The 144179-nt window shown below is 40.9% G+C and overlaps 3 protein-coding genes and 1 long non-coding RNA gene across 4 annotated transcripts; 2 read left to right on the top strand and 2 right to left on the bottom strand.

The window, feature by feature from the left end:
- The first annotated feature begins 26297 nt into the window (after nt 1-26297).
- On the top strand, nt 26298-31328 carry LOC126455630 (pleckstrin homology-like domain family A member 1). Its single transcript, XM_050091396.1, has 2 exons — nt 26298-26492; nt 30968-31328. Exons 1-2 carry the CDS (start codon nt 26368-26370, stop codon nt 31260-31262), a joined length of 420 nt encoding a protein of 139 aa, XP_049947353.1. The 5' UTR covers nt 26298-26367; the 3' UTR covers nt 31263-31328.
- Nucleotides 31329-54583: 23255 nt separating this feature from the next.
- Nucleotides 54584-61875, bottom strand: LOC126457542 (clumping factor A-like). The gene is made up of 3 exons (XM_050093950.1): nt 61780-61875; nt 57239-57421; nt 54584-54967 (listed from the first exon to the last, which is right to left on the bottom strand). Exons 1-3 carry the CDS (start codon nt 61825-61827, stop codon nt 54773-54775), a joined length of 426 nt encoding a protein of 141 aa, XP_049949907.1. The 5' UTR covers nt 61828-61875; the 3' UTR covers nt 54584-54772.
- Nucleotides 61876-62121: 246 nt separating this feature from the next.
- Nucleotides 62122-81468, top strand: LOC126457543 (uncharacterized). The gene is made up of 2 exons (XR_007585486.1): nt 62122-62454; nt 81355-81468. It is a non-coding gene; the product is annotated as an uncharacterized LOC126457543 (long non-coding RNA).
- A 33382-nt stretch (nt 81469-114850) lies between these two features.
- Nucleotides 114851-126366, bottom strand: LOC126457546 (uncharacterized). The gene is made up of 5 exons (XM_050093952.1): nt 126234-126366; nt 122101-122313; nt 121378-121560; nt 118793-119026; nt 114851-115049 (listed from the first exon to the last, which is right to left on the bottom strand). The coding sequence occupies exons 1-5, from the start codon at nt 126279-126281 to the stop codon at nt 114921-114923; spliced, it is 807 nt and encodes a 268-aa protein (XP_049949909.1). The 5' UTR covers nt 126282-126366; the 3' UTR covers nt 114851-114920.
- Between the last annotated feature and the right edge of the window lie 17813 nt (nt 126367-144179).

Raw genomic sequence — 144179 nt, forward strand, 5'->3', positions numbered from 1 at the left:
GGTGTAAAGTGTATTACAGTTCTTGTTTCATTCCTTATGGTAAGTCTATGCGATAAACTGTGTGAATACCTTGCAATGCATGCTCTGTAGCAGTGCAGGAACACTGCACATTTGGAGTTCCATGTATGGGTTCATGAAGTATTTATTGTTGATCGGAAGTGATAGTTAAGGTCATCAGATTTAAACCAGAAAAATTTGTCGTTTTGAAGGTTTCAGAGAACGGAAAGGAATTGCTAACGCCGGTGTTAGAAAACGTCTACAGTTAAATGCTATTGCAAAAATTTAGAAGAAGGGAACTACATTAATGAACATGTGCACTTCATAAACAACCTTCTGACATGTTAGACCTATATGACGAACAAAGCTCAAATTTTTATCGTTGACAGTCGGTTTGAATCTTTTCAGGGTCTATTTTACAGTGAAGCACCTTGGAATTCGCAAAGCAGAAATCCATGATATTAACTTAATTTACTAAGTCGAAATCGGACGAAGATTGATGTTTAAAGGCATTCTTCAGATTTCGCATAAGAAATTTTTACTAGCAGTTTGCAACTCCATTAATTAAAATGGAAAATAAAAGGTTGTACTCAGCGGCTTCTACCATGATTCGAACTGCTATGTCTTATAGTACAAGCACTGCAACGCACAAGGGAACCTCTGAGCTAACGACACACTGGCGGCCAGAGGCGGAATATAGTCACTGCGATGTTGCCTGAGCCTCAAAACGCAACCTTAAACACACGAACAGAGGAGGTGGAGATTACTGTTTTAACGTCCCGTCGACAACGATGTCATTAGAGACGGAGCACAAGCTCGGATTAGGGAAGGATGGGGAAGGAAATCGGCCGTGCCCTTCCTAAGGAACCATCCCGGCATTTGCCTGAAGCGATTTAGGGAAATCATTGAAAACCTAAATCAGGATGGCCGGGCGCGGGATTGCACCGTTGTCCTCCCGAATGCACACACAAACAGGTGTTACTTATGTAAAGAACGCCATTCTTGGAGTCCAGAAATTAAATATACTTCCTAATTGTGTCATCTTGCAGTGGATTATATCGTACGAGTCTTCGATGTGGAAAACGAATGTCAAGTGAATTTAGCGAGGTAACGCCGACCTACACCCGGGAGTAAATGCACTATCAGAGTGTTGACAAATACTTGCTACGACGCTGCCATTTCTAGGCTCTCTGACGAGGCAGCTCTTCAGCGAAATGCTTGCCGTGATTCTCCGATACGGTTCTTCAGAGTGGAGACGCGCGCGCACGTTTGGTTTTTATGCGGCGTTCTCCCCTGATGGTTTCTGACGTCGCCTTCTGGGCTATGTATACATATGAGACATTCAATTATCATTAATCCAGAATGATACAAGTTTCAGCTTCCGGCGTGGAAGAAGGCTGTTGACGCCTACATTATATCATTTCAACGTAGGGAAAGCAAAACGGATCATTCAATGTTTCTCATTCAACATAAAGCATGTGAGATAATTTTCCGTAACGTTCATAATCATCTAAAAATACAAACGAAGTAAAATTACACCAGAAGCTTATTCGAATTGAATATAACGCTTTGCACCTCGATGTCGAATTTGTCCACTTGCAATCTTTTGCAGCATACACATAGAATGTCATGATTACCACGAGAATGAAGAAATATGTTGGTAAGGATGGAAGCAAGAAGAGACGCAGTCAACAAATATTCTATTCCTCATGGCATTCATTTCATTTGACACGTAAGAAGAGGTAAAGCGGGAATTTACTTTCGTTAACACGAAAGATATGCCGCACATATTGATAACGAGGAAGTCTGCGTCTTCATACGTTTCCTCCTTGAAATCTGTATGCTCTATTATATACTAAGTAGCCCGATCATTGTTTCAGTAATGTTACCCTCTTGTTTGACCCCGTAACGATGAACAGATTCCAATGCATGTCTCCCTTCCTGGGTTGTTTTTTGTGTTTTATTGCTTGGAATTCCTGAAGCAGACCACTGTGCCTTCCCCCCTCGTGGGTTAGGTCTCAAAACTAAACCGCTTTGTATCCAATGGCATAATTTATTCAGACAGCATCAGCATAAGACTATCAAACAAAGCCTTCCATTTACAGTTGCAGCACTCTAACCAGCACTGACCAAAGTGTAATCCACGGTCATGGTCCTAAATTACCAGCTGTCTGCTACTGTGGCAAAGTCCGTACTACACTGTCGATTCCGCAGCACCATTTTACACTCCTGGAAATGGAAAAAAGAACACATTGACACCGGTGTGTCAGACCCACCATACTTGCTCCGGACACTGCAAGAGGGCTGTACAAGCAATGATCACACGCACGGCACAGCGGACACACCAGGAACCGCGGTGTTGGCCGTCGAATGGCGCTAGCTGCGCAGCATTTGTGCACCGCCGCCGTCAGTGTCAGCCAGTTTGCCGTGGCATACGGAGCTCCATCGCAGTCTTTAACACTGGTAGCATGCCGCGACAGCGTGGACGTGAACCGTATGTGCAGTTGACGGACTTTGAGCGAGGGCGTATAGTGGGCATGCGGGAGGCCGGGTGGACGTACCGCCGAATTGCTCAACACGTGGGGCGTGAGGTCTCCACAGTACATCGATGTTGTCGCCAGTGGTCGGTGGAAGGTGCACGTGCCCGTCGACCTGGGACCGGACCGCAGCGACGCACGGATGCACGCCAAGACCGTAGGATCCTACGCAGTGCCGTAGGGGACCGCACCGCCACTTCCCAGCAAATTAGGGACACTGTTGCTCCTGGGGTATCGGCGAGGACCATTCGCAACCGTCTCCATGAAGCTGGGCTACGGTCCCGCACACCGTTAGGCCGTCTTCCGCTCACGCCCCAACATCGTGCAGCCCGCCTCCAGTGGTGTCGCGACAGGCGTGAATGGAGGGACGAATGGAGACGTGTCGTCTTCAGCGATGAGAGTCGCTTCTGCCTTGGTGCCAATGATGGTCGTATGCGTGTTTGGCGCCGTGCAGGTGAGCGCCACAATCAGGACTGCATACGACCGAGGCACACAGGGCCAACACCCGGCATCATGGTGTGGGGAGCGATCTCCTATACTGGCCGTACACCACTGGTGATCGTCGAGGGGACACTGAATAGTGCACGGTACATCCAAACCGTCATCGAACCCATCGTTCTACCATTCCTAGACCGGCAAGGGAACTTGCTGTTCCAACAGGACAATGCACGTCCGCATGTATCCCGTGCCACCCAACGTGCTCTAGAAGGTGTAAGTCAACTACCCTGGCCAGCAAGATCTCCGGATCTGTCCCCCATTGAGCATGTTTGGGACTGGATGAAGCGTCGTCTCACGCGGTCTGCACGTCCAGCACGAACGCTGGTCCAACTGAGGCGCCAGGTGGAAATGGCATGGCAAGCCGTTCCACAGGACTACATCCAGCATCTCTACGATCGTCTCCATGGGAGAATAGCAGCCTGCATTGCTGCGAAAGGTGGATATACACTGTACTAGTGCCGACATTGTGCATGCTCTGTTGCCTGTGTCTATGTGCCTGTGGTTCTGTCAGTGTGATCATGTGATGTATCTGACCCCAGGAATGTGTCAATAAAGTTTCCCCTTCCTGGGACAATGAATTCACGGTGTTCTTATTTCAATTTCCAGGAGTGTATCTGGTAACACTGTGTAGTTGCACAGTTGTGCTACCAGGTCTGTCCTCACACTGTCAACTTTATGTATCTCACATCTCCTGTAGCGTAGATCACGAGGAGCCGAAGTAAATGAGTGTATTCTGCATGACGTAACATTCAGTATTCCCTTCTTTCATAGCCACTCTTCATGTGCATCGATACCAAATAGGAATGCGAAAACTCTTGCGAGTGAGAGAATGACAATAACAATCGTAACAAGAGCAAGCAAATAATGAGTGATGTTTATTCCAACGCAGAACGAGAATGGCTTTAAATATAAAAATCTGTATCTATATCTATATCCATATCTATTGATCTTTGAGTTGGCACAATGCAAATATATTCTTAGCATTTAGTTACTGAATTTAGTTCTGGATGTTTGCAGAGAAAAGGAAAAGTCGGTACTTCTCGCTAGTGTAATATAATGTGAACCAGCAACTACCCTTTCCTTAGAACACGACTCAAGCAGGTCCTCAAGTAGGTAGCAAGGCACTGCTGCATTCTGTTCCCTGACATTGCTCTGATGACGGTGAATGCAGATAGTTCCGATTATGAAATACTAAACGTATTGCAGGTTAGTTCCTAGGATAGTAACATTAAATTTGCGTTGTAGACGGCACATGAACGTGACGACTATCCATATTACTCATCAATATAAAAAGACAATATTTAGGGAATTTAGCTGGATTACTCAAAATGAATTCTGAAATTGGGTGACTGACTGCACAGGTGCTAAACGTCGTCAAGAGTATACGATGTCCTAATCGCATTAGGAATATGAAGATCGTCTTCGACAGCTCGCAACTTTCACATTGCTATCTCCACCCTACTCCAGACAGCCCTCGGTGGAGTTGCACTACGTTGCCGATGTTATGGAAGGCCTTCAAACCGACAACAGACCACATATTGAAAAATACAAGCGAATTCTCTTGCAGCGTAAGCTTATTGTAACTAATCTAAAAATTATTGGAGAGGAACATTGTCCTATTCAAAAAAAAGTAAAATGTTACACACTGTTGACGTCAAACGGACATTATCTATGTCTTGTCTTGTGTCCTACTCATCTATAATATCAAGTGTACTATGAAAATGATTATATATAATGGATGATAGGGTAATGCATTGATACCAGATGGTGGGGGCCGGCCGGTGTGGCCGTGCGGTTCTAGGCGCTTCAGTCTGGAACTGCGTGACCGCTACGGTCGCAGGTTCGAATCCTGCCTCGGGCATGGATGTGAGTGATGTCCTTAGGTTAGTTAGGTTTAAGTAGTTCTAAGTTCTAGGGGACTGATGACCTTAGAAGTTAAGTCCCATAGTGCTCAGAGCCATTTGAACCATTTGAACTATTTAACACAAAATGACATTAAAAATTAAAGTTATTCACGAGCAGCTAGTTGAGAATATGTATGAACATTAAATGACACGACGAACTGAAATAATATGACGAAGAGTTCAGCGCTCACTGGGAATAGAGCCCCACACATATCGTTGTTGACTACACACAAAGAGACGTCAGCTACCGAATTTTTCTCCACCAGCTGCTCAGAATAGCATCTTGAACTTACAGTCATCTCGCAAATAGTTCTGTGTCTCACTGGGAGTTAAAAACGTCAGATATCGTTAGTGTTGACAACGAATGAAAATACATTAAAAATCAAAATTATTATCCACCAGCAGATAGGTGTTCTCATGATAGAGCTTGATAATACATAATTAAATCTTTAGTGCCGGGCCAGGATTCGATCCCATTCACGCGTAATATGTGAAGGTGTTGAGGAATCTGCAGTTTTGAACAAACAACAAATTGTAGCCGAGCTGTATTGCCACGAAGGGATCAAATTCCGCGTTAAGGGCGGTCTGAGTTGCATTCCCAGTTTAGAACCAATTTTATCGACATACAGAAGCTCAAATAAAAGATGGAATAAGTGTCCTGTGACCATACATAGCGTTTGTGTCGTCACTTGAAATATATAACTAGTATAAGAAAGGTTACTGGTGATAGAGTTTCTACATGTCGCCACTCCAGACTTTATTGTGGTTCAACCTACCGCCTATTTGGTAAAGAAGGAATAACATCTTTAATGTGAATTTTCAGACCACGCAGCCATTATATCTCCTCACTTGGTGTAGCCAGGAGAGAATGGAATCTGTCTCTCCCTATCTAAAATCATTGACGGAAGTGGGAATCGAACCCAGACCATAGGTGTAACAACCTACCATCCGTCCAACAGACCACGAAATCCTCTTCTCTGCGAGTCATTTTTCTATCGTAACGCAGTTGCGCCACACTGGATGAGAATTCTGACACACAGGCTCCCTGTAGTAATTTGCAGCATGTTCAGTAAATTCATTTACTTGGTTGACCGAATCACCATGAACTAGCTGCCTCGGCTACCCAGTGCATACATTCGACTATTTTGTAATCACAGAAATAAAATCACGTAACTGCCAACAGTGTAGGATGCAGAAGTTTAAATAGGAAGTGTTCCTTTCCACTTGAGCTATTCTATTGCGCTATCTGTTACTAGAAAAGGTCGTTCAGTCCAAAAGAAAAGCTGTAACTGTTTGTCTCTCAGAAGTCAAGACCTGGCCATATGCATAATCTCACAGTGCTGTGGAATCCAAAAGTTCTGGAGGAATAGTTACCGAGCTCTGGAGCTGCTGTAGCTACGTGTCAGCTTGTAGCATAGATAAGATGTCGCGAGTTCGAATACATTCAGTGCTACATTTTTTAAAACGCAATTCTGCTCTCTGCTGAAGGTATCAATCTAATGGAACTTTGAACATAATTCCCTTCACTTCTCAACCCAAAGTAGTCGCATGTGGAAAAAGGACTAACTACAGTGACATTTAGTTCTATTCAGGTTTAATAGACAGCAGGCAGCAGATGCATCTCGAAGATGTGCAGGGAGAGCGCATCGTGCCATAATATGTCAGAAAAGTATTTTCTATATTAGCCGTCGTGTGGTAGTGATATTTTATTCTTCTTCAAACTTTGTTTGACAGCTTTAACTCAGAACAAGTTTTCTACATGCATGTAATCAATAAACTGCATGTGCATTGTCAGACTGTCATAGGTAACATCTGAGAATTCGCAAATATCGTTGATGATTAATTTCTCTCTCATGTTTACTATTGTTTTAACAACACTAAAGGAAACCTTACGAAAATTGTGCACTGTATTATAAGAAATGAAATAAAACTAACCATGGTAACCTTACGACGAAAGTATCTGTAAACAAGCATGCCTCTATCGACACGAATTAGTAAAATACTACTCACTTAGATTTTGATTGGGTCTGTGTTTAATTGGTATGCTGTGTCATACTCAAGAGGTATGCAAATGTGGCATTTCATAAATATAGTTACGTATTCCTAGAAACCCAAAATTCGCTTGTCAGCAGCGGAAAGAGGCCTTACCTGTTGTGCAGCATTGTAAGTTTTTCAACATTGCACTATGAGCTGAAAGCATTTTTTTGCGATTTCCTTATTGATGTTTGATCTGACTGCTCGTAGCTCTTTCACAGAAGGAATAAAACGTTACAGTCAATGAGACTGGAACTGCGAACCGTAACAGACGCTGTTTCACAGCTCAGCACGTTACCACAGAGCTGGCGAGGAGGTATGGGTCTTAGCTTCCTATTACGAAGGCAATAGTAACTAGAACTCGTAAACCGCTATTTGAATGTCGAGATTAGTTGCGGTTTCCACCTGCAACGACTTTCCTGGGCTGGAAACCGTAAATTTTCAATCTTTTGTTACCCTGCAAACGATAATAACTCGGATTATTCAATGGAAATGACAGGTGAAATCAAGTGAACTTTGAGGCTTAATTCCGTGCACACCAGGAAGTAACTCGTCGATCACAGAGTTGCCAAACATACGTTGCCTTGTTGCCAAATCTCAGTTACAGTACCAGCAGGAAGAAGACGAACCGATGTGATCCTACAGCGGTCTGGGAAGTGACCATAGCTGGTGTCTCCAAGTCACGGCTGCTACGGCCTGGAATACGTAATGCGTCTGATCCGCTTTCTGTAACTAGGTTTACTGACTGGAGCGTAGTTACTAATAATACTCAGAACTGACTGCAAACTGAGCATCATAAATCAGTAACTCTCATTGTTGTTTTTATATTTCTTTCGTAAGTGTACTCAAAACTAAGAAAGTCATTCACAGGCGTTTTCGTGCCTCGCCGATAGTCGAGCACAACATACAAATAAAAATAAAAAAGAATGTGTGTGTGTGTGTGTGTGTGTGTGTGTGTGTGTTTGTGTGTGAGAGAGAGAGAGAGAGAGAAATAAAAAGCAATGAGAGAGAGTGTAAAAAATTGTTGTAAAGAAATTGAATCAAGGTATTTAAAGAAATCTTTCATTAAAATGACACGTTCCATATCATTACGAAATGTCGTATTCATGATCTATGGAACAAGAGTTAATCTAATGTAATCTAATCTAATCTAATCACATCATATTGATGATTAGCCATGAAGAGTCATGAATTACCGAAATTTTGGCCAATACCAGTAACCAAATCTAAACTTGAAAATAAAAGACGACAGTTTTTGTAATAAACCGTGACTCCTATCAAGACCCTTTCGTCCCTGTTATCGAACCACGAAAGATGTCTGATATACCTCCATTCTGAAGTAACAAAGTGTGCATGCATTTAAAGATGAAGTGCATGATGTGAAGTTCTGTGACGGAGATACGAACCCAACACTTAATCCGATTGTTAACTAAGAAAAATCAAATGTTACGTATCGGTTTTTCTTACGAGCCGCTAGGTGTCTGAATCTAAAATAAGGATACAAACTTTTGTGCCTAAGCGACAATCGAACTGCACACCTACCGTGCATCCACGAATATACCTTAAGTTTCAGTTGCTTACTCATGAACAGTAAGATGTGTGCGTGTTTGACCAGAAATAACGACACCTGTTGCCATTGTTGGAAACACATGAACAGACATTGAAATTGCGCGTTAATTTTCACTAGCAGGTGGGTGTGCACTTGATAAAGCTAGAAATGAAATTATGAATATTTTTGTACTGGATCAGGTTTCAGACCCACATACTTACCTTTGGAGGAGACCTAGAGAAGATTGCAGTCTTGGGAAAAGGAACGAAATGACTGAACTATACTGTTCCGAGAGATTCAGATCCTCGAAAGAGGAGATACGAATTCGAATCACAGTCCAGCACCAAATTTTTAAACGTCTCTAGTTCAATCAAGTACAAGTAAAATAAGAGCCCTGTCCCTTTAAATGGCTATCGGTTCATCAAATAAAATAAAATTTTCTAATGTAAGTAAGCTTACTGGCGACTGTATTTCTGTTTACCATGACTTCCGCTGTGTCATTTCCCAACGTAAACCGGCTCTGCCCAGTTGGTAATGAAGGAACGTGATGTTTAATGCGGATTCTGGATTATAACGCCTTTCTCTTGAGGTTACCAGGGGTAAAATAAATCTGTTTGTGCCTCTTAAAAGTAAATGCCTGAACCCACGCATTGCACCTGTGATAGCTCGTTCCACCATACCATTGTGGCCACATTACCCAGCCCCAAGAGTGTGCTGTAACGGATGATGTGCTTAGCTTACAAAATTAGTCACGGTGGAAAAAATGCGAGTCTATTAAATGGTCGAGTAGAAGCAAGCTTCTGACGCAGAGATTATGCTATTCTCATGTCATCAGGATGTAAAGACTCTTCTAGGCATCATAGGCTGGATGTGAAGCCATTTTGATTTTTCACAAATTCAGCAAATTTCTTAGTTCGAGAAAATCCACTGGGAAGTGTGAAGTTGCCGGATAATTCGATTATTACTGTTATTATTATATCATTTTATTCAAACCGCTGCTGGAACACGACCGTAGTCTTCAGGTAAAACGCGAGACCAGCTAATATGACGTCTGGCGACCGAAAGCACATATCGACAAAATATTTATCGCCCCTTTCCTCTCGGGGCTGAAGCTATGAGTGTAATTCAAGCGAATCTACAATATCATATTAGCTGGTCTCGCGTTTTACCTCAAGACTACGGTCGTAGTCAAGAGTAATGTACTAAGACTGGAGTCAAGACTTCCTCTGGGAAGTGCCGCAGTCTACATGTTGCTAGATCGAGCATATTGCCAGACATAGAATTCTGAGAGGAGCACGACTGTATTGTCCACCTTACGTGAACGACTCGGCGGTCAATTTTTTGGTCTGAGACTGTATCTACAACACATATTGCACGCTGAAGACCCAGAAGAATTAAAAAAAAAAGTAGTTTATGAGAGCAACGTTAACCATAGCGTTCTAAGTATTCATAGTATTGTATACGTGTGTGTAAACGCCTTCCAATGACCACTCAAGAAAGACAAGGATACACAGTCTAGCTCCAATATTATAAACATGCCTCAGTTTGTGGATGAACTCAGACTTAGGTTGATAATAATTGTGAAAATTTAGCAGCACTGTACCCATTGGTGTTAAACTCGTTTTCAACCAATGATTCCCACAGCTACAAGGATACTACTTGTGATACCTCTTAGACAAAATACTTAAGCAGTGTTATCATACGAAAAGATCAACCTGACACAAACTGTGGGAAGTTTGTTTTACAACCTTCGTACCTGGATATTCAGCTTTTTCCTATTTGAGATATCTGTGATTGTTGCTGCTTAAGACGATTTAAGCAGAAACTAAATTCCCTCAGCTTCGACAATGTTTAAAGAAATCGTCTTATTGGCACTAAATCGTGGTTTGTGAATTGTTTACCGGCCGTACTCTGCCGTATTTTGCCGGTTGGAAGGCAAAAGCTTACTGACAAATTTCACACAGAAATTACTGTTACAGTGTACTTATGGAGCCAAATGAGTGAACTGCGTATTTTCCGGTGAGAAAGAGCACTGGCAAACAGTCTTCACTACATTAGGTTATTTAAACTGGTGTCACTCTGAGCTAGAATTTATGGTCAGCGACTAAGTGTAACGTCAACGTTTCGGATGCGAGTTTTGCGACTGTGAAATACTTTCCTACATTATAGAAGCGAATATTAAATTTGAACTAATATTGCGAAAATTTTGTACTTGGGCAGCTTAGAATGAAAATACTTCTGTTTATTTCAAAGGGAAACAATAGATTTTCTAAAACACTGTCTGTCATACACAACTTGAAACAGGTCATGTCGACCAAATCATGTGGAAGAACTAACAGCAACGTATATCGGAAGGCAGTAAGATCTCTTGCCTTTTGGTTTGTCAGTACACGATAGCCATTTCTAGGCGAAAGTAAGTGAAGAAGGGCAGTGCGTTTTTGTTACCAAGTAACGTCTTCGTCAATTACTTTAGTTCTAAAGTAATCTACGAGTAATTGCTGGTGTTTGATATTAACATGAAAAGGATTCCGTAGACAGGGAAAGAACCTGTTCCTGGGAAACTACATCTATAGTGACCAAAAGGCATTAAATGATGCTCAAGCACTTGTGTTACAGCAGCGGTATGAATAAAATGATATAATAATAACAGTAATAATCGAATTATCCGGCAACTTCACACTTCCCAGTGGATTTTCTCGAACTAAGAAATTTGCTGAATTTGTGAAAAATCAAAATGGCTTCACATCCAGCCTATGATGCCTAGAAGAGTCTTTACATCCTGATGACATGAGAATAGCATAATCTCTGCGTCAGAAGCTTGCTTCTACTCGACCATTTAATAGACTCGCATTTTTTCCACCGTGACTAATTTTGTAAGCTAAGCACATCATCCGTTACAGCACACTCTTGGGGCTGGGTAATGTGGCCACAATGGTATGGTGGAACGAGCTATCACAGGTGCAATGCGTGGGTTCAGGCGTTTACTTTTAAGAGGCACAAACAGATTTATTTTACCTCTGGTAACCTCAAGAGAAAGACGTTATAATCCAGAATCCGCATTAAACATCACGTTCCTTCATTACCAACTGGGCAGAGGCGGTTTACGTTGGGAAATGACACAGCGGAAGTCATGGTAAACAGAAATACAGTCGCCAGTAAGCTTACTTACATTAGAAAATTTTATTTTATTTGATGAACCGATAGCCGTTTAAAGGGACAGGGCTCTTATTTTACTTGTACTTGATTGAACTAGAGACGTTTAAAAATTTGGTGCTGGACTGTGATTCGAATTCGTATCTCCTCTTTCGAGGATCTGAATCTCTCGGAACAGTATAGTTCAGTCATTTCGTTCCTTTTCCCAAGACTGCAATCTTCTCTAGGTCTCCTCCAAAGGTAAGTATGTGGGTCTGAAACCTGATCCAGTACAAAAATATTCATAATTTCATTTCTAGCTTTATCAAGTGCACAACCACCTGCTAGTGAAAATTAACGCGCAATGTCAATGTCTGTTCATGTGTTTCCAACAATGGCAACAGGTGTCGTTATTTCTGGTCAAACACGCACACATCTTACTGTTCATGAGTAAGCAACTGAAACTTAAGCTATATTCGTGGATGCACGGTAGGTGTGCAGTTCGATTGTCGCTTAGGCACAAAAGTTTGTATCCTTATTTTAGATTCAGACACCTAGCGGCTCGTAAGAAAAACCGATACGTAACATTTGATTTTTCTTAGTTAACAATCGGATTACGTGTTGGGTTCGTATCTCCGTCACAGAACTTCACATCATGCACTTCATCTTTAAATGCATGCACACTTCGTTACTTCAGAATGGAGGTATATCAGACATCTTTCGTGGTTCGATAACAGGGACGAAAGGGTCTTGATAGGAGTCACGGTTTATTACAAAAACTGTCGTCTTTTATTTTCAAGTTTAGATTTGGTTACTGGTATTGGCCAAAATTTCGGTAATTCATGACTCTTCATGGCTAATCATCAATATGATGTGATTAGATTAGATTAGATTACATTAGATTAACTCTTGTTCCATAGATCATGAATACGACATTTCGTAATGATATGGAACGTGTCATTTTAATGAAAGATTTCTTTAAATACCTTGATTCAATTTCTTTACAACAATTTTTTACACTCTCTCTCATTGCTTTTTATTTCTCTCTCTCTCTCTCTCTCTCACACACAAACACACACACACACACACACACACACACATTCTTTTTTATTTTTATTTGTATGTTGTGCTCGACTATCGGCGAGGCACGAAAACGCCTGTGAATGACTTTCTTAGTTTTGAGTACACTTACGAAAGAAATATAAAAACAACAATGAGAGTTACTGATTTATGATGCTCAGTTTGCAGTCAGTTCTGAGTATTATTAGTAACTACGCTCCAGTCCCTAAACCTAGTTACAGAAAGCGGATCAGACGCATTACGTATTCCAGGCCGTAGCAGCCGTGACTTGGAGACACCAGCTATGGTCACTTCCCAGACCGCTGTAGGATCACATCGGTTCGTCTTCTTCCTGCTGGTACTGTAACTGAGATTTGGCAACAAGGCAACGTATGTTTGGCAACTCTGTGATCGACGAGTTACTTCCTGGTGTGCACGGAATTAAGCCTCAAAGTTCACTTGATTTTACCTGTCATTTCCATTGAATAATCCGAGTTATTATCGCTTGCAGGGTAACAAAAGATTGAAAATTTACGGTTTACAGCACAGGAAAGTCGTTGCAGGTGGAAACCGCAACTAATCTCGACATTCAAATAGCGATTTACGAGTTCTAGTTACTATTGCCCTCATAATAGGAAGCTAAGACCCATACCTCCTCGCCAGCTCTGTGGTAACGTGCTGAGCTGTGAAAAAGCGTCTGTTACGGTTCGCAGTTCCAGTCTCACTGACTGTAACGTTTTTATCCCTTCTGTGAAAGAGCTACAAGCAGTCAGATCAAACATCAATAAGGAAATCGCAAGAAAATGCTTTCAGCTCATAGTGCAATGTTGAAAAACTTACAATGCTGCACAACAGGTAAGGCCTCTTTCCGCTGCTGACAAGCGAATTTTGGGTTTCTGGGAATACGTAACTATATTTATGAAATGCCACATTTGCATACCTCTTGAGTATGACACAGCATACCAATTAAACACAGACCCAATCAAAATCTAAGTGAGTAGTATTTTACTAATTCGTGTCGATAGAGGCATGCTTGTTTACAGATACTTTCGTCGTAAGGTTACCATGGTTAGTTTTATTTCATTTCTTATAATACAGTGCACAATTTTCGTAAGGTTTCCTTTAGTGTTGTTAAAACAATAGTAAACATGAGAGAGAAATTAATCATCAACGATATTTGCGAATTCTCAGATGTTACCTATGACAGTCTGACAATGCACATGCAGTTTATTGATTACATGCATGTAGAAAACTTGTTCTGAGTTAAAGCTGTCAAACAAAGTTTGAAGAAGAATAAAATATCACTACCACACGACGGCTAATATAGAAAATACTTTTCTGACATATTATGGCACGATGCGCTCTCCCTGCACATCTTCGGGATGCATCTGCTGCCTGCTGTCTATTAAACCTGAATAGAACTAAATGTCACTGTAGTTAGTCCTTTTTCCACATGCGACTACTTTGGGTTGAGAAGTGAAGGGAATTATGTTCAAAGTTCCATTAGATTGATACCTTCAGCAGAGAGCAGAATTGCGTTTTAAAAAATGTAGCACTGAATGTATTCGAACTCGCGACATCTTATCTATGCTACAAGCTGACACGTAGCTACAGCAGCTCCAGAGCTCGGTAACTATTCCTCCAGAACTTTTGGATTCCACAGCACTGTGAGATTATGCATATGGCCAGGTCTTGACTTCTGAGAGACAAACAGTTACAGCTTTTCTTTTGGACTGAACGACCTTTTCTAGTAACAGATAGCGCAATAGAATAGCTCAAGTGGAAAGGAACACTTCCTATTTAAACTTCTGCATCCTACACTGTTGGCAGTTACGTGATTTTATTTCTGTGATTACAAAATAGTCGAATGTATGCACTGGGTAGCCGAGGCAGCTAGTTCATGGTGATTCGGTCAACCAAGTAAATGAATTTACTGAACATGCTGCAAATTACTACAGGGAGCCTGTGTGTCAGAATTCTCATCCAGTGTGGCGCAACTGCGTTACGATAGAAAAATGACTCGCAGAGAAGAGGATTTCGTGGTCTGTTGGACGGATGGTAGGTTGTTATACCTATGGTCTGGGTTCAATTCCCACTTCCGTCAATGATTTTAGATAGGGAGAGACAGATTCCATTCTCTCCTGGCTACACCAAGTGAGGAGATATAATGGCTGCGTGGTCTGAAAATTCACATTAAAGATGATATTCCTTCTTTACCAAGTAGGCGGTAGGTTGAACCACAATAAAGTCTGGAGTGGCGACATGTAGAAACTCTATCACCAGTAACCTTTCTTATACTAGTTATATATTTCAAGTGACGACACAAACGCTATGTATGGTCACAGGACACTTATTCCATCTTTTATTTGAGCTTCTGTATGTCGATAAAATTGGTTCTAAACTGGGAATGCAACTCAGACCGCCCTTAACGCGGAATTTGATCCCTTCGTGGCAATACAGCTCGGCTACAATTTGTTGTTTGTTCAAAACTGCAGATTCCTCAACACCTTCACATATTACGCGTGAATGGGATCGAATCCTGGCCCGGCACTAAAGATTTAATTATGTATTATCAAGCTCTATCATGAGAACACCTATCTGCTGGTGGATAATAATTTTGATTTTTAATGTATTTTCATTCGTTGTCAACACTAACGATATCTGACGTTTTTAACTCCCAGTGAGACACAGAACTATTTGCGAGATGACTGTAAGTTCAAGATGCTATTCTGAGCAGCTGGTGGAGAAAAATTCGGTAGCTGACGTCTCTTTGTGTGTAGTCAACAACGATATGTGTGGGGCTCTATTCCCAGTGAGCGCTGAACTCTTCGTCATATTATTTCAGTTCGTCGTGTCATTTAATGTTCATACATATTCTCAACTAGCTGCTCGTGAATAACTTTAATTTTTAATGTCATTTTGTGTTAAATAGTTCAAATGGTTCAAATGGCTCTGAGCACTATGGGACTTAACTTCTAAGGTCATCAGTCCCCTAGAACTTAGAACTACTTAAACCTAACTAACCTAAGGACATCACTCACATCCATGCCCGAGGCAGGATTCGAACCTGCGACCGTAGCGGTCACGCGGTTCCAGACTGAAGCGCCTAGAACCGCACGGCCACACCGGCCGGCCCCCACCATCTGGTATCAATGCATTACCCTATCATCCATTATATATAATCATTTTCATAGTACACTTGATATTATAGATGAGTAGGACACAAGACAGGACATAGATAATGTCCGTTTGACGTCAACAGTGTGTAACATTTTACTTTTTTTGAATAGGACAATGTTCTTCTCCAATAATTTTTAGATTAGTTACAATAAGCTTACGCTGCAAGAGAATTCGCTTGTATTTTTCAATATGTGGTCTGTTGTCGGTTTGAAGGCCTTCCATAACATCGGCAACGTAGTGCAACTCCACCGAGGGCTGTCTGGAGTAGGGTGGAGATAGCAATGTGAAAGTTGCGAGCTGTCGAAGACGATCTTCATATTCCTAATGCGATTAGGACATCGTATACTCTTGACGACGTTTAGCACCTGTGCAGTCAGTCACCCAATTTCAGAATTCATTTTGAGTAATCCTGCTAAATTCCCTAAATATTGTCTTTTTATATTGATGAGTAATATGGATAGTCGTCACGTTCATGTGCCGTCTACAACGCAAATTTAATGTTACTATCCTAGGAACTAACCTGCAATACGTTTAGTATTTCATAATCGGAACTATCTGCATTCACCGTCATCAGAGCAATGTCAGGGAACAGAATGCAGCAGTGCCTTGCTACCTACTTGAGGACCTGCTTGAGTCGTGTTCTAAGGAAAGGGTAGTTGCTGGTTCACATTATATTACACTAGCGAGAAGTACCGACTTTTCCTTTTCTCTGCAAACATCCAGAACTAAATTCAGTAACTAAATGCTAAGAATATATTTGCATTGTGCCAACTCAAAGATCAATAGATATGGATATAGATATAGATACAGATTTTTATATTTAATGCCATTCTCGTTCTGCGTTGGAATAAACATCATTCATTATTTGCTTGCTCTTGTTACGATTGTTATTGTCATTCTCTCACTCGCAAGAGTTTTCGCATTCCTATTTGGTATCGATGCACATGAAGAGTGGCTATGAAAGAAGGGAATACTGAATGTTACGTCATGCAGAATACACTCATTTACTTCGGCTCCTCGTGATCTACGCTACAGGAGATGTGAGATACATAAAGTTGACAGTGTGAGGACAGACCTGGTAGCACAACTGTGCAACTACACAGTGTTACCAGATAAAATGGTACTGCGGAATCGACAGTGTAGTACGGACTTTGCCACAGTAGCAGACAGCTGGTAATTTAGGACCATGACCGTGGATTACACTTTGGTCAGTGCTGGTTAGAGTGCTGCAACTGTAAATGGAAGGCTTTGTTTGATAGTCTTATGCTGATGCTGTCTGAATAAATTATGCCATTGGATACAAAGCGGTTTAGTTTTGAGACCTAACCCACGAGGGGGGAAGGCACAGTGGTCTGCTTCAGGAATTCCAAGCAATAAAACACAAAAAACAACCCAGGAAGGGAGACATGCATTGGAATCTGTTCATCGTTACGGGGTCAAACAAGAGGGTAACATTACTGAAACAATGATCGGGCTACTTAGTATATAATAGAGCATACAGATTTCAAGGAGGAAACGTATGAAGACGCAGACTTCCTCGTTATCAATATGTGCGGCATATCTTTCGTGTTAACGAAAGTAAATTCCCGCTTTACCTCTTCTTACGTGTCAAATGAAATGAATGCCATGAGGAATAGAATATTTGTTGACTGCGTCTCTTCTTGCTTCCATCCTTACCAACATATTTCTTCATTCTCGTGGTAATCATGACATTCTATGTGTATGCTGCAAAAGATTGCAAGTGGACAAATTCGACATCGAGGTGCAAAGCGTTATATTCAATTCGAATAAGCTTCTGGTGTAATTTTACTTCGTTTGTATTTTTAGATGATTATGAAAGTTACGGAAAATTATCTCACATGCTTTATGTTGAATGAGAAACATTGAATGATCCGTTTTGCTTTCCCTACGTTGAAATGATATAATGTCGGCGTCAACAGCCTTCTTCCACGCCGGAAGCTGAAACTTGTATCATTCTGGATTAATGATAATTGAATGTCTCATATGTATACATAGCCCAGAAGGCGACGTCAGAAACCATCAGGGGAGAACGCCGCATAAAAACCAAACGTGCGCGCGCGTCTCCACTCTGAAGAACCGTATCGGAGAATCACGGCAAGCATTTCGCTGAAGAGCTGCCTCGTCAGAGAGCCTAGAAATGGCAGCGTCGTAGCAAGTATTTGTCAACACTCTGATAGTGCATTTACTCCCGGGTGTAGGTCGGCGTTACCTCGCTAAATTCACTTGACATTCGTTTTCCACATCGAAGACTCGTACGATATAATCCACTGCAAGATGACACAATTAGGAAGTATATTTAATTTCTGGACTCCAAGAATGGCGTTCTTCACATAAGTAACACCTGTTTGTGTGTGCATTCGGGAGGACAACGGTGCAATCCCGCGCCCGGCCATCCTGATTTAGGTTTTCAATGATTTCCCTAAATCGCTTCAGGCAAATGCCGGGATGGTTCCTTAGGAAGGGCACGGCCGATTTCCTTCCCCATCCTTCCCTAATCCGAGCTTGTGCTCCGTCTCTAATGACATCGTTGTCGACGGGACGTTAAAACAGTAATCTCCACCTCCTCTGTTCGTGTGTTTAAGGTTGCGTTTTGAGGCTCAGGCAACATCGCAGTGACTATATTCCGCCTCTGGCCGCCAGTGTGTCGTTAGCTCAGAGGTTCCCTTGTGCGTTGCAGTGCTTGTACTATAAGACATAGCAGTTCGAATCATGGTAGAAGCCGCTGAGTACAACCTTTTATTTTCCATTTTAATTAATGGAGTTGCAAACTGCTAGTAAAAATTTCTTATGCGAAATCTGAAGAATGCCTTTAAACATCAATCTTCGTCCGATTTCGACTTAGTAAATTAAGTTAATATCATGGATTTCTGCTTTGCGAATTCCAAGGTGCTTCACTGTAAAATAGACCCTGAAAAGATTCAAACCGACTGTCAACGATAAAAATTTGAGCTTTGTTCGTCATATAGGTCTAACATGTCAGAAGGTTGTTTATGAAGTGCACATGTTCATTAATGTAGTTCCCTTCTTCTAAATTTTTGCAATAGCATTTAACTGTAGACGTTTTCTAACACCGGCGTTAGCAATTCCTTTCCGTTCTCTGAAACCTTCAAAACGACAAATTTTTCTGGTTTAAATCTGATGACCTTAACTATCACTTCCGATCAACAATAAATACTTCATGAACCCATACATGGAACTCCAAATGTGCAGTGTTCCTGCACTGCTACAGAGCATGCATTGCAAGGTATTCACACAGTTTATCGCATAGACTTACCATAAGGAATGAAACAAGAACTGTAATACACTTTACACCACAGACGCTCACTCTGGCTTGACGAAAACATCCAAACATTGACCAAAAGTTGCACAAATAATTGAGTTTGAAAGGAAAAGAAACGAAGTATGAAGCATTTATAAATTCATCGAATGTAGTGAGGTGGTTTAATTTCGTCCCAGTCTATAAAATTAATTTCGTGCCATACTCAGCTCTTGCCGATTAATGTAATATAATACCCGCCTACTAATCAGGGCGTCTGTCTCCGTTGCTTTTGAGCGTGAATGGAAATTGTAGAAATTTTCTGTGGAGCAACATTTAATAATAAAGTGTTTTAAATCATCAAAAGCGATGAGCGGTAGCAGGCGCTTTCGATAAAGAACGGGGGAGTGCAGCGCCGCTGCTGTCGCCACGGCCGCTGCCAGTAGCCAGCAAATGGATCCCGGAGTTTTGCCGCATACGGCGTCCAGAGGAGGACAGTCTGCAGGAAATCTGCCGCAAAATCGTTACTGGATAAAATTTTGATATCGGTGTGTCACAAAGCGAAATAGATTGAATCTGCGCTACCATTACATTCACGTCTTCAGCATTCAGACAGAAGAGGCTATAAAAATATTTTATACCAGCTGCTCTCGATCCACTGACATTATGAACAGAAACTACGCACGCTACCGCTAGACCACAGGCGTAATCAGACTACAGTTTCTCTATCATGGGGCAAGTTTTCCTCCAGGAAGTGCCGCAGTCTACAGTGTTGCCAGATTGTGCAGATAACCGGACTTAGAGAATTAGCGAGTTGGCCAGTTTTTTTGTCCCATGTCGCGATCGGCGCGGACTTAGCCTCTGAAGCGGCCGGCCACCGGTCAAGTTTTATGTCAAAGAGTGTACGTCTACTTGGCATCAATAAGATAATATTTTTCCAAATTTTCATTAACTGCTATTTGTGGGGTAAGGTACTGGATAAATTTCGCTTATGCATAATACAAGCATTTCACAAAAGAAAGGAATTATAAGAGTGTGCAAACATCACAATTTTACATTATCAGACATCAGCTTAAGCAACTGAGAATAAAAAACACATACTCTCAGTAGATTAATTCATTGATAAATCCCTTCCAGTTAGAGAATAATTGTGATATTTATAAATAAAATAACAGAAGGAAAAAGATCTGCACTTCCCTTTAACGACTATTGATTTGACACAGAAAATAGTGAAGTATGCAACTATAAAACTGCTTGAGAATTTACCCATTGAAGATAAAAAGCCTGACATACAGCAGACTTTTCTCAAATGTAGATGAAAACCGTTTCTTCTTACTTCTCCTTCTATACAGAAATATACTCTTCGATAGAAATAAGTAGTCAATTAAAAACCTGCAATGGCGATGCAGCCATATGGTGTATGGAATGTGATGCTAACTAACTAACCAACTAATCATCTAACTTATTTGCAGACGTGTACCTCGCTGATCATAATTAATGGTATCCATTAGAATATTTCATTACTGTCTTCATTTTAGGATTATAACGTCTCTTCGAGCTGGTTGACCATAATTATATCTAAACTCCTAAACGTCCCCATTTCACTTCCCCTAAAGATAAAAATTCGAGGTATTTGGGTAAACTGCACATTTATATATTAGGGAACTAAGTTATACTGTAATTTTACAATTAGTTTATTTTCCTCAAGCATTTCAGCAGTTTAAAATTCTAACAGTAACGTTACTTTCGTTCTTCGTATTTATCTTTCTGTGATTTGTTTGTAAAGAATCTACATTTCTACTTCTAGCAGTTGTAATCTGACTTATCTTTCTCTGGTTTTAGGAGCAACCAAAAATTTAGCCACTTTTTCATGCGCATACAGCTTAAATATTTGGAAATAGTGACAGATAGACAGTTCCTTGCGTTCCGAACTCCTCTTTTGGTTGCTGTTTTTCTTTTGTTAATGAAACTAACTATTTGATCCAGATGTCTCTTCAGGTTCTAGAAGTTTTCAGTTATCTTACTGCATTGGTTAAATTACCTTCTCGTTTGTTCCAAAAATCTCGTATTGTAGTAGTTTCGTCTTTTTGATTTACCAGTAATAATACCATTACATTGAGCTTGCAGTTCTTTGACTTTACCTTTCTTGACAAGAACTATTCTGTTTTCAACCATCTTGATGCCTCTTTAATGCCCACTGTGCAACGCTTATCTGTCTACTTTTCTCCTTGTGTGTGCACTTTGTATTTGTTGCATTTTCCAAGGTTAATGATCTGCTCTTCGAAAACATTCTTAATTTTTTTGTGCTTCTACAAGTTACACTTCTTTCTGTATTGAAATTCCCACTTAACTACGTCTCACTTTTCCTCGGTCACATATAATCTCTACGCATATCTCCTGATATTTTATAAGGCTGTGTCTCAAATTTGTGACGAAACAGGTAATAGAAGAAAAATGAAAAAACGCTTCAATTTAGAGAAATGTGAAAAATGCTGCTTCTACGAAGGCTTACATCTTAAGTTACTCTGTCTGCAGTGTTACTTCTCATTTGCTGCTCTGCCACGATTTTTTGTGAGATTGCGTGCTCAGTGGAAACAGACAAGACGCTGAAGCAGCGTTTCCAAATTGTTTTCGATATTGCCCCATAAAAAACAAAAATTCAATGAAATGATATCATTTCGACTAATTTTCTCCAAATATCTCAGACCTACTTAGTCCTTTACGCTACTTCTTATTATCAGTGTTGTCCGCCCCCGTTAGCTGAGTGGTCAGCGCGACACAATGTCAAATCCTAAGGGCCCGGGATCGATTCCCGGCTGCGTCGGAGATTTTCTCCGCTCAGGGACTGGGTGTTGTGTTGTCCTCATCATCATCATTTCATCCCCATCGACGCGCAAGTCGCCAAAGTGGCGTCAAATCGAAAGACTTGCACCCGAGGAACGGTCTACTTGGCGGGAGGTCCTAGTCACACGACATTAACATTTACATTATCAGTGTTGGCTGCTTGAAGAGACGGAATTACAGTATGTGTTCAGGGGTATAAAATTAGCGCGCATATAAAAAAATTGTAGACATGAGTAAAATTTTTAATTTGTAGATGAAAGCACATGGTCTGACCAAACAAATAAATAACCTGTTGTAGCGGCACTACAGTTGCTTTCTTCAAGCTCGTTTCATAGCTTTATTGGTTTCCCATTGGCGCAGCACCTAATCTCATTTCGCTTCTCGACACCTGTATGCACTGCGGTACTTTGTACATATAAAATCCGTGTTTTTTACTTGCACCTTCTGAACGCGCTTATTGCTGCTATGTCATTACCATACATTTAGTTGTAACAAATCATATCAGTATCGAAACGTTTTCGAGATATCCTCAATATTTGAAGCATCATGTATTCGTAGGACACATGTTATAATACAAAACCCATCAAATATAATTTTCAGTTAAAACGACGAAATCTAATATGGCCTCTCCTTACATTCCGATACGACTACTAAAGTTGATAGAAATCCCAAACGGTCGAAAAAGTGCATGTATAAGTCCCAGTAATGTAACGGAGAGGTATCACCGCGGTCAACCTAACGGCTGCCACAAGAGGAAAGGTGTATCGATTAACTTCAAGAGAAACTGACATCTAGCGAATATCTAAAAACACTAAGTATGTATTCTTTGAACTAAAATATCAGAAATGGCATCAGCAGTAAGGCTAGGCAGATAAAATACTCCCCCAATTTCTCCAGTACCGAGATTTCTATCACCAAACATTTTCCTCAAGGTATTCGGTTTTCAAAAAACTCTCCCAAATAAGCCATTAGTCCCCAAAATTGCGAAAAAAACACCCAATCTGGAGTCCCTGCGCTGAAGTGATAATGAAAGACAAATTACATATGGTATTGACATGTAAGCTTGCCGGTTGTTGGAATGAAAACAGCCTGTTCTGCGACGTTATAAATTAGTTAGTCTGATGCTACTACTATTTAGCTGTCTAAGTTTATATGTCGTTTATTTATATCAAAACCGGCTGTGTAAAATGAGGAGAAGAAGAAACTGGAGGACTCACTTGATACCGGTTTTGGAAACACTCTAAGCAGGCTTTTGCTCGGTAATCGGCGTCTGCCTTTAAGAGTCTGCCATCTCAGAATTTTCGATGTTTCTGTGCTGATCCCTCTTGAGTCAAATCTGGTAGTCACTCGTGCCGCTCTTTTTTGTGCACGCGGAATATCCCCTGTTGGTGCTATTTCGAACTGGTCGCACGCACCTAAGCAGTGCTCTAAAAAGAGATGCTCGAGGGATTTGCAAGCAGTCTGGTTCCGCAGTGTCCTGTCAATAAACTGAAGGCCGCCACCGGTCTCACCAACGACTGAACCTATGGGATCACTCCATTACATATCCCTGCAAACTGTTACACCCAGGTATTTGTATGAGCTGACTGATTATTATTGTGACTGACGGATTTTGTAGTCATAAGACATTGCGTTCTTTCGTTTTGTGAAGAGCATTTCCGAACACTTGAAATAAGTTGCCAGTCTTCAGACCACTTTGAAATCTTATGGAGATAGTTGTGCGCCTCTCTTTCAGATAGTATTTCGTTGTAGTTAACAGCATCATGTGCTAAAATTCTGAAGTTACTAGTAATGTCATTTAACAGGTAATGAACATGCAACTTGAAGACCTTGGATCCCAGCTCACTTCACTGGGGTACGCTTGCAGCTACTTTTACCTCTGTCGATGTCTCTCCATCCAAGATGTCATGTTGCGAACTATGTACCATTCCTCAATACAAACACAAATTTTGTTCGGTCACCCATTTAACGGTATTTTTGTTAATAACCCATGGTGTAGTACCGAGTCATACGCCAAGAAATACTGCATACATCTGATTGTCTTGATCTATGGCTTTAGGATTACGTGTGAGGAAATTGCAAGTTGTGTTTCTCATGAACAATGTTTCTGAATCCATGCTGGTTGACATTGAGGCAATCCGACAGGGTAGACGAGAGAGCCAAAGCGCTGCTTCGTGGACTCAGCTAGACGCGCCAGCCCCGGATCGAATGCACCTGGCGGATTAACGACGTGGACCGGTGTGCCGGCCAGCTTGGATGTGGTTTTTAGGCGGTTTTCCACATCCCGCTGGGTGAATACCGGGCTGGTCCCCACGTTTCGCCTCAGTTACACGCGATACACAGACATTTGACACACGTCCGCACTATTTCACGATTTACACTAGACGCAGACAGTTGGGGTACACTGATTCCGTCCTGGGAGGTACGGGGTGGCAGCAGGAACGGCATCTGACCATCCCTAAAACTCACATTGCCAAATACGTTGTAACCACGCCGACCCTGCGATCGCTGTGGGACTATGGCGTACGCAAAAGAAAGAAAGAAAGAAAGCTGGTTGACATTAAGGCGGTCATCAATATGCCTCATTACGTTTGAGTTCACAATACGTTCTATGATTTGACAACACAGGAACGTCAATGCTGCTGAACAGTAGTTTAATAAATTAATTCTGCTACCCGCCTTGCAGACGGGTATCACGTGCACTCCATTTCAGTCAATGGACACAGTTTTTCGTATAGGATATCTATGGTATGTTATGATTAAGCAGGAACTTGACTCATAAAACGCTGAAAATTCTGTACGTCATTATGCTGTGATCATTTTCACAATCCTCTACCGTTTTTCTCAGGAATTTTATATTATTAAAACTCTTCAGTGCTAACGTTTTGTTGCGAGTTCAGTGCTTTACGTCACAAAACAAAATGGCTTAGAAACAACAAATGACGTATCATCTCTTATATTGAGCGTAAAATCCGAATCGTGAGGCTACGTCATATTCGTCTTCAAATTTCTTCAATGCTGGACGTTTTCATCCCTCTTCTCAAATCTTCTTTAGGATTTCAGCAGAGTGATCTAAAACGCCTAGCAAAGAAGAAATTTCAAGACCAATATGACATGGCCTGACGACTCGGATGTTGTCGTGAGTCCCATCGGCTGGGAAAGACTGCAGACTTATATATAACATACACTTAAAAAAAAACTGCAATTTCCGGAAAAGTGAATAGGCTAGTAGCAGGATTGGACTGTCTTTGATCAATTTTCCGCCTCTTTGTTGGTGAGCGGCGGAAGTTGAAGTATCTCGTTTGCTGCTTGCTAGCTGGTACAGCAGCCAACATCTGTGAGTATCTATTCGCCCATCTTGCATAGTTGCCTGCCAGACGTAGAAGTACCGAGCATTGTTGTTGAGTGCGGCTCTGATTTTTCTTCTAAGGACGGCTTATTTATTCGAGAGATATCACAAACTGAGCAAGTCATTGGTAAGATGGTCCACCTCTGCCTATTATGAAAACATTTATTCGACTTGGCATTGATTAACAGAGTTGTTGGAGGTCCTCTTGAGGGATATCGTACCAAATTCTGCCCAAGCTTATTAAAACTGCAAAATGGTTGAGGCGCCCTGCCCATAAAGCTCTTAACGTTCTCGACTGGAGAGAGACCGGCGAACTTCTTGGCCAAGATGTCTGACGAGCACGAGACAAGCTGTATAAAATCTCGCCATGTGAGGGTATGCACTATCATGCTGAAACGTAAACCCAGGGTGGCTTGCCATGAAGGGCAACAAACCAGGGCGTAGAATATCGTCGATGTACCGCTGGATGTAAGGGTGCTGCGGATGACAACTAAATGGATAGTGTTATGAAATGAAGTGGTGCCCTAGACCATCACTCCTGGCTGTCGGGCCGTATGAGGGCGACAGTCAGTTTGGTAATCCACTGCTATCGGTGGCGGCTCACCTTCGGCCTGGAAACTCACTAATTGGTATATTCAGCGCAGAGTCCCGCTTCGAACTGAGGACAAATGATCAACGAATATTTCTGAAATTGGAATCGATTGTTTGTCTATAAATGTACATCACATCTACCGATTTCCGTCCCATTCAAATAATACCCTCGTTTTCTTCTTTTTTTCCCTTCTTTGTTATATGTGTGTGTTGCTGTGTAATGCTATATTACTTATCAGCTCATGCGAATTCGTTAACTTTTTTCCAGAAAGTGTTGAAGCTTTATTAAGTTAGTACTTCAATTCTCACGTTCATACAAAACTGAATGTTGAGAGAATACTTCCTTTTTCTATTCAAGGTGTCGGCGACACCCTTGTTTTTTAACGTGATCCAAGATGCTGTCGAGCACATAAAAGATGAAGCCCAAGAGATTGCCAACAACATCAACCAGGGCATACAAGATGCAATTAATCAGGTCATCAACAGCAGCAGTGAAGCCGCAGCCAACGCCACCGCTTCTGCTGACGACAGCAGCTCTGCAGTGAGTAGCCACCTCTCATGTCTGCCTCTTAGCACATAAGAAATTATTCCACACGCTACTTACATGCAGTATATATTCTTTATAAGCGAATTTTGCGCATTGTAATTAGCTGGTCTATTCGGTCTATTTACCAAAGTATTTATGGCCACTAATGCCACAATAACGAGTATTCTGTAACGAAATGACAAATAACCACAGGCTCCACGGTAGCTGTTAGTTCTTTGGCTGAGAGATAGCTTTCCAGCTGTAGAACGATATTTATTCCACATCTACTTAAACCCTCTGCAAACCGATGTTAATGCTTGACAAAGTATACTTAGCATTGTGCCATATACCCAGGGTCTCTTCCCATTCCAGTCGCGTATGGAGTACGAGAAGCACGACTGCTTAACGGCCTCTGTGCATACTACAATCAATCTAACCATGTCTTCGTGGTCCCTTTGGCAGTAGTGCCTAGCCGTTTCATCTCTAGGTTTTTCGGTTCATATTGGACGTTGCAATTTCGTAAAAGGAATTTTGCGGGATAATCGACAATTCAGGTGTTCCAGTAATTTAGTGACGTGCTCCCGTAACTCAAACGAACCTGTAGCTATTTTATATTTGAATGGTGTACGGTTAAAAAAACATCAGTTCAGGTTAGATATATTTCTACAAACAATACATATGTAAAAATTGTCACACGAATGAACAAACAAATTAATAATTTTAATAATTAATTATTTTTATACTTCCCGACTTGTTACTTTTTAATATTAGGCATTTAATTAGTCGATCATTGTTAAGTCGGTCAGGTGTCTCTTTCATCTAATGAGGAATATTCAACAAAATACTTGTAACACGAAATCAGCATTAGGTGTTGGTAAACGAGACCGACACAAGACACAGGATAAGACTGGTGATAGGTTTGGACACCATAAAGTTTTACTAAACCTAACATGTAAGGTCAAATGCCGTATGCGGAATTTTTCTGACGCACAGCACATTGTCGTCAGTTAGTGAAACGTCGGAGCAATTGTCTTATGCCAGTAGATCCTATCTATTGACGGATGCTGCGTTTCGTTACGATGTGACTGAGGTGTAACTAACATGCAAACACACCTCAAGAAGCCAAATTGCCTTTCGAAACAAATAACAGAGAATTATCGAGACAGCTCGACATTTTCAGCATATGTAGCACTGATTCATTGGTGTTCACACCATTTGCACTCAACAGAGATAATCAGGAGAGAAGTATATGGGCCCTTTTGGAGTATTTTGGTACATATCAGAACAGTTTCAGTGTTGTTGTTGTTGTTGTGGTCTTCAGTCCTGAGACTGGTTTGATGCAGCTCTCCATGCTACTCTATCCTGTGCAAGCTTTTTCATCTCCCAGTACCTACTGCAACCTACATCCTTCTGAATCTGCTTAGTGTATTCATCTCTTGGTCTCCCTCTACGATTTTTACCCTCCACGCTGCCCTCCAATACTAAATTGGTGATCCCTTGATGCCTCAGAACATGTCCTACCAACCGATCCCTTCTTCTGGTCAAGTTGTGCCACAAACTTCTCTTCTCCCCAATCCTATTCAATACTTCCTCATTAGTTATGTGATCTACCCATCTAATCTTCAGCATTCTTCTGTAGCACCACATTTCGAAAGCTTCTATTCTCTTCCTGTCCAAACTATTTATTGTCCATGTTTCACTTCCATACATGGCTACACTCCATACGAATACTTTCAGAAATGACTTCCTGACACTTAAATCAATACTGGATGTTAACAAATTTCTCTTCTTCAGAAACGCTTTCCTTGCCATTGCCAGCCTACATTTTATATCCTCTCTACTTCGACCATCATCAGTTATTTTGCTCCCCAAATAGCAAAATTCCTTTACTACTTTAAGTGCCTCATTTCCTAATCTAATTCCCTCAGCATCACCCTACTTAATTAGACTACATTCCATTATCCTTGTTTTGCTTTTGTTGATGTTCATCTTATATCCTCCTTTCAAGACACTGTCCATTCCATTCAAATGCTCTTCCAAGTCCTTTGCTGTCTCTGACAGAATTACAATGTCATCGGCGAACCGCAAAGTTTTTATTTCTTCTCCATGAATTTTAATACCTACTCCAAATTTTTCTTTTGTTTCCTTTACTGCTTGCTCAATATACAGATTGAACAACATCGGGGAGAGGCTACAACCCTGTCTTACTCCCTTCCCAGCCACTGCTTCCCTTTCATGTCCCTCGACTCTTATAACTGCCATCTGGTTTCTCTACAAATTGTAAATAGCCTTTCGCTCCCCGTATTTTACCCCTGCCACCTTTAGAATTTGAAAGAGAGTATTCCAGTCAACATTGTCAAAAGCTTTCTCTAAGTCTACAAATGCTAGAAACGTAAGTTTGCCTTTCCTTAATCTTTCTTCTAAGATAAGTCGTAAGGTCAGTATTGCCTCACGTGTTCCAGTGTTTCTACGGAATCCAAACTGATCTTCCCCGAGGTTGGCTTCTACTAGTTTTTCCATTCGTCTGTAAAGAATTCGTGTTAGTATTTTGCAGCTGTGACTTATTAAGCTGATAGTTCGGTAATTTTCACATCTGTCAACACCTGCTTTCTTTGGGATTGGAATTATTATATTCTTCTTGAAGTCTGAGGGTATTTCGCCTGTTTCATACATTTTGCTCACCAGATGGTAGAGTTTTGTCAGGACTGGCTCTCCCACGGCCGTCAGTAGTTCCAATGGAATATTGTCTACTCCGGGGGCCTTGTTTCGACTCAGGTCTTTCAGTGCTCTGTCAAACTCTTCACGCAGTATCATATCTCCCATTTCATCTTCATCTACATCCTCTTCCATTTCCATAATATTCAGTTTCAGTAGCCTCGTGATATCATGCTATCGTATAAATACCATTGTACTAGTATAGTAATACCAGTGTTGACACCGTACCTGAATGCAAAATGCGATTGTTTGATCGCTCCTGTACAAATACTGTGTTTCACTGCCTCACGTCGGCTAGACTTGTCGTCATTATGCTACAGTGGTACTTGTGCCTGGTAGAATTATATCATGAACCTACTGATACTGTTTTGGTAAGTGCTAAAGTATTCCACAATATCCCAGGCACTGTTACATGTCAAAAGAACACAAGCGGTAGTGAAAATGATAGAATGTTAACGTGCAGCTGAGATGTTGATTTACGTATTCCAAAAAATATCAACATCTATTACTGTAAACATGTTGTAACAGTATGCATGGAAGAGGCAGGGTCTTCACACTGTGTAGCGCTCCTGTGTCTACATTAGCATACATCCGGGGGACATCACTTCCTCTGCTTCCAGCAATCTTGTCTGTCAGGACAGGGAGGAAACCGCGTGGACGGCAAATCATATAGCTCTGCTGAGCGGTTTGGTTGCAAATGCGCCGTTCAAGAACAGTGCACTTGAATTAAAACAGTGTAAGACAGGATGTGGTCTTTTGTCCCCACTGTTCAATCTATACATCTAAGAAGCAGTGAAGGAAATTAAAGAAAGGACCTACAGAGGGATTAAAATTTAGGGTGCAAGGATATCGATGATAAGATTCGCCAGAACATTGATACCCTCAATGAAAGTGAAGAATTGGAGGACACGTTGAATAGAATGAATCCTATAATGAGTACAGAGTATTGATTGATAGTAAACCGAAGAAATACCAAAGTAATGACCAGTAACAAAAATGTGATTAGTAATAAACTTAGCATCACAATTGAGGATCACGAAGTAGATGAAGTTAAGGAATTGTGCTACCTTGGAAGCAAAATAACATATGACGGACGAAGAGAGGAGCAGAGGGGAAGAAGCGATTGCTGCCCAAGAAAAATCTGCTAGTATGAAACATCGACCTTAATCTGGGGAAGAAATTTCTGGTAATAAACGTTTCGATCACAGCAGTGTATGGTAGTGAGTCATGGACAATTGTAAAACTGGAAGGCAAGAGTATCGAAACATCTGAGATGTGGTGCTGCAGAAGGATATTGAAAAACGAGGAATCAGAAGTTGCTCTGTAGAACTGGAAAACAAAGGAATGTAGAAAACACTGACAAGATGAAATAACAGGGTGACGTGATATTTTTAAGACATCAGGGAATAGCTCTCATGTACTAAAGTGAGCTGTAAAGGATAAAAACTTTAAGGAAAGTGTTGATTGTAATACAGATAACATGTGCTAGAGGACCTAGAGGGCAAATGCTACTCTAAGATGAAGAGGAATTCATCGAGGTCGAATCGAAACAGTCACAAGACGGAGGACTTCAAGGAAAAAATAGTACGCCACTTTGTAGATGAGAAGTCATTTTACGTAGTAATTAATTTCTGACCACCACGCTGGAAGCTCTTGAGCTGGTGGTGATTAAGTTGTATTATTTGATGCAGACGATAATTTGTAATAATGAAACTGAGTATGTTTTAAAATATACATGTGAGTGTGACATTTGGAGTCATTGTGGCATGTTACAGGTATCAGCAGACAGCGAAACTGAGGAGGACACATCTGACTCCGCATCTGATTCTGCATCTGACTCCACATCCGACTCCGCATCTGACTCCACATCCGACTCCACATCTGACTCCACGTCTGACTCTACATCCGACTCCACATCTGATTCCGCATCTGACTCCGCATCTGACTCTGCATCTGACTCCAGCTCCTCATAAGGAGACGGGATGGAGAGTGAAAGTGAGATTGAGAGCCTCTGAGCATGAGGAGGTTCACAGGACAACATCTATACCTGTGTTCATGGCATTACTCTGAAATTTCCCGTTTTAGCCGTTAATATCGTGATTTTGATCATTTAATTCCTTACAATAATAGTGCAAAATCTTAGAAATAAACGTCTCTGACTCGCATGTGCAGTGTTGTTACTGTCCGTATTGTAACTAACCCCTGTTAACCTTCTATATGGTGCACCTGCAGCTTTATTAAGGAAACTTTAGTCTCCATACTGACAGTTCTTGCGTGAGACATAATGTTGTACGTATTTTAAGATCGCAGTTTTCACGACCTCATCTTGGGACAGGGCTGGGGAAGTAAATCTGCTGGTCTTTTTCAAAGAAAGCATTCCAAAAAGCTGAACAACATTTGAAACACGTCTATATTGCTCTTTAAGTTCTTCTTTACTGTACTTCAGTCAGGTAAACAAATTAAGAATGTTGGAAAAATATATAATTTTTACAGATTTTTCAAAAATGTCCCTGGCATAGAGGCATAACAACGTGAAATAGATGCCATGGTATTTTACTCATGTCTGCTGTCGGGTCGGCCTTTAAGACCAACATGACATAAAACAGCAGCTATATTCTGATAAGTTGTGCTACTGGTGACTAGTCGCACTGAAGAGAAATCAGAAACAGTCCACATGAAGACCGCAAAACAGCCACTGTCTGAGCGCCAGGAAGATGTTCTTGCAGATCGAAAGTGATAGGTACTATCATGCTCAAGACTATCCAAACGACCTGATTTGCATGCAGCCCAAATAATGTAACTTTCTTCTCGGTCCTCTAATCACTTTTGGCTACAGTCGTTTGTCTATACAAAATGGTTTCTAGTGACCACTATAGAGCACTGCTCTGAATGGCAATAACTCTAGATGTAAACAAACACCACAATACTACAAGTATTAAGAAACGACTTATTAGAGATGAGGCAGTCCTTAACGCTTGTAAACTCTAATTTATTACAAAATTTCTAATATGTAACAACTCTCATTAGCAACTAATGACCATAACTATGCCACACAAATCATTCTGTAATTATCACTCAGAACTATTTTTTTCTGCATGCGAATAAAGGATTTGTCTAACTACCTGAACTCCGAAAATTCTACGATAATTCGAAGTATTTTTGCTGTCTAAAAGTCTTCCTAACCAGCCTTTAATCATTGTTCACTTTGTGAGTGAGCTTCTATAAACTGGTTCATGAACTAACCAGTTAGAAAAACCCTGATGAACAGAGTCAAGTGCTCAATAGAAGGGTCACCATCAACAAAGTATCAAGATGCACATGCTCGCACTAGGTGTTAGGGGTGTAAGTGCAGACACTTTTATTGGTGACTGTGCACAGCGTACTGAACAACATTACATCATCTACTTGATTTGGAAACTGATAATTATAGCTATTAGGAATAGTATGTTTTTAAGTTGGCTAGTACCTCCAAGTACATGTGGTAAGAGTAAGACAAGTTGAAGTGCGCAGGCCAAACAGTTAGCCTGTACTGGCAGGTGTAGTCCACTGAGTGTTGCAGTTACGACCATAGAGAAAACGTCATGCAGTAAACTGTGTGACATGTTCGGAGGAAAACTATTAGACACAGAGGAAAAGTAACACACTGAAATGGGTACATGTTAAGGCACCAATGATCATAACGTCTGCACTTATACCACTAATACTGACATGGCCAATCAATACGTAATAACGATTTTAGAAATAACGCCAACGGAATGTAGAAGGACTAGGCAAGGTTCAGAGAATACATCTTCCACCCTTTAGTTTACACTTTTTATTTAAACAAGAACATAAATTTTTAATAAGAAAACATTTCCAGTGTTTTGATAAATATAACAACGGGTTTCTAAGAGTTTGAATAGAAAACATGTAGCCTAGCTATAGGGGTACTAAGCGTTGAAGTCCTTGAGACTGATTTACAAAAAATGGTTCAAATGGCTCTGAGCACTATGGGACTTAACTGCTACGGTCATCAGTCCCCTAGAACTTAGAACTACTTAAACCTAACTAACCTAAGGACAGCACACAACACCCAGCCATCACGAGGGAGAGAAAATCCCTGACCCCGCCGGGAATCGAACCCGGGAACCCGGGCGTGGGAAGCGAGAACGCTACCGCACGACCACGAGATGCGGGCTGATTTACAGCTGTCTAATTCTTAAAGGAAGCTTTAACGACGTGAGAGAGAGAAACAATATAAGAGACTCCCTAAAAATATGGTTTCAAATCCTTTAAAACTCCCAATGAGTTTAAAATGTTTAGCGATAAACAAGCAACAAGATTTTTCTTTGAAGAAAGGATTAACAATTTAAGAAAAATAATTATTTAAGAGACACTCCCAATGTGTTTTCTAGGCAATCTTCTAGTTATGTTTAATTACTTTAAAACATTAAAGTCTCAGTGGTTACACCACAGTTAATAAATTCTTACAACCTCTTTCAGTTAAACAAACGGAAAATTCTTAGGATATTAAACATTTAAAACACAGCCCTTTGAGAAACATCCCCATACCGTACTTTCAAGGCAACCTTCCAGTTATGTATAATTGCTAATATTAGAGTCTCTTTGATTCCACCATATTAAAAGCTTATAATTTCCTTTAGTTGAACAAACAGCAACAACCATTTAAGAAAAAAGAAACAACCATATGAGAGACAATTTTACAAACGCATGTAAGTTGCTTCATGTAACTCTTGATTCGGTGAGCCGTTTACGGAGCTGTCGTCCCTCGGTTGCCGCAGCTTGAGTGTCCTTCCACCCCATCAGACCGAACTCATCTTCTACTAGCCGTAGTCCTCACGCCGGCAAAACTAGAACACACTAAGGCGTTTGTTAATAGTCTGTTCCATACCACTTGTTCAGTGATCACTAAGTAGTGAAAAACGACCTCGGTGGACAATGACCGCCTTCAACCGAAGGCAGACACCTTTGGACCTCTCGTTTTGAAAACTGATAGGCCTCCTCCTCTCCACTCTGGCGGTCGCTTGCTAACTCTCTCTGCCACTTCCGTCAGGCCAGACGGGTTGTGCACCAAAACACGATCACTTACCTTACAATTATATTCTCTACGCCCTTGATTATAACGATCGGGCAACCTCTGATGGGCCCGCTGAATGTTTCGACGTGCCTTCCTCCAATTCTCGTGCAGAACCTAGCCTCATTACGCTCCAGGAGCAAATTGTTAACCAACCTCTAGTTGCCCAGAGGTGAATTAACTTGACAGCCAAACACTCATGCCACCCACAGAGTGGTCCCACTTTGGGAATCAGTGCCCCTTTCAAATTTCGGTTAACATGTTCTACAAAAGATGGCAGAGAAATAATAGGGGGTAGGTTTGACATGACCGATAGCCAGCTGTAAACAAAATCTCCTACAGCCCTTAGATTTCAAGCCGAGGCATTATCGCTGACCAAACACATCGGAAATCAAAGATGGAAATAAACTCTGAGGGATGTCGAATAGTAATACGACCCGTAACCCTGTGACTAGGGACTGACCAACAGAAAGTTGAGAAGGCGTCCATGACGACGAGTACATACTGGTTACCATCATGAATTAATGTCAGAGAACCAATGCAATCGATGAACCACTTATTCAAGGGATGAGTTGCCGTAGTGGATTGCAGAGGAACTTTACTGGGGCTGGAGTTTGATTTGGCTTTTTTTGCAAACATCACACTGACTCACAATCCGCCGGACATCCTTGTATAAGGAAGGCCAAGACGCATGGCGGTTAATATTAGAAATGGTTTTGTTGCACCTACATGCCCTCCAGCAATCGTATGGTGAAAGTGTCAGAACACAGGCTTAACGAAATGAATGGGCTGACAGATCTGGAAACGACAACAAACGAGGTCTTTATGTATGAGATGACCGGCCACCTATTCCCCATTCAATAGTTTATTCTTAGTGTCCTTAATCCTGGGGTCACTGTCCTGTCTTCACTTGAGGTCTCTGAAAAGATTTGCGACTTTTGATAGTATCCCTCCTACACAATCCTCCGGATCGGAAAACTTCTTCGACTGCTGAAGGCCAACCTCAAACATCCCACTCAAGGTGTAGGCTATCTGATTGTTGGTGCCACGGTCATGCTTCACCGTGAGTTGGAAAGCCGAAATTCGGACGGTCCAACGACCTATACGATCCATCTTACGTGGGCGCGCCAACAGCCAACTAAGGGGTTGATTATCAGTTCAACAAGAATTCGCGGTGCTCAAGGAAAAACATAAATTTCTTTAAAGCGAATAGCACCGCTAGCGCCTCCCGTTCGTAAACGGAATACTTAAGCTCTTCTGGGGAACACTTCTAGATGCATAGGCCGCCGGTGTACTTTCTCGTTCCTGCTCTTGGAGAAGAACTGCCGCTACTCCGCAAGTAGAGCGTCAGTTTAGACCACAAAGGGCAACTCGAAGTTTGGGATAGCCAGGACGGTTGGGTTACTAAGAACCTGATTAGTTGCTTAGAAGGATGCCTGGTGAGTTTGATCCCAAGGGTAATTAACTACTTCTAAATCTACACTTACGTGATTACTCTGCTGTTCACAATAATGTGCCTAGCAGGGGGTTCAATGAACCACCTTTAAACTGTATCTCTACCGTTCCACTCTCCCACGGCGCGCGGGAAAAACGAGCAATTAAACTTTCATGAGCGAGACCTGATTTTTCTTATTTTATGCTGATGATCATTTCTCCCTATGTAGGTGTGTGCCAACAGAATGTTTTCGCAATCGGAGGAGAAAACTGGTGATTGAAATTTCGTGAGGACATCCTATCGCAACGAAAAACGCCTTTGTTTTAATGATTGCCACTCCAGTTTACGTATCATGTCTGTGGCACTATCTCCCCTATTTCGCGATAATACAAAACGAGCCGCCCTTCTTTGAACTTTTTCGATGTCATCCGTCAGTCCCACCTGATGCGGATCCCAACTCCTTTCCTGGGCAATTCATTAAGAGAGGCGGCCACTTGTGCAAAATGCGTCACGTATTTGCGGAAATAGTTGGTCATCCCACTGAATCTGGCGACCCCCTTCTTAAAACAGGAGGGTGAAGTTTTCGCAGATTCTTCGTAGGCCCCTGATCGATCCTAACCCTTCGGCAGAGACCAAAGGCCCAGAGGGGCCATCTGCCGGCTGGGAAAAGGTGACCATAGAAGGTTCGGCCGTCAAACCTGTCTCCCTGAATGTTCCTCAGTAGTGGGGCTGTAGATAAACATCGTCCATATAATTGTATACACATTTAAATTTTAAGTCTGCGAGCACCCGATCCAGAAACCTAGATGAAACAGACAAAACGGAACTCTGCTAAACTGGAAGAGATTCCAGTCAGAGAAATAGCGGTAATGTGCTTGGAATCGTCTGACAGTGGAATCTGGTAATAGACTTGGTTCAGATTCAAAACGGTGAACTACTTTGCTCCAGAGAACCATGTGAAACAATGATGATTATCAGGTAAAGGCACAGATTGCAATACAACCATTTCATTCACCAACCCGTAATCAACTACCGATCGGAACTCCCCCTTACTACCCTTCGGAACCAAGAACAATGGTAGCGCATATGGGGAGGTAGAAGGTCTTATGACGCCTTCATGCAGTATACTGTGTATCAGGGCACGCAGGTTCTTCATCCTGAGGTGGAAAGGGGGGGGGGGGGGGAGGTGAATAACCTGTAGGGCGATTGGGCGAAAAGGAACGTCGTCAGTCAACCGGATTTTGTACCGGATTTTGTTAGTTATGCCAAGGATTGCCGAAAACTTTTCGAGCAGCCGCGACAATTGTTCCCTTTGTCGTGGCTCCAAATGACTCAGTTCATAACACCCTGTAGCAAGCAAAACAGAACACACAGGCAACGAAATATTACACGAGCATAAGCCGATTCGCTCCCCAGGATAAAATTTCATATAAATAGTACGTCGTTAGCTACACAACATTAATCCCTCGTGGGATATAAAATCACAGAAGGGGATCAAAATAATGGACAAATTCTTAACCACTAATAACTTAACTGGGCAGGGATACGTTTTCGCAATACTCAAACGAACCACGAAGTCGCCTACTAAAAGCAGCCGATGTACGCTAATAGATCGACACTGCCGATAAGAAATTTGTAAGGGAGTGAATTTACGTAAAAATCGATACTCCAGGTACCAATAATAGTCCAGAGGCGATACAAGGGTGCAAATTGGCTCACGATTCAACTGAGAACACAAAGTGTAAGGACTCACCCACTACGTCCCCAATTCCGTGAACGCCTAGGAAAGGACATCCGAACCGTCAACTGTCACTTATCAACTGTCTACCCCCCCCCTCCCCCTTTTTTTTGCTGAACCGGACACTCACGAACAAAATATCTCACCTGCCGGCAGCGAAAACAGACTTTAGATCGTTGTCACGGGACACCATCGAATTTAGGTTACATCGAACAGCCGCTAGGTCTCAAACAACCAAAAGATGATTGAATCCGCCCCTTAATGCTAGAGACCAAAGCACCTTATTGATGAAAGGTGGAGGGTTTACTAGCAAAGGTGATGCGAGATTGGTCCTCGGACCTCACCCCTTCCAATATGCTATCGAGAATTTGAGCCTCGGGGACTTGCAACTCTAAAGCCGAAACAACGGTTCAAATCCACTCATTACATTTACTCAAGGGTTTATTACTTTATTGCACCGGCCAATTATGCTTACACTGCAACTCGTTGTTCAAACGGGGGGACAGTTCGATACTGATCACCCGTTGACGTAGCTCCTTCAACCCTTTCCCCTCGCGCAAAATGTCAGCAAATATTTGACTCAATGTCTCATTAGTTAACGGGTACAATAAATGAAGAACATGGTCATTAGGCAAATTCAACGCTTCGGGTGTCAGAATCCTGGCCTCCTCTAGACCTCTCTACATCATCTAAAGTAAGCTGTTTTACAACACCTGGCATTTAGCAATATGACCTAAGCAGTTGTTGAATAACTTGCACTTGATTGGCACCAGGCATAGGATGGCCAAGGTCACTAACCCGGTTTTCCTAATACAAAAGTTGTGCCTGAAGAAGAGCAAGTTGTTTACAAGTGGAAGGAGCTCCGTCAGGAAAATCAATGGTCAACGCAGCGTTATAAAGCGGCAGCACGTCAGCTACCCCATCAACAGTTTCCTTGGTGACGACGAGGGGCTTATCCAACGCCGCGCTCACCCGAGCAACGAGATCGGCAACGCATCCTTCGCCAACCCGAGAGCGAATCTTACCTTTGTAGGCAATTTTCTCTTTCTTTAGCAAGTTGAACCCCGGGAAACGCTGGGCCTCCATAGTCAACTGTGGCCTGAGAATGATGAATGTATAAGTAACAATAATTTTCCTTAATCACAATCAAGGTGAAAGATGCTTCAAAGTTCTCCCGCCCCCCCCCCCCCCCTCCAGCAAAAAAAAAAGAGCTCTGAGTAACCAATTGACATGTCTAATCAAAACGTAATAACAGTTTCAGAAACATTGTCAAGGAAACGTGGAACGACTAGGTAGGGTTCAGGAAAAACATCTTTCACCCTTTAGTTTACACACTTTATTTAATAAATATAATAACCGAGTTTAAAGAATTTAAATAAAAATACATGTTGAGTAACCACAGTGGTACTCACGTCTTTGAGATTGTAATTTCCCAATTCTTAAAGGAAGTTTTAACCACTTAAGAGAAAAAAACAATTTAAAAGACTCCCTAAAAATGTGGTTTCAAATCCAGAATGTTTAACGATAAACAAGCAACAGGATTTTTTTTAAAGAAAGGTATTAAGCATTTAACAAAAAGAACCATTTAAGGGACATCCCCAATGTGTTCTCAAGGCAAGCATCCAATTATGTGTAAATACTGTAAGACATTAAAATCTCAGTGATTGCACCACACTTAGTACAGTCTTACAGTCTCTCTCAATTAAATGAGCAGGAAAATTCTTTAGGTATTAACAACTAAAAACAACAAATCTTTGAGAGACACCCCCACGCTGTGATTTCAAGACGAGCTTCCTATTATGTATAATTACTTTAAAACATTAAAGTCTCTGTGACTTCACCACACTTGTTAAAAGCATACAATTTCTTTCAGTTAAACAAACAGGAAAATTCTTGAAGTATTAACAACTTAAGAAAAGGTGGACCATTTGAGAGACAATTTTACTAATGCATATACTGTAAATTGCTCTACGTAACTCTTGATTCGGTGAGCCGTTTACAGAGCCGTCGTCCGTCGGTTGTCGCAGGCCTGGCCATCCTTCCACCCCGCCAGACCGGACTCATCCTCTGCAAGGCGTGGTCTTGGCGCTGGTAAAACTAGAACACACTAAGGCGTGCGTTAACGGTCGGTTCCATACCACTTGTCTGGAAGTAGTTTCAATAAATACACGTGGGAGGGAAGTATAAATCCGATGCGGAATAGCACAGTGCCCCTGTGAAACCACAGTCAATATGGAACCGCTGAGCTACCATGGGCTCTAAAGGCAACAGACAGAAACCAAAGCGCATAGCCGCCACACGGCCGTATCGAACTAAAACGCAGGAGAGACGTTATGGAGACCTAGAACAACTCAAGAGTTGGCAGGCAGACTCATAGATTAAACCAAAGAGCCGTCCAACTTAGATCAACTTCGGAGAAGACAGCAAGTAGCAATCTAAAGAGGGTGTTTAAGGATACACAGCCGTTACCTCGAAGGTGTCAGGAAATGGCTCTGAGTACTATGGGACTTAACAGCTATAGTCATCAGTCCCCTGGAACTTAAAACTACTTAAATCTAACTAACCTAAGGACATCACACAAGACCCAGTCATCACGAGGCAGAGAAAATGCCCTACCCCGCCGGGAATCGAACCCGGGAACCCGGGCGTGGGGGCGTCAGGAAATATCTAGACACGGTTCAACCACCCCCGCCAAACCCACAGAAACCCCATCCGATGTTTTATGTGTTGAGTGTTCTAGGAGGAGACTAGTCCTCCTTAATCTGGGAGACATGAATCCTGGACAGCTTCCTCTACTCAGTATTACACACTAGCAAGTATACCGGAAGCTTTAAAAATGCTACATTAGTGCTTTAAATATGAATTACGTTTAAAAAACTTTCACCCACTATTTTATCCATTTAGTGATTGAGTTCCCAAAACTACTGAAACATGCTATTTTTTTATTTATGACTGAAAAACTAAATACAAGTTTTTGTAGTTTTACCTTTAAAATTGCGTTAATAGCAACATATTTCCAAATAGCGTACCATCCACTATTTCACCCGCTTAGGAGAGGAACTTCGAGCAACCTCTTACTAAAAGGTGCCTACACTGTAAGATCAACACCCTCCTCAGATTTCAAGTTTCTGTTCTTAGCGGTTTGGACTGGCCGATGATGACTCTGTGAATCATTCAGGCCCTATTTCACCCCATCAGGAGTTGAATTTCGAAGAACGCTGAAACTCGTTATTTTTAATTTTTAATTGAGAAGCCAAATAAAATTTTTTGTAGATTTAGCTTCGAAAATGATTTCAGAATTAAATATTTCCTAAAAACTTTCATCCCCCATTTCACCCATCTCTGAATCAGTATCTTTTCACTTCTAACCGACAAGTCAATTGTCAGTTTTCACAGATGTAGTTTTAAAAATGATTTAGTATTTCTTTGATAATGCTTTAATTTTAAAAGAAATTTTCTCCACTGTTATGCCCCCTATGTGGTTGAATTTACGAAAACACTGAAACACCTGCTTTTTTTCATTTCTGCCTGAGAAGTCAAATACCTATTTTCATAGATATAGTCTCTAAAATGCTTTAGTAGGTCTGTAATAATGATTTATTTTTTAAAAAATTCACCTGCTGTTTCGCCCCCTTAGGGCTTACTTTTCCAGAAATGCTGAAACACGTATATTTTAATTTCCGACCGAGAAATCAAATATCAGTTTTCGTAGTTCTAGCTTCAAAATTACATTAATAACGACATACTTCCAAAAAACTTTTCATCCCTTGTTTCACACCTTGGGGTAAGAATTTCGAGAAATCCATTCTTAAACGATGTCTGTAATATAAGATGACCATCTTCTCCAAATTTCATGTTTCATCCCTTAACGGAATGGGCTTGGCGATGGTGAGTCAGTCAATCAGAACATTGCCTTTTATATAAGGGGTGAATATTAATAAAACCGACAAACTGCAGGGACGGACTCTTGATTGGAAATGAAGGAAAAACGATTCCATGGACTTGTGTCCGGAAATGCATAGTTGCCACGGTAGATGGCTCTGACGAAAGATAATTCCTCTGACCACGTGTTTGTTGTTCAAAAATGTTCAAATGTGTGTGAAATCTTATGGGACTTAACTGCTAAGGTCATCAATCTCTAAGCTTACACACTACTTAACCTAAATTATCCTAAGGACAAACACACACACCCATGCCCGAGGGAGGACTCGAACCTCCGCCGGGACCAGCCGCACAGGCCATGACTGCAGCGCCTGAGACCGCTCGGCTAATCCCGCGCGGCTGTGTTCCTTGTATGTTGCAGGCTGTGTGATGGACGCAGCGTACTATAAGCAGCAGAACGGCCTGGTATTCATGTCGGGAACAAGCAGAAATGGTGTTTGCGTGCGATCAAGCAGATGGGAAAGGCTATACCATAACAAGTACCCTCACAAAAACCAGTCACATCACACAACATTTCAAGCCAGTTGCCCGCATCTCGTGGTCGTGCGGTAGCGTTCTCGCTTCCCACGCCCGGGTTCCCGGGTTCGATTCCTGGCGGGGTCAGGGATTTTCTCTGCCTCGTGATGACTGGGTGTTGTGTGATGTCCTTAGGTTAGTTAGGTTTAAGTAGTTCTAAGTTATAGGGGACTGATGACCACAGATGTTAAGTCCCATAGTGCTCAGAGCCATTCAAGCCAGTTTTGGGCGTTTGTGTTATCATGGGCACTTTCAGAGAGACGAACGTGCAGGTAGTCACTTTGCGTACACCGGCTTTGGAGGAACGGGTTCTGCCTCTCGACAGTTTCCATCCGATTGGCGATATAGAAACACTATCTCGAACTGTTACCGGCGTGAATACCGGACCATTCTGCTGCTTACAGTACACTGCGTCAAAAACACAGCCTGCAACACACAAGGAACACAAGGCACGTGGTAAGAGGAATTCTCATTCGTCAACACCATCTACCGTGGTAACGATGCATTTCCGGGCACATGTTCATAGGACACTTCTTCCTCCGTTTCCAAAAAAAATGGCTCTGAGCACTATGGGGCTTAACATCTGTGGTCATCAGTCCCCTAGAACTTAGAACTACTTAAACCTAACTAACCTAAGGACATCACACACATCCATGCCCGAGGCAGGATTCGAACCTGCGACCGTAGCGGTCACGCGGTTCCAGACTGAAGCGCCCAAACCGCACTGCCACACCGGCCGGCCCTCCGTTTCCAGTCAAGAGTCCGTTTCTGCAGTTTATCGGTTTTATTGATGTTCATACTGTATATAGATATATCAAGCCGAAGAACAAAGTGCAATATTAAATAATCTTATGTTTGCCAATGTGAGTGCAGCAATGAACGCCGCAGATCACACACTCTAGGAGCGATGTGTCGCCATCATCTGGGCTGACGTCGCCTAGCGCCACGCAGCTGTAGGTCGGTGGAGCAGAAATCGTTCTGATGAGGACAGGCAGCCAGAAGCTCTTTTTTGGAATTGTTTGTCCGAGGTGTTACTATTACTAGAAAATGAAGGAAATCATCTGAGCTGCCAATAAAATGCTGCTGACACACAGACGTTCTGTGTTTTACTAAACTACGGAAGAATCGGGTTCAGTAACTGAGCTTTTATTTTGCGCTGCGTGACTTTTACAACGAGCAGATAGTGCAGCAGAATAGCTAATTGGCAAAAGGCATCCCCCCCAAATAATTAGACAAATATCTGGCAACACATCAATAACTCGATACGCTGAATAAAAATTAGCTTCATCTGGTAAGTCGCAGTAAGCGACTTCACGTCGACTGGAGAAAAACTACACGTAATAAAACTGAGAACCACGCTCAGACGATTAGGGTGTCAAATTGTGGACCGTTTAGAGCACTAACTCATATGCAGGAAGCAAACAGAAATGTGGAATAGGACCCGAAAAGAACGCTGTAATAAACAGAACGGCAGAACATACGAATAATACAAATCACATACTACAACCGGATTTGAAACTGTTTCCCAAATCCAAAAACAATAACTATACCTGGCTATTGGGGGACTGCGTGTATTGCTTGATAAATAATGTACAACATCTTTAGAATAATAGAAGCTGCATACCAGAGAACAAAATCAAAGACTTACTTGTACAAAAATGTTTTAAAAACTTCCTAGTAATCACTTCTTCTCTCGAAAGCCCAAGAACCAAATGAAGTATTTCGCCTCCAAGTGCATATGCAGGACATCAATGACCCCAAATAACTGGACGAAGAAACTTCGATTAACATAGAAATCTTAAAGTGCCAATGATTAGGAGTGTTTTATTAATGTGATCGTTCTAAGTTACATAACGAAGAAAATCTCTGTTATTTATTAATTAATAGACACAGATCCCTATGAAAAAGCTAATATTAACTGTCACACGGGGAAGAGATGCTTAAAGAATGTGACATTTTTACCGAAAATAAGGTAATTTCAATCTAGATTAGCAAATGTATTTTAGCGCAAGACGAATATAACTATCGCAGTTGAAAAGAGGGCTATAAATTTTGAATGCTACAGCTTACTTCAGAGAAGCTAAGTTTATTTATAGTCGAATGTCTATTTTCCCCAAGGAAGAAAGAAACCCTATTGTATTTGGCAAAGCAGCATACTTTTATTGTTATACAAGGAAATTGTCATTACTTTGGAATCAGAAATAAAGTACTCAGAGATAATGGCAATCTAAAGAAAAAAATGCCTAGAGATATATGTGGCGTAGTATAAATGCAAAAATCAGAAATTTAGCACATTCTTCTCTTTATATTTTTAAAAGCATTTCATCTCATATGACGTAGGCAAGGGTGTGGCGATCTTTTCTCATCAAGCACATTATGTGAAGAATATGAAAATGAAGGAAAAAGAGTGAAAGGATACCCTTTCTACGGAAACTTCCGCATCCTAGGGTGCTGGTAATTTCTGTAGGTGGCCGTTATAAGACTTTGTTTCAGTGATTACATAAGCAAGTCGTATATACTCACTGGATAGCCGAGGTATCTGGTTAATGTCAGTTCGATAGAAAAAGGAAATTAATGTATTGAAGAGCATGTATTCCATTCCAGGGCGCAGAAGTCAGAATTCTCATCCAGTGTGGCGCCCCTGTGTTACAACGAAATCATGGACCACGCACAAGTGGAGAGCGGTGGTCTGGTGGAGTGTTGTTAGGTTGGTATACCTGGCTCCCGCAGTCCATTCCCCCTTCAGGCGATGGTTTTTTAATAGATGGACTCTACTCACCTCTGGTTACGCCAACTGAAAAACACAGGACTGTATCGTGGTTCCAGATTCACAATAAACGTGATGTCCCTTTGCAAGTTTGGTTCTCCGACGACAGGGGCGGAAGTGGTAGCATGTAGAAAGTTGTCAACAGTAACCTACCTTAGACTACTAGTTTTGTTTTGGTTAAGGAACCAAATGCCAAGTAAAGTCATAGGAAGTTATTCATCTTTTATTTGAACTTCAGATGTTGAACGCATTAGTTGTGGACTCGAACTCTGATCCTTCCGTCTGCGAGTTTTGAACCCTTCACGACAATGTAATTTCATCAATTCGTTGCTTGCTCAGTATTCCAAACACCTCAAGGACGACCTGTAATTGAGTCTAGGTTCTAATCCTCTACCACCACAAAAATTTTCAACATGTCTCTTCAAACTCTGGCATGAGCTTGTGGAAAATAATTTTGATTTTGCCACCTCCATCGGTAATGCTGGAATTCAGTATGGCGTTGGCCCACCCTTAGCCTTGATGGCAGCTTCGACTCTCGCAGACATATGTTCACCCAGGGTCTGGAAGGTTTCTTGGGGAATGGTAGCCCATTCACGAGGTGCTGCACCGAGGAGAGGCATCGATGTTGGACGGTGCGGCCTGGCACGAGATCGGCGTTCCAAAACGTCCCATAAGTTCAAATGGTTCTAAGTACTATGGGACTTAACATCTGAGGTCATCAGTCCCCTAGACTTAGAACTACTTAACTAACCTAAGGACATCACACACATCCATGCCCAAGGCAGAATTCGAACCTGCGACCGTAGCAGCAGCGCGGTTCCGGACTGAAGCGCCTAGAACCGCACGGCCACAGCTGGCATCCATCCATAAAAGTCTTCTATAGGATTTAGGTCAGGACTCCGTGCAGGCAAGTCATTTACAGGGATGTTATTGTCATGTAACCAGTCTACCACAGGCCGCGCATTATGAATAGGTGCTCGATCGTGTTGAAAGATGCAATCGCTATCCCCGAATTTCTCTTCAGCAGCGGGAAGCAAGAAGTTGCATAAAACATCAATGTAGGCCTGTGCTGTGATAGTGCCACGCACCACGCAAAACAACAAGGGGTGCAAGCCACCTCCATGAAAAACACGGCCACACCATAACACTACCGCCTCCGAATTTTACTGTTGGCACTACATACGTTGGCAGTTAACGTTCACCGGGCATTCGCCATATCCACACGCTGCCATCGGATCGCCACATTGTGTACCGTAATTCGTCACTCCACTCAACGTTTTTCCACTGTTCAATCGTCCAATGTTTACGCTCCTTACACCAAGCAAGGTGTTGTTTGGCATTTACCGGCGTGATGTGTGGCTTATGAGCAGCCGCTCGACCATGAAATCCAAGTTTTCTCATCTCTCGCCTAACTATGATAATACTTGCAGTGGATCCTGATGCAGTTTTGAATTCCTTGTTATTGGATAGATGACCGCCTATTACACATTACGACCCTCTTTAACAGAGGAGATCGACCTGTTCGCTTTTGTGCTGTATGCCGCAAGGGATTAGCCGAGCGGCTTAGGGCGCTGCTGTCATGGACTGTGAGGCTGGTCCCGGTGGAGGTTCGAGTCCTCCCTCGAGCATGGGTGTGTGTGTTTGTCTTTAGGATAATTTAGGTTAAGTAGTGTGTAAGCTTAAGGACTGATGAGCTTAGCAGTTAAGTCCCATAAGATTTCATACACATTTGAACGTTTTGTTGCTTTTGTGCTGTACATGTCCCTTCACGTTTCCACTTCACTATCACATCGGAAACAGGGATGTTTAGGAGTGTGGAAATCTCGCGTACGGACGTATGACACATGTGACACCCAACCAGCTGACCACGTTCGAAGCCCGTGAGTTCCGTGGTGCGCCCCATCTGCTCTCTTTCGATGTACACTCCTGGAAATTTAAATAAGAACACCGTGAATTCATTGTCCCAGGAAGGGGAAACTTTATTGACACATTCCTGGGGTCAGATACATCACATGATCACACTGACAGAACCACAGGCACATAGACACAGGCAACAGAGCATGCACAATGTCGGCACTAGTACAGTGCATATTCACCTTTCGCAGCAATGCAGGCTGCTATTCTCCCATGGAGACGATCGTAGAGATGCTGGATGTAGTCCTGTGGAACGGCTTGCCATGCCATTTCCACCTGGCGCCTCAGTTGGACCAGCGTTCGTGCTGGACGTGCAGACCGCGTGAGACGACGCTTCATCCAGTCCCAAACATGCTCAATGGGGGACAGATCCGGAGATCTTGCTGGCCAGGGTAGTTGACTTACACCTTCTAGAGCACGTTGGGTGGCACGGGATACATGCGGACGTGCATTTTCCTGTTGGAACAGCAAGTTCCCTTGCCGGTCTAGGAATGGTAGAACGATGGGTTCGATGACGGTTTGGATGTACCGTGCACTATTCAGTGTCCCCTCGACGATCACTAGTGGTGTACGGCCAGTGTAGGAGATCGCTCCCCACACCATGATGCCGGGTGTTGGCCCTGTGTGCCTCGGTCGTATGCAGTCCTGATTGTGGCGCTCACCTGCACGGCGCCAAACACGCATACGACCATCATTGGCACCAAGGCAGAAGCGACTCTCATCGCTGAAGACGACACGTCTCCATTCGTCCCTCCATTCACGCCTGTCGCGACACCACTGGAGGCGGGCTGCACGATGTTGGGGCGTGAGCGGAAGACGGCCTAACGGTGTGCGGGACCGTAGCCCAGCTTCATGGAGACGGTTGCGAATGGTCCTCGCCGATACCCCAGGAGCAACAGTGTCCCTAATTTGCTGGGAAGTGGCGGTGCGGTCCCCTACGGCACTGCGTAGGATCCTACGGTCTTGGCGTGCATCCGTGCGTCGCTGCGGTCCGGTCCCAGGTCGACGGGCACGTGCACCTTCCGCCGACCACTGGCGACAACATCGATGTACTGTGGAGACCTCACGCCGCACGTGTTGAGCAATTCGGCGGTACGTCCACCCGGCCTCCCGCATGCCCACTATACACCCTCGCTCAAAGTCCGTCAACTGCACATACAGTTCACGTCCACGCTGTCGGGGCATGCTACCAGTGTTAAAGACTGCGATGGAGCTCCGTATGCCACGGCAAACTGGCTGACACTGACGGCGGCGGTGCACAAATGCTGCGCAGCTAGCGCCATTCGACGGCCAACACCGCGGTTCCTGGTGTGTCCGCTGTGCCGTGCGTGTGATCATTGCTTGTACAGCCCTCTCGCAGTGTCCGGAGCAAGTATGGTGGGTCTGACACACCGGTGTCAATGTGTTCTTTTTTCCATTTCCAGGAGTGTATAATGACCACTGAGGTCGCTCATATAGAGTACCTGGCAGTAGGTGGCAGCACAATGCACCTAATATGAAAAACGTATGTTTTTGGGGGTGTCCGAATGCTTTTGATCACACAGTGTATGTGACGATTTCGACTGACAGACAGACACATAATTTTTCGAAACATCGTTTGAAGTACAAACATGCCAGCTTCTGTTTTTGTACCATGAATGATCAGTAAGCCTCAGACAGAGGTAGATGTAGAGAGGGCACAACAAACTTTCAGTAGAAAATTGAATAAGAATGTAGGGAAGTCAGCAAAGAGAATGAAAGTTTTGTTGTTAGGTAGTTCACATGCCAGAGGTGTAGGCCAAATTTTGCAAGACCAGTTAGGATCAGAATATCAGGTTACAAATTTTTTTAAACCAATTGCTGGTCTGGGTCAGGTGACAGAGGATTTAGGTTCACTCTGTATGGATTTTACCAGGGAAGACACCGTGGTTATTATGGGTGGGCCAGGCAATAGTATTCATAGAGATCCTGGGTACAATGTAGAGCATGACCTGGCAAACACTGCATCAGCAATGACACACAACAATGTTGAGTTTGTGTCTGTTCTGATACGCCATGACCGACCTCATTTAAACTCTTCTGTCAGGAGAGTTAATTTGGAACAGCTGCTTGGGTCGGGTTCGGGGTGACATATTGGTTTGGTTCCTGTTGATTCTCTCAGTTGGTGGGATTATACTAGACATGGCCTACACCTCAACAGGAGAGGGAAGGGTAAACTGGCTGGGCTAATAGCAGGAAATGTAAGGGGGGGGGGGAGACACTGCCATGAGTGGTACTATACCAGTGGTCATAAGTGTTGGAGCAGCACCTTTTTTAGGATAGGTAGGACAGGACAAAGTCAAGTTCTGAGAGAAGTAAAGATTGAAACAAACCTTCAATTTGATAAAGAAATCAAACAGCATAATCCTGGCACATTGGATTAGCGAACACAGCTGTTGTTTAAAAATTTACAGCAATCAGCAGAAATTTTAATTCCACCCGATTTCATCTCGGCAAATGTGAAATGCCAACTGTCTCTAGTGCATCAAAATATTCGAGGGGTTAGAAGTAAAATTAATGAACTACTTATGTGCATTGATGAATTAGAGTCATCGAACCCAGTTGATATAATCTGCCTCTCTGAACATCATGTGACCACTGGTATAGATATGTTAAACCTTACAGAATTTAAGTTAGCCTCCTACTTCTGTAGACAAAAGATGGAGAAAGGAGGAGTTGCCACATTTGTTAAAAACAGTTTTAAATTTAAGAATATTGACATTAATAAATTTTGCTTAGAGCAGCACTGAGAAGCATGTGCATCAGAGATAGAATTTCATAATAGGTCCTTTATAATAGTAGCCATATACAGAGCACCTTCAGGAAATTTCAGCCTGTTTATAAACGGTCTTGAAGATTTATTATGTCATCTAAAATTGAAAAACAAAGAACTACTGGTTGCTGGTGATTTTAATACAGATATACTGAAAAACACTGTTAATGAACAGTTACTGAAATCAGTTACATTGTCATTCAATTTAATTTCTACTGTAAATTTCCCAACTAGGGTATACAAATGTTCTAAGACTGCCATTGATAATATATTTATAGACAATTCTAGGCAACTAAGCCACATTACAAAACCAGTAGTAAATGGGCTATCTGACCATGACATGCAACACCTAACATTAAATTTTGAAAATTGCCAGGGTATAACATCTATCAGAACTGAGTACAGAAGGCCAATAAAACAGTCAAAAACTGAAAAATTTAGGAGATTGCTCAAAGAAAGTAAATTGGATGGATGTTTACAGCATCCAAGACACAAATGAAAAAGGCAAAACATTCATTAATAAAGTTAGCACCTTATTTGAAAATTGTTTTCCCCTGAAGGTGACTCAAATTAAGCACAAGTCTAATAAGAAATCATGGATCCCACAAGGGATAAAGATATCATGTGAGACAAAAAGGAAACTCTATCTGATACGTAGGGACACCTTTGATACTAGCATTGTAGCTCATAACAAAAATTACTGCAAAATATTGAAGAAGGTTATCCAGAAATCTAAACACCTGCATTATGAGAAGAAGATAAATACGTCCAGCATAAAACAAAAAACAATATGGGATATAGTTAAGTCAGAGGCAGGTAGGACCAGAAATAAGGAGGAAAAAATAGCTCTAAAAAATAAATGAACCCTGGTAACAAACGCATGTTGTGTTGGAAACCATTTAAACAAGTATTTTGTCTCTGTTACTGATAGCATGGGGTTGTCAAGTTCAGTAAATAATACAATGGAATATCTGAGATCAGTGCACACAAGCAATCTCAGTGAAATGGAATTGACACTTCCTTCACCCAAACAAACAGAATCCATCATAAAGTCCTTGAAATCAAAGCATTCTAGTGGTTGTGATAACATATCAACAAAGTTAATAATAGAGTTTTCATGTGAGCTTAGTCATATCATAAGTTATTTGTGTAGTCAATCACTTGTCACAGGAAAATTCCCAGACTGGCTTAAATATGCTGAAGTTATACCTCTCCACAAGAAAGAGGACAAAGAAATGCCATCAAATTACTGACCGATCTCACCTTTGCCAGCTTTTTCAAAAATCTTTGAAAAGGTTGTGTTCAAGCGTCTACTTGAGCACCTTAGTGAAAATAACATACTGTCAAAGTCACAGTTTGGGTTTCTTAAGGGTGAAGCTGATATTGAGAAAGCTGTTAAACTTACAGCAAAAATGTCCTTAATTCATTGGACAACAAATTAGAGGCAACTGGCATATTCTGTGACCTGTCAAAGGCATTGGACTCTGTGAATCACAGCATTCTTTTAAGTAAATTAAAATATTATGGCATCATTGGTAGTGCTGCAAAGTGGTTTCAGTCATATCTTACTAATAGAAAACAAAGGGTGTCATTACGTAACTCTTCAGCAGTAGGCAATCAGACATCATCTGACTGGGAAGAAATTAAATGTGGTGTTCCCCAAGGTTCCACACTAGGTCCACTACTGTTTCTTGTGTATATTAATGACCTGTCATCTGTTACATTACCTGATGCCAAGTTTGTCTTATTTGCAGATGATACAAACATTGCAATAAATAGTAAATCAAATATAAATTTAGAAAGGGGCAGCTGATCAAATTTTTACTGACATTAATAAGTGGTTCATAGCCAATTCACTGTCATTATACTTTGAAAAGACCCACTATATGCAGTTCATAACTTCCAAGAGATTCGCTTCTGGTGTGTGTATAAAATATGATGACATGGAAATAGGAGAAGTTGAGAGTGTAAAATTCTTAGGATTACAACTTGATAATAAATTCAGTTGGGAGCAACATACTAAGGAACTGCTAAAGCGCCTAAACAAGTCTGGGTTTGCAATGCGAATGATGTCAGACATAGGAAATATAAATATAAAAAACTGGCATATTTTGCTTATTTTCACTCCATTATGTCATATGGTATCATATTTTGGGGTAACTCCATAAACAGAGAAAAAAAGTTTTAGAGTACAGAGTACAGAGTAATGAGTAGTGTAAATCCAAGAACATCATGTCGAAACCTATTCAAAGAATTGGGCGTATTAACAACCACTTCTCAGTATATTTATTCCTTAATGAAGTTTGTTGTAAATAAAACATCTCTTTTTCCAACTAACTGCTTAGTACACAGTATCAATATTAGGAATAAGAACAATATACACAAAGATTTAAAATCACTTACTCTTGTCCAGAAAAGAGTCCAGTATTCAGCAACACGTATTTTCAGTAAGTTACCAGCAACCATTAAGAGTTTAGTTTCAGACAAGGCACAATTTAAACATAATCTAAAAGAATTTTTAGTGGCCAACTCTTTCCATTCCATCCATGAGTTTCTCAAGAAGTGCAGTAGACCATTTTAATGAAAATTTATTATACTTTAATTTTTGAAAATATTTGGTTGGAACAGCCAAACAACTACCTACTTGTGAATGATGGATGTATGGAAAGCAGATATAAGTCTTAAGTCTGTAAATAGTGAAAGTTTAATTTTAAATCTTGTACATAATCTGACTGTTCTTAACTGAGGATTACTGAAATGAATAATTTACTTTAATTTTTGACAATACTTGGTTGTAATAGCCAAGAAACTAGCAAATGTCTGAATGATGGATTTAATGAAAACAGACATAAGTATTAAACGTATAAATATTAGAAGTTTAAATTTAATTTATGTACAAATTTTACTGTTTATTGACTGAGGATCATTAAAAATAATGAAATTCAAGTTTTCCTAATTACATTTTTGTAATGTGTTTATCTGACATGTTCCACACCCAGGAGGTTTCCTTCTCTTATGGTTCTATGGAAAGAAAGATTAATCTAATCTAATCTAGTATAAACACAAGCACATCTCACTACTGCTGAAAGAAACCTGTATTTATGTCCATCTGTAGCTAGGACACAGCGGCGACAGGTGCCTGGTTCGAGTCACAGGAGGCAATAATTAATCATGCATCTCGTCGTCTCACGTTCAAACAGGTCGCTACTGCTGAAGAAATTCGATATCTGACAATTGATTGTGCTTAGTTATCAATCCACTCAGGTGCTGGGTTAGAATCCCCATCCAACACAAAAGTACGCATTGCATCATTTCAAGTTGTTTACTTGTCAATGAAACAATATTTAACTTGGTTACTGAATAGAAGTCCTGCTGCTGTACAAAAATTTTCGTCACTTAATTTCAAATTCAGATCTGCTAACTCAATGGCTAAGAATGAGGTACGCCACTTCTCTGTATGGCTAGGCAGAAATGACGATCAGTCCACTGTTCGAGTCTCGATCAGGCATGATAACTTTGATTAGTTATATCATTGCCTATAGATGCTTGCTTTGAACTCACATAAAGAACGAATGAGTTTGTCATGTCATTTAATGTTCGAACATATGTACAACTAGCTGCTTATGAATCTCTTTTATTTTTACTCCACTTTCTGTTAAATACAAATGGCAATAGATGGGTTTTGAACTGTACATACAGAGTGTTAGAAATATAAGTGCATATATTATGAACATTGGTATCTTAATATGTGCTCATTTCAGTGTGTTAGTTGTTTTTCTCTGTATCTAACAGTCTTACCACAAACATGTCACATAATTTACTGTATAATGTTTTCTGCATGGTCCTGACTGCACCAATAAGTAGAGTATGCTTGTCAGTGTAGACTAAAAGTTTTACATCCACACATCCACACTTCAATTCCTGACCTGCTGCTAAGGGGAAAGGTAACATTAATGGCTTGCTCTTGCCACATGTACTTGGAGGCACTACCCAATGTAAAAACATACTGTTCCTAGTAGTTTTAATTATTAGTCTGCAAATGAGGTAAATGCCAATGTAAGATTATTTAGTACAGTGTCCTCAGTCTCCAATAAAAGTACCTGCACTCATGCCCCTAACTCTCAGTATGAGCTCAAACATTGTTGATGTGAGGTTTCCACAGAGCAATCGATACTTTTCATCAAGGTTTTTCTAACTGGTTAGTTCATTAACCAGTTTATACAAGCTCACTTACCAAGTTACGGTTAAAAGGTTAAAAAGTGGTTGGAAAACTCTTTAGAGAGCAAGAATATTTCAAGTTCAGAGATTCTTGAAAAATCACTAATTCGCATACAGAAAGAAAAACTTTTCAGTAATAATTATGGAATGATTTATGTGGTAGATTTACAATCATTAGATAAAAATGGGAGTGGTTGCATTTTAGAAGTCTCTCTTACTGTAATAAATTTGTATTTACTATTGGTAAGGACTGTCTCATCTCTAATATTTGTAGTATTGATATTTTTAGTATTGTGTTATTTGCTTCCATTTGAAGTTATTGCCATACTAAGCAATGTTCTCCAGTGATCACTTGTGGTAGCCATTTTATATAGTGAAACAGCTGTAACGAAAATTTTTTAGAGGACCTTTGGGCTGCATGCAAATCAGGTCGTTCAGGTGCTTTTGAGCATGATAGCACACATCACTTTGGAGGAGCAAGAACACCTTTCTGACTTGCACGCAGTTGTTATTGTTCAGCATTTATATGAGCTTTGTCTCTGGTTTCTCTTAAGTTCGAATGGTCAGCAACATCACATGTTATCAGAACATAGCTGCAGTTTTATGTCATGTTCGTCTTAAAGGCCGGTATAAAACACAATACCTACTTCTCATTAATAGGTCTCCATGGCTGGGACATTTCTGATAAATTAGTAAAGGTTGTATCTTTACCTGAATGAAGTACAGTAAAGAAGAACTTGAAGAGCAATATAGAGATGTTTCAAATGTCTTCCAGCTTCTTGGAATGGTTTCCATGAAAAAGACCGGCAGAATTACTTACCCAGTCCTAGCCCAATAAGAGCTCGTGACAACTGTGACCTCAAAATACGTAAAAAAGTATGTCTCATGCAAGAAGTGTCAGTATGTAGACTAAAGATTCCTTAATAAAACTGCAGCCGAACCATACAGAAGGTTAATGGGGGATAGTTACAATATGGACAATAACAATACTGCACATGAGAGTCAAAGATGTTTATTTTTAAGATTTGGCACTGTTATTGTCAGGAATTTAATTACCAAAGTCGTGTTATTGACAGCTATAATGGGAAATTTTGGAATAACGCCATGAACACAGGTACAGGTCTCCTGTGAACCACCTCAGCCTCAGGAGCTCCCAATCTCATTTTCACTCTCCAGCCCATATCCTTATGAGGAGCTGGAAGAGCTGGAGTCAGATGCGGAGTCAGATGCAGAGTCAGATGTGGAGTCGGATGAGGAGTCAGATGTGGAGTCGGATGAGGAATCAGATGTGGCGTCAGATGCGGAGTCGGATGTGGAGTCAGATGCAGAGTCAGATGCGGAGTCAGATGTGTCTTCCTCGGTCTCACTGTCTGCCGATGCCTGTAACATGCCACAATGACTGCAAATGTCACAATCACATGTATATGTTTGAAGACAGTCAATTTCATTATTACATATTATCATACTGCTTCTAAATAATACAACTTATTAGCCACCATTTCATGATGGTTCAGTACGGTGTTCACAAATTAATCTCTATATAAAATTACCGCTCATTTGCAAAATGGCGTAGTACTTTTTCCTTGAAGTCTTCAGTCTGCTTACTGGTCTGATTCGACAGTTTATGAATTCCTCATTGTGCCAACCTCTTCATCTTAATGTAGCACTTGCACCCTACGTCCTCAAATGTTTGTTAGATTTATTACACTCTCCATGTTCCCATAATGTTTTTAGCCTCTACAGCTCAATTTAATACGTGGAAGCTATTCCCCGACGTGTTTAAACATCTCATACCACCCTGTCAGTGTTTTCTGCATGTTTCTTTCTTTTGCAGTTCTCAGACCAGCTTCTAATTTCTTGTTGGTCCACCTAATTTTTAACATCCTTCTGTAGCACCACATCTCAGACACTGAGCTACTCTTTTCCATTGTTAGATCTTTCTTTTATTTCTTTTACTGCTTCTTCAATGTTTACATTGAACAGGAGGGACAAAAGAGAACATTCCGCCTTAAACCACTTTAGATCCGAGTGCACTGTCCTTGGACAGCGCATTTGCAACCAAAACGGCTTTCCAGAATTATATGAGCCCGTTTCGGGATTTGCCGTCCACGTGATTTCCTCTCCGTCCTGACAGACGAAATTGCTAGGAGCAGCGGAAGTGAGGTCCCCCGTATGTAGGGAGAGAAATGTTACAAATTGAGCAGCCCCTACTCTTTCATACACAATATTCACAACATCTGTACAGTAATATTATGCATATCTCACGTATTGGTGCTACAACACGGGTTCATATTTTATGGAATATGCAAACCACCAGTTCAGCTGCATCATATCATGAGGCTACTGAAACTGTTCTGGTATGTGGCAAAAAAACTCCATAAGAGTCCTGATACTTCTCCCCTGACGATTGTTGAGTGCAAGCTTGTGAACATAAAAGAATTTTAAACTGCGGTTCAATGCCTATGATACATTTACTGAAAATGTCAAACTGTCTCGATAATTCTACGTTACTAGTTTCGGATGACAATTTGGTATCTTCAGGTGCGTTTCCGTGCTAGTTGCATCTCAGTCACATCGTAACGAAACACGGCATCAGTCAATAGTTAGGACCTACTGCTATAAGACGGTGACTCAAATCTTTTGCTAATTAAGGATAATGAACTGTGCGTCATGAAAAATTCCGCATACAGCGTTTGACAATACATATTAGCTTAATAAATCATTATATTTTTGAAAACTACCAGGTATCGACCAGATTGTTCCTTTGTCACCTGTCGCTCTCGTTAACCAATATGTGATGTTCATTTCATGTTACAAGTATTTTGTTGAGAATTCCTCATTAGATGAAAGAGAGGCCTGACCGACTTCATAAAGATCGACAAATTAAATGCGTAATATTAAAAAATAACAAATCTGGAAGTATAAAAAATAATTAAGAAAGATTAATTATTAGAATTATTAATTTGTTTGTTCATTCGTGTGACAGTTTTTACATATGTATTGCTTGTAGTAATAGATCAAACCTGAATTGATGTCTGTTTAACCGTACACCACTCAAATATAAAATAGCTACAGGTTGTTTGAATTACGGGAGCGCGTCATTAAATTATTGGAACACCTGAATTGTCGATTATCCCGCAAAATTCCTTTTACGAAATTGCAAGGTCCAATATCAACCGAAAAACCTAGAGATGAAACCGATAGGCACTACTGCCAAAGGGACCGCGAAGACATTGTTCGATTGATTGTAGTATGCACAGAAGACGTTAAGCAGTCGTGCTTCTCGTACTCCATACGCGATTGGAATGGGAAGAAACCCTGGATATATGGTACAATGCTAAGTACCCTTTCTCATGCATCGGTTTGCAGAGGGTTTAAGTAGATGTGGAATAAATATCGTTCTACCACTGGGAAGCTATCTCTCCGCCAAAGAACTAACGGCTACCGTCGAGCCTGTAGTTACTTGTCATTTCGTTACAGAAAACTCGTTATTGTGGCATTAATGGCCATAAATACTTTGGTAAATAGACCGAATAGACCAGCTAATTACAATGCGCAAAATTCGCTTATAAAGAATGTATACTGTGTGTAAGTAGCGTGTGGAATAATTTCTTATGTGTCAAGAGGCAGACATGAGAGGTGGCTACTCACTGCAGAGCTGCTGTCGTCAGTAGAAGCGGTGGCGTTGGCTGCGGCTTCGCTGCTGCTGTTGCTGACCTGATTAATTGCATCCTGTATGCCCTGGTTGATGTTGTTGGCAATCTCTTGGGCTTCGTCTTTTATGTGCTCGACGGCATCGTGGATCACGTTAAAAAACAAAGGTGTCGCCGATATCTTGAATAGAAAAAGGGAGTAGCTTGTCATCATTATCGCATCTCCGTTCACTTTTGTATGAACATGAGAAACTGAGTATCAACCTCACAAATCTCAAAAAAATGTTCTTTTAGGAATAAATGTGAGGTCATCAGTCCTAGGGGTATAAGTGATATAAGACTGCAGGTTTTCGGGACCGACGTCTGGTGCTAATATCTGTGTCGTCAGGCCACATGGTATTCGTCTTCAAATTTCTTCGGTCTTAGACTTTTTGAGCCCTCTTCGGATTACTGAAAAAGCTCCAAGGAATGGGAATGTCTGAGGAAATTTGAAGACGAATATGACCTAACGACTCAGATTTTGCCATCAATTAAGAGCTATGCCATTTTTTGTTTCTAAACAGTGTCTTTCGTGACGTAAAACACCAACTCGCAACAACAAAAACATTAGTACTGAAGCAGTTCAATAATATATTATGAAATTCCTGAGGAAAATGGGTAAGGATTGCAGGATGACGATCTGTATAGAATTTTTATCTGAATAAGCTCCTGTCACAACCGTTATACGCCAAAGCACAAAACAAAACAAAAAAAAAAACAAGAAACTGTTCCCACTGACTGGAAGAAAGCGAATCTCACACCCCTCTACAAGAAGTATAGCAGAAATAATTCTCTAAGATATCGTCCAATCTCATTGAAGTCAATTTGTTGCCAAATCTTATAACATATTCCAAATTCAAACACAATGAGTTATTTCTAAGAGAATGGCCGCTTTCATGCTAATAACTGGGATTCCTAAAACATCGATCTTGGGAAACACAACTTGAACTTCCCTCAGGTTTCATCCCGAAAGCCATGGATCAAAACAATCAGTTGGATGGAGTGTTTCTTGGATTCTGTAAAGTATTCAGCTCGGTACTACACCAAGAGTTCTTAACAAAAGTACTGTTATATGGATCAACAGACAAAGTTTGTGACTGTATTGAGGATTTAGTGGTAGAGAAGACGCAAAGTTCTATCTTGAATGGAGAGTCATTCACAGAAGTAGAAATAAACTCAGGCGCGGCCAAGGTAAGTTTGCTGGGATCCTTTTTGTTACTGCTGTATATTAGTGAGCTCGTAAATGACATTAACAGTAATTTCAGACTTTTTACAGATGACTCTGTTACCTATGATGAAGTACTATCTGACAAACGGCACCATTATGCAGACAAATCTTAATAAGATTTTAAAGTAGTGTAAGAACTGACAAATTGTTTCAAATATTCAGAAATACAAATATATGCGCTTCACAAAAAGAGAGAGAGAAAGCTTAGTGTCCAATTACCACCATCCACGAGTCGTAACAATAATCAGTCAGCTCATACAGATACTCGTGTGTAACAATTTGCTGAGATATATGATGGAGTGATCCCACAGTTTCAGTTGTTGACGAGGCACGTGGCGGACTTCAGTCCATTGGCTGGTTACTGGAGAAGGAGACTGATTGTAAACCCCTCGTGCGTTCCTTTTTAGAACACCGCTTACGTGTCTGCGCCCCTTACCACATAGCACCAACAGGACATATTCCCCGTACATATTTCGCGTACGGATTGTCACCAAGCTTGTTTGAATCACGGGAGAGCAGCACAGAAATACAGGAAAACCTGAACGGGTACTCTGTAAGATGGACGCTGATTAATTGTGAGAAATTCTAGTTAAACAGTTTCAAAAACCAGTAGTAAGTGAATCCACCTGTTACTTCTTCTTCTGATTTCAGAATGGCTGCTTTTGACATAAGTAGGCGACAAATAAAAATTAGATAACTATGTACACAACTGGAAACTAGTTGCACGCATAAACTAAACCCTAATTCTTACTGGTAAAGCAGAGCAGAGCAGCTTGTCTTCATTCCAACAAGCTTAAAGTTTCTTAAGTGAAAATACAGTATAGAATCTGTATTTCACTGTCACTCCAGCGCCTTTCCTGTTTCTGTTGTGCACGTAGTGTGGCAACAAAGCGTGATAGTGCAGCCACTGAGAAATAACACTGCAGACAGTCTAAGATATAAGTCTTCGGAGCGGCAGCATTTTTCACCTCTCTAATTCCCAAATTGGAGCTTTCTTTTGTTTCGAGGTTACAGCAGCGTTTTGGAACTCTGCCTTATAAAATATCAACAGGGTTACATAGAAATTAGACATGACTCCAGAAAAGGGAGTAACATTCAAGTAGCACAAATAAAATCAAGAATAGTTTCGAAGAACAGATCATTAATCTCAGGATATATGACAAATACTCAGTGCACACAGATGAAAAAGTGGACAAACAATCACTACATAGTGGGCATTCAACATGATTAAGATGACCTACAGTAGAACAGTTATTGGCAAGAAAAGTGAAACCTAACATACCACATATAAATGCAATTGTATAATTAGTGGTAAGTTAAAATATTTGAGTACAATACAATGCAAAATGTTGACAAGATGAAATTTGGGGAAAGATGGAAATTTAACCAGTGCAGTAAGGTACCTAAAAACTTCTGAAACTTGAAGAGACACCTGGGTCAAAAACAGGTTGCTTTAATAACAACAACAACAAAACAGCAACCAAACAAGAGTTCTGAACACAACGAATCGGCTAGCTACATTTCCCTATTTTTAAACTGTATACGCATGAAGAAATGAGAAAATTTTTGGCTGGTCCTAATACCAAAGAAAAGTGAATCAGGTTATAATTGCTAGAACCAGATATCTAAAATCTTTACAAGCAAAGCACAGAAATATTAATATGAAGAATAACAACAATGTTATGTAAGGATTTAAAACTACTCAAATGATCGAGGAAAAAACAGCATAACTTAGTTCCGTAAAGAAAATGTGCAGTTTATCCAACTACCTCGAAGATTTGCGTTTAGGAGAAGTGAAAAAGTGGAAGTTTAGGATTTAAGATATAATTACGGTCAAACAGCACGAAGTAACGTTATACTCTCAGAGCGAAGACAAAGATGACAGGTTGCAATGGACACTATTTCATAATAGTGATCGACGAGGTAAACGTCTACAGGTAAATTAGAAGATTGGTTAGTTATCGCCAATTTCCACATACCACATACCATATGGCTACGTACTCGACCGTTTAGAGGTTTTTACTTGACTACTTATTTCTATCAAAGAATATCTCTGTTCTATAGATGGAAAAGTAAGGACAAACTATTTTCATCTACATTTAAGAAAACTTAAGCTGTATGTCAGACTTTTAATTTTCATGGGTAGATTTTCAAGCAGCTTTATAGCTGTATATTCCCTATTTTCTGTTCCAAAATTAGAGTCACTAGAGGGAAGTGTAGATCTTCTTCCTTCTGGTGTTGTATTTATGAATATCACTATTATTTTCTAACTGAAACGGATTTATCAACGAATTAACGTATTGAGATGTTGTGTTTATTAATTCTAATTCCTTCAGTTGATGCCTGATAATGTACAAGTGTGATGCCAGCACACAATTTTAATTTATTTCTGTTGTGCAGTTCATGTTCTTTGCATAAGCGAGATTTACGCAATATCTTATCCCGCAAACAGGAGTTTATGAAAATATGTAAAAATGTTGACTTATTGGTGCCAAGTAGACAACTGTTCTTATGGCAAAAGTAGCTGAATCTAAATACGTTATCGGGTCTGCCTTACGGTTTTTCATAAATATGACACCCGAGAACCTAGAATTTGTCTATTGTCTTTTGTTGGCACAGCACTTTAACAGGAGAAGGAATATTTTTTACTATAAGACACTGGATGAGATGCGATTTTTAAGAGTTTAATACAAAATAAATTAAAGGATAATTTACTATCCCTATTGATGGTTCTATTTTCTATTTAATTATTATTAGGTTCTGCAGCTTCGTGTTCTAATGAATTTGGTAAACGGAGGAAAACATAGTATTGAACTATCATTCATATCTGTTGATATCTGTAATGTACTATCATGTAGAAGTGAAGAGACCATGGAACCAAATACGAAATGAAGACTGTAGAAAACAGCAAAAATTTACTACAAAACAAAAAAGTGATTCGGATTTTCGAATGGATAGAGATATTACAGGGGAAAAACGATTGCTAATAGTGTGCTGCCAGCGATGGTAAAATAGTTGCAGAAAAGCAGTTAAATTATAGTAAGAACGATGTCCAATGTAGTAATGATACAGAAGATTATGATTATGTGGTCCGGTTCCATTAGAAAATAACGCAGTAAGATTTGTGGCTTTGTCTTTCCACGAAACAGATAAAATGTTTTAGTGTAACTACTAATCTCTTTTAATTGGTTACATATTCAGATGCATCAGGCTATGCACAATAATTTTGTAACTCATTGGACCACAGAATGAACTAGTAGTTTAGGATTTACCTGAGCCACTACGGCCAGAGCAATGACAATCACTAGTTTGGAAGTCATTTTGTTTAATCGACGATTCGACGCAACTGCCTTACGCTAATAATCACGGGGTATTTAAAGGGCAGGCACCGTCTGTAGCCGCACATGTTCGCGACTTTCGCAGGTGTCTTACGTTCGTCATCTGCAAACAGCGGTCCTTGTGTTTCTGATTACTCAGGTGGACGTATTGTGCCAAAAAATAACTGGTGTTTCTTTGTCATGTGACTACATGTGTCTCAGAAAGGAAATTTTTCACTGATCATGCCTTACGAAATAACAGACGTCATGAGCGAGGCTTCTAGACGGAACGAATTAGTTCACTTTTGATGATTAGGCCGTCGGGGATACTTGAAAGGAACTCGTTTTTGACGCTAGTTGGCAGCAGGTAGCTTGTTGACCGCGACGGGAAGGGAAGGGTAAATGTTCTGGTTGCTGGGTTTGCTAGTTGCCAGTGACTCTATGTAGTTCTTCAGTCCTGAGGAAACCATTGTGTTTTAACGATGGGGAGTGAACACTTTTTTAATATTAAATTTGTGGCAGAAGCTGAAAAATGTCCCGAACTGTACGATTATATGCGTACTGATTACTCACGAAAGGACATTACTGAAAGACCCTGGAAGAAAATTTCGAAAGAAGTTGTAATGACAGGTGAGTTGGTTCAGCTATAATTTATAAATAAGTAACGTCAACTAGATGATATAAGACGTACATCTGTTTTTTCTCAAACTGCAATCTTCTCAATGTGGTTGCGAATTGGTTAAGTAAGCTCTTAAAATATTGGTTGACATCATTCAGCAACCGTTTTCCAGTGTTGATGATTCGGCAGACTCGCGTGCACTTCCTTCAAAACATTCCAGATTGTTGCTGTAGTCTGTCCAAAGGGGTCCACAGTGTTAGGCAGGACAGTGCTGAGACTCGTAGTTTGGAAAACAAAAGTTCAAATCCCCGTGAGGGCATCCACGTTTAAGATTTTCCTGGTTTTCCTAAATGGCTTAAGGTAGTTGCCTGGATGTTTGAAAAGGCATAGCCGACTTTCTTACCAAATTCCAGTTTGTACTTATTTCTTAATAAGAATAGAAATAAATATTTGCCATGGCTCAGAAGCCTGCAGCAAGTCTTTCAAGTGGACACCACTTCGGCGACTCGCGTGTCGCTAACCTATCCAGTTAACATACCAGAGAAAAGGAACATACAATGTAACGAGGAAACTGAACCACGTGTCGTGCCTGTTGAATCTTCACATCGATGAGAGGTGAACCGTGTGTTAAACGCAAACTGAAAAATTTTCGTGGTTCGAACGGTAATCAATTCTACGACCTTCCAGTTTCAACCTGCAACTCGTACTCAGATGAACTATCCGTCAAATGGACATTGAACATTAACGGTGACCTGTTTGTTCTGAGAAAGTGAAATGGAAAGAGGCTCGAATGTGATTCAGCTGCCAAATATTTGCAAATCGGTAAAATACAGTATGACAGCCTAGCGCCCTTTTTAATTTATTTTACTTAACAAAAACGTTATGTATTTCTTTATACAAAGACGAGTGTTTTAATTTTGAGGAATTAAATTTAATTTTAGTGGCTGAGTGCCAGAAAACATGGAAGAATTTAACGGCGGTCATTGTAGGTGACTTGAAATGTGCCCTAAGTGGCTCCGTAACCAAATGAAATAAGCCACATTATGTGGCAGAAGCTATGCAGTTTTTTCTTCTATTTGTCAAACCATTTAAGGATTTTTCAGGCAACATGACTGATGTACCCAAATAGGAAATATATGCAAATATTGGCGAAAGTGGCAATGAAAAAAATGTCACAGGACAGAACTTCCAACTACCATTGTCACTTGATCCTCTGCAACCACCAATATCATCACTGCCGCTTCCTCCTCGTAATCAGGAAATGTCGAATGCACTGGATACAATATCTAAGCACGAAGAGAAACGTGCCGTACGATACAATGCAGTTAACAACTCATTTGCAGAATATGTAGAAGCAAATAAAGCGTAGCTTGCTACTGCCAAGCAGAGCTACAAGCCAAGACGTCAGACATTGAAAATGGTTTTACTAAGTATGTTGCCACATCTTGACTCAGTACCGATGTTCAAGTGCGTCACTTTAAAACAAAGTGCCTTGAAGCTATTGATGAGATACTGGCATTACCTCATGCCATCCTCCTACGCAGCATCCACAATTTCATTTTCATCTCTCTCGTCCTCTCATAGTAATTATTCGTCCATACGTCAACTTCTCAGTCAGTCTCTACACCGTCTTCAGGATGAACCAGATGCAACCAAATGGATATGAAGATGTTATGAAGCAAATCGCATTCAATTTACCGATGTTAACGATCCTTCATTTGGTACAGGGTTATAGTGAACTGCTATAAAAGTAAGCAGTATATGCAAAGTGTGTCTGCCAAGAATCGTGGGTGAATTTTCTCGGGTGTTTCGCCAGATATTTGCTATTCAGTTTTTGCAAGATGTAGCAGGAGTCAGTCCAAACCAATACTAATCATGTCTTTAATGCCACACCCACTGTCGACAGAAAGCGTGGCTTCGTTTCCCGTTACCAACAAAATTATTTTTGAAGTGGAATTTTACGTGCCCATTCGGTAGAGCGATCGCAAGTTTATTTGGATATTAGTTTTATAGGTCTGTGGTGACAGGGAAAGTAAAACACCAAGAGTAATCGGTACTCCAATAGCGAGAGCACTGTCCTGGCACTGCTACCGCCATGTAGCAGCGCTGCATTTTGCTGTCCCTATCAATACACAGCGATAAAATGAATATCACAATAGACTAATCTGCGATCGGTCTAACGAATGGGCAAGTAAAATTCCGCTTTAAAAATGATTTTGTTCGTAAGGGGAAACAAACCAACGCTTTCCGTCTACAAAGGGCGTCGCCAGATAGACGTGATGACTAATATTTGTTCGGGCTGATTCCAGCAACACATTTCAAAAACGAAATTGCAAATGTCTAGGGAAACACCAGAGAAAATGTGACGGACGACTCTTAGGATAGACACCCTGCATGTGTAAAAGTCGTTGTATTTTAAGATTTTCTTTTGAAAACTTCTAAAACTGTTATGAAATAAACATGATTTTTCGTATCTGAGAGGTACTACTACTGTTTCCTTAGAAGTCCCACAGTACGTCAAATTTATATTTTGTTGTTAAATGGCAGAAGCCATAAGCTGCAACAACTTCACATATAATTCTGTTTGGCCATACGGTTGAAACGAAATTAATTTAATATGTGTTTGCTCCATCTCCTTTGGTGCTATGAATAACTCAAAATATTACATTTATTTTGAAAAGAACCTATAGGCTTGAGACATAAAATTTGTGCGGGAAGCGTCGAAGCACCCAATTTTATGCAATTAAAAGCTCCCAGTTTACTGCAGAAACACGGTTTTAAGTTGCAAAAGAAATACAGACAACAGTTATGTAGTGTACTGCAAGTGTAATTTGAAGAAAATAATAATTACGTGCATGAGAGCAAATTAACTGGAAAAAAATACCGGGAACATTCTTTTTTGTACCTTTCCCTATCACTGTTGTTTTATAATATTACATTATTGCGTGCTAGTTAAGAGAGAAAACAGCGAATCTCCGATAAATCAAAACACAATAGTGCTCACATACAAACAATTTTAAATAACGAAAACCGCTACATTCCTGTGTGTTTATATCAAAAGACAATCTGAGTGCATAAAATAAAAATAACTGACAAGAGTCAAAGAATAGGAATTATTTTGTATTACTTAATATAATTCAAACATAACCGTGAAACAAACGTTTTTGTGCAGTACTTCCATGGCAATAATTCGGATGCACTTGGTCTGAGTAGTTTGATAACAATTTCTTACTACATTTGCCGGTACATTAGCGCAAATTGTAGTGCCTTTAACAACTTATAACATGGTAGAATCACCATCCGTTTCATGAACTTTTCAAAACGTGTCAGTACGTACTGAACACCTCGTTTGCACACATGATCATGGAGATCACAAACAGCTTTCACCATATCATTCATTTCGGTGAATTCCTGCGACATAGAGTGTCTTCCAGAACCTGAATTTTTTTTTTGTTTATTCAGAATACACATCTAATCTTTTTTCTTCATCTTGTTAAACAATAGTTAAAATTCTTTTTCACACGATCTAGGGTTTTTGGAGAATGATCTCTTTAGGTAGTATTATATAACAAGCGCTTCGTCTGCCAAAAATTAATAGTGAAATGGACTATCATTTTATCTCAGTGGAGATGGATTATCAAGGCATGCAAGTATTATACAATGTTTTCTCCCAGAAGCGCGTTATATTCCTCCGACACTGTTCCTTCGAAGAGAACCAGTCCAGACCACAATACATAATCTGTCAGCATCGCGATTTCATTTGTAATTGAAGTACTTTCAATCAGTATTCGCAAATTTTTCAGTTCTGACATGCTTACCATCCAGTGCACCAATACAGCTCCAAACCTTCCATACTTGACCAGTGCGTTCACTTACCTTATTCCAGTCCTTGGCTTTTTGTACGTTTCCTTGAGCCCATCGCAAAATATTTGGTGTCCACTACGATGCCTGTAATCGTTTCTCCTTGTGCTAAATAAAATGAAAATACTGGTACAAGTAAATGAAATCATTTCATACGTTTGTGCTATTGCTTTAACCACGATTTCCTACTTCTTATAGTATTTTTAGTTTATAGCAGTAAGATCTTTTTTTTTCTAAGTGCAAGAGAACGGAGAGGTTGAAGATCTTAGGGTCTTTTACGGAACGTGAAAGCTGTACAGGGAGACACCAAGTGCATTATGAGTGGTAACTGCACTAATTCACGGAGTAATGTTGGTAGAGAGGCAAAACTTGACTCACATGTTTGAAATAACTAGGGTTTTTTTGGAACCAAAAACGAGTGTAAAAAGCAGCTGACAGATGGCGATGGACATACGGAGCCTATTTCACATTTTAAGCGTTTGTCGACACCCACAACAGCAGAATTTGGGCTACCGAAAATAGTAGAACTACCGAGGAAAACTCATTGCATGACAAGAAAATCACGGTGTGGTGTGGATTTACCACATCAGTCGTGATCGGACTCTTTTTCTTCGAGGAAATACGGTCTGCTGCTTTTCAAACTACCAGCGTGACAGTTTCGAGGTATGCAGATATACTACAGAATCGCATCAGCCGTAGTGTTGTTGTTGATAAACACCTGCTGTTAGGTAGGACTTTTATGCAGGATAACGTCCCACCTCATATTGCTATATGTGTGAAAGACCTGCGGACACCATACGGTGATGACAACGTGCTGAGCTGCCATTTCTGTCGTGCTTGGCCTCCCAAGTCTCCAGACATCAATCAGTTTGATTATTGGTTGTGGGCTTATCTGAAGTCGCAAGACTACCGCGGTCGTCCGACCTCATTAGGGGTGCTAAAAGACAATATTCGGCGGCACTTTCTTATCATACCTGCTGATTACAGTACTGTTCACAGTACTGTCCCTCGACTACAGGTATTGCTGATGAATGACGACCGACACGGTGAGGATTTTTTTATGAACAAATGTTTCCTAAAATCAATTGTTATGCTAATTATTGCTTTAATATTATATGAAGCGCCATCTGTTGGTCATATTGCGCACTTTTTTTGTTTCAATAAAATCCCATGTCATTTCAAGCACTTTTACATCTGTAGGTACATAATACTGTGAAGGATTGAATTTTCAAATGTTAACTTTTGGATCACCCTGTACTTATTTAACTTGTGTATAATGATGTCAATGCTTTATTGCCATGGAGTGATTACTATCCATTCCTCTACAATGACAGATGCTCTCGTGTCGTATTACGTTGTGTTATGGCTGAAGAGTGCACAGCTCGTGGTCAAACGATTGCTGGTATGCATCGTAGCTCAGTTTATTTGTTCAGGGGGCTGGTCATACTCTGTTTCTGTCGAAGGAATCAGACACATGTCATGGCGCTGTCAGCACAAAACTTCAGAAGAAAAACGACGAGCAACCAGATAGAAAAAAAAAATGATTTGCCTCACTATCTCCACGTTGCGTGGTCCCGGATTTGATTACCAGCTGGATGGGAGACTTTTTCCCCTCGTGGACAATGTGTTTGTGTTGTCCTGATCATTTTATCTCATCTTCATCGACGAACAGAAGTGGCGTCAAATAGAAAAAAAAAAATAGGCCACGTGGACGAACAATCTCAAATGAGGATTCCTGCCCAATAATACCAAACTATCCTTTCATTCCATAGTTAAGAAATCAATTGTACTAAATCAGTGCTGAACTGCTTAGTTATTCTATAAAAACCGAATTATCGTCCAGATTGGCGGCATTAATGTTTTTTTAAATGATTAGTATCGTTGAAAAGCCGAAAGCAATTTGGCATACCACTTTTAATTTAATATGTGAATTACCCTCTACTAAGACGATGATGAGGAGGCAGAATATTACAATAATGGCTTACAAAAGGGAACTGGACTTCAGTGATGGTACGTACCGTGCTCCAGCTAACGTCATACACCGATCAGTCAGAATATTATGACCACCTAAATAATAGCCAGTATGTCACGGCCAGTTGTCACGGCTAAGAGCGACGACGCGTTGTGATATGGAAGCACTGAGGCCTTGATAGGTCGCTGGAGGGGGTTGGCACCACATCTGCACACACAAGTCACCTAATTCCCGTAAATTTCGGGGGAGGGGAGCGATGAGCTCTGACGCTACGATCAATCGCGTCGCAGATGTGTTCAGTCGGGTTCAGATCTGGCGACTTTGGAGGCCAGCACACTAACTGGAACTCGCCACTGTGGTCCTCGAACCATTCCATCACACTCGTGACCTTAAGACATGACGTATTATCTTGTCGAAAAAGGCCACTGCCATAGGGAAACATGCAATAAGTTACGATACTCCTTGGCTGTCATGGTGCCTTGGACGAGCTCCATCATACCCAAATACGCCAATGTGAATGTTCCCCTGAGCATAATGGAGCCACCCTTCAGCTTGTCTCCATCCCGCAGTACCAAGGAGCTGTTCCCTAAGACTGCCGATTCGTGCCCTCCCATCGGCATGATGAAGAAGGTACCAGGATTCATCGGACCATGAAACGCTCTGCCACTGCGCCAGCGTCCAGTGGCGATGTTCACGTGCCTATTTCACTCATTGTTGCCGATGTCGAGGTGTTAATGGCTCTGAGCACCACGGGACTCAACTGCTGTGGTCATAAGTCCCCTAGAACTTAGAACTACTTAAATCTAACTAACCTATGGACATCACACACATCCATGCCCGAGGCAGTATTCGAACCTGCGACCGCAGTGGTCGTGTCTTCAACCGCTCGGCCACTCCGGCCGGCTGTCGAGGGGTTAACACCGGCTCGTGCACAGGTCGTTGGCTGCGGAGGCCCATCGTTAGGAGTGTTCATACACACTTGTACTCTGGTGTTAGTTCCGTCACACTTCGCCGCCTGTTCTATTTAACTAGTCCGCCAAGCCTAGGACATGTGTAGTGAGGGGTGGCTGTCCTGGACTTCTGATTGTTCTTATACAGCGATTAGCGATCATTTTTGGTGGGAGGGAAAGAGCAGGCTGTACGATTCAGCTAGAAAATTTACAGTTTGTTCAGGGATTGGGGCGAGTGTACATGGAAAGAGATAGTGCAGGGATGGAGAAAAGTGCGATTTGACAGGAACTGCCATCTCCACTCGAGTAGCCGGTCACGAATTCAGGGTTCGTATCGGCGGAAACGTGATCCTTGCCCTGTACTTTAGACAGGCAGTCATGACAGCAACACTTTATATGGCTCTTGTTGATAATGTACAGTGAGCATTAGTAGCAGCAATGGCACCTTAGGACAACCCTCGGACCGAATTTAGTCAGATCATTTCAGTTATCTGTCAAGTCCAGCAGTGCTTTGATAGACGCAAGCATTTCTCACTCCAACGGTCAGGCCAATAGTCACTGTGTTTGTTTGGTTGGGAGCCTGTGGGCCATTTCTAGAACGTCACATGAGTCTGATGGGCATAGTCTCAGGACTTTCAAGTAACGGTGAGAACCAATGGGTTCACCTGGTGTAATCCATCTAGTACAGCTTTTTAACATTTACTGAGGCTATTACATAGTTAGATGGATTTCATGTTTGTGATTTTACTGAATAAATTAATGTGTTCTTGTAAAACTCGTTTCTGTAACACCTTCAGTTTGTCTCATGTTCAATACTTTGCAATTCTACACTTCAGGATCCACAGTTAGGGCCATAAATTCTTCGTATTAATTAATCTATTTCTACACAGTAATTCAGCTTGGGTGTTCAACATATGTCCAGCTCTTAAGCAATTTTCTGGGCCACGGTAACCGTTTGAAGCACACACGGTGTTTTCCATCAATTGACAGACCCTGCCTTGATCATTCCAATATAGAAAATTCTGTGAAATAAGCAGGTACCATGTTCCATGCTTATTCCAAATGTTTTGATAAGGGTAAATACATGGAACAGCGGTAGTTTATAGCACTTGGCGGATGTGAATAAACAACAAATGTAATTTTATTTTCGGCTCCATGCTTATGGCTTTGTTGATTTTGTTCCACATCTCATTGTTTATTGGCGTTGTAAGTCAGTATTGTAAAAAAAAATAAGGAAGTATATTAGTCGTAAGAATATGTCGCAATATCTAATATTTCGAGTCAGGTTAGTAGAGGAGAATGCTTTTTTTCTCATTCAGCAGTCTTCTGACTGCTTAGATGCGGCCCGACACCAATTCCTGTGTCAACCTCTTCATCTCAGAGTAGCACTTGCAACCTACATTCTCAATTATTGCTGGATATATTCCAGCCTCTGTCTTCCTCTATAGTTTTTCCCTTCTAGAGCTCTCTCAAGTACCATGGAAGTCATTCCCTGATATCTTAACAGATGACCTACTTTCCCATCCCTTCTCCTTGTCAGTATTTTCCACATATTTCTTTCCTTCCCGATTCTGTGCAGAACCTCCTCATTAGTCTCCTTATCAATCCACCTAATTTTCGACATTCGTCTATAACACCCCATCACAAATGCTTCGATTCCCTTCTTCTCCGGTTTACCACAGTCCATGTTTCACTACCATACAATGCTGTGCACCAAATGTCATTCTCAGAAATTTATCCCTCAATTTGAGGCCTTGTTTGACACTAGAAGTCTTCTCTTGGCCAGGAATGCCCTTTTTGCCAGTGATAGTCTGCTTTTGATGATCTCTTTGCTTACTTACTTGCTTGAACTCGATGTTGTCCTCCTTGCGCCGTCCGTCATTGGTTATTTCGTTACCTAGGTAACAGAATTCCTTAACTTCATCAATCCTGATGTTAAGTTTCTCGCTGTTCTCATTTCTGCTATTTCTCATTACTTTCTTCTTCCTTCGATTTACTCACAAACCGTATTCTGTACTCATTAGACTGTTCATTCCATTCAGCACATCATGTAATTCTCCTTTGGTTTGACTGAGGATAGCAATGTCACTAGCGAATCGTATAACTGAAAACCTTTCATCTTGAATTTTAATTCCACTCCTGAACCTTTCTTTTATTTCCATCATTGCTTCTTCACTGTACATGTTGAACGTAGGGCCGGAGGCTACGTCACTGTTCACACCCTTTTTTATCTGACGCTTCGTTCTTGGTCATCCACTCTTTTTATTTTCTCTTGCCTCTTGTACATATTGTACAGGGCTATTACAAATGATTGAAGCGATTTCATAAATTCACTGTAGCTCCATTCATTGACATATGGTCACGACACACTACAGATACGTAGAAAAACTCATAAAGTTTTGTTCGACTGAAGCCGCACTTCAGGTTTCTGCCGCCAGAGCGCTCGAGAGCGCAGTGAGACAGAATGGCGACAGGAGCCGAGAAAGCGTATGTCGTGCTTGAAATGCACTCACATCAGTCAGTCATAACAGTGCAACGACACTTCAGGAGGAAGTTCAACAAAGATCCACCAACTGCTAACTCCATTCGGCGATGGTATGCGCAGTTTAAAGCTTCTGGATGCCTCTGTAAGGGGAAATCAACGGGTCGGCCTGCAGTGAGAGAAGAAACGGTTGAACGCGTGCGGACAAGTTTCACGCGTAGCCCGCGGAAGTCGAAGAATAAAGCAAGCAGGGAGCTAAACGTACCACAGCCGACGGTTTGGAAAATCTTACGGAAAAGGCTAAAGCAGAAGCCTTACCGTTTACAATTGCTACAAGCCCTGACACCCGATGACAAAGTCAAACGCTTTGAATTTTCGGCGCGGTTGCAACAGCTCATTGAAGAGGATGCGTTCAGTGCGAAACTTGTTTTCAGTGATGAAGCAACATTTTTTCTTAATGGTGAAGTGAACAGACACAATGTGTGAATCTGGGCGGTAGAGAATCCTCACGCCTTCGTGCAGCAAATTCGCAATTCGCCAAAAGTTAACGTGTTTTGTGCAATCTCACGGTTTAAAGTTTACGGCCCCTTTTTCTTCTGCGAAAAAGACGTTACAAGACCCCTTGTATCTGGACATGCTGGAAAATTGGCTCATGCCACAACTGGAGACCGACAGCGCCGACTTCATCTTTCAACAGGGTGGTGCTCCACCGCACTTCCATCATGATGTTCGGCATTTCTTAAACAGGAGATTGGAAAACCGATGGATCGGTCGTGGTGAAGATCATGATCAGCAATTCATATCATGGCTCCAAGCTCTCCCGACTTAACCCCATGCGATTTCTTTCTGTGGAGTTATGTGAAAGATTCAGTGTTTGAACCTCCTCTACCAAGAAACGTGCCAGAACTGCGAGCTCGCATCAACGATGCTTTCGAACTCATTGATGGGGACATGCTGCGCCGAGTGTGGGAGGAACTTGATTATCAGCTTGATGTCTGCCGAATCACTAAAGGGGCACATATCGAACATTTGTGAATGCCTAAAAAAACTTTTTGAGTTTTTGTATGTGTGTGCAAAGCATTGTGAAAATATCTCAAATAATAAAGTTATTGTAGAGCTGTGAAATCGCTTCAATCATTTGTAATAACCCTGTATATTAATAGTCTCTCCCTACAGCTTACCCCTATTTTTCTCAGAATTTCGAACATCGTGCTCCATTTACCTAGTCGAACACTTTTTACAGGTCGACAAATCCTATGAACGTGTTTTGATTTTTCTTTAGTCTTGTTTCCAATGTCAACCACTACGTAGGAATTGCCCCTCTGGTGCCTTTACCTTTCCTAAAGCGAAACTGATTATCAATTAAAATGTCCCAAATTTTCTTTTCCATTGGTCTGTATATAATTCTTGTCAGCAAATTGAATACATGAGTTGTTAAACGGATTGTGCGATAATTCTCGCGCTCGACAGCTCTTTAATGTGCGGAATTGTGTGGATGATATTTTACCGAAAGTCAGACGGTATGTCGCCAGACACATATTCTGCACACCATCACGAATAGTCGTTTTGTTGTCACTTCCCCCAATGATTTTAGAAATTCTGATGGAATGTTATCTATCCCTTCGGCCTTATTTGATCATAAGTCCTCCAAAGCTCTCTTAAATTCTGATTCTATTACTGAATCCCCTATCTCTTCCCTATCGACTCGACTCGTGTATCTTCTACTATCACATCAAACAAACCTTCCCCTTCATAGAGGCCTTCAATGTACTCTATCCACCTATCCGCTCTCTCCTCTGCATTTAACAGTGGAATTCTCGTTGCACATTTAATGTTATCACCCTAAATTTTAATTTCACAGAAGGTTATTTTGACTTTGCTGTATGCTGAGTCAGTCCTTCTGACAGTAATTTCTTTTTGGGTTTCTTCACATTTTTCATGCAGCCATTTCGTCTTAGCTTCCCTGCACTTCCTATTTATTTCATTGCTCAGTGACTTTTATTTCTGTATTCCTGAATTTCCCTGAACGTTTTTTTACTTCCATCTTTCTTCGATTAACTGAAGTATTTCTTCTCTTACCCATGGTTTCTTCGCAGTTACCTTCTTTGTACCGGTACTGCTTTACGGGATGTAAACCGGTTCAAGAGTGAGTTCACGAGTAGCAAATAATCTCCATCCTACTGCTGTAACCTTAAAAGGAATCCAGGACAGTACGTCACTTTTCTCCTACATGCCATATCATGCTGCGTTAAACCGAGGTGTGTCTCTGTACCAGACTTTGTAATCCTAATGGTTGGTAACCTTACCTGCGAGATTTGCGTATACGCAATAAAATTCCGTCTCATGAAAGAAGTTAACCACCTAGTTACAGCTGCCACTTACTTGTCAAGAGTAGTGCTGAAGGTTGCGAAGATATTCTGCTGCTGCTCATGGCGAACATAAACATGCAGTCGACGAGTTCAGTACTACTAATCCCAGCGATAAGGAAGCAGATGCCGAGTATAGACAAGGTGATGAGGTCGCGCCGTGACGTGCAGAAGCTTTAGTGAAGATTCGCAGCTGTGAGGCACCAGAGAGGGAGGCGCCAGAGACGCCAGTGAGAAATGATATTCCACTGAGTTTCTGTGCTTCTTCACCACATGGGGATAGTGAGTCAGGAGATGATAATTTTGGCGTCATAGAGCTTTTAAAAGAGACGAAGGAAATACGGAAATTGACGGAAGAAGGTAAGAAACGAAAAAAAGAAGCCAAGAACGCAGTAATGGGAACGAAAGAAGAATGCAAGAGAACAGTAGAGGAAAGTCGTGATCAGATAAAGAAATCAACCTGTAAAGTGGAAACCGTAGATCGTGGACTGGAATAACTTTTCGATTTGCAAAGGGATCAAGCGCAATTAAGCAAGAGACAATGAAAGGCAGAGAAACTTTCTGACATAATGGAGGAGCGGGCCGGCCAATTCGAGGACTATATTAAGGCGATATTACATGAGGCCCTGAAACATGAAATAACAGCAGAAGCGGTGCGTAAGGCACATGTGGGAGCAAACAGCACAGACACAGGGTCAAAAGCAAAATTCATAGAAACACAGCTACTGCCTATACTCGAACAGCAGCAGGGCAAAATCAATCACTTGGTGAAAAAAAAGCTGGGGCTGCGAGTCAGACAGAAAGGATAGTAGCAAGGAAATTAAGAAACTGACGATGAGTTCTATATATTAGCTTATCCATTCCCAGGCTTCAAGAGAAATGGGGCATCGATGCATCCGGGAGCCTGGGTCCGACAGTTCCACGATTGTTTTCCTCTTAACTGGTCCGTTCGTCATTGGCTAGATTTGTGATGAGTGACATTGATGCAGAGGGACAAAATCGACTTTTTCCAGTTACTGATACATGTTCGTCGTTTGCGGCATTCAGAGAGAACTTTTTGTAGATGTACTAGTCACGCGCAGCACGAGACGAGTTTAGAAATGAAGTGTTAAGTTTACAGGCTCTGAGAAAGACAAGTTTCTATAAAACAGTCCAATCATTTGGCGAGCTACAAAAGAAGAATATATATCAAGACGAACCATCCTCCTCCACAGAAATCATGTCATTGTGTCTGACAAGCTGTCAACGAAATATCCTTGGGCTTTAGTTGGTCCGAAGAAAGAGAGCGTGAATAAAGTCAAGAGATGGCTGAAGGACATGTAGTGAACAGAGTGCAACGACAGGGAAGGTAGCAGACGAAGAACACCTCACACCTATCGGTACAGAACACATTCGTGCCAAAATAAACAGATTATTCGTGGCAATTATGAACCAAGTGAGCACCATTGTGGGAGACAGCGTTTAAATACTGACGTAATGAGAACGAAAGTGCTCAGTTGCGGACGGGAGGTGCCGACTGGAGCACAACAGACACACGAAATTGTTGGTGAAGAAGTGAGAGATGCAGGGAGTGGTTTACTTAGGACTAGATTTAGGACATAAGTCATAAGGGGTAAGTACTATTGGTCACGAGATTTTATCTCTGATGCTACATACATCAGGGGACTGAATTACAGCTATTACAGCAGAATTTTATATAGTCTTAAGTACAACGCAAGTAGGTTAATCATGACCAGATTTATTGTGTGTTTTTCTCCTTGTTCCGTTACCGGGAACCTGCTCTTCTATTAACCCCTTTAATTATGGCGTAAGGAATATAGTGTAAGGATGTATACACTTATAATAGGAGCTTATAGACGTGTCTGACGCCGTCTGATAATCGTAAGGTATTTTGGTTAATTCTGATGTCAGGACAGAGATATATTGTTGCTCTTTAACCTGGACATGTGTGTTGTCTTCTTCTTTTTATTTATTAATAGCACACAAATGAGACAGAGAGCACAACTGGTCGTAAAATAATAACGAAGCAGAGTTACGACAATCATAGATAGTGAGCATCCTTTATTTCAAGTATAGCAACGAGAATAAACTAATTATTACACTCCAATAAAGGTACGTACACAATTTGAACTATAGTTAGTATAGGGAGCATTCAGTTCGTCTTCACATGCGATTTTGAAACCTATAATGATTTGATATACATAACATGTAGTAAGATATTATTTTCTGTGTTGTGAGATTTTTGTTGACAGGTAAACTTTTCACTGTATGAAGCTCCAGTTAACGGGGTACCGTCGAAACAAAAATGAAAATTGCTGATGACTGGATACGAAGGATGATATCATAAAGAGCGAACACTTCAGTTTGTATACAATAATCTTAAAAGTTATAATTAGTAATAAGTAGCAGTAGTAGAGGGGTTTATGGGCGCACGACAGCAAGGTCTTCAGCGCCCGTTCAGTATCATAGTGGGACGGGTGTCAAGAAAAAAACTCAGAACATTTACATAAAACGGAACCAAAAACACGGAGAACAATCATTGGAAAATATGTGCTCACCCACACCGAAGAGTGGGATGAAGCAGGGCGTCAGCAGTAAAGCATGGACAACACAGGAAGAAAAAGGGGAGGGAGCTAAAACAATGTAGCAGATGGAAGTGGCTGGCTGACCGCAAGGAAAAACTGGGAGGAGTCAGCCACTCTGCAATACACTAAATCCTCCAGCCTAAAAGTTTAGGCCAGAGTCCAGACACATCACAAAACTTAAAAACCCTAGACACACACGTCTCATTGTTAGCTAAAACACAAGGCAGATCCCCATAAACTTGTGCTTCTGCCCTTGCATCACGGTATAAAATGCAGTCTGTTAAAATGTGTCGGACAGAGATGTGCACACCACAAGCAGCACAAAACGGAGGATCCTCCCGCCTTAATAAATAGCTATGCGTCAGAGGACAGTGCCCGATCCGAAGACGTGTGAGGGCCACCTCTTCCCGCCTGAGCAGCCGGCAGGAGGAACGCCACGGCCGAGTAGTTGACTTTACCGACCGCAGTTTATTGGTCGTCACCGCCAGCCATTCGTCCTCCCACAACTCCATGCACTTCCTGTGGAGTGCAGCGATGACTGACTGCAAGGGGATAGGACACTGGACCACATCCTGCTCTCTGCAGGCCTCCTTGGCAGCCCGATCAGCCTGTTCATTTCCCCATATGCCGACATGACCAGGCACCCAGCAGAAGGATACCTCTTTACCCCGCCGTTGGAGCAAGTACAGTTGGTCATGTATCAGCTGGACCATCTCCTCAGTAAGGTATAGGTTCTGCAGTGATTGTAAGGCACTAAGAGAATCGGAGCAGAGAAGAAATCGATCGCCCCGAACACGATGCATCAGTTCCAGTGGCTTCAGGATCGCGTGGAGCTCCACCGCGAAAACGGTATATTCAGCAGGGAGGCGAATCCGGGTAACATGGTCAGGGAACACAACAGAACAGCCAAGGAAAGTCTCCTGTTTGGAGCCATCAGTATAAACAACAGTGAAACCGTGATGCACATCTAAAATGTTAAAAAACAGAGATTGGAACGTAAAATCTGGTGTGCCATCCTTCTTAAAACCAGTCAAATCTAAAATAAGTTTGGGTCTCCGGAGGAGGCAAGGTGGAAATCTGCTCCAACCGCGACGTAAAACACGAAGACCAGCCATAGACATCGCAGCGAGGCAATCCTGTGCGCGAATCCCATAGGGCTGCTTCGCACGTTGCCGGTTATGAAACAACCGTGCCAGAGGAGGCTGAGCAACGGTATGGTATGCAGGGGTGTATGGTGTGGACAAAGTTTTATACGCCTGGCGCACTGTAGGTAGCCGTCGCCGCATATGAAGTGGCGGTTCACCAGCCTCTGCACAGAGGCTCGGTATGGGGCTAGTTCGGAATGCCCCAGTGGCCAACCGAAGCCCTTCATGGTGCACAACGTCCAACAACTTTAAGTAAGAAGGCCTCGCAGACCCATACACCGTGCACCCATAATCGAGCCGAGATCGCACAAACGCCCTGTAAAACTGGAGCAGACAAGTCCTGTCAGCTCCCCATGTACTGTGGCTAAGACATTTTAAAATACTTAAAGCCTGAAGCGACCGCCGTTTCAGGTCTTTAAGATGAGGTAACCACGTGAGCCTCGAGTCAAAAATGAGCCACAGAAATCTCACCGTGTCTTTAAAAGTAAGAATAGTGTCCCTCAACCGCAACTCAGGAAAGGTTAAAATCGAACGAGAGCGGTTAAAAAGAACACATACAGACTTCTCGGTGGAAAACTTAAAACCACTCTTCTGCGCCCAGTCATCCAAACGCCTAATCGTAAGTTGCAACTGACGAGTTGTCGTTGCAAGGCTTGAGGAAGAGCAGAACAAAGAGAAATCATCCACAAACAAAGAACACTGGACAGGACTTTTCACTATGGACGTAATGCTATTAATGGCGATGGCAAAGAGAGTCACACTTAAAACGCAACCCTGAGGGACACCATTCTCCTGCTCAAAGCGATCAGACAGGACGTCACCAATTCGGTATCTAAATCGAACCTTTAGTTTGCTTGCACAGTCTATATAACTAACGGAATGCAAGAAGCATGTAAATAATTGACATGGTTACACTTAAGGTATGGCACGAGAGATAGACATGGACTAATACTAATCTTGTAACATGTCCCACTATCCGGCTACTAACCCAACATCCGCAACAAAAAATATTCATGGATTATAAGGCACAACATAACCGGGTTGCAATAAGAGCCAATAATTGTGCACTACGTTTGTTATACAATATTAGCTGTAAAAAGAGACCATTAGCAATAAATATCAAACACAGAACTTTTGTAAATAACACACAATTATTTAGATTCTATGAATAAACTTAAGCTACTTGTTGTAATTCTAATTATATTTGGGACTACACTTGTGCACGTTTTAATTCATTTTTAAGGTATTAGAGTCACTCCATTTGTAACTTGGTAACGTGACAATTGCAGAGTTATAATTGTAAGTTGTGTTTAATCTCATAATAGTATAGTTTTGGTAACGAACCGGGTTTTGAGGATTGTGCAGAGGCATGCATGAGAAGTGGGGACCATAAGGCGACGTGTTGCAAAGCGAGGAACAGCAGGGGAAGTGAGCCAGGAGCAATTACCCCAGCTGGAGGTTGCTGCACCCAAAGTCGCCTAGTTGAAATGGGTAGAGCACTCTCACTGGTAAAACAAAAAAATGAGTGGCAGACTGGTCGGTTTGGAGACTCAGCAAGAACTGTCAGGGGGAGAGAGGTGGACGGCAACACAGCTGGCCTCGCCGTCACATCACAGTCATACCGCAGGGACGACAAAACTGTTAAAGCAACCACGGGAACCTAATGCACTACGAGTATCCCAATTACTGGTCATCCTCGTACAATATCATAGAAAACGAATCTTTTAACTTCGTGAATCCATGGCATCAAGAGTCTACTCACCTTTTCCCCATTAAGAATTATTTTATTCATTAGTCAGTCTGTACCTCAACTAAATAGCCGTTACCCAGTACCAGATATCTGTTCTACTTGTGAGAATACCCTGATGCTATCTACTGCCTTGTTCAGTATGGATCAGCATAAACATTTTCAAATGCGACCTCTGAATAGCAATGACTGACTGTCCAAGCTACACCACGATTTGTCACTGTTCATCTCAAGGGAGTATGTTAGCAACACACTGTCATGATACAGTTGAGTTGACAACAAACGACCAGCGGCATTAACAGATCATTGTTCTGTGGTAAGTACCACAGACAGTTGGCTCCTGACCAAACACACATGTTGGCATGCAACTGATACTATGGTAAAGGCGAGTCACTTCATTGGGCACTCCTTGGATAACGGGAGGATGATTTAACCTCTACCCACTGCTACAGCTGCATAGCACCTACACTGCGAGCAAAAGCTACAGGGAGATATGACGAGCTGATACATGGCCCTTCCACTGTACATTGTACGGCAATGAGGACCTGCACTGTACTACTGAGTCAAGGTAAACTCCACAGGGCTCGTGTGAAAACATTTAGTAATGCCAGTCTCACATCAGTTTCATCCCGTGTTATTTCTATGGACCATTACGTCCAATGTCTATGTTCTATTGTTTTATCATGTTTCCTACTCTATACGGAAACATATCAGTAATGTACAATTCGTATCTTTCGTATGTCCTGACAATTAATTTTGAATTACCAAATTATATACACGTTCATTTTTAAAGATTCAACTACTTTAATAAGTTGAAGCGTTCTTTATAGTGTGTCATGATCAGAATTACCTTTGGCATGAAATTAATGCTTCTCATGTGTACAAAAATATGGTTAGTCATAAGCGGATAGTTGGAATTACATATTTTATTGCGTTTGTGTCAATGTTACCTAACTTGTTTTACGCATCATTGTGTCTAACCGTACTATATTTTCACGCATTTCTCTTTCTGAACCTATCAATGACTACATCTTTAGGATATCCAAGTGTTCTTCTAAAGCTGTCATTAAATCGACAGTTGAACATATATCTGCAGGAGTCAATACGTTTCATATACTCTTGAATAAATCTATAAATATTCTAGTAAGGTATTTGATATGAGAGAACCATCTGTTGCTAGATATTTTCCTGACATGTAATGATTGGGCATGAAACACACTTGATGAAAAGGAAAGTAACAGAGATAAATTTCTAATGTCATTTTGATTCTGCTCTTGGTTTCGTTTTCATCAGCTGGTAACAGAGCTCTCATTCAGATTCATAGATACATTAATTTATCAACTATTTGCCTTCAGCATTCAAGCGAGCGCTAAGTAAGGATGTGGTAGCTTGTTACTCGTTGTATCCTATTGACAGCTATGAATGTTGAGTGTCACCTGGACAAACCTGACTTTCTCTCTGAATCCAGCTCGTTGTGGGTGGCAAATTTTAGTTGTTGCTGACACCCTCCCTGTCTTAAGAGGTGTGTTATAATAAAAAAAATGATTAAAGGAAGTGATGAAGGGGAATTGATTGGTACTTGTCATTTCGCTTGCAGTGAAAAGAGAATATTTGTGCAACTGCATTATTATGAAATGTTCTGCGTGTACGAATTTGTGCTACTGTTCGTTCACTTTGCCTTGTGTCGTTTATTTTATTGTGTCCATCACCGTATATATTTTAATTATATTTCTCGTCTTCTGAAAGCTTCTTCTATTAATTTCACTAAAATATGACCGTTAACTTCTTTTCCTTCAATTGTAGATGCAGGCAGCCGACTCCAGGGAACACCAGTGCCTCTCAAGATGATATAAAATATGAAGGAATTCTTCTTAACTTGGTTCCATTTCACTTTAATAAAAATAGTTTATACGGTTATTAAGTCTTCTCTCATTCAGAAACACATATGATACAAAACACTCGTAGTCCATCATACCCTGAGCAGTACAGCTTAACAAAACTTCTACATACGAGGGAGTGAAACAAAATCATGTACAAAAAAGTGAATAATGTTCTATATTCATTTTTCTACGCTTTACTGCGCATTCATAACTAATGTCTTTGCCGACTCTTATAGGCGGTCTTTGATTCTGTCCTTAGCGCTTTTTCATTTTTTAATAAATTTTAACTTTGTCATATCAGGGGGTCTTTCACCATATTCCTACACAATTGCCCCCGCACTGTACGTTGGCATGGAATGGAGACGTACAGTCCTTTAGCATGTGCGTAACTTATAGTTACATTTGCCGACAGGGATCGATCCCCCTTATTTGTCGGCTTCTCTTTTATTTAAGTCAGCTTATTCTATGTATGTTAGAATTCTACAACAAATAAAAAGACTGTATACATAATATAATATTTCAGTACATATTTGAATTTAGCGCTCTGACAATAGTGTTCAGTTTGCTTCGGCTTCGTTGCAGGGTTTTGCGCCTGCAGAATAGTATGTTTGGCGGCTAAGCATGAGCTTCTAACGGTCAACATGTTAGTTGCCGCCATCGTACGTACGTGCACTCGTTTCTTGCTGTTAATTTCGCATTAGTGTCACACTTTCACCTGAATATTACATATTAAAGAATTGCCATGGCGTTTGTCTTCATTCTGGATGCAGTGTGTGTATGCTTATTGTTCAAAATCCGATGCTGTGGCAGATGATCTCAATTCTTACGGCTCAGGCATCATTGTTATCCGTCGTACTCGCGTTTTCAACAGAAACAACCCTGGCCAACAGCATCCGTCGACGAGGTAAGTACAGGCTCGAACAACTACAATTCACTTATTAATATATAAGGCGATGTGAGACACAATACTCAGAAATTATTTCGTTGCACACTGTCCACTTTGTTGAAAGATTCATATTGTCGTCCAAAACACTGTATAAATTGCTTGTGTTTAAAGTTCGCTCCTTTATATAGAGTTTGGTTTTCAATGAAAATTCTTAAAAGTATTGAGTTATAATATATAACATGATAGCTTATACCTATGGCTGACATTCCATCCATCGCTTAAACTACGAACGTAAATTTCTTAAGTTTTAAAATACCTTAAATTTTTCCTTAACTGGTTTCGGTTACTAGTGTTTGTTTGTTAGTTTCAACTTATCTTCGTTCACATCACAATATAAATTAATTCATATGTTCAAATGTGTGTAAATTCCGAAGGGGCCAAACTGCTGAGGTTATCGGTCTCTAGACTTACACACTACTTGAAACTAACTTATACTAACTTAAGCTGAGAACTACACACACAAATCCATGCCCGAGAGAGGACTCGAAGCTCCGGCGAGAGGGGCCGCGAAATTCGTGACATGGCGCCTCTAATCGTGCGGCCACTCCGCGCAGCAAGTTAATTACGTAACACATTATTGTGGTGCAATACATGCACATGATACATTTATATTTCATTCTCTAGACATGCTTTTATCACTTATGGGAGTCCATTACTTCCTTAGGTAGAGGAGGGAGAAAAACATTCAAAATAGGACTAAAACATCACACACCGCTGGTCTAACTACGCTTGGCGCCACCTCCTTTGTTTGGGAGGGAAAAAAGGAAATACTCATCTACTAGTTCAAGGATTTATTATGAAATGCTACTCGTACAACAATGGACTAGTTGCCAAGGAACTCTGATTCCATGGAAACCATGTGTACAGACAAATCATGCATGTACTATCATGTTGTTTCTTCAAGCGATAGTGCTGTTTACTACAATTTACCTATAGCTTAGTGTTAATTATGAAGGAGTTCCAAGCACCATTGACTTATCTTTCCCCAATACATGGAAATTTCATTATTTATGATTTATGTGGCACGATAAAAATTAACTTTTTTTTTGTAAAATCACATCCCTAAATGTTTGTGTGTACTTTTCAGCGAATAGGTTCTGGTAAATATCGCGGAGCTATACTGTGACGATGCATATTTTCATTTGTCATTTGTCTTATGACCTTTCTAGAAATATCCTTACAACTAAATTGTTTATTCCATGTGCGGCCCTTTTCTTCATTTGGTACCTGCTACTCTCGACGCTCGTAATTCTCTTTTTCTGCGCAGTGAAGATGCACTGGTCGCTGAAATAAAAAATAGTTAAAACTAACTTAAAACGAATTGCATAACGTAGCTCGGTGGCCACTGATACATTTGGTCATTACATCCATCAGCATATATTTCCATAATTTGATTAAATTCATAGACATTCGTTTATTCTTTATCCTTTATGATCATTTATCCTGCAAAGAGAATTATTTGACATTTCCTTGCGATATTTCATCGTTTCTTCTTAGCTTACACGTCTCGTATATTTCTTCGTAATGCTTCCTTTTGCTTGTACATATGTTGTATATAGCTTTGTATTTAATTAAATCTCTGTGTACATATATCAATAGGCTCCTTAGTTCTTAGTAGTGTAAGTGCTTAGGTTTTCCGTTTACTCTATATTTAAGTTAGGTACTTGTACATTTCGGATTCCTATTTGGTTGCGCCTTCTTCCAGTCCGTTGCGCATGTTCACAGGTCAATGCCTCCTGTCCTATTACTGATGTCAGCGTGTCTAGTTGAGCCCGCACAGCTGAGCCACAAGCTCATTCTGTTTATACTTTAGCTTCACGTGAAGCGATGTATTACTTCTCATTTCTGTTGATTTTATGTTTATGTGTACAAATCAACATAATTACTTACACCTATACGGATTACTTTATCCTAAAATACACCCCAGAAAGAATTACACTTAGAGTTATGTACAATTATCTTCTGATAGGAAGGAAAGTGCTACCTGGCTTTATCATTGTATGAAAGCTTTATCTTTGTGACGGTGGATACCCGTGTCTCTCCCTGTTTTCTCATAGACTAATCTGTACGTTGCAGGGTAAGGTATTTTAGAAATTATATATGGTCCTGAAAAGATTAATTGCCACTCCTTATTCAGCTTGCCCATTTTTGTCGACTTAGGGTGCGTCCGTAACAGGACTCGTTGTCCTTCAAAAACTTGTGTAAGACGTTTCAGTTTCTTATTACATATTTTCTTTATATACTCGGCCCTGTTTCCGAGTATAATCATAGCTTGTTTGATTTTGTCTTGTAGTGTCATATCTGCAAGGGGTACTTCCGAAATGGGCAACTCCCACCCATTCGTTTGTTTTTCCGGAACATTAACTCGTTAGATGTGAAACCTGTTGAAGAATGTGGAAGGCTATTGACAACTTCCATGAAAGGAGTTACGTCTACTACCCATCAGGTGTGTTTCCGTGCATGAACAGCGCCTATTAGACGGAGGGGATCCGACAGTCCATCAGTTCCAGTGATTCCACCAGGAAGGAGGTACACGGCTCGTGTTGTTTGTAGTTAAACTATGCCTAGATGGTCAATGCCGCGGTTCAATCGCGTCCGCATTGTTACTTTGTGCCAGGAAGGGCTCTCAACAAGGGAAGTGTCCAGGCGTCTCGGAGTGAACCAAAGCGATGTTGTTCGGACATGGGGGAAATACAGAGAGACAGGAACTGTCGATACCATGCCTCGCTCAGACCGCCCAAGGGCTACTATTGCAGTGGATGGCTCGGAGGAACCCTGACAGCAACACCACCATGTTGAATAACGCTTTTCGTGCAGCCACAGGACGTCGTGTTAAACGACTCAAACTGTGCCCAATAGGCTGCATGATGCGCAACTTGACGCCCGACGTCCATGGCGAAGTCCATTTTTGCATCCACGACACCATGCAGCGCGGTACAGATGGGCCCAACAACAAGCCGAATGGACCGCTCAGGATTGATATCACGCTCTCTTCACCGATGAGTGTCGCATTGCCTTCAACAGACAATCGTCGGAGATGTGTTTGGAGGCAACCCGGTCAGGCTGAACGCCTTAGATACACTGTCCAGCGATTGCAGCAAAGTGGGGTGGCATTATGTGGGGCCGACGTAAGCCGCTGGTGGTCATGATAGGCGCCGTAACGGCTGTACGATAAGTGAATGCCATCCTCCGACCGATTTTTCTTTTTTTTTGGTCATCAGTCTGCTGACCTGTTTGATGCAGCCCGCCACGAATTCCTTTCCTGTGCTAACCTCTTTATCTCAGAGTAGCACTTGTAACCTACGTCCTCAATTATTTGCTTGACGTATTCCAATCTCTGTCTTCCTCTACAGTTTTTGCCCTCTACAGCTCCCTCTAGTACCATGGAAGTCATTCCGACCGATAGTGTAAGCATATCAGCAGCATACTGGCGAGGCATTCGTCTTCATGGAAAACAATTTGCGCACCCATGGTGCACATCTTGTGAATTACTTCCTTCAGGATAACGACATCGCTCGACTAGAGTGGCTAGCACGTCCTCAGAAGATGAATCCTGTCGAACATACCTGGGGTAGATTGAAAAGGGCTGTTTATGGACGACGTGACCCACCAGTCACTCTGAGGAAACTACGTCGAATCGCTGTTGAGGAGTAGGACAACCTGGACCATTGGTGCCTTGATGAACTTGTGGACAGTATGCCACGAAGAATACAGGCATGAATCATTGCAAGAGGACGTGATACTGGGTATTAGAGGTACCGATGTGTACAGCAATCTGGACCACAACCTCTGAATGTCTCGCTGTATGGTCGTACAACATGCAATGTGTGGTTTTCATGAGGAATAAAAAGGGCGGAAATGATTTATATGTTGATCTATATTCGAATTTTCTGTACAGGTTCCGGAACTCTCGGAACCGAGGTGGTGCAAAACTTTTTTTGATGTGTGTGTAAAAACAGACACTCCGGATTGTAAAGTTTGTGTTGTCAAGCAGCCAGTCCACGTGGTCAAGATTGTGGTGTCGAGCGCTGACTGAAGTAGATGTGTGTAGCTGGTATGGAGGTCTGTTTTCGGAGTGCAGTTGTTGCACCATGGTACATATTAAAGAAGCGTTTTTCAGTGAACTACAATTGCATTGCATCAGCCTCTTTATCCATTGCTGCACAGGTAAGCCAAGTGATTATTAGGGCCAGAATTAAATATTATTTCATGCACTAAGTGCCCACTGATTGTCTATTTAGATTACATTTAATGAAAAAATAATTGGTGTGAAATGTATTCTGATATTATTATGTGCAGTGGCTGCGTAAGTATTTTGCATTGGCAATCTAAATATTTGTATTACGTATAAATTTTATACAGTAAAATAGGTATCATATGTAATATGACAGATGTATTGTGTTCATAAGTATTGCATGTAATGTAGGTAATAATGCACGTAGCTAGGTTAATCATAGAAGCTTCATATGCAGTACAAGTAATGATTATGTGCAGCCACTAAGGCGCATAAAAGTACGTCGAGTACACAGTCAAGCTGAAGTCTAAAGGCTTCACTGAGGTACAAAACAAAAATTCTCTTCCGGAAAGTAAGCACAGCTGAAAAGTTACAATGGATATTACAGTCTGTTTTCAAAAGCTACACTTGGCTACCTTACCAGAAAACGATATTACGGGAGGCATTTGAATTCTCGTGTACTCCGTCGTGGCAAGCAAGCGGTTGGTCGGTTGGTCCGTGACTGTCCCTTGGTTGGGTTCGCACGAATGAAGTGTAGTTGGACTCGCCACCTGTCTCGCCTAAGTGAACGAGGGCAGACCGATCCACTGGAGATTCCTGAATGAAGTTCTCTTAATTATCCTTTTGACAGTGTTAATTTTGTTGTAATTTGGCTGTATTTTATATTTTTAATTTGGTAAAGTTAGTTATGGGCCTTCAGCCCTGGAAAAATGTTCTCAGAGTTTCCTTAAAGTCCAAACATTATCGCCTTCTGCTCTTGGAAGGTTATTGTAATTTCCTATGAAAGATTTTACAAGTTGTGGGCCTTCCGCCACTGGTGTTGCAAAAGGAAATTTTTAAACTTAATGTATTGTTTTACCTATTGTTGTTATATATATTTTCTTAATTTTCAGAATTAACCTTGCGGCCTTCAGCCATCTTATAGCGTTTCTCTTTCTGTGCACCTTGTGGGGGCATCAGCCCTATTACAATCTTAAAACATTGTTGCCCTCTGCCTTCATTAATCATCATAGTATATTTGGAATTTTGAAGATTTAATCCGGCGGCCTTCTGCCGCTCCGCATGCTGATCTCATATATGTGCGCCATGTCCTTTTAAAATTGAACTTATTCTAAAGCATCTGTTTGGAGGCCTTTAGCCGCGAAGCAAGTTTAATTCTTTCAAAAGTGTATTTGTGAACTAAATGATAATAAATTACAATTGTGAAATCAATCCGACCGCAACTCACTTGGCTCTTTCCACAATCCTAATTAATTGTTAGGCCTGCGTGACTTAGCGGGCGTTTCACCAACACTTATTTCATAGGAGTATTCGGCTTGACAGTGCAGAAGCTCATTACTTCACTGTGCTCCCTGAGTCTGCCCTTAACCCACAAGTATGTACCATTCTGATATATGATTCAGCCAATAGTGTGTCCTCGATAAAGAAAGTGTGCTGTATGTAACATTTGTCGCCAATTTAACATTTACACCTACCAGTGCATTACGTTGTACTAGATATTCTCTCCTTCATTTAATAAGACAATTTACATATTTTCGAAAGACCTTTATTATTTTACTGACAGCATGTTTGGTAATAGTTGTAAGTCATTCAGCTTGTTTCTTTGCTCAAAATGTCCTATTTCTTATCGTTGTTCTTCATAGTATGTAATTATTTTGTACTTATGAGAATGTATGCACTAAACAATTTTCTGTAGATTATTTACCGTTGGTCTGTTAAACTGCTCATAAACGTAACACTTTTAGTTATCTTTTCAGTTACTAATAACTTTATAGATATTTAGCTGTCCACATTACATTAATACCATTCATTAATTACGTTTCGTATGTTTACTGTTCCAGTAAACAATGATTTTTTATTCCGTTTTGTGCTTTTGGTTCTTTTCTCATATATTCATATATCAGTACTCTTAATATCATAATTTTGAAAGAATTTCCTAAATATTCCTTGCCGTATTCTTATTTGATGTGGACGGGGGGAGGGGGGGGGGGGGGGCGGCGTGATGAAAGCTTGTTAAATTTGAGAAGTGTTAGTTTTGTTTGTGCTATCTGCCACAGTAAACACTCTTCCTGAGTGTGTGTAAAGGAGGCTATCTTGATTTAAGTTTCTACTGTTGTCAAGTAGTCAGTCCATGTTGTCAAGACTTTGGTGTCCTGTGTTGGCTAAAGTATATGTGTGTTATTGGCCTAGAGGCATGTTTTCAGAATGCAGTCGCTGCGGTTTCGTACATACTAAGGGAAGAAAGTATTTTAAAATGAAGATATTAAATTACTTTTATTGGTAAATATGATGGTCTGAATTATGCTTTGTGTGAATATAAAAGTGTTTTGGACGAAATCGTTACTGAAAGGTTCCAAGTGGCAGTTTAAATGGCACCTTGTAGAGTCAGACACGCTTGCAGGGTGTGACTTCTCTTGTTTGCATTCGTAAGTCTACAAATATTTTTACTTGTTGATTTGCACTTTCAGCGATTAGCTATAATGTTCGTTGTCTTGCAATTACTTGTTCCTTATAGTACTGACGCAACAAGTGTTTTTTTTCTGGGCAAAATGCCGAGAGTAACCTCCATAATTGTCAAGGAAAAGTCTAAAGTATCCGGAGAAAAAAAGATGAATACAATGACAATAAAATTAGATTTGTGTATGGCAGTCATACTATTTGAAAGTAGTTCACACTAAGGAAAATCTGATTCGCCAATACGAACTTTGCGAGCTCCCCTAGAAAATTCCGAAATATAGTTCTTTACGGCATGTTGCTTGGAAATCAGTGACACAGTAATCTGAGATATCCATTAAAAGAAGCTTTGAATTTAAATGATAGATGCATAGTAGGAACTCAGTTTCTCGCAACTTTGATTTTTTTAGCGTAATCTGCTTTGGTCTGAAACCATTTATCAGGGAGCACTGAAATTCTAACAGTTTTCTTTGGTCATACGCATGAAGTGACATTTTTAGTGTCTAGCTATATTATACAGAATCCTGTGACATTTTTTGTTTTAAAACGGGTCACTATTCAAACATCTTTCGAAATTACAATTGTTATGTACTAGTTTTAAAAAACTGGCATATTGTTAGCAAATGATGTAAATGTTTGTGAAAACATTTTCAGTCTTCTTCTGTCAATACTTCCTCTGAAGAGGGACATTGAAAACGGTCAATGTAACATGCCAGAGACACAAGGTACCTTCTCCCATTAAAGAAGCATTTTCCAGCGAAATGCAGTTCCGTTGCAATCAACTGATTATCCGTTGTCGAACACGTAATCTAATATAAACATTCTTTGAGGCTCTTAAGAAACAGTGCTTACCTATTCATATTCCATTCAGTAAAACAATAATTGGTTGGAAATAAATTCTGATATTATTTAGTTCAGTAGTCGTTTAAGTATTTTGTATTAGAAAACTAAATATTGAGATAATGTATAAATTTTATACAGTAATAAAATTATCACATGTAATAGGTCGGATACATTTTTTTTCTTTCAGGTAATATAGGTAGCAACGCACAAAGGTAAGTTAAACATAGAAGCTTCATTTGCCGTACAAGCAACTGTTACATACACACACTAGGTTGCATCAAATTATACCATGTACACAATCATGTTGAAGCGTAAAGGATTCACTGATCTGCAAAAGTAAAATCTCTCGTTTGGAAAGGTAGCACAGATGAAAAGTTACACTCAGTACTAAAGTCTCTGTCGGAAAGTTACAGCCTGAGGAAAAGAATTGTGGGACGCATCTACCAAGCTCTTCTGCTAAGGGATGTTCCAGCAGCAGAAGAGTTAAGTAGTTACAGCGAATTGAAGAAATGCTACATATGATAATTGAACGAAGTGTGACCAAGTCCAGAGTGTGGTTGCTGCGCCAGCTGTGGAAGACCACTATGAGCTTTTTTTCCTTACATGCTAAATATTAGAGAAAAAATGCAACAGTGAATGGTAGCAAGATATGTCGGACTGGTTGCGCAAGCCTTAGCAGCCATGAATGCCGACCTCAAACGTCAGGCGGCAACGGAAAATGTTAATGAAGAGGTCTATCGACCTTTGGTACCAATGTAGTTGAACCCGTCTCGACGAAGGGATTCAGTCAACTCTCAAACGATTACGGATTAGCCTACCGATAAAGGTATAACCAACTCTTACGTCAAGTACAGCACCCCCATAGAAAAATAGACATTTAGAGGACGGAGAAGACGTGTTTTCATTGTCGGCATTTTTCACTTTAGGCACGCTGGATAGATTGTATGCTATTTCAGAGGGAAAAGGTGAGTGTGCGACCATTATGATGCCACAAGTTGTTAAACATTACAACAAATCATTTCACACCACTGAACTGCAGACGATTATATTCGGTATGTGCCAATCGCCATCGGTGTACAAGGGTGTGAGACGACCATATATGGAGATGAGGCCACCACAGATAAAAATCTGCCATTGACGACTATTAACAAGATGACAGGATATCCCATCAATGAGCAACCTGTCCAGGTCTGACTCAGGGGCTTCCTTTTCTGCAATGTCTAATGTTCAAGATCGTCAGCGACAGAAGACTATTGAAATGGATGGGAGTGCAGGGATCAGTGTGGTAAACATGTAAGCCCCTATCCTACGGGAAAGACAAATTGATGCATCATCAAACGATTTACAGAAGGCACACGCAGATAACGTAAACTCACGAATTTTTAAGGTAATCGCTCATGTTACAATTATGAAAGTTCACAAAAACATTGATTAAACGCACCACAGAAATAAAAGAAAGGCTGCACACTTCGAAGTAATTTAAATGTGCTAACGCTCCATTACACAACGTCACATCAGAAGCATTTAGAAGTGGCATCCAAATTAAGCGAAACATTGTGCGCTTGCAAGATAATATAATGGTGCTAGGGATTCAATTAAGAGACACTGAAGTTCAAAAATTTAATGGCGCCATTAATGAAATTAGGTATTAACACATTTCAAAAACGCCACTGAGCATTAACACCACTATTTTAAAACACCACAATTAACTTAAAAACTTGAAGAACAAACCCAATTTCAACAGCTTTACACAGACACAGGTCAAATTCCTTAGAGGGTAACTGACGAACGTCGAGTCCTCGCTCTGAGAATCTTACCCCGGAAAAATAGGATTCATCGTCGTCATCGGTCCCAACAAGTCCATCTCGCCAATTTTGACTAATATGGAATAAAAATAGTTGGGTTTCAGAGCTTTAAAACAGAAAAATAACACTGTCACAAGACACACAAGTATCATAAAATCAAATCATTTAAGGTAAGAAACAATCCTTGTATCTTCTGCTTTGGCTCTGAATTCTTTGGTGCACCAAGACTTCACTTTAACTCTTGAGTTGTGTCTCCATCTGACTGTGCAGAAACAGTATGATATTTTGGTGCGCCAAAGAACTCATAGTGAAAGCACAGCCACTGTCTTACCCAAAATATATCGATATGGAAGCGTCAATCTTCGCCATCTCACCCTAAATTAGAAGCTGGGGTGGGCAACCCACGTTCTCAGTTTCGTTATATACCATAACCTACTTCGGCTCTACTTAACATCAGGCGACTCAAATGAGCTCTGATTTTCTTACATGTTTTAAGATCTTGGAGTGAGAAACTGACAGGGGTCAAGAACTTAATGACCTCACACGGCCCGAGATATCAGGGCAATATTTTGTCAGTAATCCCCTGTTTACTTCCTTTGACCCAGAAATTCTTTACATTGACAATATCCCCCACAGTCATTGAAGCACTGCGTCTCCTTTAATTGTACTTACAGGTGCCTCTGATGTGCAAGAGAAATGTTTTTGCCACCTGCTTTTTAGCTCCGATATCCTCAGAATCAACACATTCTGGTAATAGGTCATTCAACAATCACAAATTACTCAATGGCGAATTAAGGGAGAACACTAATGTAGCCAAATTAGGTAGGCATTGTCTTGTGCGCCTAATGGCAGGCTGCATTGAAGGCGAGATTAATCAAATTCATGGAACAATCCCAACGTTTCGGTGAACAATAATAGTAATGAACTAGTAAGGCAGATTTCAAATTCCTATTAATACTTTCCGCAAAAGATGGTTGAAATTAATACAGTGTAATTTTGAGAAACGACAGTATTAAAACTTTTTTTTGTACTTTTGTCTGACAAAAACCAGGTAGTATTGTCACTTACTAAGACTTTAACAGCTCCATAATTAGCAAATATAGCTTTTCAGAGCTAGACACTAACAGTGGTCACCACTCCTGTACTAGGCACACACGAGACAAACGTCATTGAGGCCTCAACCTCCACGGAAATATAATTATTTGCGTTTTTGGTGCACTGGAGGGGCCCCAGATCATTACTAAAAACCTATACATAGGCTCATGTTCTCTAGTGCACTGCAAAAAACACCTACTACATGAAATGTATTCACAATTGCGAGCTTCCTTATGTCGACAAACAGGTATCTACAACCTGCACTCGTACATTCATCATGTGTATTCCTGTACAGGGGAGACATTTTAAGGGAAAGTTGCCTTTCCAGTTTCCGTATGCTTGCATGCATCCGTGTCTGAAGGAATATTGCACTGTACTTCTGAACAATAGTGTATTTATCCATCTACAAGTGACTTTCAATTAAAATTTCTCCTCTGTCTGGGAATACACATAACGAATATGTGAGTGTAGGTTGTAGACATGTAGTTGACGACATATGGGAGTTTGGGCCTGGCAGTGGAGCATGCTCAGACAGCATACTAATAAGGCGACCGCTCGCAATAAGCGAGAAATTCGGATTCGAATCCTTGTCCGGCACTAATTTTCATTGTCGCCACTCCATTAAACAGCTGATGGTTCTCCATATTCGCAACTGCAAATACATTTCAGGTGTTTCATAACAGCCGTAGTCACCATAGCGCTTGTTCCTTCGGACATGCATTCATTTCTGAAGAATATTGATTGCATTTTACTTCTAAACAACTCAGGCACTAAAAACGAAACTTCCTGGCAGATAGAAATTGTGTGCCGGACCGAGACTCGTAATCGGGACCTTTGCCTTTCGCGAGAAAGTGCTCTACCACTGAGCACTTGCCCGCGAAAGGCAAGCGCTGTAACATCATGCATCTTCTACGACGGTGGTTTGAAAAGTTCTCGGAAAGGAATTGAAAAAAAGTAATTACATCACCGAAACTTTTTTATTTTTCAATTTAGTCTCCTTGTAGATTAATACACTTGATCCAATGATGTTCCAGTGCCTTGCTCCTATCTCGAAAATCAGTTTCCTCCATGCCTGCAAATAGTTTTGAACTCCGGCTATCAATTCTTCCTTTGAACTGAATCTTCGTCCACTAAGAAAAATTTTCAGTTGGGAAGAGATGGAAGTCTGAAGGAGCCGTATCAGGTGAATAAGATGGGTGTGGCAAGTGCTCAGTGGTAGAGCACTTTCTCGCGAAAGGCAAAGGTTTCGAGTTCGAGTCTGGGTCCGGCACACAGCTTTAATCTACCAGGAAGTTTCATATAAGCGCACACTCCGCTACAGAGTGAAAAACTCCTGGAAACATCCTCCAGACTAAGCCATGTAGCTGCAATATCCTTTCTTCCAGGAGTGTTATTTCTGCAAAGTTCGCAGAAGAGTCTCTGTGAAGTTTGGAACATAGGAGACGAGGTACTGGCGGAATTAAAGTTGTGAGGACGGGTCGTGAGTCGTGCTTGGGGTGGTAGCTCAGTGGTCGAGCACTTGCCCGGGAAAGGCAAAGGTCAGGAGGTGGAGTCTCGGTCCGGCACACAGATTTAATCTGCCAGGAAGTTTCATGTCAGTTCACACTCTGCTCCAGAGTGAAAATCTCATTCTAAACACAAGCGCTGTAACATCATGCATCTTCTACGACGGTGGTTTGAAAAGTTCTCGGAAAGGAATTGAAAAAAAGTAATTACATCACCGAAACTTTTTTATTTTTCAATTTAGTCTCCTTGTAGATTAATACACTTGATCCAATGATGTTCCAGTGCCTTGCTCCTATCTCGAAAATCAGTTTCCTCCATGCCTGCAAATAGTTTTGAACTCCGGCTATCAATTCTTCCTTTGAACTGAATCTTCGTCCACTAAGAAAAATTTTCAGTTGGGAAGAGATGGAAGTCTGAAGGAGCCGTATCAGGTGAATAAGATGGGTGTGGCAACAATTCATACCTTAGTTCGTGTATTTTTCCATGGCAAGGGAGCGCGTCAAGAATCGTTAAAATGTGATGTACCCTTTCAGATGGCATCTGGCAAGCGTTAGCAACTTCACATACTTTCAATCGACGATCCTCCATGATCCTCCATTTTCTGCAATTTTGCAATGATTTCTGGAGTAGTGGCATATCCACTTGGCAACAGTTGAATATGAAGGTCCAGAGTCCCCTAGTGTATTATGGAGATCAGCATGAGTGTCCTTAGCTTTCATACCTTTCTTTACGAAGTACCTGATCACTGCTCGAATCTCTAATTTTTTCATCTTCGCAAATCACAACGTGGGAACAACAACAGAGCCACGTCACCGCCACAGGTCTCTTTCAAGAGCACTGACGTGGCACGTGTTTACAGGAAACGGTCAAATGAATGTCACGCGAACAATTCTTTGCGCTAGCGCTGATCTCTCGTGATGATTCCGAAAAATTTTCAAACCACCCTCGTAGTACAAGTAATAGACTTAGTAGTCTTGCGTTATTGACATTGGCCTACTGATCTCTTAATATCTGAGTCCATGTTTTTCCAAGTCACATGTTCTTTATTTTATTCTTGTTTTATACAGCCACAGATGCACCCCATACAATAAACGATAAAAATAACTAAAAACAGCGGGAACTAAACAGATTTTGGGTTTCGTACTGTGAGTGTACTGTAACATACCACGCCTTTCTCCAAGAAATACCCGTCCATCATCTGCCTCCAGCTTTGGCTGAATTTCGCCCAACCCCCATATGTTGTTACAGTCTATCCTTAATATCAAAAACAGTGAAGGAATCTCTGAGAGAATTGCTTCGTTTACCACGAAACCCGATGCCTCTGCTTCATTGTCAGATCCTGGGAAGGTCCTGAAACGTGCGACTAAGCGCACCCGCAGCTTGGTTCTGTAACCCCCTGATATGCGGTACTTCAGACTGGAAGGCTGATATTCGGGTTGCCCATCGCGCAGTTCTTTCGGTCTTACGAGGCCTGGGAAGAACCAAGCTCAGCTCTGAATTTCTTAAGCTCCAGGCAGAACTTAATCTTTTGTAGGGCGAGATGGGTGGCCAAAGCTTCCAGCTCTTAAACAGACTGTTTCAGCTTTCTACAAAAATCTCGAAGCATAAGCCCAAAATCTCTGCTCTCCTTCATGGTCTTGTGAAAGGCAGCAACGCCGAAGTTAGACGCGTCTGTCTACACAACAAACGGTGAATTAAAATCTGGAATACCTAGCGCTGGATCATAGCTCGACGCCTATTTCATGGCATCAAGGGCTGCCCGTTGGAATTCTCCCCTTTGAATTTCTCTTTTCTGCGACTGAGCTGATTGAATGGGACAACAATTTGGGAAAAATTGGGGATACATATTATGGAAAACGTTCACCATATCTATGAATAAGGCAACGCCTTTATATTTATGAACAACGGTAACTTGTAAATAGCTTGTGTAAGGGCCTGACCTATACTGATTCCCGTTGCTGGCATTGTTGTTATTGTGTTGTTCATTGCAGAGACTGGTTTGATGCAACTTTCCATGCTGTGAGTGAAGGAACCCTGTAGTCAGTGCAGAACGCTGTTAAAGGCTTGGAATCTTCGATGCTGGGTATCTGATAATACGCTTGGTTATGATCAAGCTCTGTAAAAATGCGCACCACTGCATATCACATGAAGCAAACTTTTTCATCTTCGAGTAACTACTGCAACCTACATCCTTCTGAATCTACTTAGTGTATTCATCTCTTGGTCTCCCTCTACGATTTTACCCTCCACGCTTCCCTCCAGACTAAATTGGTGGTCCCTTGATAGCTCAGAGCACGTCCTACCAATCGAGTCGTTCTTTTAGTCAAGTTGTGCCATATATTCCTCTTCTCCCCATTAGTTACGTGACCTACTCATCTTATCTTCAGCATTCTTCTGAAGCACCACGTTGCAAAAGCTTCTATTCTCTTCTTGTCTAAACTAATTATCGTCCATATTTCAATTGCATGCATAGCTAAACTCCACACAAATACTTTCAGAAAGGACTTCCTAACACTTAAATCTATACTCGATGATAACAAATTTCTCTTCTTCAGAAGCGCTTTCCTTGTGATAGCCAGGCTACATGTTGTATCCTCTCTACTTCGACCATTATCAGTTATTTTGCTTCCCAGCTAGCAAACCTCATGTACTACTTTAAGTGTCTCATTTCCTAATTTAATTAACTCATTATCACCTGATTTGATTCCACAACCTTTTATCATCCTCGTGTTGCTTTTGTTAATGTTCATCTAATATGATTTCAAGACACTGTCCACTCCGAGGAGATTTCACTACGGGTCAAATTCAGGATCAAGCCTTCCTCAATCAGGCATCGCAATAGTGAGATGCTCTAAATGATCAGCCGATAGTTGCACTATAAATGATCACGTAACTCGTAATTGTAGGCACACTGAAACTCTAGTTGCCCCAAAACAGAGTGTAATAGGCGAGACCAAAAGGAGAGACCAAAAGGAATTCTGTTAAACTCAAAAAACTTGTAGTCAGTGCAGAACGCTGTTAAAGGCTTGGAATCTTCGAAGCTGAGTATCTGATAATACGCTTGGTTATGATGAAGCACTGTAAAAACGCGCACCACTGCATAACACATGAAGCAATTGTGTAGGTCAGCAAGAGCAACAGATCCCAAGACCACTTTCATATTTAATGCACGGAATCGACAACAGCTCTATACCCTGCATTATTCGGTTTCAGCGCCAAACGCACAGGAGCCGCCTAAGGTGTAACGGACGGTCTAATAACGACATCACCTAACACTTAATTTATGACTTCACGAAGGCGAGTACGCAGTCTGCCGGACCGGAATCTGATATTCAATTTTGTTGGCAACACCTAATCGCTCAGTTAAGACGTCAAGAAATATATCCAGCAACTGTAATAACTTATAATTGCACAACCTCCTTCTCGGCTAAGTGACCTTCGTTTAATTTAGTATCAGCCACCTGAACACAAATAAATTAGCCATCTTTCAATGCCACAGAATCTGTATCTCTTTTCATGCAGGAACTTGAGGAAAAACCTTCCCCGCGTAATCCAACACTCAGTGACCAACACACAAAACATCACAACCCATCAATACCTTGTTAGGTCACCTTCGGCGACAGTAAACTTTAGAGATGACGTGAAGTCACCAATTCTTCACTTGAAACGAGCCTGCTTTATAACATTTAAAGAATCACCCGAAACAGAAGGCAGTTCCTGCGAGCTGCCTGCAAACTAGGAAAATTCCCTGTCTCGCGGTACCTACAGTATCAGATTCTAGCACAAACTGGTTCCGAAATAAGGGCGGAACAAGCAAAACGAAGTCGCCGTCAATCTGCGGCGTACACCTTAGGACAGCCGTTCGGCAGGAAATGCGACAAATGCACATCACGACTCCTCGGACGCGTCAACTTCACAGGCGACGGTGTCGCAACTTCTCACAACTTTAACAAAATGACCCCGTCTTTGTCAAAGCAAATACATGCACCCCTAGACAAGTTCAGCCTTCATTCTGAGTCGCAGAAACTGCCGTAGTTGCTAGTGTTTCCTCGTAGCTCTGCCTCACCCCCACCGCACATATCACACTTTTTATCACTGAATCGGATATTCTCAGTGCTGACAACCATTTTGTCTAAATCAGCGAAGGTTTTCGGTATATTAGTAAATAATACTCTTCACCGGTTGTATAGTCGCAACCGTTCCAAAATATGAAGCACTGCCTCACCTTGGGAAATAGCTATGTTGAGCGCCTTCATCGTATCATACTCTGAATATTATCCCCAAAAGATTCATTCAATGATTGCACCCTCAAAAAATGCCGGTCAGTGAGTTTCTTTCGTCTACGGATCACCATATTTTCTAAACGACCTCTTCTCCGCAGTTCACCTATCGAGCCACCGCTCTGCAGAATTTCGGCCATTGTGCCACTTAACCGGCCGACAGCTAATGAATAAATAAAATGAAGTGCAATGCTGCGCAGAATTTGCAACACTTTGGCCTGCCTCTATAGTCAAACAGTTATGCACAGTAATTCCAAAAGTTGATCTGTAATTTCAGTACGTAACCTCTCAACCATCTGAATAATCACCATGAGTTTACTCGGCAATTTACTAAATTCTTTCCACACAGCTACGTTCTCACTCGGTCCCTCGATCGTATTCAAATTTCGCTCCCAGTCAGTGTTAATTGCTTCATTCTCTACTTGCCAATGAAGAAACCAATTCGTTGTTGCAATAACAAAACTTCGTCTCGCCATGTGTCATTGTCTGGAATTTAATTGGAATCGACGTTACCCAGACGCTATAAAGCATCTTTTCATAAAACCAAGAGGATGGGCTCTTATGTCTGTTGAAAGTGTTTCTGGAATTATTGTAGTTACATTAATTGAACAGTAATAAAATATACAAATACTTTCTCAAAATTCGTACCTGTAAACACGTGATACTGTAGTAATCTTTGCATTAAGAACGTACAGATATGCTATCTACGTAAACAGTGAAATGAGTATGTTTACTTCTTCACCTTTTTGGTGTGGTACGATAAAGATGAAGTGTCATCAATGTAAATTCTTGCTAATAATAAATAAACCACTTTTTTCGAAATTATCAACCTTTCATTTACCCGATGTTAATTACATGAAGCAAGTAATTTCCGCTCATTTAATTTAAGCTGGAAGCGACACGCATGGGTAATGCAACGATCGAGCACGGTAAGCGCTCTGTCATTTGTTTATCTTTCGAAAGTTGAGACTGTATTATTATTCCAAGTCCGATTAATTTTTTACAAAGTAGTTCCCTTCGTATGAGTGGCTATTTGTCAACAAGTGCGCTGTTAAACAACAATGAACATTTTCTTTGGTATAATCAATAAGTAGGGCTTTAGGCAAATTAAAAATAATTAGTATATACGACTGTTTCAGTAGAAATGAGAACGGTTGCCTTTTTCTCTTTCTTACCGCCTTTGAAGTGGATTTCCTGTCTTTAAGTCTTTATATATACACGAATAAAACTCTCGTCAATTTATATAAAGTGAACCACGTCAACTGCACATCACAAACCCTTTTAGCAGCATGTGGCAGGCCGGCTGCGGTGGCCGAGCGGTTCTACGCGCTTCAGTCCGGAACCACGCGACTGCTACGGTCGCAGGTTCGAATCCTGCCTCGGGCATGGATGTGTGTGATGTCCTTAGGTTAGTTAGGTTTAAGTAATTCTAAGTTATAGGGGACTGATGACCTCATACGTTAAGTCCCATAGTGCTCAGAGCCATTTTTAGCATGTGGTAGAAGTCCTTCAAAGAGAAAAATTTGTGTCTGTGATTGAGAGACGCCAACTAAAACTCAGATCACAAAAGAAATCTACATGACAGCGACGATCATATGCACTGTAGGTAGTCAAGGACAACTTTGAAGCCGCGCAGAGTGGCTGCGCGGTTTGAGGCGTCATGTCACGGATTGCGCGGCCCCTCCCGCCGGAGATGTATGTGTTGTTCTTAGCATCAGTTAGTTTAAGTTTGTTTAAGTAATATGTAAGTCTAGAGACCGAAGACCTCAAAAGTTTGGTCCCTTAGTAATTCACACACACACACACACACACACACACACACACACACGCACACACAAATTTGGCTCGCTGATCGTCACGAGCAGACACAACTCATCCCTTAAGGTATGTGCATAGTGACTTCCTGTTTCAGGTTAAACACTTGTGCTAGCTGCATTCAGCATCACATCCCACTCCTTCCCCCAGCCCCAAGGTAACTGATTAAGGTCACCCACACCCCTCCACTCCCCCAATCTTTCTCCCCTCGACCAATAGGACGGCTAGACCAAAAGGAATCGAGTTATCCCGTCTACTGTCGTTTATTAAATTACGAATCCAGCCGGTTGTGTCCCCCTCGTTCGAGATTTGATCTCCATAGTGAAAGGATGAGGCGTCAGCAGGGAACAGCAAGCGCGCCCAGGCATAAGAAGAATACGGCTATCAGATCTGAAAGTAATTATCTATTAATATTACAATTATTAATATAGTTGTTAATAAATGTATTCGATTATACATACGTTTTATAAATTTCCCAGCAACGCAGAGCGCACCTGATCTTGTACTAACAGAACTGTTGGACGAGGGAGCTCACATACTATTGGCCACATTCCAACAGCAGCCCACAGATAGTCTTCCCGATTCACTGGACCTGGTGTCATTCGACCATACTCTTCCTCACAATAGCCACAGCAGCAGCCACAGTCGTTGTAACTGCGACAGCTCACAGAGCCCCAGGAAAGCCCCTCAAGAGTACTATTGTTCGCCAGAACTTAGCACGTGACTTCGAGTTTATCTAGACGCGTAAATATAGGCCTGGCACCAGATAGTGAATTTGCCACAGTGATTGTAGTTGAAAACGAACGACACATCAGCGTCAGAATTTAATGTATGAGGGAGAATATGTGTGCAATATGGTGGGAGTATATAAAAAAATAAGATGATGGACAAATATCATCCATCCGATACTCCAATAGATGTTTATATGTATAACTGTAAAGTCCCCAGCTGATATGGATGGCTAGGCAGTGCTAGAATTAACTTCATGGGAGCCAGCTCATACAAAAAGATTCAAGTGTGGTGAATTTAGAATACCTCCTCAGACTGTGTTTGTCTGTTTTTATATATAAAGCAAAAGGATGTGATATATATAACTTTCTGTTCTCATTTCACGCCCCCGTGTCCTGTCTAGCTACCTACAAAAACATAGCTTCTTACTGGGAGCCAGCAATAACATGCTGGCCACCACCACCACCACCATCATCGCCACCACCAGCGCCACCGAAGCTGCCGGTAACTCCGACACCACCTCCAGTGCATCCAAGACCAACGATGCCACTGCGGCTCATCTTGTTGGACACATGTTGATGAGTATCCAATAGCAGCGTGCGATGAGAGCCACAGGCTAGTCGCTTCTCAGCGTCAAATGAATGGCCCCACCAACCAACAGAGATTTGTATCTAATGGGGTGGACCAATATACAGTCGCTTCCTCCCCATTAAGGTATAGAATGAGAGTCCATAAGAAGATGTAGACGCTGTGACGTAGAGGGCGACGTCTTTGACTCCTAACCGTTTCGATGGACTTGCTAAGCTGTTATGATTACACATATTATTACCACCACCAGCGCCATCGAAGCTGCTGCTAGCTCCAACACCACCTCCAGTTCCTCCAAGACCACTGATGCCACTGCGACTCATCTTGTTGGACACATGTTGATGAGTGTCCAATAGCAGCGTGCGATGAGAGCCACAACCTTGTAGCTTCTCAGCGGCAAATAAACAGCCGCCACCAACCCTCAGAGATTTGTAACTAATGGAGTGAGCCAATACAGAGTCGCGTCCTCCCCATTAAGGTATGGAATGAGAGTTCATGAAAAGATGTAGACGCCGTGTCTTAGAGGGCGGCGTCTTTGATTCCTAAGCATTTCGACAGACTTGCTAAGCTGTCATGATTACACACATTATTATTTAAAAACATACATTGAGTAGAATAAATTCGCTTATTTTTCCTTTTTTTATCTTGCACTATGCAGTTTAATAGGAGGAGGCCCATCAATGTGGCATCTTACATTCACAGGATAATATTTATAGGAAAGAAGCACACCATTGTTATACTCCTGAGACAGCAAGCTAAATCTGTGGGAAGTATTACATAGCCGCGGTATATGACCAGTAGGAAACAAATCACATTCTACAGCGTCTAAAATGCGTGGACTTCCGGTGCATTTCCTATAAATGTTCAGAATGACTTTAAAAATATTTCTTGGTTTCAGCCACTCGACTATATAGTAGGCAGTAACACAATCGTTTTCTTCTTCGAGGCCTTAGTCTTCCAGCTGAAGAATCATAGCACATTCAGGAATATCCAGAATGTCTGAGTTAAGTCGATTTGATGAATACACACTTGTGGAGCCACTGTTCTCCCTTAACAGCTGGGTTATGGGTGACGCATCAGCGGACGTCACTTACAATATCCATTCCCTGCTCTCACACAAGTTATCGACCGGCAGCACCGCTCCACGAACAATCATAACCCTGTTCATTCTGAAGATGAATTGGCAATAGAGGCCAATGTATTCGACTCTACATTACGATAATACATTTGTTGCTTAACTTCTGTTAACTGGTTCAAATGATGGCCGCCGAGTAAGTGACGCCAGAAACTATTTCCAGAAAGTCAAGTGATTTAGACAGGAATATTAGTTTAACACCGACAACAAATTAAATACGTGCATTAGTGGATCGTTTAGTCATGCCGTTAAAGGTTTCACTTTTCTTTGCGTATTTTTTCAGAAAACACTAAAAGATCGTAGCTTCGCGAAGTCGCGTTTAGGCTTAAATTTTGTAAACGTGTTTGTTTCTTGTTTCACGGTAATTTGACTAGTTTCTCGGTAACAAAAAAGTAAACTACCGTAAATAGCGTATAACTTCATTGTTTTAATACAGATTTCAGAAAAACAGCGTAACTTTATATTAGAAACTTTTTTATATATACTTGTTTATAGGCCTAATTCTCGTAAAGTTTTTGGAGGATCAAACTTAAAAGTATCTCGTTTAATTGTCCTTTTTTTCATTCCATTGAGTGAAATATATAATAAATAGCGTATACCTTCATTGTTTTAATACAGATCTCAGAAAAACAGTGGAATTTTAAATCAGAAACTTGCTTATATACATTTGTGAATAGGCTTAATTCTTGTAACGTCTTTTTTGATTTTCGGTAATTTAATTGATTTATTCTAGCTAAAGTATTATTTTTGCCATGATTCAGAAGTGCCTGACTTGCCTTAGAATTGTTACCTACGGGGTTTGGTGTGATGGATGCAGTTGTTTTTTTCACTGGGGGGACTGCAGTGGCGTGGGTGTCGGGAAAGTGGATCAGGTTTATCAGTGGTTATGTAGGATTTGCAGCAGAGATAGGAAGATAGTGGAACAGGAAGGGAAAATTGCTGCCCTTCAGGCTGAGCTAGATCAGGCCAGGGAAGATCTGGACAGATTAAGGAGGGAGAAGGGCAAAGAGAGGTGGGAAGTGGCAACAGGCAACAGAAGGAACAGGCCTAGAACTAAGTCTGACAGTTTTGTGGTGAATGTCAAAAATAAGTTTGACCTGTTGCTTCAGTTAGAAACTGATGAGCCTCAAGAAGAGGTAGGTGTAGACAGGACACAACAAACTTTCAATAGGAAATTGAAAAAGAATGTAGGAAAGTCATCGAAAAGGAAGAAAGTTTTGTTATTAGGCAGTTCTCATACCAGAGGTGTAGGCCAACTTCTGCAGGAGGAATTAGGACCAGAATACCAGGTCATAAATTTTTTCAAACCCAGTGCTAGTCTGGATCAGGTGACAGAGGATTTAGGTTCACTCTGTAAAGGATTTACCAGGGAAGACACCGTGGTTATTGTGGGAGGGCCAGGGAACAGTATCGACAGAGATCCTGAGTACAGTATGGAGTGTGACCTGGTGAAGATTGCGTCGGCATCGAGACACACCAATGTTGAATTTGTATCTGCCCTGAGACGCCACGACCGGCCTCATTTGAACTCTTATGTTGGGAGAGTTAATTTGGAGTTGGAACGGCTGCTTGGGTCGGGTGCGGGGGCTCATATTGGTGTGGTTCCTGTTGATTCTCTCAGTAGGTGGGACTATACCAGGCACGGCCTACATCTCAACAGGAAAGGGAAGGGTAAACTGGCTGGGGTTCAAATGGTTCAAATGGCTCTGAGCACTATGCGACTTAACTTCTGAGGTCATCAGTCGCCTAGAACTTAGAACTAATTAAACCTAACTAACCTAAGGACATCACACACATCCATGCCCGAAGCAGGATTCGAACCTGCGACCATAGCGGTCACGTGGTTCCAGACTGAAGCGCCTTTAACCGCACGGCCACACCGGCCGGCCTGGCTGAGGTAATAGCAGGAAATTTAAGGGGGGGAGGCACTGCCATGAATGGTAAAATACCAGTGGTTACAGGTGTTGGAGCAGCACCTTTTTAGGATAGGTAAGACAGAAAGATGTCAAGTTCTACGAGAGGTCAGGATTGAAACAAATCTTCAGTTTAGGAAAGAAATTAAACAGCACAATTCTAGCACCTTGGATCACCAATCACAGTTGTCAATTATAAATTTTCACCAATCACCAGAAATTTTATGTTAGTCCTAGGTAATTGCATTGATGAATTAAAGTCACCCAACCCAGTTGACATAATCTGCCTCTCTGAACACCATGTGACCACTGGTATAGGAACTAGGCCTAAGTACAATGAGAAACTCGGACAGGAGAGTACTGCAAATGTTAGAATAAGGAAAGGTTCTCATAAAAGTTTAATTAAAAATAATGTAAGTATATTTCATCAAAATATTGGGAGTTTAAAGAATAAAATAGATGAGCTTCTGGTTTGTTTAGAAGATTAAGAAGCTGAGGATGAAATAGATATACTATGCCTGTCTGAGCATCACATTGTTACTGATATGGATAAGGTAAATGTAAGTAGATACAAGCTCTCTGCACATGTAATTAGAGAAAATATGGAGAAAGGAGGAGTTGCCATAAACGTCAAAAGTTATCATTGTGCAAAAAGCATAGAAACAAAAAAGTTTTGTGTAGAGAAACATATAGAAGCATGTGGCTGTGAGCTTAAATTAAATAAAGGCACATTTATAATTGTAACTGTATATAGGTCCCCATCGGGAAATTTTCATCTATTTCCGAAAAATTTAGACTCCTTGTCCTTATTATTTGTGGGGACTTCAATGTAGATTCTCTGAAAGAGGGTAATAGGAAAAATGACCTTGAAGTATTACTCGGTTCTTTCAATTTGAGACCCATTATTGATTTTCCTACTCGGGTGGTAAAGGATAGCAGCTCACTGATAGATAACTTCTTTATAGACCAAGATAAGTTTAACCAGATAAATTCTCAGCCTGTTGAGAATGGTCTTTCTGATCATGGTGCACAGCTAGTTACAATATATGACATAGCTCCATTCAGCAGTACTAAACAGTCCTCCAAAGTAGTACATTCAGTCAACGATTTAACAATTGCAGATTTCAGGGAAAGCCTATAGCAGATAGACTGGGATTAGGTGTACTGTGAATCTGATGCCAATTTAAAATATAATTTATTTCATGACACTCTTGTAAATGCATTTGAAAACTGCTTCCTCAAGAAAATAGTTAAATATACTTGTAAGAAACCATATAACAAATCATGGCTTACTAAGAGTATAAAAATATCTTGTAACCGGAAAAGAGAAATGTATCTGACAGCAAGAAAGAGTAGTGACCCACAAACTATCAAACATTATAAAAACTACTGTGCTATATTAAGAAAAGTTATTAAAAAATCCAGAAGTATGTGTACCATGTCTGAAATCAGCAACTCTGATAATAAAATTAAAACAATTTGGAATATTATTAAAAGAGAAACAGGTCAACTAAGAGCACAGGAAGACAGTATTACCATCAAATTGAATGAAAACTTTACGAACAAGAAGTCAGAAGTTGAAAATATTTTTAATAATCATTTTTTAAATGTTGTGGATGTAGTAGAATCCAGGTGTTCATTAGAAGATGCTAGGCTGTTAATGGAAGAGGCCATACCTATGCAATTTGATACAATTGAAATCTCACCCACTTCTCCCTCTGAAATTAGGAAAGTAATAAACTTGCTTAAAAGCAAAAACTCACATGGAATTGATGGAATTTCCAGCAAAATACTAAAAGCTTGTTCTCAACAGATAAGTAACATTCTCAGCCACCTGTGTAATAGCTCTCTGGAACAGGGCATTTTCCCTGATAGACTGAAATATGCTATTGTTATACCTTTGCATAAAAAAGGGGATAGATCTGATATCAACTATTACCGTCCAAGCTCCCTTCTAACAGCTTTATCCAAAATTTTTGAGAAAGTAATGTATTCAAGAGTAGCTTGACATATCTGTAAAAATGAAGCACTAACAAAATGTCAGTTTGGTTTCCAGAAAGGTTTTTCAACAGAAAATGCCATGTATGCTTTCACCCATCAAGTTTTGAATGATCTGAATAACCGACCACCACCCACTGGGATTTTTTGTGATCTCTCAAAGGCTTCTGACTGTGTAAATCATGAAATTCTGTTAGACAAGCTCAAGTATTGTGGCTTGAGTGGGACAGTGCACAAATGGTTTAATTCGTACCTAACTGGAAGAGTGCAGAAAGTTGAAATAAGCAGTTCTCATAATATGCAAAGATCAGCACATTCCTCAAACTGGGGAACTATCAAGAATGGGGTTCCACAAGGGTCGGTCTTGGGTCCTTTGTTGTTCTTAATATATGTTAATGACTTGCCATTCTATATTCATGAAGAGGCAAAGTTAGTTCTCTTTGCTAATGATACATGTATAGTAATCACACCTGACAAACAAGAATTAACTGCTGAAATTGTCAATACTGTCCTTCAGAAAATTACTAAGTGGTTCCTTGTAAATGGACTCTCACTGAATTTTGATAAGACACAGTACACACAGTTCTGTAGAGTAATGGTATGACGCCATTAATAAATATAGACCTTAATCAGAAGCATATAGCTAAGGTAGAATATTCCAAATTTTTTGGTGTGTCCATTGATGAGAGATTAAATTGGAACAAACACATTGATGATCTGCTGAAACACTTGAGTTCAGCTACTTATGCAATAAGGGTCATTGCAAATTTTGGTGATAAACACCTTAGTAAATTAGCTTATACGCCTATTTTCACTCATTGCTTGTATATGGCATCATATTTTGGGGTAATTCATTACTGAGGAATAAAGTATTTATTGCACAAAAGTGTGTAATCAGAACAATAGCTGGAGTCCACCAAAGATCATCCTGCAGACATTTATTTACGGATCTAGGGATATTCACAGTAGCTTCTCAGTATATATATACTCTCTTATGAAATTTGTTATTAACAACCAAAACCAATTCAAAAGTAATAGCAGTGTGCATAACTACAATACTAGGAGAAAGGATGATCTTTACTATTCAAGATTAAATCGAATGGCACAGAAAGGGATGAATTATACTGCCACTAAGGTCTTTGGTCACTTACCAAATAGTATCAAAAGGCTGAGAGAAAACCAACAAGTATTTAAGAAGAAATTAAAAGAATTTCTGAATGACAACTGCTTGTACTACATAGAGGAATTCTTAGATATAAATTAAGAAAAAAGAAAAAAACCAAACAAAAAAATCCCAAAAAAAATAAAAAGTTGTTATATTAACTAAATTATGTTGTTAAATTAACTTAATTATGTAATTTATTGGAAAATTTGACTCGTCCCACATCATTACGAAATATCGTATTCATGATACATGGAACTAGTGTTAATCTATCTAATCTAATCTGAATCATACAGGTGTAGCGTGTTAATAAGTTCGTTTTATTTACATGACTTTTATTTTATTCGTATTAGAAATTCGGAGGCATGACATTTCAGCCCTTCTTCAAAATGTAGTTCAATCATTGTAACCTGAACCCTTTATAACTTCCTATGCATATCACTGCCATAGCTGGACAACTCGTATCACTTTGGAACTCACGAGCGATCTCTTCCACTCAGTTCAAGCGATTTTCTTTGAATCACATCCCGCAATGCGGTCTGCCTCATTTTGCTTTACTTGCCATTGATCCTTCGCATTTCCACTTCACAATCAAATCGCCAGTCTTCGACTCGTGCATCTTTAGAGGAGTAGAAATGACCCGGATGGATTTGTTAGTCAGTTGACATCCGACAGACAGACAACGTTGGAAGTCAATGACCTCTCCTGACCGACCTATTCTCCTGTTACAACTTCTCTATGGACGACGCAATACTCCCATGCCTCCCTTTATATTGGTGAGTCTGCAACACAGGTATCGATTGTAAGTAGTTTATACTGTTTAATTCTATGTATGTGACTATGAAGTGGTTGTTCTTTACTGATTAACTTCACCGAGTTGTGAAAGGAAAGTTGATATTTGGAATATATGTAATACAAAAACTTAAGAGATGTTTAAGAACAATGAAATTTTGTAAATTATGTCTGTTTGTAAAAGAGAATTTGTAATTTGAATACTGGTTCATACTTAGGGAACCTGTATGATATAACTTAAAAGATGTAGGTAACCCCTTCCGTTACGGAAGGGGATTGGCAAGCGGGAAAAGGTGGTAGTGGTGGTCAATCTGGGTGGAAAGAGGGAGAGCACATTACGCAGTCAGTGGCCATCAGATGTACAGTCAACATTATGGGTGTCAAGTGAGGCATACAGAAGACGATTTATGTTGAAATTGCTTCGGATGTGGTTTCGGCTGTAATATGGTGCTCTTGTATTATGGAATGGCTCTAAAATAATTAATACGTCGCCAAGAGGAAATTTGTAAAGAGCATTAAACAGCAAGAGGTGAGACCAGATAGCCGCCACGTGCTTGCCACCACTATTGCGCCACTGCTCCGTCAACTTCAGGAAATCAGAATTGTATAATATTATGGATCAGTATCTTTGTGTTTGTTTTTCAGTAATAATTTCAGTGATAAAAATATGTGTTTGGACTTTGAAATTGCCCTGATCATGAAACCTATGAAGGGTCCTATCCTAAACGTGCCAAAGATCGAGTATCCTGTTTCTGAATTATCAGTGAATTGTTTCTACTTTGAATGTGCCAGAGATTCAGAGACAGAGTGTATAAATGATGCTAGTTAAACCACCTGCGTCGCATGTAATGAAAGAGACACAAAATTTGATCTTTCATGAAACTTAACTTTGTTCTGACTGTTACTAGAAACTAATTTCTGGAGTTTTATTGGAAAATATTAATTGAGTAAATTGCTATATAGTATTGAAATATAAACAAATTCAAGTGGGGTTAGAAATCCACATTAGTGTAATGCAATTTGTCTCTGAAATGCAGATTTTGCCCATAGAATAAATGACAGTTTATGGACCCCACTACATTCTTCTCTATTATGAGAAAGTTAAACTAAATATTGCTTCTGCTAAATGAATCAGAAGCATTTCCATAAAGGAGAGAATATAAAAAAGCCTTTGCAGAGTGTTATTTTATTGAATTTGTGATGTTTGTGTGTTAAGTAGATCAGGACTCTTGTCATGATTCACTTAATCTCGTGATGTCTTTGATAACTTTTTGGTGCTGAATACTTTAGTGATTAAGATGATGATTATTATTGACAGGGGTCAAGTAACATTTATCCCTCTGTCACTGATAATTTATGCAAATGATAACTACTGCTAATCACTGTTCATTTCGTCCGGTAGTTGTGTGTGTTCATTGCACTTTACAAAGAGAGAAATAATGAGAGTACTTTTTGCAAAATTGTAATTAAATTCTTTGGACTTAATGTTCCCACATTATTATGCTCAATTAGGCTGGCGACCGATTATTATTTTATTCACGAAAACTTTCACTACTTGCATCATTTCCTAAATTAAAGTCTTTCAGCTTTCTATTAATTGCCACAGTAACGAAATTTATGTTCGACACCCTCTGCCCATTAGGTTAACACACGGTCAAACAATTCAAAATTCCTCACAGAGAGTAACGCTTATTGTATGTTGAGGTCATATTTGGCAACCTACGTATAAGTGATATAAGTCTACCTCTCTTGATATCCAGTCGTCAGTTCCACTTTACGCAGGCTGCCAGACAAAAAAATTGAAGCATCCACACATGATCAGATGCCTACACACCAATGTCTGGTATGTAAGTGGTTAGAGTTACAGTTCTCGGCGACTGGTGGAATGGCCACCATGGTGCACTGCCGTTCTTCGGGTTTAGTGTTGTTACCAGACCTAGTAGCGTATATACTGAGGTGTCATAAGATGTGGGGTACCTCCTAATATCGTGCCAGGACTCCTCTTGCACGGCGGAATGAAGTAACTCAACACGGCATGGACTGAGCCTACTGCCTCTATAGCCATCCATAATTGCGAAAGTGTTGCCATTGCAGGATTTTGTGCACGAACTGACCTACCCATTACGTCCAGTAAATGTTCGATGGAATTTAGGTCAGACAATCTAGATAATAAAATCACTCTCTCGAACTGTCCAGAATGTTCTTCAAAGCAATCCCGAACAATTGTGGCCCAGTGACGTAGTGCGTCGTCATTCTAAACATTCCGACTTTGTTTGGGAATATGCAGTCTGTGAATGGGTGCAAAAGATAAATGATCGGTTCAGTCAGACCAGAAGTCCCAGTTCATTTCATGTAAACACAGCCCACATGATTAAAGAGCCACCAAAAACTTGCAAAGTGCCTTGTTGACAACTCGGGTCATGGTTTCGTGGGGCCTGCGCTACGTTTGAACCCCACTATCAGCTCTTACCAAGTGAAATAGGGACTCATCTGACCAGGTCGCGGTTTACCAATCGTCTCGGGTCCAACCGATATGGTAGTGAGTCCAGGAGAGGCGCTGGGGTGATGTCGTGCTGTTAGCAAAGGCACTCGAATCGTTTGTCTGCTTCCATAGCGCATTAACGCCAAATTTCGCTGCACTATCCTAGCAGATACGTCCGTCGTACGTCGCACATTTATTTCTGCTGTTATTTGACGCGGTGTTCCTTGTGTGTTAGCACTGACAACTCTACTTAAGCACCACTGGTCTCGGTTGTTAAGTGAAGGCCGTCGCCCACTGCATTGTCCGTGGTGGTAGGTAACGCCTGAAATTTGATATTTTCGGCACATTACTGACATTGTGGATCTCGGAATACTGAATTTCCAAACAATTTCCGAAATGGAATGTCCAATACATCTAACTCTGACGTATCATTGTTCCACTTTGAAAGCCTGTTCATTCTCGCCGTGAGGCCATAATTACGTAGGAAGCTTTTTCACACGAATCACCTGAGTACAAATGACAGCTCCGCCAGTGCACTATTCCCTTGTACCTTGTGTACGCGATACTGCCGTCATCTGCATAAATGCATATCGCAATCTCGTGACTCTTGCCACCTCAGCGTATAAGGAGCGCGAACGGCGTCAGATGCTGAGAATTCACTGTGGGAGACCCAGACATGTTTCCTATTTGTGTAAGAGAGCATTATCAGTAAGTGGATGGTTTGGAAGGGGCGTCGTTGTGGGTCTTCATTTTGCAGTCTGGTGGAATTTTGTAGTATGCAGGCTAGTGGGGCATTCGGAGATGACATCACTCTGATGGACTGCAGGGGAACTTAAGGGCAGGCACACTCTTAGTCAAGGTTCCAGTAGAGCATGTGTAACCATCGACAGGGAGAGTCACCATATTGTGCACCAAGCACTTTGTAATCGCCTCACGTCCACTCCTGCTATCCGAGATCGAGTATTGGATTCCATACAAGATTCTGTGTCATCCTGAATCATTGACTGGATACTTGTAGCATCCGCAGTAGTGAATTACCGTAACGTGAGTAGGCTACCATTAACACCACAGCAGAAACGGATGCATTTCGGGTGGTGCTGTTACTGAATGCATGGACTACTGATGAATAGCACCGCAATGTGTTCTGTGATGAATCGGGCTTCTTCTCTGTCCCATATGGCCACTGTCAGTTAGAAGTGCCTTTCATCCAATGGTTTGGAGAGGCACTCATGTGTTATACACTACTGGCCATTAAAAATGCTACACCACGAAGATGACGTGCTACAGACGCGAAATTTAACCGACAGGAGGAAGATGTTGTGATATGCAAATGATTAGCTTTTCAGAGCATTCGCACAAGGTTGGCGCCGGTCGCGACACCTACAACGTGCTAACATGAGGAAAGTTTCCAACCGATTTCTCACACACAAACAGTAGTTGACTGGCGTTGCCTGGTGAAACATTGTTGTGATGCCTCGTGTAAGGAGGAGAAAAGCGTACCATCACGTTTTCGATTTTGATAAAGGTCGAATTGTGGCCCATCGCGATTGCGGTTTATCGTATCGCGACATTGCTGCTCGTGTTGGTCGAGATCCAATGACTGTTAGCAGAATATAGAATCGGTGGGTTCAGGAGGGTAATAAGCAACGCCGTGATGGATTCCATCGGCCTCGTATCTCTAGCAGTCGAGATGACAGGCATCTTATCCGCATGGCTGTAACGGATCGTGCAGCCACGCCTTGATCCCTGAGTCAACAGATGGGGACGTTTCCAAGACAATAACCATCTGCACGAACAGTTCGACGACGTTTGCAGCAGCGTGGACTATCAGCCCGGAAATCATGGCCGCGGTTACCCTTGACGCTCCATCACAGACAGGAGAGCCTGCGTGGTGAACTCAACGACGAACCTGGGTGCACGAATTGCAAAACGTCATTTTTTCGGATGAATCCAAGTTCAGTTTACAGCATCACGATGGTCGCATCCGTGTTTGGCGACATCGCGGTGAACGCTCATTGGAAGCGTGTATTCGTCATCGCCATACTGGCGTATCACCTGGCGTGATGGTATGGGGTGCCATTGGTTACACGTCTCGGTCACCTCTTGTTCGCATTGACGGCACTTTGAACAGTGGACGTTACATTTCAGATATGTTACGACCAGTGGCTCTACCCTTCATTCGATCCCTGCAAAACCCTACATTTCAGCAGGATAATGCACGACCGCATGTTGCAGGTCCTGTAAGGGTCTTTCTGGATAAAGAAAATGTTCTACTGCTGCCCTGACCAGCACATTCTCGAGATCTCTCACCAATTGAAAACGTCTGGTCAATGGTGGCCGAGGAACAGGCTCGTCACAATACGCCAGTCACTACTCATGATGAATTGTAGTACCGTGTTGAAGCTGTACCTGTACACGCCATCCAAGCTCTGTATGACTCAATGCCCAGCCGTATCAAGGCCGTTATTACAGCCAGAGGTGGTTGTTCTGGGTACTGATTTCTCAGGATCTATGCACCCAAATTGCGTGAAAATGTAATCACATGTCAGTTCTAGTATAATATATTTGTCCAACGAATACCCGTTTATCATCTGTATTTCTTCTTGGTGTAGCAATTTTAATGGCCAGTAGTGCAGAAGGCGTCAGGGTGTGGAGATCCATCGGATATGGCTTCAAGACACGGCTGGTGGTGATTGGAAGAACTCCGACGGCACAGCGGTACAGCGTGGACATCTAGCGTCCTTATGTGTCACCACTCAAATGATGGAATCTCGGTGCATATTTCAACAGGAAAATGCCCGTCATGATCGTCTGTCCTAGAATTATCTACGTGATGTTGAGATGCTCCTGTAGTCAGCTAAACCTCGGATCTGACACTGGTGGAACACGGGTGGGACGAGCTGGGACTTCGCCTGATCACCAGTATCCAGCATATCAAGGACAACCTACTATAGCTGCGGGTCAGACATCTTCCCCATCCGAATCGCAGTACACATTCAGCCAGAGGCTGATTCAGTTTGATACTGGTAAGTGAGCTGGTGCTGCTGATTCTTTGTCAATTTGACTTGAGCCGGCCGCTGTGGCCGAACGGTGCTAGGAGCTTCAGTCCGGAACTGCGCGACTTTTATGGTCGCAGGTTCGAATTGTGCCTCGGGTGTGGATGTGTGTGATTTCTTTAGGTTAGTTAGGTTTAAGTAGTTCTAAGTTCTAGGGGGTTGATGACCTCAGATGTTAAGTCCCATAGTGCTCAGAGCCATTTTGTCTCGATTTTGTAATTACTGAAAATACAACACATACCCTCTCAACATTTTAGTTTCAGTTCGTTTCTTCGCCCTTACGTCTGCTTCACTTATATTTTAAGGTAGTCTACACTATTCGAGTATAGCTGTTTGTGTGGCCTCATTACTATCTGACTGGCAAACCGTTACTGAAAGCTGGGATTATTACATTGCACGCTTCTGTCCTCTCGCCCCATTTGCGGAATTCTCACATTCTACGCGACCGCTCACTATCATTTAAGGGATACCACATCACCATTCCTTCCTCCGATTGTGCTGTACTACGTAATGTCGTGATATGGTAATAGATACCCAGGAAGTAATACACGGTTCAGATGATGTTTTGCTTCACACGTTTATTTCGTCAGAGATTGTACAGAGTTTCCTGGCGGTTGTCGCCTGCCGCTGGCCTCCTCTCCTGCTCGGTACGCTTCTCACGAGCTGGCGGTGCTGTTGCTGCTGGAGACGCTGGAAGTGCTGGAGTCGCTGGAAGTGCTGGACGAGGCGTCGCTGCTCAGCTTGGACTTGACGCTGTCGAACAGCGCCTGGGTGGAGCTCAGGGCCTTTAAACAAGCGCAATATTTACCGTCGCACACCGCCGATGGCTGAGAATGTGTATCAGACGAAGAGTCTCTGCTCGTGTAAATTACACGGTGGAAGAAATTTCGCGGATGGCGGACAGTAAATGAAAGTTAACACCGACACTCAGTGACAGCATCGAAGGAACCTTCAGTATTGCATAAAGAAGTGTTAACAATATGATTTATTTCATTAAGTGGAGTGGTCTAAGTACCAAACATCTGATCAATTTATTGCGCATAAAGACGATTTGATGCTATAAGATTTGTTGATTGCTACCATTTCACTAAACATATTTGCAATCGGCTTTTAACGGTGGATTACTTGCACTCTTGTCTATAAAAAAAGACATTGATTTTGAAACTTCCTGGCAGACTAAAACTGTGTGCTGGACCGAGACTCGAACTCGGAACCTTTGCCTTTCGCTGGCAAGTGCTCTACCAACTGAGCTATCCATGCACGACTCACGGCCCATCCTCACAGCTTTACTTCTGCCAGTATCTCGTCTCCTACCTTCCAAACTGTACAGAAGCTGTCTCAATCGAGTATTCGCTGCCATAAAGTAGCACTAGCATGACGTTGTTTTACAGAAGTTCAATTTTCTGGCTTTATTAACTTTATTTTTTAAATTTTTGTTTGTAGTTTCCCATGTGTGTTGGAATTTATTTGTTTTCTTTTCCGTGCCAGACTTGCTTAAGCATCTTGTTTACTTTAACAGTCTCAGATCGGACAGGGATTTATCTTAGTGAATCATCAGTTTAGCTTTAGTAGCAGTTAAGTTTAGAGTCTCTCGTTTGTAATACAATTACATAACCTGCATACACCAAGTCACTTAATTTTATTTTCCATTTCAGGTCTGCAACGTGAATGTTAAGAAGAATCGGTGAAATGTTGCATTCTAAACTGACATCTTGATTTATTACCATCTAACCTGGTTTTGAAGTGGCTACTTTATGATTATTTTGGCGTCATCATGTATACTTTTGTTTACCTCCTTAAGGTGCATGGGGTATCTTTGCCTATCCATTATTGTCTATAATCTATTTCTGATCAAGGTGTCAGAGGCTTTTTGAAATGGAAAAAAGTAATACGTGTTTCCGTTCTGACTTCTCGTCGCCTTTCTAAAATTCTCTTGATGATGAAAATTTTTATCACTGTACAAGCGTTCTTTCCTAAACCCACTTTGCTCTTCTCCCAATCAGCCATTTGTTTTCACTTTCAAAGAATTATTTATTGTTTTTGAGTAATCTTTATAAGCCTAGTTCCTGAGAGTTTTACCCCTGTAATCATCCCACTCATTTCTTTGGCCATTTTTAAACTCAGAAACTGCCTCAGCGGTTTTCCAGACAGCAGGGATTTTATAACTTCGCCGGCACTCACTGAATAGATCTAACAGTCTCAGTTCGCGCATCGTCCCTCCATACTTAATAAGTTCAGCAGTTACTCCATCTGCGCCACAACTCTTGAGATCTGTCATACTTTTCAGATCCTATTGAATCTCATCTAAGATTAGCGAATCTAGAACCTTATTATAACGGGGTGTTGGGTAGTCTGTATTCATTGCAGCAGTCTCGCAGAACCTTAACTTCCTATAAGGCTGCATCCACTGTTATTCATTAATTACCTTAATTCTAGCATTATCTCTCTACGAGTGATTTCAATTTTTTCTTTGCTAAATTTGCAAATGGGACGGAAGAGGAAACGTCTATCAGCTGTACAAGGAATCAATGTTAAAAAAATATATCGGCTCAACCACTTGTGTAAAGCGCTAAGATTGACGCGTTTCGTAAGTCAAGCTTCCATCATCAGAATAATAAAAAGAAAAGGGACCTGTTAAAACTCGCTGAAAATGGAACATGCAATAGGCACAATAAAACTGATAGTAAAATGTGTTGATACAAAATAATTCCTGCCATAATAATAGCCAGAAACTTTCTGCTTTTAGATCTTTGATAGATAGAGCCTTCAGAGTCCCTATGAATGAAGAAGACAGAATGACTGAGCTGAACATCGTGAAACAACTAGCCAGAGCTAATGTATATCACCAAAACGTTGTCAATAAATTAATACGGCAGGAACAGCGCGCGAATGCAAGGAAGAATGCCGCAAATAATATTACGAGAGTCACAATACCATACTTCGGTGATATTTCGCAAAAAGTGGCTAACATTTTCAAAACTTTTAAAGTTGATACCACTTTTCAGACCAATAATACGCTGCGATTTAAACTAAGAAATAATTTATAGCAAGAAAGCGATAAATATGAGAGAGCTGGGGTCTATAAAATTCAGTGTAACACGTGCAAGGCAAGCTATGTAGGCCAAACTGGTAGGTCCTTTAAAGTACGTTACAAAGAACATAGCGATGGCTAATGGTTCAAATGGCTCTGAGCACCATGGGACTTAACTTCTGAGGTCATCAGTCCCCTAGAACTTAGAACTACTTAAACCTAACTAACCTAAGGACATCACACACAGCCATGCCCGAGGCAGGATTCGAACCTGCGACCGTTGCGATCGCGCAGTTCCAGACTGTAGCGCCTAGAACCGCTCGGCCAATACAGCCGGCCGAACATAGCGATGCTTTCCGGCTTAATAATTTCGAAAAGTCAGCTGTAGCCACACATATTTGGAAAACGGGACACCCCATGTTGGGAATAGATCAGGATCTCGTTATTTTACATAGACAGGACAAAGGAAAAAAGCTGGATCTACTAGAACAGCTGGAAATTACGATACATAGCGTGGATAATCAGAACACACTGAATGAACAGCTACCTGGTGATACAAATAACTTTTTCAAACATTTCACTGGTTTCTTTTAGTAAATACATTTTTAGCAATTGGCAGGATACCCTCATTTCATGAAGTCCTTGGAACATGTATACGTTATCTGTTTGTATAGACATCTCTGTGACTTCCTTGTTTACTTGCGGTTGAGCTCACTCGCGTTTCAGTGTCGTGTTTGGTTACGTGGTGCGTGGTATCAAAGAAGACGCACGGGCGGTTTACGACGATAGAGGAGAGAGCCATGTGGTTAGATGTTGAACACCATAGGCGACACCATTTTAGAGTTTTTTTATATTTTGACGACTATGTGGAGATGCACCTTGGAAGACACGGCTGCAACAAGCGAAGTAGCCACGATGTTTTAATTTTATTATCAATTTTATTGTGCCTGGTGCGTGTTCCATTTAGCGAGTTTTAACAGGTTCTTTTACTTTTTATTATTCTGATGATGGAAGCTTGACTTCCGAAACGCGTCAATCTTAGTTGGTTGGTTGGTTGTTTCGGGGAAGGAGACCAGACAGCGAGGTCATCGGTCTCACCGGTTTAGGGAAGGACGGGGAAGGAATCCGGCCGTGCCCTTTGAAAGGAACCATCCCGGCATTTGCCTGGAGCGATTTAGGGAAATCACGGAAAACCTAAATCAGGATGGCCGGACGCGGGATTGAACCGTCGTCCTCCCGAACGCGAGTCCAGTGTCTAACCACGGCGCCACCTCGCTCGGTGTCAATCTTAGTGTTTTACACTATAAACAAGTGGTTGAGCGGATATTTTTTTAACATTGACATTCACAACCACGACCTCTCATCCAGTATGGATAAAATAAAAAAAAATGTACAAGGAGTCCTCCGCTATGCTCCGTACACTGGGTTGTGGAGTATTCGTGCAGATCTAGCAAGGATTACTCGCAATTCTGTCGACGGAACGAAACCGAAGCGTACCTCCTCGATGGAGGAGACGACCATCTGCGCCTTGGCGGAGGAGTCGTCGGCGGCGGCTGTGTTGAGGGCCTGCACGGCGGCGGCGGCCTGCTGCATCGCCTGCTCGGCACTCGCGATGTTGTCCTGCGTCGCGTTGCCCACGGCGGCCACCGCCGTCTCCATGGCGGACACCGCGCTCGACGCCTTGTCAGCCAGGTCGGACGCCGCGTCGGAGAACGCGCTCTCCACCAGCGACTGCAACAGCACGGCGGACACGTCAGCCGATACCGGGCTCTCTACCGTCTCACACGTCTGAACCCCAGAACCCTCGGTTACCACAGTGCACGCGCAGATGTACTATGATTGTAGACACTACTGACGCTCTCGCCTCAGCGCATCATCTAGGATTTTATACGTACGCTGTTCACACATTTGAAACTCATACACAGTTTTGAATATAACAGACAATGCCATGCCCTTTTATATCATTATCATAATTATTAAATTATTTATTAGTTAAACGGACAAACAGATACAGTGGAAATAACAAAGCCAAACACTGGCACGCCAAAAGTTTATTCAAGCCTTTTCCCAGGTTTCGAAAGATATAAACCCCATGGTTCCTTCGCAGTTGTCTTCTTTTTACATACGTTTTTCTTTCCAACTTCTCCTATTGCCCCTTTTAGAGATGTCCATTCCTCTTCAACTGTACTGCCTACTGAGCTATTCCTTACTGCTGTATCTATAGCCTCAGAGAACTTCATTTGTGTATCGTCATCCCTTCGTACTTCCGTATCCCACTTCTTTGCGAATTGATTCTTCCTGACTAATGTCTTGAACTTCAGCCTACTGAGCATCAGCGCTGCATTGTGATCTGAGTCTGTATCTGCTACTCGGTACGCCTTACAGTCCACTATCTAATTTCGGAATGTTTGTCTGACCATGATACAATCTAATTGAAACCTTCCCTTATCACCCGGTCTATCCCAAGTATAGCTCCTCCTCTCGTGATTCTTGAACAGAGTATTCGCTATTACTAGCTGAAATTGATTGTAGAACTCAATTAGTCTTTCTCCTCTCTCATTCCTTCACCAGTCCCCATATTCTCCTGTAACCTTTTCTTCTACTCCTTCCCCTATAACTGCGTTCCATTCCACCATCACTATTACATTTTCATCTCTTTTTACATTCTCTACTTCCCTTTCAATATCCTCATATACTTTCTCTATCTCTTCATCTCCAGCAAGAGATGTTGACATGTATATCTGAACTATTGTTGTCGGTTTTGGTTTGCTATCGATTGTTATAAGAACAAAACTATCACTAACCTGATCACTGTAATATACTCTTTGCCCTACCTTTCTATTCGTAACGAATTCTAATCCGGTTATACCGTTTTCTGCTGCTGTTGATATTACTCTATATTCATCCGACCAGAAATCCTTGCCTTCTTTCCATTTCACTTCACTCTAGATTGAGCCCTTGTAGTTCCCTTTTCAGGTTTAATAGCTTCCCTACCATGTTCAAGCTACTGACATTCCACGCCCCGTGTCGTAGAACGTTATCCTTTCGTTGCATTAGCTAGTGCAAGTGCAAGTACAAGTGAAAGTGCATTAGAAGTGAAAACGAATCGGCACGTTTACGAGCAATTATACGTTTTGTTTCATCTCATTATTCTTCGAGAGTATTTGAAACTTTATTCCCGAGCAGTTGTCGTTGTCTGCAGTAGTAAGTAGAGCACATGGCCACACAAATAAATCATTTTTCTTCGCTGAAAGCAATTCAAAATATAGGTAGTCTGAGAACTTGCCAATTCGCTGACAACCGTACTGCATCTGTACACTTAATCGCCAGTCATCGATAAGAGCGTACACTTTCGACATCAGCCTTGTGGTCGGTGAGAAAATTGAGGACATTACAATGGGTTATGGCAGTTTTGAGCTACTTAGATATGGCGAAACGACATCTAATGTCTCCGGGAACGACCAATAAACATTTTGTCTGTAACAAAAGTTGTTCTCCGTGACGTGATCTATCACTCCTAAAGGTCCCATGTAAGGACTTGTAGACATCCTGCACATGTTCAGTAATCAGAATCTTACAATTGACAAACCTTAGCTCAAAACTAGCAATGAATCATTAATTATAACTATGAATTAGAGCGCGATTTCACTTTCAGTGTCCTACGATCATTTGTGTAGCGAACGACAGCTGCACCTCGCTCTCTAAATTTTAAGGTTTGCCTTGTTCATTTCGACCACTGACATAGAATATTTACCACGATGATAACAGTTTAGGGTTCCCTGGATGTTTTGTCGGCCAGTATTGGTCCATACAAGGTAATTTTGTACACACAAAATTATTATGTCGATCATTTCGATCGATACCTTCTGCAAACGCGCCACATATTCTTCGAACACTTTGCCCTCTCTCTCTCTCTCTCTCTCTCTCTCTCGTTTTCCACACACAACACTGCCTGTAAATTACTGAAAACTGGTGTGCACGATGCCAAATATCACAAACAGTTACCTTTTCTGGTAGTTAATTTCCCCATATCTCAGCATGCCAAGCAAAATCGTTTCACGTCAAAGGATTCGTCTACTTACCTCAATTTTGTTCAGCTGTGTAGACATAGAGTTCAAAGCATCTTTTACTTTGGCAGCCATGGCGTCGTTAAATGCCTCTGCGCTGTTGAAGATGTTGTCCGCAACGTTCTTCGCAGTGCTTGCGGCGTTGTTCATAGCATTCGTGATCGCATCAATCATGCTTTCAATGCCTGAAGAGGAACTCTGTCAAAAAGCAACAAATATCAATCATTGACTCGGGTATAGTTTACGATACTCTCCAGCAAAGTCACTCTCAGCTAAAGCATTACTTTATAATGGACACTAAACCAAAGACGGATTTATTAGATGTGCTTGAATCGCTAACGAAACCTGATACCTAGTTGTGAATACTGAATATTCCGATACCACGAACGAACATATGCCAGATGCAGAGCCACTACTGTGCAAAAGGAACTCTCGCTTCTGTTTACAGTGATACTGCAGCTGCAAAAGGCATTGCATAGCAACATGCATTCGGAAAACCCTTAGAATTACATTATGTCTTAGAATAGACATAAAGTTTCATCCATGCGTAATTTATATGGTGAAATAACATTTTCTTGCGGACATAAGGATCACAACTTTATCTTCGACAAGGATAGAAGCTGAAGTTACGAATTAAAATTCATTCAGAATTTGCTTATGCAGCGACATCGCAAGACAAATGTGTAACTATAATTTATGTTAGAGTAAGTTATAAAGAGACATGTCATAATTACTTACTTCGGAGATAGTTGCGTTGTCCGCGGTGGTCGCATTACCCGAAGAAGAAGCGGTAGAGTTGTCAGAGGTAGTGGCATTGGTCGAAGCGCCGTTGCTGTTCCCATTCACGGCGTTCTCAATACCTTGCTGGATTCCGTTTGCAACTGTTTCTACGCCGTCTTTGATATCACTGATGATTTCTCCGATGTCAAAAAACAAGGGAGACGCAGACACCTAAAGTAAAGAGACGACAAATATTAATTTTCTTTCAGGACAAGTGAGAGATTAGGCTATATTCTTTCACCCACTTTCACTCTTACATACGGTAACAGTAAGTTTTTGTTATTAGGTATCACTAGATCTTTTCGCACTTATTTTATTAGTTTTATGTCCTCCTCAAGCTCCGTAATTTTTCTGTTTTGGCTGATAATTTCGAATTACAATGACATTCGCTGATCCAAAAAAGTCTGATTAGTAAAGCAGTCAAATCTCAAAGTCTTCTCATATAAATTCCAATTTAATGCATTTACTTTAACAAGCCCAACGACCTCGTAATATAGTGTTATGGCGGAGAGCTTTAATCTAAATTCAGCTGTTCACATAAAAGCAAATATACACATACATACTTCTGCAAAAAATTTTCTGACAAGCTTGTCTTTCCTTTCACTTTCAGCAGCCATTTTAGTAATGGATTCGAAAACTGGTGTTTTCACTCTTACGTTGCGTTCACAGTGCCACGCCTTCCAGCTAGAATATTTATTGAGGTATTTGAAAACCATTAGCATATTCAACTTGAATGTAGGATTTTAGAATTCCGGTAAACTGTTCAGCATACAGATTGAGTCCGTGATTGTGTTACAAACTTTCAGCGATGATGGCGAAGGGTAAAGGTATCATTATGAGGCATGAGATCCTAGTCCAGAAACGACAGAGTTGAAAGTTATAAGAGAAAATCGTTCTGATATCTCTGACAGTTGATCACTTCCACTGCAAGCTCTTTGCTTCCCGCATTTTGAGAGGTGATTGTATGGACGTAAACAAACAAAAAATTGTCTGTTAAACATGGGTTGTAAACAGCATAACTTGAACACTTCTCCATCATCTATACTGTAGAACAAATCTCTTTTACTACGAGCTCTTTGTCCTCCATGTTATGAGAGGTGTAGTCTGTCCAGTAAACATGGCCTCTGGTTTGTATACCTTAAAAGCTATGAACACTTGTTCATCTTTCCTGTAGTGAAACAAATTTCTTCTTCTGAACATGTACTTATAGCTTTTAAAGTATACATTTTAGAGTCAATGTTTATTAGACCATTTTTCTAGGTTTTTTTAATATTGTTTTCTCCTAAAATATGAAAAGCTAAGAACTTCTAGTAGAAGTGGTCTGTTGTTACATGTATCAGATAGAAGTTCCTTATACTCTTGTTTATGGACCGAAATTTCAAACTGACGCATGTATGCTTCTCCATATCTCTGAAACGTTTCAACATCATTACGGAATTACCAAGCTTATCTGCAACATAAGTAAGTTTCGTGTGAGCATATATTTTTTTGAAGAGGTACTCTTTGTAAGGAGATTAATTACCGTAACTGTGTTGTTCTTCTGGAGGAGAATCAGGCTTTTGTCATTGTAGCAGTTGTTGTTTTCTGTCGTTACAGAATGATGATATTTGCTAGCTTCAAATGTCTAATAAGCAATTTAGTTTCTGACCGTAGGAAGCATTCGAGAACAAATAATCCCATTAAACTCCTCACATGTAGCAAGAGAACTTGATCAACTAGTACAAATTGTACATGGAATAGCAGCAAAATGCGAAATATCATAGTTTATGGTAATTTGATAAGGTAGCTTTTAATGGAAGGCAAACCGATATGCAATAACACTAACCGTGTTAGTAAAGCTATGGAGAGTAATGTAGCGGCGATTCTGTGTGGCATGTTCCTGGTAGATTTTCAGTGGTACGTGACACCAGATGTCTAAGCAGGGTTACATATTTCCCGTAAATTGAGGGCCGTAGGTTTGTGGGCTTGGAGGTGTCACCCAGTCGCGTCCCTGGTTTGTTCCACTGTGTTCGTATCATGCGGGTTTGGTGGCCAATACATAACGTGAGATCACTGCCATGCCCCCAAACTATTATCGGGTAGTCTGGCCTTCTGACACGGCCAGTTGCCCTGCTGAAATGTGCTAGGGCCGTCAGGAAAGTCATGAAGCACGAAGAGATGGAAGTGATCCGTAATAACATTCACTTACTGTACTTCGACATGTAATTATTACGAAAAAATATACAACGCGTGTGTCTCTGCATGGTTAAAGTATTTAAATTCGTTTCACATTCTTGAATTCACCGCAATTCTGACTTCATGTACTCGTCTTAAGTGAGCACGTGTTATATCTTACGTTTGGATGTAAAACGGGAACTTTTTTAAATAAGGGGAAAGATACGATTTGCATACTGCTGCATCACTGCAACGGACAGTTCCCATAGTAATTGTGTCATTAGCCAAAGCCAATAATTGTGACGTAAATTTGACTTTAACTTCTAGAGCCACTGTATCTGTTGTTTCAGAGGATTCGGAATCGTGAGAAGCTACAGTGCAAGAAGATATATCTTTATTGATAGAAATAGTAAAGGATTCATGAGAACTGATTCCCATAATCGTACCAGAATTTCTGCTAAAATGGCTACTCACCTACATATACATTGAAGAGAATAGTCTTCACAAAAATAGTGCGACGAGATCAAAACATTCCAGGTAGAATTACAATCACCAAAACTCTTATAAGTGGTTTCGCCATTGTGGTGATTCAGAGGTTCAACGAAAACAAACTACTAATTGTCAGAAAAAAACAACCTCATTCGGCGAGTAGACCATCGCGCTGTTCGCAACCAAAAGCTTACGATTCAGCCTTTCTCCACATGTAAGGCGTTGTGGACATAATGCAATGGTCAGGATGGTATGGTCATAATGAAACGAAAGGTAACTGGCCGATTTCTGCGAATACATTTTAAGTGACAAACGTATGACTTAAAGTAACTTAGGAGGTTAGCTACCATTCTAGTATTAGTTTCAGAAATACTGCCATCTTCACACATCCACGTGTAAAGGTAACACAAGGACAAAAGCGTTTCCAGTTGAGTCATCTCATGTTACGTTCACAGCTGATACCGCTCTTCTCCTTGTGCTATCTTTGCATTTGGATTTCTGAAGATGGAAGTAATTCCGAAACGCGTCATGCATAATTTTTGTTCAATAAACTCATTCCTCACCTATTGTATGATTTTATGCCACCTACCAATCTTAACTACAGATTAAACATAATCAAATTTTAGATGATTGTGTTCACTGTCGTGCCAACGGTGTAGCTCTTGTTGCCAGGATGGAATTGCATCTAAACACCACTGGAAATGTCAACAATTGGTCTGTTGAGAAAAGAATGAAATAACACGTCTCCTCTGGCACTAATTATTGCCGAATTTGAATAATACCATCTGGTATTGTCCATATTCGCAGACTAATATAGCACTGTCCTGCAAAGAATCGGAACAGTTTCTGTTTCATTAAAAGCATAAAACCCGACTGGCAACCTTTCAGAACTTATATTTGTCGATCGTCAGAAAGACTCGATGCGTTTTTGTGTCATAAGTATCTGCACACTGTACTATGTGAGCTTCTCATAGTATTTAGTCAACCTTCCGAAAACGTTAAACGTGAGTTTACACACTAATAGCTTGCTGAAACACGTACAGTTTCCTATGTGACAGTAGCCAGTAGAACAGCCTGTCGTGGTTTATTTGGTAAATGATTTAAAACACAGCTAGCAGAATCGGCTCGCTCTGGTTGTAACACCTAAAGATTGTCAGGACGGCGAAGATAATAAGGCCAGCAACAAACGAAGCAGTGGTTTCAAAGATGTGTGTACAGGAGCTGTATAAGATAAAATGCAGAGAATCCATTATTCTAAATGGCAAAAAGGAACCAGTTTTAATGTGATGTTCTGTCCCTAGAAGCCCAGGAAATCTGTTGAGGCTGTTGTGCAAAGATACAATTTATCTTGGAAACGGGTAAGTGGGTGCTCATAATCCACCAAGCCCAAGAGATTAAGTTCGTACCCAGGATAACATATGGCTGAGTGTGAACCTCGTGCTACATACCTGCGCTACCACAGCCAATGCGACGACGATCACCAACTTGGAAGCCATGTTGTCTGAGGACGACTCGGTACAAGTGCAATACCTTGACGGTTGGGAGGTGTTTTATAGGCACCCACCGTCAGCAGTCACACTTGTTGACGTTAATCGCAGGTGTCTCTAATACTTCTACTGCAAACAGTACCGCCTGTACACTTGTTTATTCGGATGTTGAAAACGATAGTATACAAAAGTCTTCGAACATCCGTAATGTTTCTCACCCGTTAGTATTGAAATATGGAAATTCTGACTCGAAACATAGCAAAGGGGAAGAACAAAATGTCTATGTTCAATTTATCACTGTACCACGAATACAGGTATGTAACGTTGGATTATTCTAACATTTCTAATGTGATGAAAACAAAGTACAGAAAATCTATCAGACAGTTGCAATATCAGTAAATAACGTGAAGGGGATGAAAATGTAATAGTCTCGAGAAGAGACGGAATAACAGAATTATTTGAAAATGCATACCAACTACAAAAGAGAGTAAGACAAGAGATTTTTTTCGATTGGGCTCCAAGAAGTTAAGATTGGTTTTTTTTTTTTTCATTTCATGGGAGTACGTGGAACGCACAGCAAAGATAAGGAGATACAAAACTGGCAAAATTGGATCCAAGCGCAAGCTTGTAATCTGACAAAACCTGAATAATAATAAAAATACGTTAGTTTATATTGAAAAGATGTGCTAAGAAGAGAGAAACTGGCAATTTGTAAACTTATATAATGAGTTCTAGTACCTGACAAAAAAGCCACTGGACCACATGTAAGGATCTAGAACAGCTCAGAAAAGTAAGTAACATAGATTTTATTTAGGGAAATGGAACCATAGTAGGAATGAAAAGGGCAGAAGCAGAAAGTCATTGTTAGCAGAAAGTCATTGTTAGCTGAAGAAATTCTTCCGCTTATCAATGAAATACGGAAAGAGTCCCACAGTTCGCGAAAGAAAACTCACAGCATCCGTTGCTTAGGAATGAAATTAAGAGGAAAATTAATGAAACTATGAGAATTTAAATAAGGTAACTAGAAATGCATAACAGAAATACAGAGATCGCTTACATGAAGATTGGAGTTTTGGGAAAGTAACAATCACAGCAAAAAGGAGAACAAATGGATACTATACAATGGTGAACATGTGTACAAAAGCTGAGATAATTAAGAGGAGAATTAACCTTAACTACTGAGAATTTGAGTAAGGTTGCTAGAAATACAGACTAGAAATACAGACATTGCTTAGATGAAGGCTTGATTTTCGGGAAAGTAGTAAGCACAGAAAAAAAAATATAAAAGAATTGATACAATACAACGGTAAATATGCGTCTAATAGCATTGTCTTTGCTGCTGTCAGAAGTGTGAATACTTAAAGTTTTACGATTGAATAAGACTTTATATGCCGATAGCACACCACCTGATTATTTAAATACGTGACACATCTGAAGAGTAGAAAGTCTCTACACGAAGTTTGATAGTTATCTATGCTAATGTGTTTACAAACAGAAATATAAATCTAGAGCAGGTTGAAATACTATTATTTCAGTAAAATTGTAATTCAAAGCACGTTAATGGATTTAGGATTGAAGACAAGCCAGCGTACTATTTATAGACTCTCGACCATGTTGACTGAAAGAATGGTATAGACTCTTTCCAGAAAGGGAAATAATATAACATTTCGCAATATTAGGTAACTAGGCGAATATCTCGTCCGATATAAATGAAGATCTTATTCTATTTAAATACCCAAATTTTTTGGAAAGGCTACCTCACGACTACATTCTTTATCATACGGCTTGCTTTCTGTCCTATTTAGTGGAGAGTTATCTAAGGAAACTGGAAGGAGGGGGACAGTGTCACGATGAACTTAACAGGCTTTCCTGCACAGCTGATCTGTAAAATGACCTTTCTTGGAAGGCAGATGCTCACACCAGCCGGCCGACTTGCTAGCCACTTTAATCTTTCCGGAATACTTCTTACAGTGAATTCCTAATCAGAAATAAAAGAGTTCAGTTCATAGGTGAAGATTACAATTTACAGAAATATGTTCTAGCGATAAAGTAGGAGCGGATAAATTTGAGAAGTACTATATGATGTCTAACATTTGTTACAAAACTATTACTCCTTTGCTGATAGTTACCACTAGATGTGATTGTGTCCCAAAATTCGTTAAAACGTTCAGAAACGAGGCAAAATTCAATACATCGAAAACTATGTATTGTCACGTCGTAACGAGAGTCGAGTTAAAATCCGAAAGCAGGGTCGTCAGTAAAGATCAGCGCTTAGCAAAGAAGCGCGTTTATTGCGAACACAAACGTACAGATAGAATAGAAGAGGTCAAGACGGAGACTGCTGATATTTACAGGGTGTAACGCTTTTTTGACATCATATGAACACTGATCCGAAAATCCTTTACGTTATGGTGGGTATGAAAGAATTTATTATTAATGGCACAGAAACACTTATCAATCACAGTTACATCTATGAAGTTATTTTCTATGAAGGCCCAAAAAGACACATTTACCAAACACTTCTACATTTACAGAAATTGTTCGAAGTAAATCTCCTATCTGATGCATTTCCTGAGCCTGTGTTCTATACTTTACGGTGCCATGTGGATAACTCCTCTAGTGTTTTGTATTTAGTCAAATGCATTCTGTACATGCTCCCTCAGAACAGCTATATTATCGAGGTACTGGCGAACTATCACTGTAATGTGAGGTGGAGCACTTTCGTCCATTTACCACCATTGTTGTATGACGTCTAGAGGTACATAATCAAGCAAAAGAACAGCATCGTTTCTGATAAATTGGTGATACGTTTGTCCAGTAGGACGTTGTGGAAAGAAGTAGGAGAGTCAGGCGATCATCAATGAAATCTACGCTACAAACTAGGGCAGATTTTCTGTTGATGTCTGTCTTGGTGCACTTCATGAGGGTTTTCATAACCCATCACGTGAGAAGCCAGGTTCATTAGTGACTAAGGTACGTGCTAAACGTTACACATACTTATACAAAGTGAAGCAGGAGAGGGAAAAAGGAAAGGAAAGGGAAGGAACTAATGCTATTAACTGCATCGTACGTTTGTGCAGAATCAACGGCAACGAGTGAAAATGTATGCCAGATGGGGACTATAACCCATATTCCCAACTAGGGCCTCCTATCCCCTGTCTCTGTCCGTGTCCTCCATCCTCACTAATTTTAGATTCCCGCTGGAGGTCGAATGCAAATGTGCGTCCGCACTGAAGATATTGGATTCATCGTCCATCGAGGCATATCATTTATATAAATGTGTGCTGTCTGTTTGCGTTGACAGAAAGATGTTCTTGGCTGAAAATCTGTTTCAGTCAATTGTAGCACCCTTTCAAGATGAGTAGGATACCGATAATTTTCTTGTAGACTGTTTCAAATCGTCAATTATTTAATGGCTTCCCTTCTCACAATTCTCCTGTTGCTAGTTAATGAAGTTTCGTCCACAGATCGAAGAACCTGCTGTTCAAGGTTAAGCATTCGAAACTCGCGTCTGCCTCCCATAGTGATGTTCAGAGTAAATTTGACGTGCTGCTTCCGCACGACCATCTGCTAGTCTATACAGTAGTACACACCCGTCATTTCAGACACTGAATTCACCATTGTAATGCGTAATAAGTTATCCTAAAACAGCACAAACGACAATCAGACAAAAGAAAACAAATGCCATGACCAAACGTAAAGTATAAAGTAAGTAAAAATGCACAGCTGAGGTTAATTCCACAGCTAAAAACACCGCAGACAATTTCTGTTATGCCATCCTATCAAATAATTTTCAGACCCATGTTCATATGAACTTTTGCAAAGTTTTGACGACACTTGTTTTTGTTCACCCTGTATACAAACATCTAATTTTCCATAATCAACTGAGTAGGGTAGTACAGAGGCTACCACTCTGGACTCGTAGTTGAGGAGACGACGGTTCAGCTCCATACTTGGCCAGCCAGATTTTGATTGTTTGTGATTTCTCTAAGTCGCACCAGGCAATTGCCATGATGGTTCGTTGGAAGAGGACGACCGATTTCCTTTCCAATCCTTCAAACAATCCGAGCCTGTCGGCTGGAAGTTAACCGCTAATCCTCCTTGCTTCCTTCGTATTCCGTACTATAAAAACATTACGAACAAGAGAAATATCGAGGACCTTCCAGAAATGATAAACACTAAATAACAAATAGTTGGTCGCAGTTGTGTTTGAACTACCGACCCGCAACTAGCCAGCCAGCAGCACTGGCAGGTACACCACAGTAAATCCAGAACAGCCCACGGCACTGATCCCTGCTCTGCATACACAGATACTCGTGGAAACACAGAGACCCACCGTTTCAAAGGGTCTCGACCTGACTGCAGCATCCTCGATCTAGCTCTTGTCGATGGCCCTCTGTATGGCGCATTGGCGTAGCCACACGTTCTGTCCGCATTTTCACAACCTCTTCACTATTTTGAGCTTCAATACAGCCCTAACCTATCGAAACGTCACGATGTACGATTGTGTCATCTCATTCCATGAAAAACCCACCGTCGAACTGCGCCTCAGGACTGCAGTTGGGCTTGCCGGACGGAGTGGCCGAGCGGTTCTAGGCACTACAGTCTGGAACCGCGCGACCGCAGGTTCGAATCCTGCCTCGTGCATAGATGTGCGTGATGTCCTTAGGTTAGTTAAGTTTAAGTAGTTCTAAGTTCTAGGGGACTGATGACCTCAGAAATTATGTCCCATAGTGCTCAGAGCCATTTGACCCACTTTGCAGTTGGGCTTGGATGACGTCTCTGAGCTTTTGTGTTCTTGATGAAGGGTCATAATCCTGGACATCGTTTGTGACGTTCGACAAGTGACTAAGGATACGATACAGCTCAATGTAGCGCTTTACTAACGTCCGTAGTCCCACTTTCCGCATAGACGTCATTTCCGAACGAAGTTTCCCGAGAATTATGCGCTACCTAGTCCTTGGCGTTGTAGCGCTCTCGTCCTTCTCATGGGCGTCTAAGCTCCGTTAGCGAGCCGGCTTTGTTACTTCTTCCGTCCTAGTCATCAGATTTTCTGCAAATCCTTTTTGTCGTTTAGTTGAAAAGGGAATTGTGCATCCATTGGCCTTTCTACCTCGCGACTAAGCAGCAGAAAGAACGTTGCAAAGTCTGTAACGTCATACTGCAAATGTCACGAACAGCAGCTTTGTATCCCAATATCTCCCTTTGTCATCAACGATCATAACTGAAACACTCTATGAGGGCATTCGTCTGGGGATGCTAGGCAGTTGTCGTCCTCTGGATGATATCACAGTTTGAAATTACCTCTGATACTAGTGTGAATCAGAGAAGCCTTCAAGGATCATAGATCATCACACAGGCTGCTCCATTCTTCAAGATGGTGCCTTCTGCAAGGAGCTTTGCAACATCCAGAGTTTCGGCAGTCAGAAGAGCTCTGGTGACAGGTGGCGTGAGTAACCATTTCTCCCCCTCCCCCAAACCGATCATAGTTATTCTTCTATGGTCTTCTGTTATTAATTGGAATTCTCGTTTGGTTGGTTCCTTAGTAATTAAGGTTTTTTACAGTTTTCAAGAACACTGGAAAGTCTCTTGGTTCAACAGCAACTTCATATAATGAAATGATCACTGATAATTCGTCCACACTGCTGTGTTCCACCACAGTTTCTTGGAAGGCAGCCGGTGTTCTTCTGTTTAAGTCCATTTTGCGTATCGCTGCGGCATCGTTTTCATGAATCATCAGTGTCCATTTCACCAGTCGACCCACTGGAACCTTCAGACTAGTTAAGCAGCACAGAGAATAATGGTCCGTCACTGTAGTTTTAATGTCTCTTTCAGCTATAAGTTATGTGAGGATTCTATTAAGTTCGTGAAGTTAAATTTCGTAAAGCTGTCTTTCATAAAACTTCGTAAGAAACAATTACAAATAAGCAATATTATATCTGCAGGTTGCCAAATTAAACTTTAAATTCTGGTTTAAAACGAGCACCAGGCTCCCTACAAATAATATCAGACGCGTTAGCCTAATAAAATTTATGCAAAGAGGCACCTGACCTATAATAAATTGTATCACTGAAAATAGTCGCTTCATCATAAAATAAATCTTGTGATTTGATGCTAATTAATTTTGATAGTATTTTTAAATAAGTTCTTCTGCTCCGGCTTCGTCCTATTTCCTGTGGAAATACAAAGTTTAAATGCGCCGCGTAATGGCGGCCAACTTTCTCAGTCAAAGATGATCGCAGCTAACTCCGCAGGAGCTGCAAAAAATGCTACACAAACTCTTGCGTTATAACAAATGTGGCGTGGGTTCCTTAAATGATTACTCTGCACTCCAGATTAGCTTATTATATTTTCGTAACTCTTTTACACATCAGTTATGTTCTAGTAGTTAAACGAGAGAAAGACAAAAGCTATCGCAATACAATCGTATCTTCTGCACTCAAACAATAGCTAAGACACAAGAGAACATCAGAAGACGACCAAGTTCACTGTCTTCCAGCCTTTTATAATATAACGAAGATTACAGTGTTCAGTTCTTTAGTTTACACGTATGATCTTATATCACGGAGAATAATGTCTTTTTTCTGTTATCAGAATCGATAAATTGTCTTTAAAGTTATTTCGTCACTTTGTCCGTATCACAATTAGGCATTAAAGTTCACACAACATTGCGCATGTATAGTTCTTTTGTCGTTATTTATATTGTTCATGCCAAATATATGGAAAGGGACAATATATAGTGAAGATCTTCATGAACCCCCAGTAGTACAAGCACGTTCCGAGAAAACTACTGTGCCACATATTTCGGTATTTTTGAACATCCCAACGTCGGAACGAATTTTCTGGTAAATTAATGTGGAGTTCTCTGCAACAGGTCGCTTGCAGAGCGCTTCACGCTAATATTGCCAGCTGACGATTACTATTTATGCACAATGTAAGACAAAGACAAAAAACGACACACCACGAAGGAATTAACCGAGTGGGATGGAAATCGGTAATGTGATGTGCACATGCAGTCAAAGAAACGATTACAATTTAAAAAAAAAAAGGGATTTATTCAAGACAAAGGGCTTCACAAATTAAGCAAGTCAAGCACTTGTAGGCCCATCTGTGTTTCATGCCAGCAGTTTTGGCCTTGGCGTTATTGATAGAGTTCTTAGGTGTCCTCCTGAGGGATACCGTGCCAAATTTTGTCCAACTGGCGCGTTAGATAGTCAAAATCCCCAGATGGTTGGAATGCCCAGTTCATAATGTTCCAAATGTTTTCAGTTGGAGAGAGATCAGGCGACCATGCTGGCCAAGATAGTGTGTGGGAGGCACGAAGATAAGCAGCACAAACTCTCGTAGTGTGTGGGCAGGCATTTTTTGCTGAGACGTGAAACCAAGGTGACTTGCCACGAAGGGCAAGAAAATTGGCGTAGAATATCGTCGACGTACCGCTGTGCTGTAAGGCTGCCACGGAAATCAACCAAAGGGGTCCTACAATCAGGCTGGTGTCCCCTCGCTGTCTGGGGTGTTTCCCGACGCGACTTCGGGCTGGAATCTCATTGAATACAGCAGAAGTATTTTCACTTATGGTTTGGGACTCGAACTGAGTCCCTATGACTACCGAAGACATGTCTGGAGATGGCCCGACGGTAGCTGGATACCGACATATCATCCTCCATGAGAGCTCGTAAGTTACATCGCAGTGGCGTATATATTTTACTTTTGTAGAAGAGTTAAGCTACAACAGTAGTTTCAGTGTACTGTTACAGAAGAAATCTTTACATTGTTTGATAAATAATATAGATAACTTTATTTTGGTTCAAAAATGAATCGTCGTTCATGATTAGATATATGTGGGGAAGATTGTTCATTACTGTCTTTTATCATACAGTTCATCATGTGTGGTGCCTATCGAACTTATTCTTTCATATTACAATAAGAGACCTGTGTGTGGCTTGCTCAGTTATAGAACTCTTTACGTATTTCGATGAATAATACAGACACTTTTATGTTCTGTTTTATTTTGGTGCAAACATCGAATTTTTGTTCGTGATAGGTCTAAGTGGAACCTAGGACAACACTGTCTTTGACATAAGCAATGTTTACAAAGCTAAAATATTGTATGTGGTGCATTTCGAAGTTATACTTGGGTATTACGAAATTATGCATTTCAAATGATACAACCTGTTAAGTATATCCTCAAATTGCACCGCTTCTAACATGCTATGGTGCGCTAAAATGTCATAAATTGCGACATTGGTGGATAAACGAGCTATTCTTTTGTGGCTGATTATGGAAAAACGGTCTTCAAACTTTCTTAAATAGCCTCAGCACCAAAGTCTCGAGCAGTAAATATAACAGTCTTCCTCGAGGTTTATTTTTGTTCACTGGTAAAACACAGCCACAGGTGGTTCAGGAAAACGTAGGTTAGTGTTTTACTTCCTTGTAGACAACGAAGACACTAGATATGGGGAAGGCTGGGAAAGAAAATCAGCTGTGGTCTTTCAAATTAACGTCTGCCATTTGCCTTTAGCAGATTAGATTAGATTAGATTAGTTTTTCGTTCCATAGATCCGTGCTGAGTAGATCCTCGTGGATGTGGAACATGTCAATATTTTTTTTAAGCTGAAATAACAATACTAATAGTATGAATATATAAAATACATCATTTGTTTCTATTAAAAAATTCGTCAATGGAGTAGAAGGAGTTGGTCACTAGTAAGTCTTTCAGGCTCCCTTTAAACTGATCTTTATTTGTAACTAAATTTTTTATGTTTACTGGCAAATTATTGAAGATGTGTGTTCCTGAGTAGTGGACCGCTTTTTGAACTAAAGTAAGTGCTTTTAAGTCCTTGTGCAGATCATTTTTGTTCCTGGTATTGTATGTATGAACTGAGCTGTTTGTTGGAAAAAGAGATATATTATTTTGGACAAATTTCAATAATGAGTAAATATACTGGGAGGCAGTAGTTAGTATACCCAGTTCTTTGAAGAAGTTTCTACAGGACGTCCGTGAATTTACTCCACAAATAATACGTATTACACGCTTTTGGACTCTGAAAACTTTTGTTTGACTTGAAGAGTAACCCGAAAATATTATACCATATGACATTATGGAATGAAAGTAGGCAAAGTATGCAAGCTTTTTCATTTTTATGTCGCCTATGTCTGCTAACACTCGAATTGCAAATACAGATTTGTTAAGGCGTTTCTGCAGTTCTGTGGTGTGCTCTTCCCAACTGAATTTATTATCAAGTTGTAATCCCAGGAATTTAAGACTGTCAACCTCTTCTATCTACTCTTCTTCGTATTTTATGCATATGCTGGGTGGAAACCTCTTACAGGTTCTTAATTTCATGTAGTGAGTCTTTTCGAAGTTTAATGTCAGTGTGTTGGCTATAAACCATTTATTAATATCCATGAAAATATCATTAGCAGATCTTTCTAGAACTACACTTGACATAGTATTTATTGCAATACTTGTGTCATCTGCAAACAAAACGAACTCTGCTTCTGGCAGTGTAACTGATGAGAGATCATTAATGTACACAAGAAAAAGCAATGGCCCTAAGATGGATCCTTGTGGGACACCACATGTAATTTCTTCCCATTCTGATGATGACTGACAACTTAATTCACTAGTCCCTTGCACTGACACCCTTTGTTTCCTGTTAGTGAGGTATGACTTGAACCATTTTGCAGCACTGTCCGTGACATCATAGAATTCTAATTTACTTAAAAGGATGTTGTGGTTCACACAATCAAATGCCTTTGACAAAGCACAGAAAATACCTGCTGCTTGTAATTTGTTATTTAATGAATTAAGTACATTTTCACTGTAGGTGTAAATAGCCTTCTCGATATCAGAACCCTTCAGAAATCCAAACTGTGTTCTTGATAGTATGTTATTTGTGGTCAGATGGTTGAGCAGCTGCCTGTACATTACTCTTTCTAAAATTTTTGAGAATGCTGGCAAAAGTGAAATCGGTCTGTAGTTTGATGGTATCTCTTTATCCCCTTTCTTGAATAGAGGCTTAATAGCTGCATATTTTAGCCAGTCAGGAAATGTCCCAGTTATAATTGACTGGTTACACAAGTAACTTAGAATTGTACTAAACTCACAAGAACATGCCTTAATTAACTTTTTTGATATTTCATCATACCCACTAGAATGCTTTGTTTTTAAAGATTTTATTATGGAAGTTATTTCTTTTGGTGAAGTGAGTGATACATTCATGTACTTGAAGCTATTTGTGAAGGCTAGTTTCAGATATTCAAGGGCATTATTTACTGATCCTGAAAGTCCCATTCTATCGGTAACCGATATAAAGTACTTGTTAAATAGATTTGTCACACTATGCCCATCAGTTACTAATGTGTCATCTACCCTTAGTGCTATTTGCTCCTGTTCCTTTCTGGCTCTACCAGTCTGCTCTTTCACTATATCCCATATTGTTTTTATTTTGTTCCATGACTTTGCTATCTTCTTCTCATAGTGCACTTGTTTAGACGTCTGAATTACTTTTTTTAATGTTTTACAGTATTCCTTGTATTTAGCTAAATCATCAGCATTGGAGCTATTCTTGGTCGACATATACATTTTCCTTTTTGTCTTACACGAAATCTTTATTCCTTGTGTAATCCATGGTTTTATTATAGACTTCTGTTTAATTTGAGTAACTTTTAGAGGAAAACAGTTTTCAAACATGGTTCTGACATTGTTCATGAATGTGTTATATTTTTCATTCATGTCATGAGCACTATAAACATCTTTCCAGTTCATATCTTTGAGCAGTTTTCTAAAACACTCAATTCTTGGTTGATTGACTACTCTCCTGTACTCAGATTTAGCAGTCTTGATAATCTGCTTAGAATTTACATCTAAAACAAGGAGCTGCATGTCATGATCTGATAGTCCATTTATAACAGGTTTTATGATATGATTTTCTTCCTTTGATTTGTCTATAAAAATGTTATCAACGGCTGTCCTTGAGGATTTAGTGATCCTAGTTGGAAAGTTTACAGTGTGAGTTAGATTGACAGACAAATTTACTAACTGCAGTGAATGTTTACTGGAAGATCGTATAAGAAAATCTGTATTAAAGTCACCAGCAATCAAAATTTCTTTGTTTCTTCCTGTTAAATTACCCAAAAGAGCTTCTAGATGATCTAAGAATAGATTATAATTTCCTGCAGGTGCTCGATAAATAGTTATTATTATATAGGATCTGTTATGGAACTCTACTTCTGTTGCACATGCTTCTAGATGCTGCTCTAACCAGAATTTATTAATATCAATGTTCTTGAATTTATGACAGTTTTTGATAAATGTGGCAACTCCTCCTCCATCCATATCTACTCTGCAGAAGTAGGAAGCTGGCTTAAATCCTGAAATGTCTAACATATCTATATCAGTGGTCACTTGATGTTCAGAGAGGCAGATTATGTCAATTTGGTTAGATGAATTCAGTTCATTGATACAAATGAGTGGTTCACCAACTTTATTTCTAAGTCCCGGAATGTTCTGGTGTAATAAAGATAACTGATACTGCATACTAATGGGATTGTAACTGCTTTGGCGAAGATGAACTGGCAGTTTCTGATTACTTTCTGTTAAACACTGTTGAAATGGAGGCTGTATGATAAAATCTGACTCCTGTTCATCTGTTTTCTCAAACTGAGTGTGTCTGCCAATCTCTCTTAAAACTCGTTTTCTTTCCCCCTTCCCTATCCTAAAAAAGGCATCCCTCTGACACCTGTGACCACTAGTATTTTACCACTTGTGCCAGTGTCCCCCCTTAAGTTTTCTGCAATCAACCCAGACAGTTTTCCCTTCCCTTTCCTATTGAGGTGAAGGCCATGCCTAGTGTAGTCCCACCTATCGATAGCATCCACAGGAATCAAACCAATATGGGACCCTATATCCGTCCAAGCAGCCACTCCAACTCCAAGTTCACCCTCCCTACAGAAGAGTTCAAATGAGGCCGATCATTGTGCCTCAACACAGACACAAATCCCACACTCGTTAGCTTCGTTGCTGATGCTATCTTCACCAGGCCACTCTCTATGGAATATTCAGTCTCTGTCAATGCTATTTTCCGGACCACCCACTATAACCACGGCATCCTCCTTTGTGAAATCCTTGTATAAAGCACCTACATCCTCTGTTACCTGACCCAGATCTGCACTAGGCTTGAAAAAATTTGTGACCTGGTACTCTGGATCTAGATTTTCCTGCAGTAGTTGGCCAACACCTCTACCATGGGAACTACCTAACAACAGAACTTTCTTTCTCTTTACAAATTTCCCTACCTTTTTCAAGTCCTTGAAAGCTTGTTGTGCCGTTTGTACAGCTTCAGCTACATGAAGCTCATCCGATTCTGACTGAGGCAACAGGTCAAATATATTTACAAGATTTATGACAAAGCTGTCTGATGCTCTCCTTTGCCTGTTCCCCCTATTACCTGTTGCCACTTCCCACCTCTGTTCACCCTTCTCCCTCTTTAACCTGTTCAGATCCTCCCTTGCCTTGTCTAGGTCAGCTTGAAGGGATATCACGGAAAACCTGAATCTGGATGTCCATATGAGGATTTGATCTGACGTTCTCCGGAATGTGCGTCCAAGATCAAATGTAATTTAAAAAATCTATATTAGACCATCAATAACGTTAACTATATTTACGATCCTCTGAAATGGTGCTTGTTCAGTTCGTTTTTGGGTAATATAACCTCATTTAGGCCTAAAACGATGTGCGAAACATTACTGCATTGCCTGATTAGCACACATTTTCAGTGATACAGCGGGCGGCACACGAAATAAAACATCGAAAGCGAAACATAGGCCTCTCAGATAAAATATCAATCCAAATAAGTTCACTTTTACACAGTTCCACAAGATATACGTGATGTCTCACTCGATCGAAGAAGCAGTCATGTCAGTCGTCATTAACACCATCCGAGGGTTAACCGCACACGGATAGAATCACGACACATTATATAACGGAACGTAACACATTTCCGTATGACTGACAACGATCGAATAACTTCCCTAGTGAAGTAACACCAGCCACTATACAGTCAAGGTGTGGGCGACGAAGGAATCACTCCCTTCGAAATTGCTTGCAGCGTTGGTCACAGTGCTCATCCAGCACCCTTCTTGACTCCGAAATTATTTGTATTGAAGACATATAACATTCTCAATTTTTCTCTGAGTAAACCTATACTCTGTTTGTATTGGTAAAATTCTCACCTGGGTAACTTTTAATCTTTAACTTTCATAATTTTTCAAATGGATGCGAGGTTAGATAATGACCTCTGAACTGTCTCTTTGTAAATTTCTGATGTTTAGTAAATTACAGTATCACAGTAAAAGTTGGTACAGTTTCATTGTTATTCATATCAAATACAGTGCTTTAGCTTCAACTTTGTTTCTTGGTTACTGAGGTAAGATAATGTAACACGTTTTTCTAGTTATGGTGCAAGGATTGGTTTTCAGGTAATAATTCAAAAAGTAGAGGAAGTAGCTTCATGAAAACTTTTACCATATGTTTTTATGAAAAAATGAACCCAATTCCAAAAGCAGAGCTCTTCAGCTTCAATACTGTATACTTTTAAGACATTGAAAAAATGGAACAATTCATAAATAAAAGAAGTAGCTTTACGAAACCTCTAAAAGAATATTTTTATAACTAACGGGAGCTAACTCTAAAATTAAAGCTTCGTAAGTTTAATAATATGCTCTTTTAAAATTCCAATAAAAAGTATTTTTTAAGAAACTAATTATCGGGTCATGTCAAGACACGAAATGTTTGACATTGTCTTCGTTTTGCACAATCTGACACTATTGTAACAATATTTACACATTTAATTTTACGTAAGTTCATTACGCAATCTCTTTGTTTGCTGTATTTGTGGCATGCATTAGGATCTGCTGTCTTGATCTTCACCGAGTGATGGGGCAAAATCATTATCTTGTTCAGCACATTAGACCTACCGATATGTGCATGCTCCCGCACAACCTGTAACTTATACAGTAATTGCACTTTTCCTGTAGTTAACACATTACTACAGCTAACATGTGTTTTGTTACAGTTATAGAATGATAAAACAAACAAGTAAAATATGGAACTATTTAATTTGTAAGTTACTGTTGTGTCTAGGCAAGACAGCCTAGACACAATGAGAGGAAGCCGAAAGACACGCGCCTAAACTCACGCAGGCTGGCGTGAGGTCTGAAACAGGATACGTAATGAATGCTATAAAGAAAAGTACGTAGCTTCTGGAATACTTAACTTTAATCCATAATTGTAGAACATCGCTCTTGATGATACAGAAGTATAATAGCAATATAACAAAGGATAATGGCGCCTTGCTAGGTCGTAGCAAATGACTTAGCTGAAGGCTATGCTAACTATCGTCTCGGCAAATGAGAGCCTGATTGTCAGTGATCAGTACGTCGGCTGTACAACTGGGGCGAGTGCTAGTACGTCTCTCTAGACCTGCCGTGTGGTGGCGCTCGCTCTGCGATCACTGACAGTGGCGACACGCGGGTCCGACGTATACTAATGGACCGCGGCCGATTTAAAGGCTACCACCTGGCAAGTGTGGTGTCTGGCGGTGACACCACAGTTACATCAGTAGTGTCATGTGTATTTTAATAGGCATTTCAGACGTATTATACACCAGTACTGTCAAAATCTTTATTTACTTTTGTTAAGATGTTGACATTACGTTCACATAAAAAGTAGTGTGTTGCTAATGAAGCTTTCGTTCTTTTGTTGAACTGCAGACATTTCATGGGTGGAAATACTGTGAGTTATACCCTTTACGTTCCTTGAGAGACCAGAATAACGTTGACATAAATATTGGGTGTGTGTGTGTGTACGCGTTTGTATCAGGTTCCTACGAAGTCGGACAAGTCCAGACGTCACAAAGCTGCCTGTATTCCACTGACAACACATCCCACTTCTCTGCCTGTCTCCTTCTGCCACAGTGAACCCTCGACGATCATGTGCACGCGGTACACAACTGTCGACGAGAATGATATCATGCTTGATGTAGAAAAATCTCTGATTGGCTGTTTCGTTTTAATGGGTGGTAAAATACTAGGCTGTAAGTGAAGAAGAGTAAAATATTGGTGTTTTGGCATGAACTTGTCTGACTAAACAGGGGAGCATGATCTAGAAAGAAGTTGCTAAAATACTTGGTTGTGACTGGGAAATTTAAATGTGAATGGTGGCCTGAAAGCTCTCTGTTTATCTTATTTCCATCAAATGGATGCGGGTAAAGAGAGGGGAGGAACATGAAGGCGTCGTAGAACGGGGCGTGGCTTGTTATGTCTTCGGTACAGTTCGTATATATACCCACCAATATGCGATATCTCGCTTGGTGGCCAAGTAGTTCTAGGCGCTACAGTCAGGAACCGCGCGACCGCTTCAGTCGCAGGTTCGAATCCTGCCTCGGGCATGGATGTGTGTGCTGTCCTTAGGTTAGTTAGGTTTAAGTAGTTCTACGTTCTACGGGACTGATGACCTCAGCAGTTAAGTCCCATAGTGCGCCGACCTCGAACGTCAGGCGGCAATGGAAAATATTGATGAAGAGGTTTCTCGATCTTCAGTACCAATATACTCGTAGTTGAACCCATTACGACGAAGGGATTCAGTCAACTCTCTAACGATTACCCGTCAGCCTAACGAAAAAGGCATAACCAACTCTTACGTCAAGTGCAGCCCCCCATAGAAAAGCAGACATTTAGATGATGGAGAACAACACGTGTTAAGTTTTCGTTGTTAGCATTTTCAGTTTAGTCACGCTGGATACATTGTATGCTATTGCAGAGGAATAGGTGAGTGTACGACCACTATGACGCCGCAAGTTGTTAAACATCACAACAAATCATTTCACACCACTGAACTGCAGACGATTATATTCGATATGTGGGACGAGGCCAATCGCTATACACTGGATGAGGTCACTCGCCGACAGGCAGTAGCCGTTCCCCATTGGTGTACAAAGGTATAAGTGAAACGACCATCTATGGAGGTGAGGCCACCACAGATAAAAATCCGTCGTCGACGATTCTTAACAAGATGACAGGATATCCTGTCCAGGTTTGACTCAGGGGCTTCCTTTTCTGAAATTTCGAATGCTCAAGATCGTCAGCTACAGAAGGCTATTGAAATGCTCTAGAATGCGGGGATCAGAGTGTGGTAAACATGTAAGACCCTATTCTACGGGAAAGACAATTTCGATGCATCCGCAAACAATTTACACAAGGCACACGCAGATAACTTAAACTCATTAATATTTAAGGCAAATGCTCATGTTACAATTATAAAAATTCACAAAAACATTAATTAAACGCATCACGGAAATAAATGAAAGACTACACGCTTCGAAATAATTTAAATGTGCTAACGCTCCATTATATAATATTGCACCAGAAGTATTTAGAAGTGGCATCAAAAAAATTAATCATTGTGCGCTTGCATGATAATGTAATAGTGCTAGAGATTCGATTAAGAAACACTGAAGTTCAAAAATTTAATGAGACTATTAATGAAATTAAGAACCAACACATTTCAAAAACGCCATTGAGCATTTACACCATTATATTAAAAGCACCATAACTCAGTTAAAAACTTCAAGAACAAACCTAATTTCAACAGGCTTTCACTGACACATGTTAAATTACAATGTCTGCTTTGTACCAAATTCCTTAGAGAGTAACTGACGAACGTCGGGTCCTCGTTCTGAGAACCTTACCACATAAGACGGATTCACCGTCGTCATTGGTCCCAACAAGTCCATCTCGCAAATTTTGACTCATATGGAATAAATAGTTGGGGTTCAGAGCTCTAAAATGGAAAAACAACACTGTTAAAAGACACACAAGTATCATAAAATAAAATAATTGAAGGTAAGAAACAATCCTTGTCTCTTTCGCTTTGGCTCTGAATTCTTTGGTGCACCAAGGCTTCACTTTAACTCTCTAGTCGTGTCTCCATTTTGACTGTGCAGAAACAGTATGATCTTTTGGTGCACCAAAGAGCTCATAGTGAAAGCACAGTCGCTGGCTTACCCAAAATATATCGATTTGGACACGTAAATCTTAACCATCCCACCCTAAATTAGAAGCTGGGGTGCGTAACCCATGTTCTCAGTTTCGTTATGTACCAGAAACTGCTTCGGCTCTACTTAACATCAGGCGACTCAGATGAGCTCTGATTTTCTTACATGTTTTAAGATCTTGGAGTGAGAAACTGACAAGGGGTAAGTTCTTAATAACCTCACAGGCCCCGAGATATCGGGGCAATATTTTGTCAGTAATCCCCTGCACACTTGTCTTTGCCCCAGAAATTCTTTACACTGACAATAACCACTACAGTCATTGAAGCAGTGCGTCTCCTTTAATGTTACTTACAGGACCCTCTGTGGTGTGCAAGAGAAATGCTTTTGCCACCTGATATTTAGCTCTGATATCCTCAGAATAAATACGTTCTGGTAATAGGTCATTCAACAATCACAAATTACTCAATGGCGATTAAAGGGAGAACACTAATGTTAATTTGGCAGGCATTGTCTTGTGTGCCTCATGGCAGGCAGCATTAAAGGCGAGAATAATCAAATTCATGGAACAATCCCAACGTGTCGGTGAACAATGATAATATACTATTAAGGAAGATTTCAAATGCCTATTAATACTTTCCGCAAAAGATGGCTGAAATTAATACAGCGTGGTTTTGAGAAACGACATTATTAAAACTTTTATACATTTATCTGACAAAAAACAATGAGCTTTCTCTTACTAAGACTTTATCAGCTCCATAATTAGCAAATATAGCATTTAAGAGCTGGACACTAACCGTGCTCACCACTCCTGTACTAGGCACAACGAGACAAACGCCATTGACGCCTCAAC

This window comes from Schistocerca serialis, chromosome 2 (assembly GCF_023864345.2).
Source record: "Schistocerca serialis cubense isolate TAMUIC-IGC-003099 chromosome 2, iqSchSeri2.2, whole genome shotgun sequence".
NCBI classification, from domain to species: domain Eukaryota; kingdom Metazoa; phylum Arthropoda; class Insecta; order Orthoptera; family Acrididae; genus Schistocerca; species Schistocerca serialis.

Coding starts and splice junctions, on each gene's coding strand:
- LOC126457542 (XM_050093950.1), bottom strand. CDS start 61,827: ATGACTTCCAAACTAGTGATTGTCATTGCTCTGGCCGTAGTGGCTCAG. Junction 57,422..61,779: donor CTCTGGCCGTAGTGGCTCAG/GTAAATCCTAAA, acceptor TTTCTATTCAAG/ATATCGGCGACACCTTTGTT. Junction 54,968..57,238: donor CTGACGACAGCAGCTCTGCA/GTGAGTAGCCAC, acceptor GGCATGTTACAG/GCATCGGCAGACAGTGAGAC.
- LOC126457546 (XM_050093952.1), bottom strand. CDS start 126,281: ATGGCTTCCAAGTTGGTGATCGTCGTCGCATTGGCTGTGGTAGCGCAG. Junction 122,314..126,233: donor CATTGGCTGTGGTAGCGCAG/GTATGTAGCACG, acceptor TCTTTACTTTAG/GTGTCTGCGTCTCCCTTGTT. Junction 119,027..121,377: donor CACAGCTGAACAAAATTGAG/GTAAGTAGACGA, acceptor GTGCTGTTGCAG/TCGCTGGTGGAGAGCGCGTT.
- LOC126455630 (XM_050091396.1), top strand. CDS start 26,368: ATGAAGCCCAAGAGATTGCCAACAACATCAACCAGGGCATACAAGATG. Junction 26,493..30,967: donor CTGACGACAGCAGCTCTGCA/GTGAGTAGCCAC, acceptor GGCATGTTACAG/GTATCAGCAGACAGCGAAAC.